Genomic DNA, 144,179 nt, shown 5'->3' with positions numbered 1-144,179 from the left:
CATCTCATGGACTACGATCTGGGCTTATCTGGTTTGTCTGATTCTTGTTTCGGGGACCGTTTCTAGTCACAAGGCTGTAAACAGTGGGCAGGGGGAAGCCCTTCTTTCCATTCCACATGAGATCCAGTGGACAATCCAGTCCCTGCCCACTGCATTGAGTGTGCAGCAACAATATCAACGGTGATGCTGGTTAACAATGCATATTCGTGGAATCCACTCCATTCGCTACTGACTGTTTGTGGTGGTGGTCTGGAACCTATACCTGGAAACTTTCTTGATGATTGCAAATCACACCAAAGTCTGAGGATGATGGAAGATCTTCACATTTCTGGAAGAGCCACACCCCAACCGAAGGAACCACAAGACTTGCCTGAAATGGTAAAGGTATAAGTATTGGACTAAATGTTGGAAGGTCTCCACCTTGGCTATGTAAGTCAAACGATCTTTTTTGAAATGAAAATGGATCATACTGAACGTTCACATTCTTCTAGAGCATTGTAAAAACCCTAAATTGTAGAAATCTGCTGTACAAATTCCTTGAAAGCAAGAACCTATATTGATGGATATGTCTTAATGCCTTAGATTGTGCCTTGAATATAGTGTACACATCAACCCAGGAAAGGAAAGAATTGAATCGCCAAATATACAAAGAGATCAAAAGTGCCGAGCCAAGTGACACCTTGAGGCTTCCAAGAAGCCTTTTGTCTTTCACACACTAAGTAAATACTGAGCACTTACGATGAGCTAGGAGGCATGTAATAAGTTTCTGGAAATAGAATGCGGAGAGAAGAAGACACAGAGTTCCTTCTTTCACTGAGACGAATCTAATGATAAATCTCAGGCAGATACTTTGAGAACTTATAGAGGGGCCTCTTCCCTCACCAAAACCTGGGTGTCAGGCAAGACTTCTCAGAGTAACGATTGAGTTGAGATCCATAGGTTGAACCTACGTAAACCAGGGATGAGATGCAGGAAGAAGTTCAGGCAGGGAAAATAGCATCTTGGAAGGCTATGTGACCAGGGAAACTTAGGACATTCAAGAAATGAAAAATGCCCTATGGGATGGAAGCCAAAGAGTGCAGAGGGCATTCCAATGTAAAGACATCAGAGAAGAATGTGAGGAGCAAGCATGAAGGGAATTGGTCCTATATTCAATATGATGGGAAAATACAAGAGCAGTTGGAGCAGGGAGGTGATAGAATTGCATCTGCATTTCCAAAAGGTCATCTTGCTCCACATCACTAATGATTGGAGAGACTTAACTCCAAACTACAAGGAGGGACCACTTCACATGAGTCCGATTGGGCCTCATTGCAATGTCTGTCAATAACAAATGCTGGAGAAGATGTGGAGCAAAGGGAACTCTCCTTCAAGGTGAGTAGGAATGGGAGTTGCTACAGCCAGTATGGAAAAGAGTATGGAGGTTCCTGAAGTAACTAAAACTAAACGTAGCCTATAGTTCAGCAGTCCCACTCCCAGGCATAGATCCACCCAAAATATAAGTCAACAAGATAGATGCCCCATTTGGGCACATATATCTGTGCGTGCACGCGCGTGGGAACGCGTGATGGATGGCCTCCGAGCCTGGGGGTGGGGCGGGGGCGGGGGCTGGGGCTGGGGCTGGAGCCGGTGCAGCCCCTGGGATTGCCTGAGGACGCCAAGGGAGCCCAAGACGGAGACGGGACGACCTGTGGTCTGGTTTCCTGGAAGCCGAATGCGAATGCGGAGGGGCTCGCGGGCCGCACGGAGGCAACCCAGGTCTGCAGCGGGAGTCGGGGCCCAGGCCACTCAATCCCCCGGCCCCGGGAGGGGCTGGGGCTGCGAGGGGTCCGAGAATTGGGACGCGGGGCGGGGGCTAAAGGACCTCTTCTGGTAGGCAAAAAGCCTACAGCACCCGGTATTCCCAGGTGGTCTCCCATGCCTGACCCTGCATAGCTTCGAAGATTAGACGAGGTTGGGTTCCTTCAGGCTGATATGGCAGGAGACAGAGGCGGCTGCGGCTGGGCGCCCTAAGAGCCTTGAGCTTCGCCTCCCTTTCGCTCTGACCTGCTGGTGGGGCCAACGGGCCGCACCTCTCCTTGGGGGTCGCGCGCTGTACTTGAGCAGCAGAATCCGCGATGGGACTCCAGCCTACCGATGCTGCCACGCCCCCGAACACTGTCAACCCCAGGCCAGCAACCGCTGGGACCCCCCAGCTTCCGGGCGGGCGTGTCACCCTCTAGCAGGGCTTGCTTAAATTAAAACCGTCATAAATTAAAGACTTCAAAAGTTGTGCTCATTCAAGCTGAAAGGGAAACCAGGGCAAAGTAAACAAGGATGGAACACCATTAAGCTACGAGTAGGTGAAGTGTGCGATTATATGGATCTGCTTGTGTGTGTTATTTGTTCAGTCATGTCTGACTCTTTGCGACCCTGTGGACTGTAGCCCTCTAGGCTTCTCTGTCCATGGAATTCTCCAGGCAAGAATACTGGAGTGGGTTGCCATTTCCTCCTCCAGGACATCTTTCAGACCCAGGGATTGAACCCGAGTCTACTGTATCTCCTGCCTTGGCAGGCAGAGTCTGTACCACTCTGCCACTGGGGGAGCCTTGTGACTGTTCAGGCCGCAGGCTGGAGGTGGCTAAGGCCCCCTCCCTCCACTGCGCCAGTTTGCCTCCCCGCCCCCGCCCACCACACCCCTACATGAGGCAAGGTGATTGTGAAAATGAAATAATAGCTATGGGGCCTGAGAGGAGAGGAACTGGGTTTTGAGGAAATTCATTTAGGGGACATAAAGAAAGTAAGGAGTAAATAAAATCTGACAATAAAGTGGATAATGAAGGACCTACTGTACAGCACAGGGAACTCTGCTTAATGTTATGTGGCAGCCTGGATGGGAGAGGGGTTTGGGGGAGAATGGACACAGGAATATGTATGTCTGAGTCTCTTTGCTGTCCACCTGAAGCCATCACAACATTGTTAATCGGCTGTGCTCCAGTGTAAAATAGAAAGCTGAAAACGAAACAGAAATGACAAGTGCAGCTGTGGAGAGAGTGTGGTAGACACAGCCCAGGTGTGATTAAAGTGGAGAAAATCACAGATTCATTAGATAGAAAGTTCTTGCATCATTTAGACATTTATCTAGGAAGATTGAGGAGGAACTAGAGAAACAGGTGAAAGGTTGTTGTTGAATCACGCGAATATACCGGGATTCTTGGCCCCCAGAGGAGAAGAATTCAATCCGGGGCCAGAGACGAGGCTTGATCGCTCAGAGCTTTTGTGTAATAAAGTTTTATTAAAGTATAAAGGAGATAGAGAAAGCTTCTGACATAGGCATCAGAAGGGGGCAGAAAGAGCACCCCCCTGCTAGTCTTTAGCTGGATGTTATATAGTCACTAGCAGTCTGTTAATGAAAGAAAGGAATGTCTTAAAATTCAGAATGGCACCAGGCCCCTCACCCATAAGATGCATTTTGGGATAATCTTGGCACCAAATGGTTTATCCTGGGCCATAAAACCATTAACTTGAATCTTGAAGCAGGGCAGACCACCATACAAATAGTTTCATTTACATAGATTAGAGGAACAATATCCATACTGGTTTGTCAAGTAGGTTCTGGGCCAAGAGGTGGAACCGACTTGGAGACGGAGTTTGGGGTAAAGGCATAGTACATTAGCATAGCTTAAGACAAACATTTCCATAAGAAAAAGGCATTGGTTATCTCTAGGCTCAAGAATAGCTAACTTCAGGCAAAACCAGGTGTCATTATGGCAACACAGTAACACAGTATTTTAAGAGAAACCTCCCTTTAAATTTGTATAGAGAAGAAAAAAATATTGCTAGTTTGTTTCCTCCTGCCGCTTAAGAGAGATAAAAATGTCTGACACTTGCAGGCTATTTCCTCTATTTGGAGACCCTTGGCCTTCCTGCCTGTTACCCTCTCACAGGGGAGCAGGAAAAACTTAGGGGAGCGCCTTACAAAGCCAGGATGAGAAGGACAGATCACCAGCGCCCAGGGAGGACCTGAGGCCTGAGCACTGGCATGCATCCTGCCCCTCAAAGTGGGAAGAGGCGTGTGATGCTAGAAGAGGTTAAAGCTTTGTGAGATGGGGCGGTTAGAAGACAAACAGCACGGGTGTGAAGGACAAAGAACATTCCTTTGAATATCCCCAAACTTTTTGACACCAGGGAGAAGTTTTATGAAAGAGAATTTTTCCCATCACTTGGAGAAGGGGGGATGGTTTCAGAATGATTCAAGTGCATTACATTTATTGTGTACTTTATTTCTATTACTACATCAGCTCCACCTCAGATCATCAGGTATTAGATCCCGGAGGTTGGGGACCCCTCTCTCGGCTCTCTCTCCAGGGCATGGCTATCAGGTCACTGAGGCATCTTGTCTGTTTGCCTGTCATTACTTAGAGCCTTCAAATAAGAGAATTATCCCCCCAAAAAGAAACGTTCTCAAAGAAACAGTTTCAAATCTGTGTGTATTGCTGTGAGTGGGTGATGTTTTCTACTATTATGAGGTTTGAGTTTCAAGGGTACCTGATTCCCCTTTGAATTCTAGCACTGCCTCATCATAGCTGCTTCACTGAACCAACTTTTGGTGTGAATCATTGATAGAAGCTAGACTTACCATGTGGCTCAGTGGTAAAGAATCCACCTGACAATACTGGAGACACAGGTTTGATCCCTGAGTCAGGAAGATTCCCCTGGGAGAGGAAATGACAACCCATTCCAATATTCTTGCCTGTGAAAATCCTATGGACAGAGGAGCCTCACGGGCTACAGTCTGTGGGGTCCCAAAGAGTTGGATATGACTGAGTGAATCTCTATTTGATACCAATGCTTTATCATTTCGAAGATGATTTATTAAAATTATGTAAATATCAAGGTATGTTCATTCCCATTAGTTTTTTGTTGTGGTGGTTGTTTGTTTGCTTTGCTTTTTGGCCACACCATGTGGCATGTGGGATCTTAATTCCCTGACCAGGGATTGAACCTGTGACCCCCTGCATTGGAAGCTCAGAGTCTTAACCACTGGACCATTATGGAAGTCCCATCATTAGTTATTGTAATAAAATTCCAGACAGAACAAAGCCTTGAAAAAATACAAGCACTACAGGATATCCAGGTGCCACCTTAAACTTCAGAAATTTTCCCATGTTGAGTAAAGACGTGAAAAAAATGATTGTTTGAAATCTTAACAGCTGGCCCCATGATTCCTTTTTGGGAAGAGGAAGGAGGGAGCTGTCTCCTTGAGGGAAAGCCACTGAGGGTCAAATGCTACAGGCACCTGGACTCCAGGGGAAGGAAAACCTGCCAGGCTGGAGATTAGAGGAAGAGTTTCTTGTTTCTGCTCCTGCAAGGAGAGGGGAGTAGGGGCAGAGGGCAGAAAGGAAAGAAATAAGACCACGAAAGAAAAGCCAGCCGGATGGATGGAAGCTGAGCCCGGGCAGGGGAAAATGACATGTCAGTGTTAGATGGTAACCCAGCCATTCCCAATCAAATTTGTTCACTATTACTGGGATGTAAAGCCTGCCTTCCATCTCTTTAGGAAATTGGACTCAATTTACACATGGAAGCAAGATCTCAGTAGTCTAGAAACCAAGAAAGCCCTTTAGGACTATTTACAAAAACCAAGGTGGGGCGGGCGGGACTTCCCTGGCAGTCCAGTGGTTAAGACTTCACGCTTCCAGGGGGTGAAGGTTTGATCCTTGGTAAGGGAACTAAGATCCTACACATTGAACTTGACCAAGGGAGGGAAAAAATGCTATCCTTAAAAAGAAAACCAAGAGGGGTGGGCTTTGGGCTTCCCAGGGCTGGAATTGGGACCCAGCTGAACTGACATCTTGTTTTTTCTTTCCTTTTCCCTCCCAAGTTAAGTATAAAAACAAATACCTTTTTGTCTCACACTCAGCTTTTTTTTTCATGAAGGTTAGAGGTCCTCACTTTCCAGGTTTTGATTTAGCCAAGGATTTCAAAAAGCTTTCTGTTCACAGTGTTCAGCTAAATACAAGTAACAAAAGCTTGCCTGCTTACTCTAATTGCTTTAGATAAGACCTTATCTTGCCTGTTGCTCCTCCCCTTAACTCCAGCCTCTGTGGTTACCATTTGACCTCTTTCCAGATTACTTGATTCTTAATGTCCTGATTGTTTTTTAATAGTCTTTAAGTTTTCTCACTTTTTTTCCCCCTATCTGGATTAAGAGAGGAGGAGAAAGGAGTATTCTCTAAAGCAATTTATGGTTCATATCTAAGAAAAAATAATGGTTTAAGAATTGGGAAACCCCAGGTTCTGGCCTTAGCTCTACTGTTGTCTAGCAGACACTCAAGCTATTTCTAAAATAAATTAGAATTGCATCTTTTTTTTTTTTAATAATTGAGGTTTCTTTTAAATATTTATTTTATTTATTAAGTAGTTATTTTACTGCACCGGGTCTTAGTTGCAGCACATAAGATCAATCTTCCTTGTGGCATGTGGGATCTAGTTCCCTGACCAGGGATCAAACCCACACCCACTGCATTGGGAGCAGAGTCTTAGCCACTGGACCACCAGGGAAGTCCCTGAAATACCTCTTTAATGTCTCTTCCAGGCTAAAGTCTGAATCTCTGGACCCTCATAGTTTCCCACCACATTTATTCTCTGCTTTCCCCTGTACCAAGGAAGAATCTGGTGTATTCATGAATTCTAATTCTAAATCATTAAAAACTGGTTTCTGTCTCTTTTTTTTTTACTTCAAACTTTAGAAAACCTAATTAATTAAAACAGAAGAACTTATAAAACATATTTTATACAGTGGTTTTCTTGCAAGCAGTCTTTAATAGACTTCTTTCAAATTCTGACAAATACACTAGGTGTTTGGTTTAGATATGCAGAACTAAAAATATCTAAAGGAGAGATTTTTAATTACTTAGTTCAATCCATGAAATTCCTGAGAATTCTATCTGGAAGAAAGAATAAGAAAGAGTATGAGGGACTTCCCTGGTGGTCCAGTGGCTAAGACACTAGTCCCAATGTAGGGGGCCTGGGTTTGATCCCTCGTCAGGAAACTAGATTCCACGTGCCACAGTGAAGACCTGAAGAAGCCAAATAAATAAATAAATAAAATTCAGGAGCAAAACAACAATATATATTTTTAACAAATGGAATATGGGCTTTGCAGTCTGAGAGACCTGGCCTTTTTCTTTTTCATGGTAGCATGCAAACAGGATTTATTTCAGAGAGAAAGTATAAAACTCTCAGCATAGACACAGAGGAGGTGAAGTGCCCCAGACCGGGGCTTTTCAGTGCAACTTTAGATAAGTTACTTAACCTCTCTGAGCCTCAATTTTTAAAGAAATTTCCCTGTTTTATTCATACTTTTTAAACTATTTTTTAATTGGAGGAAAATCGCTTTACAATGTTGTGATGGTTTCTGCCATAAAAACGTGAAATGCTTCACCAATTTGCATGTCATCCTTGAGCAGGGACCATGCTAATCTTCTTTGTATGATTCTAATTTAAGTATATGTGCTGCCAAAGTGAGCACTGAGCCTCAATTTCTTCATCTATGAAATGGGAATGATAGCTCCCTTGCAGGACTGTTGTGAGGATCACATGCCAGGTATATATTAAGTACTCAAACATGTTCACGTTCTCCTCCATTAAACGCCATCTTATTTTTTACTTTGCTCACCAAGGGCACACGCTTGGGCCTGAAACAGCCTAGGTTCAATGGCCTGATCCCACAATTTTAGCAACTCGGTGATTTGGGACAACTTGTTAACAATCTCGAAAGCACTGTTTTCTCATCTGGAAAATGGAGTTGGCAACAACAGTGCCCAGCTGCAGGAAGCATTCATGAACTAGTCAGATCCGTCAGAATCACATTAAATCACCATGGAGACAGCAGGGATACTGAGAGAGTGCTGATGCTGAGTGGCTGCTGAGTTACTGACAAGGGGTCAGCCAGGTGACCAGGAGGAGGCTCCATCCTTCTCTTTCTTGATTTTACCTTTACTTGCCCCACTTTTCTTTTTTAAAATATTTTAAATTATTTTTTGGCTATGCTGCTGCTCCTGCTGCTGCTAAGTCGCTTCAGTCATGTCCGACTCTGTGCGACCCCATAGACCGCAGCCCACCAGGTTTCCTCGTCCCTGAGATTCTCCAGGCAAGAACACTGGAGTGGACTGCCATTTCCTTCTCCAATGCATGAAAGTAAAAAGTGAAAGTGAAATTGCTCAGACGTGTCCAACTCTTCGCGACCCCATGGACTGCAGCCCACCAGGTTCCTGCATCCATTGGATTTTCCAGGCAAGAGTACTGGAGTGGGGTGCCATCGCCTTTCAGTTCAGTTCAGTTCAGTTCAGTCACTCAATTGTGTCTGACTCTTTGTGGCCCCATGAGTCACAGCACGCCAGGCCTCCCTGTCCATCACCAACTCCCGGAGTTCACTCACACTCACATCCATCGAGTTGGTGATGCCATCCAGCCATCTCATTCTGTTGTCCCCTTTTCCTCCTGCCCCTAATCCCTCCCAGCATCAGAATCTTTTCCAATGAGTTACCTCTTCACATGAGGTGGCCAAAGTACTGGAGTTTCAGCTTTAGCATCATTCCTTCCAAAGAACACCCAGGACTGTTCTCCTTTAGAATGGACTGGTTGGATCTCCTTGCAGTACAAGGGACTCTCAGGAGTCTTCTCCAACACCACAGTTCAAAAGCATCAATTCTTCGGCGCTCAGCTTTCTTCACAGGCCAACTTTCACATCCATACATGACCACTGGACCATAGCCTTGACTTAACGGACCTTTGTTGGCAAAGTAATGTCTGCTTTTCAATATGCTATCTAGGTTGTTCATAACTTTTCTTCCAAGGAGTAAGCATCTTTTAATTTCATGGCTGCAGTCACCATCTGCAGTGATTTTGGAGCCCCCAAAAATAAAGTCTGACACGGTTTCCACTGTTTCCCCATCTATTTCCCATGAAGTGATGGGACCAGATGCCATGATCTTCGTTTTCTGAATGTTGAGCTTTAAGCCAACTTTTTCACTCTCCTCTTTCACTTTCATCAAGAGGCTTATTAGTTCCTCTTCACTTTCTGCCATAAGGGTGGTGTCATCTGCATATCTGAGGTTATTGATATTTCTCCCGGCAATCTTGATTCCAGCTTGCCATCACCTTGGTGGGTCTCAATTGCAGCATGTGGGATCTTTCACTGTGGGGCATGGGTTTCTCTCTAGATTTGGCTCCCAGGCTCAATAGTTGTGACTTGCAAACTTAAGTGCCCTGTGGCTTGTGGGATCTTAGTTCCCCCACCAGGGATCAAACCCTCGTTCCTTGCATTGGAAGGCAGATTTTTAACCACTGGACCACCAGGGAAAGCCCCTCCCCACTTTTCTTTGTCTTTCTCCTTTATCTTCTCTCTCAGTTTCTACTGTGTGAAAAATGATTGCATCCAGAGTGGTATGACATGTAATCCATATATTTTCTTTCCCTTCACTGCCTCCATAAGTCTTGTGTCTGTGCATGACTCCTTCTCAGTGCTGGGTTTTTGATTCCACGCCCCCAGGTAGAATACTGTGTGTTGAACTCTGTGCCATGGATTTGGTGCTGTGCGCCCTCCTCTGCCTCTGATACCTCCAAGATGAAAAGACTTAATTACTAAGAATCCTGGGGGCAAAATTAATTCTCAGGAAGGACCACGACTTAGCATCTTTGCATTTCTCTTTTACCTCTGAAAGAGCATAGTCTGCTTGTTCTGTCTTATGGCCTCTTGTTTGATCATGCTATGCATAATAAATTAACGTGGCATTTCCAACAGGAGTAATTCTACTTACTTCTTTCCCTGAATAGTTAGACTGGGGCCAAATGGCTTCTTGTTTTTACTTAAGAGTTAAACAAAAGGGACTTCCCTGGTGGTGCCGTGATTAAGACTGTGCCTTTCAATGCAGGGGCTGCAGGTTCAATCCCTGATGGGGGGACCAAGATCCCACATGTCTCACTGCTCAAAAACCAAAATGAAAAACAGAAGCAATATTGTAACAAATTTAATAAACAACTTTAAAAATGGTCCACATCAAAAAATTCTTTAAAAATATATATATGTAGTCTATATGTATGTGCATGAGTATAACCCTTTGTACTAAATAGTTTGGCTTTTTACAGCAAACTACATTAGAAGCCAATTTGTTCAGACATGGATGCTTTGAAATGTAAATTCATACTCCCTACTAACAAAGGACCATAGGAATTCAATGTCCTGTGCACATTTGGCAGCACAACCCAACTTTATGTCACATATTTGGGAGGCTGAATGGTGCCATCTATATAATCTTGGACTTAAATTTCAAAACCCTGGCTAGAATTTTCTGCTTAGCCTTTCCCCCACAACTGATAGTTTTACCCCAGAGCTAAAGAGAAATAAAGAACAAAAACAGGCCGTTGCTGTGTTGATTATTTCTTGCTCACCTCTATTTTTTAATGTGGACCAATTTTTTTCAATGGCCACATCATATAGCATGCAGGATCTTTAGTTGGGCATGCAAACCCTTAGTTGTGGCATGCAGGATCTAGTTCCCTGACAAGGGATGGAACCCCAGCCCCTTTGCATTGGGAGCTCAGAGTCTTAGCTACTGGACCACCAGGGGAGTCCTAGACCCATTGTTTCTTGACTGCTTTCCCTTCGTGCCTGCAGTCCTTTCTTCCCTTAAGATCATTAATGACTGAGACCTGTTTAAGGACAAGCATTGTGGCCAGGCTTAGATCACAAAATGTTTTTGACCAAAATGAGGTCATGCTTGATTCTCTTTCTCCAGGGACCCCCTCCCCTATCTGCTTACAACACCCAATATTGACATAAAAGAAATTTCCAGTTATTTCAACCAGATCATCAGATGCTCTGAACCAAACTCAAGACTGTTAGATTTGTACTCTTTGTATATTTCCTCCGGCTTCCCAGGTGGCTCAAGTGGTAAAAAATCCACCTACCAATGCAGGAGATACAGGTTTGATCCCTGGGTCAGGAAGATCCCCTGGAGGAGGAAATGACAACCCACTCCAGTATTCTTGTCTGGAAAGTTCCATGGACAGAGGAGCCTGGCAGGCTACAATCCACGGGGTTGCAAAGAGTCAGACACAACTTAGCCACTGGACACACACACACATGCATGTAATTCCCCATATTTTGTCTTTCCTCTTGTCATGATGGGCATTAAAGTCTTAAAATGAAGAGGGTCTACAAGCTTTTTTTCAGGGACAACCAGGAAGGGTGGTGGCTGACTAGCCCACTCAAGATGGCTGTTCCCTTGCTCTCTGTCCGTCCCTTGCTCGACCAGTGCCTGCTTCATTTACACTTACTCTGGCCTTCCTACATACTTGCCTTGGGCGCCAGCTAGTGATTGTTCTTATCAAAGGGGCGGTGAGGTGTGTGCCCTTCTGTTGGTTTCCCTGGTAATCAATGAGCCCATCTGATATCAACTCCCCTGTAACTGGCAATCTACCCCTCCACAAGGAGCAAAGACTGCTGCCACGTCCTGAAGGTGTCTGCTGCAGCAGGGTGGGAGGTCGCTCCAGGACTTTGCTTCAGACACAGAAGCTCCCCATCTGTCAAACCACTGATGTCTCTGTTGCCTGATGCACGTGTGCATGCTAAGGCACTTCAGTCAGGCCTGACTCTTTGCAACTTTATGGGCTGTAGCCTGGCAGATTCCTCTGTTCATGGGATTCTCTGGTCAATAACACTGGAGAGGGTTTGCCATTCCCTTCTCCAGGGGATCTTCCTGGTGCAGGGATCGAACCCCCATCTCCTGTGTCTCCTGTATTACTAGTGGATTCTTCACCTCTGAGCCACCAGGGAAGCCCTCTGTTGCCCAATCCAGGCTTTCTTCAGTCTTGAAGCTGGGCAAATGCAGGCTTTGTAGGCCGGTGAGGTGCAGTCCAACAGGTGGGCATAAAGAGACCTGGCTCCAGAGCCCCTCAGGAAGGGGTGAGAAACTTGACAGCTTGGGGAGGTGGTGACAATTACCAGGAGGAGAGGTGGTGGGGTAGGGGAATCCCTGGGACCTGCCAGGGTGGAATAGGAGAATTTGAAAGGAGCCTGCCTGGGCCTGTGGATCTCCCCCTGGGGGGACTTAGGAGAAAGGGTTCCTCAAATACACTGATAAATATACTCTGCACTGTAATAGGATTCCATATGAAACTGTTACAGCCAAGGTGTTACGAGCCCATTCTTGTGTCACAGAAAGCTAGGCTGTTCCTCCATTTGGAAGGTATTATTTTATTTTCCTTGTTCCTAAAATAGCACAAAGGAAGGCTTCTGTTTGTTCTCTTACCTTGTGCTAATCCTAGAGCAACATGAATATGCTGACTGTACGCGGATCTTGAAACAACAGTGAAAACTTCCAACACAAGAAGACAAATTCCCACTCCTTCCCCCTTTCCTCTTGGATTCCAATGACTGTCTGTGTTTAACCCTAGTTTTGCCTATTCTTTCCCAGAAAAGTCACAGCTAACATGCATGGATCTACTAGCAGGAGCATAGATTCAGTAGGATGTGGAATTCCAGCTTGATTCTCCAGGGGCTGACATCTCATCAGAGAACTAGTCCTGAAGAGCATATGTTCAGTGCTGAGTTTGGGGTTCTGCATGATAATGGCTTCAGGAATGCAGCTGAGACAAAAATCCCTGTCCCTGAGGGTTGAAACACTCAAGCTCCTTGGAGAAGGTGAGCCTCCAGGGACAGATGTAGAGAAGAAGTAAAGAGAGCAGGTGAGTAAGTCAGAAAGAGAAAAACAAATATTGTATATTAATGCATGTATGGTATGCATTATGGCAGGCTACAGTCTATGGGGTCTATATGACCAATGTCACGACCAAAGTGACTCAGCATGCACGCACCACACATAGATACAGAATCTAGGAAAACAGTACTAATGAACCTATTTACAGAGAAGAAATGGAGATACAGATGTAGGGAATGGACTTGTGGACACGGTGGGGGAAGGAGAGGGTAGGACAAGTTGAGAAAGTAGCATTGATGTATATACACTCACTCATTCTCAAAGTCACTCAGATGTGTCTGACTCTTTGAGACCCCATGGACTACAGCCCGCCAGGCTCCTCTGTCCATGGGATTTCCCAGGCAAAAATACTGGGGTGGGTTGCCATTCCCATCTCCAGGAGATCTTCCCAATCCAGGGATCAAACCTGAGTCTCCTGCATTGCAGGCAGATTCTTTACCATTTGAACCACCAAGGAACCCCATGTATGCTCATAACTTGTAGGAGGCTGCTATATAGCACAGGGAGCCCTGTAATGCCCTAGAGGCATGGAATGTGGGGTGAGGGAGGCTCAAGAGGGTAGGGGGATACATACATGTATATAATTATGACTGATTAATATTGATGTATGGCAGAGAGCACCACATCATTGTAACACAATTATCCTCCAATTTAAAGATATATGTATATAGAGAGACAGGCAGGTGGAGGGTGCAGGCAAGAGCAGCCTGTGTGGGGCATCTCTGTGAAGGAAGAGGGACCCAGTTCACTGGAGACAGCAGTCATGGCTGAAGCAATTTTTGATTCAGTGAAAGCCTAAAGTAGGACTTTCCCCAGATTAATGGAAACCCTGTGTGTTGCAAACATATCCATCAGAGCATTAGAGGGAGGTAACGGATGACCTGACTCCTGGGACCTGCCAGCTGAATATGGAGTTGGGAGGGGGACTGTGTTCAGAGAGGCTCAGCCTCTGTACATCTGCTTGCTCTCCTGTGTTGCTCTGCCCAGTCAGGGCTGAGATAAGGGTGCATGTGTCCCCCTCCTTCTCCCTGTAAACTCAGCTCATATTAGGTCTTTCTCTCACTCTCTCCCTTCCTCTGCCTTTTCTGCACATGGCCAGATGTTGAGAAGTCCTTCCTCGCTGTGAATTTTGGATGGAATGTCCACGTGTGACATCAGTCTTTTGTGTGCATGCCCAGATTAGCAGGGAGAGTAAACGATGGGAACTCTATCAATACCCACCTGGTCTGAGGATCACGAGTCTCCAGGCCCAGCTCTAACACCTTTTAGCTCCTTGAATGCTGGCATTTCAACTACCTGCTCTTCAGTTTCATTTATTTGTAAAATGGAGACATTAATACCTCCCTATCTACCTCGCACAATTTCCTTGAGGCTCAAATGAAATGTGGTTGTGAAAGTGCTTTGGAGACAAAGAAATGTATTTATTAGGAGTAACTCAATACTTGAGGGGTTGCATGAAGGGGAAGGTTGTAAAACTGGGATGTCTCAATAAATCCCATCCTGTCCTATGATTTTATAAAATTGTTTTATACTACTTTGTTGTTGGTCAATAACTAGGTTGTGTCCACCTGTAGCCCACCAGGCTCCTCTGTCCATGGAATTCTCCGGGCAAGAATACTGGAGTGCAAGGCCATTCCTTTCTCCCAGGGATTTTCCCAACCCAGGAATTAAACCCACATCTCCTGCTTGGCAGGTGGATCCTTTTCCACTGAGCCACCAGGGAAGCCCTTTATATTCCTTCAATAAGTTGAATTAGATAGCTTTTTCTGCTGTTCTAACAACTCTCACTCTAGCAATATCTTTTTTTCCTCCCTAGATCCCCTTAAATGCAGAACCCAGGGCCTCCCTACACGATCCAGCTCACCTTGTTCGGCTTCCTCACCAGCCACTGGGTCTCCCAGCCACTGAAGCAGCAACAAAAACTCTCACACAGCATCTCCAGAGGCTCTCTGGACTTCAGGCATCACCCCAGGCCTTCCAGCAGCAGCTGATGTAAAAAATTTGAAAAGACTTTTCCAAAAACGACAAGATGCTCTACACAGAGACTTGGGTGTCACTTGGCTCCTCGCTTAGAAACAGCTTAGGAACCTTATTGTGAAAGCAAGTCCTGCAGTATTTCAGGAACAGTTATTCACAACACAAACATTGACATATTTATAAACTTAGGAATGTGATGATACCGTGGAATAGATAAAGGGACATATGATAAGTGTCCTTGGTGAGGTTGGCTGTGTGAGACCAGGTCCGAGAAGGATATAACCAGCACATCCCCAGGGCTCCACAAGTGGTTTAGTGATGGGATGATTGACCATGGTGTCATAGTTTGCTGGGGATGCTGTAACAAAGCCTTAGTCCATTTAGGCTGCTGTAACAAAAGTACCATTGATAAGTGGGCTTCCCTGATGTCTCAGAGGTAAAGAAACAGCATGCAATGCAGGAGACTTGGGTTTGATCCCTGGATTAGGAAGATGCCCTGGAGAAGGAAATGGAAACCCACTCCAGTATTCTTGCCTGGGAAATCCCATGGACAGAGGAGCCTGGTGGACTACAGCCCACAGGGTCACAAAGAGTTGGACATGACTGAGTGACTAAGCCACCACCACAATTGATGAGTGGCTTAAAAACAACAGACATTTATTTTCTGGAGGCTGGGAAGTCCAAGATTAAGATGTGGGCAGGGTTGGTTTCTTTTGAGGCCTCTCTCTTTGGCTTGCAGACGGCTGCCTTCCCCACAGACTGTCTTCCTTCTCTGCTTGTTGATGTCCTAATCTTCTCTAACTGTGTATATGTTAAGTTTCTCAGTCGTGTCTGACTCTTTGGCACCCCATGCACTGTAGCCCACCAGGCTCCTCTGTCCATGGGATTCTCCAGGCAAGAATACTTGAGTGGGTTGCCACGCCCTCCTCCAAGGTGATCTTCCAGATCCAGGGATCGAACCCACATCTCTTATGTCTCCTGCATTGGCAAGCGGGTTCTTTACCACTAGGGCCACCTGGGCCTCTTATTATATGGACACAAGTCAGATTGGATTAGGATCCACCTGTATGACTTTGTTTAACTTTAATTACCTTTTTGAAGACACTCTCCTAAGACAGTTACTTTCTGAGGTCTTGGGGGTTAGAACTTCAACATAGGAATGGGGGGCAGGGGTTACAACTCAACCCTTAACTCACACTGTGGGCAAGGTAAAGAGAATCAAGACGAATGGAGAAGCCACTGGGAACTATTAATAGCAGAAGCTTCCATCATCCTTGGGCCTAGACAAACAAAAGAGAAAGGGTGTGCTATTTCTAGAACACGTCCAGAGCTGTGGTCATAGGAGAGCGGCCGCCCAGCGTTGGTGCTATATGACAGAGGAAGGCACCCATGGTGGAGACCAGGCTCTGGCAGGGAGGGAGGGAGAAGACCCGCCCCTCTCTTTCCCCGCCCTTCACACTTCTCCCTTCACACTCTAATAGTGCTTCCCTTTGGTCAAGAGCCGAGAAAGAGGCACTGATAACAGCGAAGCCTGGGGCGTGCAGCTTGTAGATATCAGGCTTTGAGGCAGGGAACAGGATGACAAGTGTGGCCAGGGGTGGGAGGGCAGTGGTAGGATTTGAGTGGGACGATGAAGAATCACCAGCTCAGTGGAGAAAACAAAGATATTTCCAAAGGAGGAATTAATTATGCATACTCAGGTAACATAAATGGGCTTTAAAGTATCATTGGAAAACAGAAAATGCTACGTAGCTGCAAAAAATACTAGTCATACATTCGAAACTGAACCACATATTCATGTAACCATTTCCAGTCCCAGAAGTTCCTATTCTAAGATACTTGTTTGCAGAAGTAAAGCAGAATTATAGAAAAATAGGTTTTTCAATCTTGTCATGTTGAACACTTATGTTCTTAAAATGGGATGGGAAGTATTACTGGAACAGTTCTGGAATAGAAAGCAGCTCTCTGACTCAGGAGGGTGCCTGTGTGACCACACCCATCAATCATCACAGCATGGTTATATGAACTGGGTACGACCCCTGTGTTATTGCACTGGTGGTGCTATAACAAAATACCACAGGCTGGTGGCTTGGACAACAGAAATTTGTTTTATCACCACTCTGGAGGCTCGAAGCCTGAGACCCAATGTTGACAGGGTGGATGTCTGCTGAGAGCTCCCTTTGGGAGCTCCTTTTCAGTGTGTGCTCACATGGTCTTTCCTGGGTGACTTTGCAGGGGGGAAAAGCAAGGGGGATGGAGGGAGGGGGAAAAAGAGCGATATCTTGCTGTCTCTTCTTTTTTTTTTTTGCTGCTGCTGCTGCTAAATCACTTCAGTCGTGTCCAAATCTGTGCAACCCCACAGACGGTAGCTCACCAGGCTCCCCCGTCCCTGGGATTATCCAGGCAAGAACACTGGAGTGGGTTGTCATTTCCTTCACCACTTCTTTTTTTTTTTTAACCTAAGTTCAAATCGTCCTGACTTTATGATCACAGAAATACTATAAATATCCACAGTTGGTGAACACCGTTATAAGAAATACAGATAGAAGGATGCATAGAGAGCTACATAGATAGAGTGACTGTAACAGGAATAGGCTCAATCTGCACATGCTGTTTTTAATGTATAGTGTTGTATTTAGTGTTACTTGAATTAAAAAAAAAATTTATTTGATCACACCAGGGCTTAGTTGCGGCATGTACGATCTAGTTTGCTGACCAGGGATCAAACCCAGGACCCCTGCATTGGGACACAGGCTTGATCCCTGAGTCAGGAAGATCCCCTGGAGGAGGAAATGGCAACCCACTCCAGTATCCTTGCCTGGAAAATCCCATGGACAGAGGACCCTGGCAGGCTATAGTCCATGGGGTCACAGAGAGTTGGAGATGAGGCTCCACATCCAAATACAGCCACTCTGGGGGTTAAGATTTCAACATATGAGTTTTGGACGGGACCCCAAACATTCAGTCTGTAACATCCCACGTAGTGATATGAAATAGATGACACTTGATATGTTGATACTGATAGTCATTAAATCAATAAAACTTCTTTGCACACCTACTGTGTTCCCAAATCTCTGCTAGGCTCTGACATTATAGGTAGAAGAAAAAAAAAAAAAAAAAAAAACTGCCTCAGTCTTTAATGAGTTTATAACTTGAAGAGAGACAGAGAAGCTTTTAGAACACAGTGGTCACTGCCAGGAGAGCCTGAGCATTTGTGCTAAGTCACTCGGTCATGTTCGGCTCTTTGAGACCCCTTGGACTGTAGCCCACCAGGCTCCTCTATTCATGGGATTCTCCAGGCAAGAATACTGGAGGGTGTTGCCATTTTCTTCTCCAGACACAGGGATCAAACCCATGTCTCTTGGGTCTCCTAAACTGGCAGCGGGTTCTTTTCCACTTGCACCCATGGTGACTCAGATGGTAAAGATTTCACCTGCAGTGCAGGAGACCTGGGTCCTATCCCCAGGTCAGGAAGATCTCCTGGAGGAGGGCATGGGTACCAGTATTCTCGCCTGGGATTTCCATGGACAGAGGAGCCTGGCAGGCTACAATCCATGGGGTCGCAAAAGAGTCAGGACACGACTGAGCGATTAACACTTTCACTTTCTGTTCAGTGCCTCCTGGGAAGCCCCAGAGCGCCTAGATAGGACGAATAAACCACTCCCTGGGGGCAGCAGAAGTGATGTGCAAACAGAAACGGAAGATGAGGAGTATTGGATAGTAAACACGGGGTGGGACAGACAAGGGGGAGCATTCAGGATTAAGGAAGATGATACACAGAACTAGGGTGACCAGGATCCTGGTTTGCCCAGGGCTGTCCTGGTTTTAGCACTAAAATCCTACATCTGGGAAAGCTCGGGGTCCCTGAGCCTTATATGCTGCTGCTGTTGCTAAGTCACTTCAGTCATGTCCAACTCTATGCGACCCCATAGAAGGCAGCCCACTCAAATGAAATCGAAATGAAAAAGGAGACGTTACAACAGACAACACAGAAAGAGAAAGGATCATAAGAGAAAATTAGAAACAACTGCATGACAATAAAATGGATAACCTGGAACAAATGGACAAATTCTTAGAAAAGTACAATCTTCTAAGACTGAACCAGGAAGAAATAGAAAATATGAATAAGTCAAGCACCAACACCAGTCACAAGCTCTAACTATGAACAGGTCAATCACAAGCACTACTAACTGTGATCAAAAGTCTCCAACAAAGAAATGCGCAGGACTTCACAGATGAATGCTCTCAAATGGTAGAGGTGTGATAATACCTATGCTGGTAAAACTGTTCCAGAAAAATGTGGAAGGAGGAGCATTTCCAACTCATTCTGCGAGGCCACCATTACCATGAACCAAAAGGAAGCAGAAATGCCACACAGAAAAGAAAATTACAGGCTAACATCACTGATGAACATCAACGCAAAAATCCTGGGGAAAATTGTAGCAAAAACCAAACAAAAACACATGAAAAGGATCATACACCAAGTTCAAGTGGGGTTTATCCCAGGGATTCAAATATTCTTCACTATCTGCAAATCAATCAATGTGATACACTATATTAACAAATTGAAAGATAAAAAGCATATGATAATCTTGATCGATGCAGAGAAAGGTTTTGACAAAATTAAATACAAGTTTATGATTTAAAAAGCACCCCATAAATGGACATGGAAGAAACCTACCTCAACATAAGAAAGGTCATATAGGAAAATCTCTCAGCAAACATTATTCTCAATGGTGTCAAAATGTAAGCATTTCCTCTAAGATCAGCATCCAGACCATGGTGCCCACTCTTATTCCTATTAATCAATATAGTTTTGTGAGTCAAAGACACAGCAATCAGAGAAGAAAATGAGAAAGAATGCATATTGAAAAAGAAGAAATCCATCTGTCATTGATTGCAGATGACCTGTTTCTATTCACAGAAGACCCTAAAGATAGAACCAGAAATTTACTAGAGCTAATCAATGAATTTTGTAAAGCCCAGGATATAAAATTAATACACAGAAATCCTTTGCATACTGATAGCACAACAAGAAAAATCAGGAAGAGAAACTAAGGAAACAGTGGCACTCCCCACTGCAACAAGAATAGCATAGCTAGGAATGCCGCTGCTGCTAAGTCATGTCAGTCACATCTGACTCTGTGCGACCCCATAGATGGGAGCCCACCAGCCTCCCCCATCCCTGGGATTCTCCAGGCAAGAACACTGGAGTGGGTTGCCATTTCCTTCTCCAATGCATGAAAGTGAAATATGAAAGTGAAATTGCTCAGTTGTGTCCAACTCTTTGGGACCTCATGGACTGTAGCCTATCAGGCTCCTTTGTCCATGGGATTTTCCAGGCAACAGTACTGGAGTGGGTTGCCATTTTCTTCCCCAATAGCTAGGAATAAAGTTACCTAAACAGACAAAACACATGTATGCAGAAAGACAGGCTGTATGATGAAAGATAGCAAAGATGAAACAAACAGATGGAAAGATATGCCTTGTTCTTAACTTAAAAGAAATCAATGTTGTGAAAATGACTATACTACCCAAAGCAATCTGCAGATTCAATTCATCCCTATCAAACAACCAATGACATTTTTTTTTAAAGAACTAAGACTAATAATTTTACAATTTATATGGGGGGAAAAAAGACCCAGAAGGGCCAAAGCAATCTTGGAAAGAAAGGTGGAACTGGAGGAATCAACCTTCTGACTTCAGACTATACCACCAAAACACTATGGTATAGGCACAAAAGCAGAAACATAGAGCAATGGAACAAGATACAAAGCCTAAAGATAAACCCACACTCCTATAGGCATCTTTTCTTTGACAAGGGAGGCAAGAATGTACAATGGAGAAAGGACAGAAAAGAGAGCCTCTTCAGTAAGTGGTGCTGGGAAACTGGACAACCACATGTAAAAGAATGAAATTGGAACACTTCTTCACACTATACACAAAAATAATTCACAATGGATTAAAGACCAAAAGTAAGGCCAGAAACTATAAAATTCTTAGAGGAAAACATAGGCAGAACACTCTTTGCCATTTATCACAGCAAGACCTCCAAGAATGACTGAAATAAAAACAAAGATAAAAAAAAATGGCATCTAGAGAAACTTCAAAGTATTTAAGCAACAAAGAAAACTATAAACAAGATGAAAAAACAACCCTCAGAATAGAAAATAATTGTAAATGAAGCAATTGACAAAGGATTATCTACAAAGTACACAAGTAGATCATCGAGCCTAATATCAGATAAAAAGCAAGCAACTGAAAAGTGAGCAGAAGACATGAACAAATTTCTCCAAAGAAGACATTAAGAAGGCCACCAAACGCATGCAAAGATGCTCCACATCACTCATTATTAACGAAACGCTAATCAAAACTACATGAGGTATCACCTCACACCAGTCAGAATGGCCATCATCAACAATTCTACAAATAATAAATGCTGGACAGGACATGGAAGAAAGGGAACCCTCTTGCACTGTTGGTAGCCATGTAAATGGATTACAGCCACTGTTGGGAAGCCCAGTACAAAATAGCCAGTTGGAGGAAGTCTTGGGAAAATGGCGAAGGGCCAGAAATACACGGGCTTGGTGTGCTCGGGCAGAAAAACATCTCCTGCCTTTGGATATGCCCGGCGCCAAGATTTAATAATAAATATTAACGATGTTGCTTGAGAAAACAGGTTATGGGATAAGCACATGGGTCACTTAGAGTGCAATGTCCTTGAAATATTTTTACTGATTAGGTGTTAACCCTGTACGCACTCGGCTGGCTGTATACTCTAAGCTCTTTGTTCCTACTTCTATAAAAAGGCTTGACTGCAGAAATAAACTTGTCAGTCCTTGCAAGAGACTGTCTGAGTGTCCTTCTTTCAGGTTTGTCGCTTCCAAGTCCTGGGGAGAAAATCCCCAACAGCCACTATGGAGAAGGAATGTAGGTTTCTTTAAAAAGTAGGAATAAAACTACCATATGATGCAACAATCCCCTACTGGCCAGATACCCAGAGAAAACCATACCTCTAAAAAGACACATGTACCCCAATGTCCACTGCAGCACTATTTAAAATAGCCAGGGCATGGAAGCAACCTAATGTCTATCAAGAAAACAACGTATAAAGAAGTCGTGGAACACATACACAATGGAATATTACTCAGCCATGAAAAGGAACAATACGAGTTAGTTTAACTGAGGTGGATGAACCTAGAAACTGTGATACAGAGTGAAGTAAGTCAGAAAGAGAAAAACAAATATAGTATATGAATGCATACACATGGAATCTTGTAAAATGGTACTCGTGAATATTTGAAGGGCAGGAATAGATACACAGATGTAGAGGAAGGACTTGTGAACTCAGCTGGAGAAGGAGAGGGTGGGATGAATTGAGAGAGTAGCACTGAAACATCGCCACTACCATATGTAAAATAGCTAGCTAGTGGGAAGTTGCTATATAACATGGGGAGCCCAGCATGGTGCTCTGTGACAATCTAGAGGGTGGGATGGTGGGAAGTGGGAGGCAGGCTCACCAAAGAGTGGATAATATACTTATGGCCTATTTGTGTTGTTGTATGAGGAAAACAAACCAGATATTGTAAAGCAGTTATCCTTCAATTAAAAATTAATAAATACAATCTCAAAACTATCATTCAACACTGTACTGTCATCTAAAGCTATATGGGATCATCTTCTATTCCTAGCTATTTTTCCACTATAAGTGCTTATAAATGTCATTAAAGGTTTTGAAAATATGATTTTAATAGCTACACAGTATTGCTTAATATCTCACACATAAATAATAACATTTCAGTCTCAACATAGAAACATAATACCAAAAAAGGTTTCCATTTTAAACTAAAGCTTGCATCTTAATTCAGTTCAATGAGAATTCCTCTGAAGACCTAAAATTCTTATGAAAAGTAAATTATGTGGAGTCCTTCTTGCTTTCATCTGTTATGCTGTATTTTCATTTACTTCTAAGGACTCTTGGACTTTTGACATTTTTTCCTTAGGCTGTAATTTTTGACTGAGATAAAATCTTAAATTTAGATATTAAGAATGTCAAGAAGCACTCTTGTAAGTGTGAGTCACTCAGTCATGTCCAGTTATTTCTGACCCATGGACTGTAGCCCACCAGGTCCTCTGTCCACAGAATTTTCCAGGCAAGAATATTGGAGTGTGTAGCCATTCCTTTCTCGAGGGGATCTTCCTGACCCAGGGGTCAAACCCTGGTCTCCCACATTGCAGGCAGATTTTTTACCACATGAACTACCAGAGAACCCTGACCCTGGTGTACACGGATGTAAAAATCTTCAAAAGAATATTAGCAAACCAAATTGAAGACACATTAAAAAGAATCATACACTATGATCAAATGGAATTTATTCTGTGCCTGCAAGCATGATTTATTATTTGCACATCAATCACTGTGATACACAATATAAGCAAAATTAAGAACGAAATCGTGTGATCTCAATAATTGCAGGAAAAGCTTTCAACAAAGTGTAACATCAATTTTGGTACAATCTATCAATATAGTGGTTAAACATGCAACAACCTAAAGGGTATATAAGACAAGCCCACATCTAACATCCAAGTCAGTGGTAAAGAGGTGAAAGAATTTCCTAAGAGATCAGGAATAGTACAAGGATGCCCACTCTCACCAAACTTGTTCAACATAGTAGTGGAAGTGTCCTACCCAGAATAACTAGGCAAGAAAAGGAAATAAAAGCATCCCCATTGGAACAAATGAAGTTACACTGCCACTATTCGATTATGACAGGATTTATATGAAGCCATAAAAACTCCACCAAGTAACAAGTATTAAAGCTAATAAACTCAGCAATGTAGCAGGATGTGAACCATCAGAGAGAGAACAGAACAGTACCATATACAAATGCATAAAAAAACAACCATGAAATAAATTTTACTGATGAGCAGAAACACCTGTACAGTCACAGGCTCCAAGACATAGAGTCTGGGTTCAAATCCCACCTTACACTGACCTGAAGAGTGACCCAGGGCAAATCACACAATGATCTGAGGCTCAACATATTCAACTGTAAAATGGACATAAACCCAGTATCTCCTCCCAGGGCTGTGAAACTCCAAGGAAATGCTTATTTAGGCCTGGGCGTTGGAGTGTCTCCGGGAGCCTCTCTTGTATGAAACTCCTCTAGGACTGGGCTCTCCTGATCCTGTGGGTGAGGGTCAAGTGTAGAGCCTGGGAGCCAAATGGGACTGGACAAGGACGAGGACAAAAAAAAAATACTAGTTCTGTGTCAGGGAGGGAAGCCACCTCCTTTCCAGATCTCAGAGTGGGGCCTGCACCAAGGGCCTGGGGGATGCACAGTCAGATGTGAACCCCGAAGCCCTCCCCCCAGCAGTTATGGAGCCTTCCTGGCAAGAACCTTCTCTCTGGTCCAGGCTCCAGTGTGATGCGGTGCTGCTCCCTGAGTTCTCCAGGTCTCCACAAGGCAAAGAGTTCTTGGGACTTGGACGTCTATTAAACCACAGGTGCCTGAGAGTCAGAATGACACAAGGACTAACAACATTGAAAATTAGCTATATTAAAAAAATGACAGAAGTACAGACAGGGCAGGGGATGAGAAGCAGAAGGATTGACTACCTCTCAAGCCTTTAGCAGAAATATCTCCACACCAGCTCAGCAGAGCCCACAGGAGGAAAATATAATGGAAAAGCAGGCTGTGGGTATGTCTCTACACTGCTGGACCCAGGGACCCAAGTCCCAATCCACCAACATCATTTTGCATATCCAGACAGCAAGAGGAAGAAACATAGACCTTGCCTTAGGAAGTCTCAGCCAGACTTAATATTGGGGTTGCTGAGCATGATTACATGGTCACTATGGTCACTCAGTCACTCTTCCATGCTCACATCCTCTGTCCTCACAGAAACATACATGGTTCACTACAGAGAACCCTCTGAGGGTACTTGTGTATACTAGAAACAGGCAATGGTGGAGTGTGAAGAGAAGACACAGAAATGGAAACATGCCTCTGGAGTGCTGTACAAATATCCAAAGATCTGAAGTTCTTGATACTTGGCATTTTTAAAAGAAGCTTCTTAATGTGTAAATGCAGAAAGGACATTTGCAGGAGTAAGGACAAAGGAATCGTCCCATTGGGACAATTTGGTATCCATGTGGGAAAGTAAGTTGGATCCCTACCTCAAAAGACAGCACCAAATCAATTAGACACATACTAAAAACCAACAATTGAAGGAAAAACTTTACAAAATTTCAAACCATTTTTGATGAGGGAATATCTTTTCTTTAAATTGAGGTATTGTTGATTTACAATAATTTGTTTAAGGTGTACAGCAAAGTGATTCAGTGATTCAGCCTCTCAGGTACTTCCCTGGACAAAATTCATTCCCTTTGGGAGGCCCCTAGGCCATGCTCTCTACTCAGAACAGCTAAGAATCCTGAATAGGCAAAGCAGCATGTGGTGGTGCTCAGTGGGGGTTTTTAGACTGAATAAATTATTCTAACATGATACAAGGAACAAGCCCAGAGTTTAAGAGAGGATGTCCAAACCTACCTTCGAAAAGGAGGTCTTGCTCCCTTGAATGTCAGAGTGTGAAACAGCGCTTGGGAAGGGAAAAGGTGTTTCATGAATATTTGGTCTGCAGAGGGGACAAAGTGGTGTGTAGAGATGATGTGCAGGCATGTCCCAGGACACTGAGCACACGGACACAGTGACCGGATTCTCAACCCTGCTCTGGGGGCATTGAACTGTCTCCATCCCTGACAGAGAGTGAGAAGCTCACACGTGTCCTGGAGAGTATGGTCACATGACCTGGACCTGGCCAATCGGTGTGCTCCACCCCTGGCCACCATGATTGGTGCTGACCAATTGGGACCCAGGACCAGGGCTCAAGCTGGAATCAAGGGAAGAGGAGGGCTGGCTCTGCAGAAGGTCTGGGGCCGTGTGAGGTCATGCTGCAGCAGTGGGAGGAGACGTGAGGTCACCTGGGGCAGTTGGTGACCTTCCTGCACCCATCAGGGCAGATCCACCAGCCTGAGAAGTAGGGCACTGCTGAGCCCAGGGGTTGAGAGCGCCGGTTCCTGCTGTGGTTCCGGAGCTCCACCTGAGACCAGAGGGAAGCCGTCTGCCCATGAGTCCTCTCCTGCTTGTCTGTCAGCTTGTTTGAACCACACTGGATTTTTTGTCCAGCTGGCTACGTGGAGACCCTGGAAATGCACCTGTGTGGGTTTTGGTTGGCTTCAGGGAAGAAATGCCAGATGACACTGGGCGACTCCAGTTTAATCTGGATTCAGGTCATATCTCTTGAAAGTGAAGTGAAAGTCCCTCAGTCATGTCCACCTCTTGGTGACCCTGTGGGCTATACAGTCCATGGAATTCTGCAGGCCAGAATACTGGAGTGGGTAGCCTTTCCCTTCTCCAGGGGATCTTCCCAGTCCAGGGATTGAACCCAGGTTTCCCGCATTGCAGGCAGATTCTTTACCAGCTGAGCTACAAGAGAAGCCCAAGAATACTGAAGTGGGTAGTCTGTCCCTTCTGTAGCAGATCAGCATTCCCGACCCAGGAATCAAACCGGGGTCTCCTGCATGGCAGGAGAATTCTTTACCAGCTGAGCTATCAGGGAAGCCCAGTATCTCTTAAGGCCAACTATTCATTGTAGTATCACCCTAATTAGTCTTCATGGGATTAAGGTAGCAACCTGCTAAGGTAGCAATCGATGTCCTTTTTCTAGAGGACAAAACTGGGGCTCAAAGAAGGGGGTAACACAGCTACAGCAAGGAAGTGTGTACCTAGACAAAACCCCCAGATCTGCTGTTAGAGCTCAGGGAAGCCATATGGTGTGGCTTGTCCATGTGACTGGGGCTAAGACACCCAGTCCACACTGGATACTGTGGGGACCTGACTTGTAACTGCCTTCTGGCAGCTCTGAGACTCAAAAAAGCGATTTGCCCTGGAGAGAGGAAGGATACGTTCCTCCATCCAACCCACCACATCCTCTGGGTACTCCCACACCCTGCCCCCTTTCTCTTTTTTTGTGAGGGAATAAGCATCACGCTAATGTCACATTGGCTGTCCACTGTTCACGAGCTACCACCTGGAGCTGCTACCGGAGAGGCCAAGAGACTTTGCCCCTGAGTACCCTTCTTTCCTTTGCACCGTGGGGGCCCTCCTCCACACCTGCACACCAGAGGCCGTTTCTGAGACATGCAAGGACTCTCCATCAGTTTGCAAAAGGTTGCATCCATCACTGTCCTTTCAGTGCTTCCCTTGACTCTCAGCTCCTGAGCTCCTTTGTCTGCAGTGCGGCCCACCTGGCTGCCACGGGAGGGTCAGAGCTGACCGTGAATCCAAAGCTCAGATCTGACAGGCAAGGAATCTGTGTATAAAGGACCTGCTTAATCATTCTGTAGAGGCTGTAGTGGGCTCCAAGGATCCGTAAGTAGGACTTGGACCAAAGTGATTCCACAGGTGCTTTAATGCCTGGGGAGGGTTCTGGCTATAGTGGGGGTGGGGTGAGTCTCCTGAGGTTCTGAAGGCCCACTGTGTGCAGATTCATGGCGCACAGAGAAGAGAAGGCAGAGTCCTTCCCTGGAGGTGGTCACAGCTCATGGATGAGCCAGACAGGCAGGCAGGGCACGATAACACCTGAGTTGCCTTCATGAGTGAATGGCATGGGGGCAGAGGAAGAGAACCAGGTCTGCTCGCTTATTGGAGCCCAGGGCAGGTTGTCCCCAGACTAAACACTTACTATGGTGATGACTGTCACTGCTGTCTGCAAAGGGTTTACATTGGTGTGTGTCTTCATCGAGTGGTCAGGCCGTCTCTAAGCTACACTGGCCATGGGCATTGCCTCTCCTTGGAACTTGACATGTTTCATCTCTTCCTTATTGAACATTCATTTCCAAGAGGGTTTTGGGGCCACAAGGGTGTTGGGTTTTTCTCTAGCTTTGTCTCATGAGGAACGCTTTTCCACTTGTTGGTGTGGTTTGTTTTCCCAGCTCTCCTTCTTGCCTTATTTTGTCAATTTGTTTCTGCCAGAGGAAGAGCTCAGAATTTGCCTCTGGCTGATATGTGACACTTACAACAGCAACGCCTACCTGGATATTATGACCACATTTTCTGAAAGGGCTTTGTTTTGCAGAAGACATCTTGAAAGTACCTACACTGTCCTTTCAGATACCCAAAGGCTATTTGAAATTAAATAAAAGACAAGAATTCTCAAGTTTAGTCTTAAAATATGTGGGGAGTCAGAAAAAAAAAAAATAAAACCTGGAAAAGGGAAACACTACCCACTCCAGTATTCTGGCCTACAGAATTCCATGGAGTGTATACTCCATGGGGTCACAAAGAATCAGACAAAATCTGATGACTAAACAACAACACTGAAGCTTCACCATTTGTCAAACAGAGATAACAACAGTATTTACACGACTGTGTGCATGTTCAGTGGCTCATTTGTGTCAAACTCTTTGCAGCCCTGTAGCCCCTAAGATCCTCTCTCTGTGGAATTTTTCAGGCAAGAATACTGAAATGGGTTGCCATTTCCTCCTCCAGGGGATCTTCCCGACCCAGGAATTGAAGCCAGGTCTCCTGCATCTCCTACATTGGCTGTTGGGTTCTTTTCTGCTGAACCACCTGGGGAACAAGTCATTACATCACTGGGTTATCCTAAAGTACTTAACTTGGAGTCTGGCCCTCGGGAAATTCTCACTGGTGATGTGAATATTCAGTCATATATCATTATTGCTCATATGATAATGAAATGGCCATGCTCACAAAGGAGAAAGAAGAGCCTTTCCAAGTCCAGTTAAATCCTTTGCCACACATATCTTTTTAAAAACTTCTTGACTTTGAAATGAACTTCAAACATAAAGACATTGGTTATGGCCTCCAGAAAAGATCGAGCTGTACCAATAAGTGACGAGGATTCTTCTCCCCGTTCCAATATGCATGTGCTGTTTCCCGGGCACCACCGAGCACTTTTCCGGTGGGCTCAGAGAGGCTGAGTCACTCACCAGAGACCACACAGCAGCAGACCAGGACTCCGACCCAGGTCGCTGAAACCATGGCTCCCTCCTGTGCCCATCTGACCTGCCCCTTGAGGGCAGCAGGAAGATCTGGGCTCCCCTGGCCTGAGTCCCTGGGCCTGCCTCCCCTCGTCCATTCTGGGATGTGTCCATTCCCAAACCATACGCTGTGTCCCCCAGCCCTGGGCCGTCATGTCAGGCTCCAGGCTCCCTGCAGGTGAGCCGCATGCCCACCAGCACACCTCCGAGCCCTGCCCATCTGGTCTCTGTGCCCGAGTGTCCTGATCCTAACTGTTTTCTTGAGTCAGCCCCAGGACTGAGCCCTGCTTCTTTGAAGCTCCCTGCACCAAGCCCAGTGAGGCTCTGCCCTGTGGCCTTATGACAAGTGTGGTGGGCTCAGTGGTGGCCCCGAAAGCCATCCATCCTTCTGCAGACTCCAGAGGTGGCCTTATTCCGATGAAAGGTCTCGGCAGATGGAAGTAAATTCCTGACCTCTGCACCAGATCTCCCAGGATGCATGTGGACCCTAAATCCAATGACGGGTGTCCTTGGAAGAAAAGAGAGGGGTGATCTGAGGCACAGACCCACCCAGGGGAGAAGGTTTGTGCAGATGGATGCAGAGGTCGGGGTGATGTGGCCACAAGCCCAGGGAGGCCTGGGGTCCCCCAAGGGCTGGACCAGGCCAGAGGGACCCTCTGCTGGAGCCTCTGGAGGGAGCTCAGCCCTGCCCACACCTTGATCACAGGTTTCTGACTCCAGAATTGGGAGGGAATGAATTTGTGTTAAAGCTGTCCAGTCTGTGGCCAGTGGCTGCAGCCGCCCCTGGACACTGAGAGTGAACTTGTGGGCTCCAAGGTGAGAACAGTGGCAGGACCCGCCCCCCACCCTCCCACCCCAACACGCAATCTTGTCATGAGGTTAAATGAGTTAATACACACAGATGCCTGAATCAGGGACTGACACTTGGATCTCAGCCCCCTTCACTTCCTCCTCCTCGTCATCATTACCGTCATTGTGAGGGGCCCTCATCCACTCATTCAGTTGGACACGCAGTGTTCCTGCAAGGCTCCAATGGGGGCAGCGAGGCCAGCGAGCTGGGAGGCTCTGCACAGGACTCACCCTGCCTGCTGGGGCCACATGGACAAGGCCTGTGCAGTGACACAGAGGCCCCGGGAGAGGCTGGATCCTCTGGTCATGGGAGGCATGGGCACCTCAGCATCAGAGATGGAGGGTTGAGCCAGGTTCATCCTGGGGGGTGCAGCCCTTCACTCAAAGTGGGGGAAGAACCCCACGTGGCACCTGGTGTCTGGGAGCCTCCCCTTGCCCTGGCAGGCTGCTGGCAGAGCCATGGATGACCAGGAGTCTGCATCTCACTAGGGGCCGAGGCTGGTGCTGAGTGACTCCCCAGTGAGGATTTTTTTAAAAATCTATCATAAGTGACTTCGGCTCCATTGCTTTTTGCCAAAAACCTACAATGATCCCAAGAGCTTTGTACACTCCAAGGGTGGTGACTGGACGTGGAGCCCAGCACAGACCCAAGTCAGTCCTGCCCTGAGTCCCATGGGCCAGCCACACCATCCCTCTTCTGTCGCCTGGCTTTCTTTTGCCAGGACCCCCAGAATTGTGGAAAGGTAAGTGTGGCCTCAAGCTGAAGGGCCCAGCGTGGGCTCCAAGCCCCTGGGGGTTCCCTTGGGACGTCTGGTGGACCTAGTTCCCCCTGCCGTCGGGCAGCTCTCTCTCAGGGACTGTCGTGTTTCTTTGCTTTCTGTTGTGATGGGGCACCCCAGTTATCTCGGGGCAATTGGGAAGTCTGCTGGTGTTACATGCTCCCACCTTAGATGAGGAAACATTATTGCTGCATTGACGCTGCTCACTCGATACTGGGAATCTGTTAAACACAAATGGCAAGGGGAACAGAGCAAAACAGAAAAAGAAAAATGGAGAGTTCCTGGGTTGCTTCAGGTCTCACCTGTGATTAAGAGTGTGTACAGCCTGCACATGAACCCGGGTTCCCACACCTGCCAGGTGCCAGGCGCTGATTTTAGACCCCCAGCTTCACTAAGGAGTCATTGACAGATACAGTTTGTGTGTATTTCAAGTCTACATTGTGATGACTTCATGCCCATAGACGTTATGGAATGATTGCCCAACATACGCATCGCCTCACACGGTTAACTCTATGTGTGTGTGTGTGTGTGTGTGTGTGTGTATGTCTTTATGTTGTTCTTACAATCCATGAACACAATATATATAGCTCTCCATTTTTTTAGATCTTCTTTAATTTATCTTAGAAGTTTATAGTTTGCTGTATGTCTTGCACATGTTTAATTAGATATCTTGATATTTTCAGTGCCATTATAAATTCCTAATATAGAACTGACTTTTCTATATTCACTTGCTAAATCCATTTATTTCAAATAATTCTAATTGTATTTATTTATGTATACACAATTATGTCTGCAAATAAGTTTTTTTTTTTTCCCTTTGCAACTGTGATAACCCTTTTCTTCTTCTTGCCTTATTATACGGACTAGGATCTCCAGTACATTGCTGAACAGAAGTAGTGAGAATAAGTATCCTTGTCTCTGTCCCATTATCAGAGGAAAAGCTTTCAGTATTTCACCATCACACAGGATATTAGCTTTTTTGTAGATATTTTTATCAAAATATGTAAATTCTTCTCTGTTAGTTTAGTAAGAGTTTTTTCTTAGTCATGAACTAGAATTATTACATTAAATTTTCTTAAGTTTATTTTCTGCAGATGTTGAAACAGATGATTTTTCTTTTATGTGGTAATTTAACTTTTAAAAAATTTAGTGTTTCTAAAACAACCCCAACCTGATCTCGATGTATTCTCCTTCAGTTGGACTTTATTTGTTAGTGTTTTATTTAGGATTATTTCATCTATACTCAGAGTCTGTAATTTTACTTTCTTGTACTTCTTCCTGGTTGGTTTTAGTATCAAGGTTATGCTAGTCTTATAAAATAAGGTTGGAGAGTGTTCCTTGTTTACCCCAAGAATTCCTGTGAGATTACTGTTTTCTTCCCTAGAGTTTTGGAAAAAATGATTGGCAAAACCAATTGGTTTCATTGTGGGGAGGCTTTTAATTTCAGATGTAATTTTTTTCATGCAAATAAAATTTTCTGATTTTGTATGTCTTCTTGGGTCTATTTCAGTAAAGCATTTCCCCCCTGCTAGGAATTTATTGAGGCGAGCAGACTCTCCAGTTAGTAAGTGAACTGTGGTTCATAATATTTTTATTATCTGCAAGATGTGTTGTCTCCCCTTTTAAAAATCCTCGACGCTCGTGATTTGTGCTTTGTCTCTTTTTCTTAATCAGTCTCTTTAGGGGTTTATCAGGTTTATCGGTCCTTTCAAAGAGCCAACTTTTGGCTTTGTTTTAAAAAAAAAAAATCATATTTGATTTCTGTTTCCTTATTTTCTGCTGCTTTTTTCCCCATCTGCCTTGTGTTTCATTTGCTTTGCTTTTTTTCTGTTTCTAGGGATAGAGGCTTAATTGATTTTTAGCCTTCCTTCTTTTCCAGTATATGTGTTTAAGGCTTTAAGTTACTTTCTAAACACAGTCCACTGCATCCCACAAGTTTGAAGAAGCCAGAGTTTTACTATCTTTTATGGAAAAGTATTTTCTAATTTTCATTGTGTTTTTTAAAATTATTATTCATTAAATTCTTCAAGCAGCATGTCATTTAAATTCCCAATGTTTGGGAAGGTTTTTCTAGTGACCCTTTTTTGAGTTCTAGCTTAGTTCCATGAAGAGCCCTGTCTTCGTCTTTTTGGGCTACTGTTATAAATCCCATAGACTAGATGATAAACAACAGAAAGTTGTTTCTTGTAGGCCTGGGGGCTGGGAAGTCCCAAGATCACCAGCAGGTGCCACATCTGGTGAGGCCTGTTTCCTGGTTCCTAGACTGCCTGCTGCTTCTCCCTGTCTTCACAGCACAGGAGCCCATTTCCTCCTGGCCTGACCCCTCCCTGACCTGCCTCCTCGGATCATCACCACATGCCGGGTGAAGTTTGAGGGCCCGTAAACCATCAGCCCATTGCAATCCCTAAGTACACCCTGCGTTATTACAGTCCTTTGAAATAATTTGAGCTTTCTTAATGGCCCAATACATATTCTTTTTGTTATATGTTCCTTGGGCTCTTGAAAATAATAGGTATCAGTGGGAATGCAATACCATTTAGATCAGGTTTGTCACCATGTAATTCAGATTCTGAAGGCCACGTTGAATAAAAGCAGAAGTAGGTGAAATTACCTGTAATATATTTTATTTTAACACACTCAAAATATTATCATTTCAGTGTGTAATCAACATGATAAAAGCTAATGAAACAGTTCATGTTCTTTTTTTCATGTTAAGTCTTTAAAATTCAGTGTGTGTTTCAGGCTTGCAGTGCATCTCATTGTAGAGCCAGCCACATTTCAGGTACTTCATGGCTGCAGATGACTACATACCAGGGTGCCCAGTTCCACAAGAGATGTGTCTTTAACGTCTCCCACTGGGATTATGAACTCGACTGTTACTCCTTTTCTATTTCTGTCAGTTTTTATGTATTGATATTTTGAGGTTATGTTATTAGGTACATTCACATTTAGAATCCTCATCTTCTTGCTAGACTGAACTTGTATCAGTATGAGATGCTCCTTTTTATCGCTAGTAATGCTTCTTTCTTTAGACACTATTTGACAGTGATATTGCCATGTCAGTTTTCTGTCCTTGTTGGCCTGGGTATCTTTTACTTTCACCTGTCTAAAAGACCTTCCATCTTAACATGTACCTCTGAATAGTGTATAGTTTTCATGGGAATCAGTTTGACACTTTATCTTTTAATGAAAGTATTTGCTCTGTTTATAATGTTGATATTTCAGTGTGTAGACACCATGTTGCTGTGTGTTTTCTGTTTGTCCCACCTATCCTGTGTTCTTTGCTCTTGCCTTCTTTTAGAAGTATGAAGTGTTTCTCTGGTTCTGTGCTCCTCTGTCAGGTTGTTGGGTGCACATTCGCAGACACAGCATGTGTTTTACATTCAAGTCTAACTTAGTACTTTTACTGCCTCCCTGACACGACTGTTTCCTCCTTATCACTGCTACACTTTAAACTGTTAGATATAATTTCGGTGTTAACATCATTGTTTTGTAGAGTTAATATTTACCCTTACAGTTACCTCATTGTTGGTCTTTACTTGTTTTTTATATTTCCATCAGAGACTACTTTTCTTTTTCCCAAAGCACTGCCTTAATATTTTTTTTTAGCTCATGTGTGTGGGTGATGAGTTGTCTCATTTCCATTTGCCCTAAAAGTCTTTATTTTGCTTTCACTTTCGAAGAGAGTTTTTGTTGGGTATAGAATTCCATGTTGATGGTTATTTGTTTTTCAGCATTTTACAGATGCCAGTCCATTATCTCCTGACTTCCTTGTTCTTGGAAAGTCAGCTTTCAGTGTTGTTGTGCCATTAAAAGCCACATCTTTTTTCCTCTGAGCGCTTGAACATTTTCTTCTTGCCTTAGGCACCTGCAGAGCTGCTGAAACCAATGTGTGGTTTTCATTTTTGAGTCAATGGTCTGATTCTTGAACCAACTCTTGCCACTGTCCCTGTCAGTCAGTTCAGTCACTCCATGTCTGACCCGTTGCAACCCCATGGACTGCAGCACGCCAGGCTTCCCTGTCCATCACCAACTCCCGGACCTTGCTCAAGCTCATGTCCATCAAGTCAGTGATGCCATCCAACCTGCTCATCCTCTGTCGTCCCCTTCTCCTCCTGCCTTCAGTCTTCCCCATCATCAGGTTCTTTTCCAATGAGTCAGTTCTTTGCATCAGGTGGCCAAATATTGGAGCTTCAGCATCAGTCTTTCCAATGAATATTCAGGACTGATTTGCATTAGGATTGACTGATTGGATCTCCTCGTAGTCCATGGGGCTCTCAAGAGTCTTCTCCAACTCCCCAGTTCAGAAGCATTGATTCTTTGGTGTTCAGCCTTCTTCATGGGCCAACTCTCACATCCATACATGACTACTGGAAAAAACATAGCTTTGACTAAATGAACCTTTGTTGGCAGAGTAATGTCTCTGCTTTTTATTATGCTGTCTAGGTTTGTCATAGGTTTCCTTCCAAGGAGCAAGCGTCTTTTAATTTCACCATCTGTAGTAATTTTGGAGCCCAAGAAAATAAAGTTTGTCACTGTTCCCATTGTTGCCCCATTTATTTGCCACGAAGTGATGGGGCCGGATGCCATGATCTTCATTTTGTGAATGTTGAGTTTTATGCCAGCTTTTTCACTCTCCCCTTTCACTTTCATTAAGAGGCTCTTTAGTTTCAACCCCTGGAGGCATTTCTTATTCCCCTTTCTGTCTTTTCTCCACCATGAGGGTCCCCATTTATAGTTTTTAACAACATAGTTTAACAACAGGCTCCTTCAATACATTCTATCCCTTTTCCCTCTTATATATATATATTGTAACCGATCCGTCCTTCAGTTCACTGATCCTCTCTTCAGCTACGTCCAATCTGATGTTAAGCCCAGAGACTGAGTTCTTAAATTCAGTCACTGTTATTGTAAAGTTCTAGAGTTGGTTTTGATTCTCAGAAATTTTTCCTTTTGTCGAGTATATTTTTGAACAGGTGACGTTTGCATCTGATACCTGTAGCATACCTCTGATATGCTGATATACATCTGATACCTCTGGGTCTGGTTCAGCTCTTTTTCTCTTGGTCCTGTTTTTTGTTACACCCTCTTTTGCTTTTTTGGTTGCATGTTGGACATTATGTTTGGAAAGCCCTAGAGGTTCTGAGTGATGCTGCCTTCTCCAGAGTTTCCTCTGATGCAGACTTCCAGTGGGGACAGAGCTGTCTGTTCACTCAGGGCCTGGGGGACGTGAGGCTGGAGGGTCCTTGTAAGCTCAGTCTCAGCAGCCTTCACTCACCTTCCCCTCCGACCCCAGGGAGGAGCTTTCTTGCGTTTCCAGCGTCTGGAAGTCTGGGGTGCCTCCCAGGGCTCCTACTTCTCAGCAGGTCCTGAAGCCCACCGTCTGTCTCCTGAGCACCACAAGGTGACTGATAGTCAGCACTCAGCTGGTTTGGGCAGAGTGTTGGGTACGTTTTCTGACATCTGGACTGACGCGTCAGGCCTTCGCTTGATTTTTTGTCTCCACAGCCCAAGGAACCCTCCAGAGCTGTGTTAGCCAACCCCCTCTGCTTGACTTTTTCCCTGCCTTTTCTTCACAAAGACTGCTTTGCTCACATGCCCCGAGGGAAGGGGCGGCCCTCTCAGTCTCCAGCTCCCTCACTGGTCTTCCCTTTTGTTTAAAATCTTGGATTGTGGCTGCCTAAGGACCTCTTTTAAACCGTATTTAGCTTTTCTAGCTCTTGGTAGGCTAGAAACTGTTTGCATCTGTCACTGGAAGTGGAGACACCCTGGGGCTCTTCTGTCATCTGAAGCCACATGTAACAGTCACAGTAATTGTATTGATCAAGTTTATTTGATACCGGGGAAAACAAGAACCAGGGGTCCTTGCTTGGTACCCATGGTTGTGTTTCTGATCAGAATCCCCAGTTTGCCTGGGCTGTTTCAGTGGCTGTTTCAGCAAGCGGCCCACGCAGCCTGGAGACAGAGGAGCCGGTCTCCCCTCTGCCCTTGCCCCTACCAGCCCAGGGCAGGCCTTGCAATGACAGGCTGCTGGTGGTGGAGGAGAAGGCTGAGGAAGGAGGGGTTACGTGGCCTGTATTCTGTGACTTGGTCACATGTGGGTTTCCTTTTTCAGCTTGAAAAAATGACTGCTTTTAGTCTTCCCTCCAGTTTCACTTTAAGTTGGAAAATGAATATTTTATTCATAAAGTTGAGCACAGTGGTCTTTTTGAAAGCAACAGTTGAGGTTTTAAAAACACATCTCAGAGAACTCCAGTAGATAAAGCCAAAAAAAGAGAACGTGTTCACGGTGAACTGTGGGCAGGACCCCAAACTGTACTCTGTCTCTCCCAGAGTGTGTAATTGATGAGATGGGTGGATATAGGACCCCAAGGACCCTGGGGGCCGAGGTCCTCAAGTGACAGCAGAGGTCTGGGCTGAGCCAGGAGCAGTGTGGCCTGTGCCCTGGTGAGTGGAGAGCCGCGAGGGTGGGAGTGGGGCCAGGAGAGGGGTGGAAGACTCAGGCGGGGTCTGGGAGGTGCTGGCTGTCTCAACTCGAGGCAGGGACACCCCTGAACCTCCACCGTGCAGCCCCCACGGGGCAGAGTGGTCTGACAGCCCAGGGTCGAAGTTAAAAGGGAGAGTTCACAGCAGGTTGAATGAACCCCTGTACCCACTGTGGGTTCATTTTAAGTGCCTGGAGCGAGGTTGGTCAAGTCCTTGCTGAGCTCGAGTGAGGGAGTCCGACAGGGAGGACCGAGCTCAAGGTGAGAGTGAGGAGCAGCTAGCGCAGTGAGTCCTCCTCAGCTGGGTGGGTTCTGGTGACGCCCTTGAGTTCAGGGCTGCCCTTTCAGTAGCCTCACTGGAGGCTTGTTTTGGGGGTAGAGGGGGCAGAAGCCCACTTAAAAGATGTGCTTATTCCCAGGGGTGGTGGTTTCTGAAGAAGTTTATACTGGTCGGTTCGACTGTGACCCAGTACCTTGCGGAGTCATGTTTGACAGGGGGCCTGAGCCGTGGGCATGGCCTTCCTTCTCCTGCACCCCACACTCACCTGTCGTCTTTTTGTCAGCCCTTCCCCCCTCTCTGCACCCTTGACGGTGGGCCGGAGGCCAGCCTCCCTGTTACTACGGAGCCCCTTGTGACTGATCGGGTTCCAGTTCCGGGCTCCTGGGAGATGTGCTGGAGGCAGAGCCTTCATGCCATTTGGTGGTCATAGTGTGAGAGCAGTGGTTATAGTGTGAGAGCGGTGTGTGTGAGAGTGGTGTGTGAGAGCAATGTGTGTGAGAGCGGTGGTCGTAGTGTGAGATTGGTGGTGATAGCTTGGTAGCCGAGGTATGCTACCGTGAAATAGTGGTTGCCCCTGAGTGGGGGGCTGCCCGCATCCGCGAGGATGGGTCACAGAAGGGCCCGCCTGTGGGCGTTATTCCAGCACTGCAACCCCAAGGCAAAGGCCAAGACTAGGAAGGACTTGGCCTCAGCCCACATCCTGGAAGCAGAGCGGCCTGAGGTGAGAGCAGCCAGGGGCTGGGCCCGTCAGATTGGCCCTCACCCGGTGAAGCATTGGGGTTGTGTTTCATTTTGTTAGCATGGCTGTGGGCCCTGCCGGCCAGGGCGTTTTGGCCTTAGTGGGCAGGATCGACCCCAGCAGGTTTACCTTGTAAGAGGTTGTGCAGTTGCTGCATGGAGGGTGGGCGGGGGACCCACAAGAAGGGAAACACTGGCTGGAGGAGTCACTAGGGAATGTGGACTGAGCCATCGAGTCAGTCCTTGAAGCAGAAAGGCTAAGCCCCTTAATGTCTCCCTTCTTGCAAAGAAAGGATATACGGGCTGGAGGAATCTCTGGGGCATGAGGATCGAGCTAGAGAGTCAGTCCTTGAAGTAGAAAGGCTAAGCCCGTTAATGTCTCCCATGTTGCAAAGCACAGACCAGTGTGTCCAGTATTTTAATGATGGGTACCTACTGCTTACGTGTATGACATATACCTTCATAGCTATACATGTCTACTACATGCCTCTTACAAGTGCTGGGCGCTGTTCTGGGTGCTGAACACTCAGTATGTAGAAGGGGATACGTAGCCCAGGGTTTTTTAATTTCTGCAAAGAAAAAGAGAAGAATGAAAGACTCCACGTGGTTCAGTTTGAGCAAGTTCACCACGTGGATGGCCCTGCATGCACGCAAATTGTCGTAAAGTACATATAACATAAATTTAACATTTTAACCAGTTGATTGAATGACTGGGTGGCTTCAGTGGAGTCAGGCTAACAGATGGCCCTGAGGTGCCATCTGCCTTTCTCCCAGAGGAACACTCCAAAGCCTCGTGGCCTTGTAGACCTTCCCATTATTCTTCACTCTCCCCAGTGGCTCTAGGTCACTGGTCTGTGTGTTGTTTAAGAATCTCTTTATCCACTTTGTTGTTAGGTTTATATTTTGGAAAGTTTCTCAGATGTCCCTGGGTCTTGAGAAGGCAGGCTTGGATTCCGGGTTCTCCCCTGCCACGTGCCTGCCAGGTCGAGGTAGAGGCTGAAGGCTGGTCTGAGTTGTGGTGGTCTGTGTGGTCTTGGGGTCAGTGGACCCCTCTTCTCTGGAGGGGCATGGAGATCCTTTGTGTGGAGCCTAGAGAGACTTGACAGGGTCAGTCTTCACAGTCTCACTCTCTTCTTAATTTATGTTTGCATTTAGTTTCTCATTTAACTGTTTTCTAGGAGTTTCCAACTCCTGAAGAACTAAAAATATACAGGGAGCAGTTTCTTAAAAGAGAAGAGGAAATCGCTGAGCTAAAAGCCAAAAGAAACAACACCAGGGTCAGTAGGGGGATTCTCACGTGTTGACATTTGTCCCACGGGGGTCACCACTGGCCTCCGTGTTGCTGTCTTTAAACTTTGTCTGATTTTCAAGTCATTTTTCACATCTTCCCACTGAGCAGACCAGGGTGGATCAGTTCAGGGTTCTCATACCTTGCTTCAAATTTCTGATGAGAGCTAATGTAATTTTAGTATATTTGAAAGGAGAGAGTTCTCTTACAGTTTTGTCCATGCTACACTTTGTGTGATCTTAGTTTCCTGACCAGGGGTTAAAACCCATGACCCCTGGAGAAGTGTGGAGTCTTAACTACTGGGCCCCTGGGGAAGTCCACTCTAACTTTAGACTGAACTGGTGGGATTCCGACGTGCCTTACCATGTTTTTGGCTATAGCGTGAGGCTGAGAGGAGTTATCGGCCTGGAATTCGAGCATGAGGTTGAAGATGTTCCTTTGGCCCTGCCCTGCAGCTGCTGCTGGAGCACCTGGAGTGCCTGGTTTCCCGGTACATGCCGTCCCTCCGGATGACAGTGGGCAAGCAGCAGGCACGGTCCCCAGCCGGCATGACCAGAGAGGTGGAGGTGCTCAGGGCGCAGAAATTGCTATTTGAGCATGACAAGACCCTGGACAAGAAGGTACCAGCCACCCGGCCGTCCTGGATTTGTACACTTGCTGTTTTGTTAGGTGGATGATGCACGTATTTATGTAACTAGTTGACGTCTGAGCTTCTTGAATTCTTGTATATACATTTTTTTCTGTAAGAAGTCAGAGTTTTATATGGTTAAAAAGCGTTGCCTGTGTACATGCTCAGTCATGTCCGAATCTTTGTAACACTATGGACTATAGCCCACCATGCTCCTCTCTTCATGGAGCTTCCCAGGCATGAATACTGGAGTGGGTTGCCATCTTCTACTCCAGGGAATATTCCCGACCCAGGAATCAAACCTGCCCTCTTGCATTGGCAGGCGGATTCTTTACCACTGAGCCACTTGGGAAGCCACCAGTTAAAAAGTATTAGTTGGCATGAATGTCTCAAGATTTATTATGTTCTGTATATCAACTTGCAGTTAAAAACTGGGTAATAGGGAACACATGTATACCTGTGGCAGATTCATTTTGATATTTGGCAAAACTAATACAATTATGTAAAGTTTAAAAATAAAATAAAAAAAAAACTGGGTAATAGAATTAATTTAGGATATCATTTTGTTCTCTCAAACATAGAATTTAAAGCTGTTAACAAGCAGATTTTCTTGACGTTAAGATCAATGAGAGACATTAAAGGTATTCTGTGACAGTACCCATGTATTAGGGTGAGTACACACTAAGAAGTGTACTAACGTATATACACACATCAACACACAGTGACTTGGCCCCTTTTATTTGAGTTGAGAGCGTGATTACGAGTAGCACTCAAAAGGTGTAGTTTGTTAGAAGAAGAATTAGGTGCCACACATAAAGAGGTAAGTTTGATCAGTCATTGTGTAATTTCAATGAAGGGTTTGCCATTTGAATCCTTTCATTTTCAAAAAGAATGAAGGCTGTAGTGGTGGGCATCAGATGTTATTTATCTTTCTGATTGAGGACCCGCCCACCAGGGTTATTTTAATGACTAGTAAACTAGACGTGTGGCTCATAGCTGCAGGATCTCTTAAGTACCCCTTTTTCCAGTAGAAGACAAATTCTGACTCTAATCACCTGGTGGTATTCAGGATGGATAGCATCACCATGTATTTTCTTTTTATGTTGTGTTTTCAGTTTAGAGTTGAGTTTTTCCAGGTGCAGTTTTGCTGTCTTTACTTATTTCTTTACTCTGATTCAATTTTCTGGTTTTAGCAGATGATTCTTTCAGAGGAGAATAACGAAGAAAAGATCCTAACGGACATGGTGTTTGATGTACATCACGAGCAAGAAAACATGCCAAGCGCCAATGGAAAGGAAAGTCCTTGGTCTCGCTCTCTGTCTGGTTCTCGTCTTACCATCCAGTCTGTGCAGGGCTGTCAGGACCTCTCACTGATGCACCATGTAGGTCTGGGTGGCCATGAGGGTCCTGTGATCTCCCAGAGTGCAGAAGGCAGTTTTGACCTCACCGATTGCCCAGACGTACTGTGTTCCCTCCCTCCCAAAACCAGGCTGTGTAAGGCTTCCTTTCCCCCTTAGAGACCCTCTGACGGCTCTCTAAGCCAGGAGGAAGACCTGGCTAAGGTGATCAAGCTCCAGGAAATCATAGAGAGGCAGTCGCGGGAGCAGAGCCAGATGAAGGAGCACCTGGCAGCCCTCTCTGCCCACGTGACAGAGCTGGAGCAGGACCTGGACACGGCCAGGAAGGACCTCCTAAAATCCGAGGACGTGAACAGAAAACTTGAGCAGGACGTCCGTGAAGTGAGTGACGGTGGCTGTGTCTGTTGTCCTGAGGTGGAATGTGGTTCCCTTGTTCTCCCGGGGATCTCAGCCTTGGAATGGCTGCGTGAGTAAGAGCAGAGCACTGGAGAGACTGAGACTGGCTGCCTCCCTGCCTCTGAGATGAGGTCTCTGGGGTAGAAGAGGCCTGGTCCAGGCGGTCCGTTGGCAGTGGACCAACATGAGGGCAGCCCTGACGCTGTGCTGCACCCTGGGTATGGACTCCTCATTTCCACAAGTTCTAGGGGGCCCATTGTGTTCCTTTTTAAAAAATTCATCCATCCATTCATTCATTTGTTGGAGTATAGTTGCTTTACACTGCTGTGTCAATTTCTGCTGTACAGCAAAGTGAATCAGTCATCTATCTATCTATTTACGTATCTGTCTCTCTTTTAGATTTCCTGCCCATTTATTTCACCACAGAGCACTGAGTAGACTTCCCTGTGCTGTACACTAGGTCCTTACTCATTGACTTTATGTGTAGTATCAGTGCTGTATATATGTGAACCCAAGTCTCCCGGTTCATCCCTCCCCCCGCCCCCCCGAAACTGCCTGTCAAATGTGTTCCTGGTGATGCTGAAATTTCCTTCTGATTCACTCAGGCGAGTCTGGTGACATCTGTGGAGCCTGTTCTCTTGGAGAGATGGGAGCATGCTGTGTGGGCTCTGCTGAGGCAGCTTGCCTGGCCATCTTCTCTAGTTTTCTGAGGTTCCGCTCCTTGAAGGGATGTGTGACAGTGATACCGGCGGTCAGACAAGTCGAGTGGTGTTTGCTCACCCTCAGATCCTCAGGCCCAAGCTGTGTAACCATGTGGAATCGTGATGTTTCTGGCAGTCGTGTCTGTGGGTGTCGTGATTTATGAGAAACTCCCTAGCGGTCACTGTGAAAACAGAAGAGTGCTGGGGACTCAGGCTTCTTCCCGTGAGCCTTGCCTCTCCTCTGTGCACAGACAGACAGCCCCCACCCGGCCCACCCCTCCCCCATGAGACCGTCTCAGAGAGAACCCCTCCAACATGTGGTACAGCAGGTGTACTTGTTTAGTAGCTTGGTGTGAGTAATTCTGTGTGAGAACTCAAAACAGAAATATTTGCACAGGTTTGTATAAGCTATTCACACTACTCTTTGGCAACAGGAGGAGATTAGGTGTCAGAGTTTAATACGTATAGAATTCTAGAAAAAGCGTTTTTAAGACCTTTCACTTTTAATGTTAGGACTTTGCCCACATTGGTTACTTAGTGACCAGGGAGGGACCTGAAATGGATTTTGAAGTGGTGGACAGGAGTTGCACCAGTAGCAAGTTCTGGTCCTGGTTTGAGCGTTTCATACATGTGGTGTAACTCTGGTTTTGAAGAACTAGGCTTGAGAAGGCTGCTCCCAGTTGTGTACAATTTGACTTCTGTTTCCACTCGTTAATATTCTTACTTTAATTCTGAGGAAATTGCATGAGACTTTTCCAACTTTTCCTCAAGGAAACGAGCCTCAGAGCTCCCCGTTGAATCTGTTGAAGGTCCCTCCCTGTTCTGGGTCAAGCCCGCCTGTATGGTGTAGCAGACAGAGGTCCTGACTTCATGCCAGATACCTTCCCTCCTGGAATTCTTGCAATAACAGGGTAGTTTAGTATACTTTTTGTTTGCTGTTTGGGTTTATTACGTAGAAAAGAAGCCAGGTAAACCGAGTGGCTGGACAGAACGTTAAGACAGATGGGTGCCAATCGTGGCAAATGTGACCTTTGGGGTAGGCGCATTTTTGCTCACGTCCAAGAAAACTGCCATGTCTAGGACTTTTATTTTGAGGACGTTAACTTTATGTTTGATTTGAAACTAAGGACGACATCAATGATAAACTTGAAAATGAAATTGCAAATAAGGATTCTAGGCATCAACAGGTAATGGCCTTTATGAACTGTGTCTGACTTTTATAGTAGTGAATTACTGAGGAAGGAAGGTAAAGATCTTTTCATGTGACTCCCACATTGGAAATCAAGTCCCAGTGTAAAGTTCTTATGACCCTAAAATATTGCATTCAAAAGTGTGGCTGTACTGGAAGGAAATACATTTTAAAAAAATTGGGGGTGACTGCAACTTACAGGTTTGAATTATTTGGGACTTGGTTTAACCATTTTGTGGAATTCCATTCTTGACTCTTGTTTTACTTGAACGTGAATCTGTTGGCTTGTTAGAGTTTTTACCGAAAGAGCAGAGAGCAGCAGGGAACTTCACGGCAGCTGGCTGCCTGTTGGGAACTGGGGTCACTGTGACAAAAGGCAGGGTTAGAGCTCCGGTCTGATTAGGGTTTGTACTTCCTGTGGTTTGGTGAGCCTTACTCGCTCCTGTTCCCGAGTGGTCTCAGATAATCAGGATTTAACCAGGCAAACCAAGTCTGGCTTCTCCAAAACAAAGTGAGTCAGTCTGGTGTGTGCCAAAGTGTATCATTGTCCCCACCACAAAAATAAAATACTAGAAAGCTATTGAAATGTATCATGGGGAATGCTAATTAAAAGCATTATGATATACAAAATAATGGCTGTAAAAGGCAGATCAGAAAATACTATGTACCATATGCTATTGTTTTCTGAGGGTTTTAAAGCATATCATATTGTTTGTGTACGTACATAGAGGAATACACACACAGAAAAAGTAAGAAAGCTGCTTAGAAACAAATGCTAACCTCTCAGGAACCTGAGCTTATAGATACTTTAATTTTTTTCTTTTTTAAAAAAGAATCTGTCTAAATGTTCTACATTGAAAGTTTTTCAGAGTAAGAAGATCTGTTAAAAGAATAATCGTGCATTTACAAATACTAGTTGACTGGCATTTCACCAGGCACGCTCTTATCAGGTCTGTATTTCAGAGGAGATGAAAGCCATATTTTGGCTTACATGCCCGTGGCCATCTGCGGTCGATAGGGTTCCCTCTAAATGATGATTCTGGTGACGTTTTAAGAAGGGTCCGTACTGAACCCTTCTTCCCTTAACTTGTCAATAAGAATGAATAAGATTCTACAGAAAACTGATCTTCTTTAATAGATAAGAACTTTTTTTTTTTTTTTTAAAGACGTCCGTGGGGAACGTTTAGGAAAAGCAAATACTCTGGCAGGAGGTGTTCTGCTCACTGAGACCCAGCCCAGGAACACTGAAAGAAAATTTACCCTGACGCAGCTTCCAAAACAGAAGGAATCTAGTAGACAAGTGCATTTAGGTTTTGTCTCAGCTTACTTAAAGTGACAGTGGCTACACCTGCCGGCCTGTTTTGATCCTCTGCTCTCCCTTTGTAGATAGAGGATAAGAACCGCCAGTTGCAGGAGAGCCTGGAGCTGGTAGAGAAGCTGCAGCAGACGCTGCGGAGGGCGGAGATGCTGCCCGAGGTGGAGGCGGAGCAGGCGCAGAGGGTGGCCTCTCTCTCCAAGGTGCTGCTCTGGGTCCCTGGGGAGCACGCGTGGGGAGGACCTGTTCCCCTGCTGTCCCACCGCGCCCCTGCCTGTGCTGCTCAGTCCACACAGGAGGGCAGATGCGGGGGTCGTGCTGCCCATCTGAGATGGGAGCGCTCCCTGAGTGTCAGGCAGCCCCTGCTTCTGCGTCATCCCTACGTTAATTTCCCTCCAGTTTCGTCCCGAGTTCTGTGTGTCCCCAGGACGCTTAAGCTCTGAGTCACTGCTGCTCAGAGTTCAGGCAGCCACTCAAAGCCTAGCAGGACAGAGACCTAGAAAAATCCCATTCTCGTTTAAGAGATGGCCAAAATAGCTCTGTAATGAACACAGTTTTAAGTCATTATCCATACACTTGTTGAAGAAGTCCCAGCAGGGCACGTGCAGACCCGGGGCCCCACTCCCCGCTCGCTGTCCCCAGGAGCCCGCGGGTGAGAGGCCGCGTCCTTAGGATGTGGCGCTGCTGGGGGCATCGTCCCCACTGCCAGCCAGCCAGTCACCCCGTCCTTCTGGCGGGAAAGGTGTTGCCCTGCGCCGCCGGTGGGCACTGGCTGGACATGGAGAGTCAGGCCAGGTCTGTGCTGACACGGCTGTCGGAAGCCTTGCCAGGAGCTCAGTGAATGCCTTAGGGGCCATCAGGTCACGGGAGGCAGCTGGTGTCCGGTGCTCACAGACCCTCCCAGAGCAGGGTCATTAACAGCCACCAGGGGGCACCCTTCTGCCTATAATCTTCCTCTCCAGGCTTGGTTTCTCCTCTCCCCTGGCATCTCTGCTTCCGTCCCAGGTCGGCCTTGTAGTCCGACCTTTTGTCTTCCGGAAGCTCTACCACTCAGGAGGCTAAACGGTTCGAAATTCCTTCCCAGCTTAGGAAGGTAGAAAGTGTGCCTCGCGTTTGCTGCTGTCTGCTGCCCACGCTGGCTCGCCACAGGCAGTCCGAGGAGGGAGCACAGCAGCCGCGGGGCCCGGGGCACTGGGAGCACGTCTCCTCTCACGAGCTGGTCACCAGCACCCTCCGTGAGCCACGTGTCACACACGAAGCCACACAGGCTGTGTGAGCAGGCATGCGGGCGTGCCCCCCGCGAACCCGGGGCCAGTGGTCTGCACAGAGCATGGCCCACTTGCCGCCCCTGCGGTTACAGCCCGTGTGCTGTCAGGACAGGGTCGTTGCGAGCGGAGCTGACACTGTTCTTGGCCAACAGGCAGGGGAGAGACACGGTAGCATTGAGGATAGGCTGTGCCAGATGGAGGCCCAACTGGAGGAAAAGAACAAGGAGCTGCAGTGAGTGCCTGTGCTGACGGGGAGGTGGCGCCTGGGCGAGAGATGTGGCTTGGGCGGGGGCCAGCGCTGCCTTTCTCCACCACTCCCATCTCTGGCGTCGAGTGTGTGCCTGTGTGGCCCCATCTGCTGATCCGGGCACCCACCTCCTCGGGAGCAGGGCCAGAGGTGGTCACCCATAGGCAGTGGGCAGGAGCCAGGCCTTCCCCACATTCAAAGAGGCTGCCTGTTGCTCTGACCAGCCAGTCCAGGGAGCTGTTTGGGATACAGATGGACCTCATGACTGCCCCTCAAACAAACCTGAGGGTGCCAGCCTGGGGCCCATGAAACTGAAGGCATGGTGCCCAGGTGTGGAACCTGCTTGCCTCGGACGTGGTGCTGGAGTCCCACATGCCAAACCACTGGTCCAGACACAGTGTGTGTGTAGGATGGCTGCCTCTAGGCAGGAGAACTGCAGTTGTGCTGCGTCAGGAAAGGGTGATGGTGGAGGCTCGCATCACCGAGTCCTGAGAGAGGTTTCCTGGAAATGTTGGCCACATGGTGATACAGATCATCCAGGAAATGGAGTGGGGATCCCGGGTCCAGCCTCACGTGTCAGTACTGTCCCCACCATGCCTGTGTTCTTGGGCCTGGACCGCAGAGCCTCACAGGTGGGCTTCCAGGGGGCAGTGGTTCTGATTCCCATCCTGAGACCCACGGTGAGGTGCCCTCCCCTCTTAGGCAGAGAACTCAATGTCTCCCGATCAGGGGTGTACTTCCTTACTTTCATAACTGCTGCTCAGAGGCTGTTGAGATTGGGATGCTGTTTATGACTAGACTAAGCCAATTCAAAATCAACTTTTGTTTTGCTTTAAAAATCTTTGAATGCTGATGCCTTATTGTGGAAGCTGTGACAGGTTTTGTTTCCTTGGGCTCAAAAATCACTGCAGACGGTGACTGCAGCCATGAGATTAAAAAATGCTTGCTCCTTGGAAAGCTATGACAAACATAGACAGCATATTGAAAAGTAGAGACATCACTTTGCCGACAAAGGTCCATATACTCAAAACTATGGTTTTTCCGGTAGTCACGTATGGGTGTGAGAGTTGGAACATAAAGAAGGCTGAGCACTGAAGAACTGATGCTTTCGAATTGTGTTGCTGGAGAAGACTCTGCTTTAACAGAAAATAAACTTTTTAAATGTATTATGATGGAAAATTTCAAACATGCACAAAAGTGGATGGAGTAGTATAATAAATACCCATGACCTACCCCGTCAATTAGTCTCAGCAACTTCTCACACAGAGCCAATCTCAAATAGATCATTATTTTGTCTTCTTTCCATTATTTTTTAATACAGTAGGTCCTAAAACAGCTTTTTAAACCTTGAAATTGATGCTCATTGTATAAAACACAGACTTGCCAACTTTGTTATTGCATTTAAAAATTGTTTATTTCCAGTTTTTTAATATGGATTTTCATATTGGAAAAGACCCTAATGCTGGGAAAGATTGAAGTCAGGAAGAGAGTGGATGAAAGAGGATGAGATGGTTGGATGGCATCACCAACTCAATGGACATGAGTTTGAGCAGATGCTTAGCAGAAGTTGAGTTACATTTTCCTCATGGCTAATCCACTGCTGTAACATGTATAGCATTTCTGGTTTTGAACACTGAATGTGTTTGCATTATAGATGGATTTAGAGTGTGTGGCTGTTGTGTGTGGTTCAGAATTCTGAGTATTCCTTTCTGGGATCACCCGAAAGCTGAGACAAAGCATGAGCCTTTCACGTGGACTGTGCTGTGCGTCAGAAAGATAATACGAGCCACCTACACAAGCTAAAATTTCCTAAAAACCAACGGGCTACTTGACGTCCTTCTTTCACCGCGAGTCTTGAAATCCTCTGTGTGATTTCCACATCGAACTTTGCACCAGCCTGTCTCACATGCTCAGGGGCTGCATGAGGTGAGTAACTGCCGTGGCCAACAGCACAGAGCTTCCAGGTTGAGCTGAGTGACTCACAAACTTGGCCCGTTTGACTTGTTTTACCCCATGAGGAAGTGAAGTGGGCTGTGGAGGAATGAATGTGAGGAATGCAGGTGAGCTCCATGGAGACAGTTTAAAGCAGTGAGGGCAATAGAGGGAGTCGTGTCCCCCTGACCCAAACCCCCGCCCCAAGTCCAGCTTCTCTCTGCCGACTTAATCATTGTTAATGGCTTGCCATGTTTCCTTCAGAGAAACATTTTCTACACCTGAGATGGAACTTCCTCTTCATTATGGTTTATAAGGGTTAATATTGTTCTGAGTGTTTCTATTTGCTAAGGACTCTTAGAGAACATTTTCTCAGAATTAAAATGTTGGGAGTTGATACCTACTACAGTAACCTGTTCTGCACATTTTGGTGTGAGTCATTTTACATCCGGAAAGCAAGCGGTGCAGGCTGTGTCATTTGCTGTTTCATAGGACCAGCTGATTCTAAACCTGGAAACCCTGAGAGCCAAAGTGGACCAGACGAGACTTCGAGGGGCTCCCTTCCACCACAGGTAGGCTGCTCCCCCGGGCAGCTCCCCTCAGCGCTGTCGAGTGTAACAAGGGCCTGTCTGGTGTGTGGACAGTATGACTGGGTGTTGCTCATGGTCGCACCTCAAGGAGCCTGTAGCTTTGTGGCCAGCGAGAGGGAAGAGACAAGCATCGTTCCTTAGGGTCAAACTTGGTACCACAGAGTGGTCGTCACAGTATTGACAACACTCAAAACCACAGGCAGAGGTTTGGAAGTAGGGGGCCGACCAGTTGATATTTGGGTGTATTCATTTGAGGGGCCTGACAGACTGTGACACTGATGTTTCTGAAAAGTTGCAGAAGGTTAATGACCTGTAGTCTTTTTTACATGAATGGAGACTGAGACATGACTTGCCCTTGACTGCAGTGGGAGGAATCACCTGGCTTGTGAATGAGGAGAGCAGATTACTGAGCATCGTGATTTTTTCTTACTCATTGTTATAGGGGCCGTAATTCTTATTAAGTATTTAAATGTTTCTTTGGCTTCTTCACAGAAAATGGTCACAAGTGAGAGAGAAACTTTAGCAAAGGTCATTAAGTGCTTAACTGGTGACATTCATTCATCTGTAGGAAATCGACTACTGCTTGAATCCTGACTTAGGAGAGTTTGGAGTCCATACGCGTATTTCTGTGTTTGTGTGCTTAGGGGATCCTCGCAGTCCAGGGCCCCCTCCCAGCCTTCTTCTAGAGAAAAGGAGATGTCATTTGAGACAAAGGCAGAGCCAGAAACTGTGTCCGAAACCATGGTGGATGGAGTTCAAGGAGAGCACGTGCCCTGCAGAACGGGAGGGGACATGGCCGGACTTGGTGGCAGAGCTCCTCCAGGGTGAGGGGCTGGTGTGTCAGAGGTGGGGAACCCCTGCTCCTGGGGTGGATGAGGTGAGTGTGAGGAGGACTGCGTAGACAGTGGAGGAAGGGGTGGGCATGGCCTCCTGCTCTTGGGTTTTTTTGGATAATTAGGAGGGCCCTAGTGCCAGGACCCGAGGCCTGGCACAATTGGGGGGTTCAGATGGAGAGGTCTGGGGCCTGGTCACCAGTCCCGTGTGTGTCAGTGAGAGTGAGAGACGAGAAGTGGAAGCAGCCATTGGGCAGGAGGGGTCGCTGTGCTCTGAAGACAGTGGGCCACAGTGGCTGGTACGAGGGAGGGGTGTCTCCAGGAGGCAGCTCTGGAGGGGTCACAGCAGTGACTTAGCAGCACAGGTGGGGCCTCGGAGTGGGGCTTGCGGGCAGTGTGGGCTGGGTGGAGGGCACTATGCTGGCTCAGAAGGGAGGAAGTGGGGACTGAAAATTGGCTCAAAGGCAGGGCAGGCACAGCGTATTTGGTGGGACCTCCCAGAGGAATTGGTCACCTTGTCTCTGAGACCTTCTCCCAGAGGAAAGAGCTTCGGGTGAGGAGGGGGAGAGAGATGGAGACTGCACCCTGCAAGGGGACTGGGAGCCGATGGTTGGGGTGCGATCCAACCCGGAGGCCTCTGTAGCCCTCAGAGGACCATCGAGGGTCCGCAGTCCACAGTGGGACTGTGTCGTACCCACCACACCCAGTTCCCAAGTGTGCTCTAGCCCCAGACCCTTGGATGGAAGTGGAGCAGAGAAGGGAGCAGTTCTGTCAGGAGGGAGGAGAGACGGGAGGGAAGACAGGTGTGGCTCGGGGAGATTCCAGACTTCCATCTCTTGTGCAGCACAGTGTTCGCAAAACCGTCGAGCAGAGCAGCATGTGACCCCGAGCAGGCTGAGCTGGTGGTTGGCCCTGGCCACTCTGCAGACTTATGGGGTGTCCTGTCCTCGGAGGAGGGCCCTGTCTCCCGGGTTTAGGGACTCCTGCACGTGAAGGCACCACCCTCTTCCCAGAGACAAAACTGAGCAGAGCTGGGTGGTCCTGCAGTGCAGGCAGCTCACAGTCAAGGCGGGGCTGCCCTGCCTCTCAGCAGGCCCCTGCTGAGTGAGCTCCTGGCACCTGCAGGCCCAGTCCTTAGTGCTCAGGCCCTGAGCATCTGTGCTGGGCCTTGTTCCGCCCAGAGTCTGGTGACACGCTCACCTCTGGTTTAATGGGGGACACCAATGGTGCTCAGCTCCGAGCTGTGGTTCGGACGCCTTTCTGCTGTGGGTTGTCTGAGGCGCCTTTAAAAACACTGAGAGCGGTGCAGACAGTGTTCCAGGCAGACCTGTGTTTGTGATCCACGGACTTCACGTGGGAGAGGGAGGTCAGAGCAGGGGTGGGCGGAAGGGGAGGTGGGGTGCCAAGGGGAAGCAGAGCAGGTGCAGGCCCTGCCCTGGGACCTGAGAGTGGGCTCCAGGGGGACCCTGGACGCCCCAACCCCAGACAGCCGATCCTGTCCTAATCAGCTCCACACCCTCGCATCAGCACTGCCTTCCCCACATACGGGAGTTTTCCAGCTGCTGGGGATGAGCCCTGAGTGTCTGCAGAGCAGCAGGCGGCCTGTTGCTATTGGAGCCAGGAAGGCAGTGCCCTCCCGGGGGCCCTTTTGCTGTGAAATTGCCAGTCTTCCAAATGGACAGGCTTTGGCTCGACTGACATAGTGAGCTCTCTTTTCTTCTAACAGCTCTCTTCTTCCCCGTGTGTTTTAGCCGACCCCACTTGGGCAGCAGCCCAGACCTCAGGTCCCCTGTGGCTGGCCGGCCGGCAGACTCCTTGGGCAATGGGGCAGTACTGCGTTGCCCCCAGAAAGGCCGGCTGGCAGCTCTGCACGACGAGCCATCCGAGGCAAGGACCCCGTTGCCCCCTTCCCATCCCTGGTGGGCATCTTGTGAGGCACCTGCCCCCTCACACTGTGGTCCTGAGGTGGGTTTGGAGCAAAGCGCTGATAGATCGCTTTACGTCTTCCCATTTTCCTTTTTCTGGCTAAGAGTTTACTTTGAAGGCATGCTTTTTTTTTTCCTTAAAATAACCAATTTGGATAACTTGTGGCCTACTGTGAGGCCCAGCATGGTACTAATTAGCACAGTTTTGTAATTGTTCTACGAGTAAATGGATACACATATCCATCAGCTTATAGTGAGAAGAATTCTCATTGGAAGTTTAAGTGCCTTTATATTTTCACCTCATTCATGACATGTATTTTTTCATACATGTCTGTGTTTTGAGCTTCCATATTCAGTGAGCAGTTAGTTTGGGCCAGACATGGTCAGAAATAGGACTCCAGCAGTGAACTAAAAACCGTGTGTGTTCTTTATCCACTGCTACGTAATGAATCATTGCAAAGCTTAGTGACTTCCCAGGGAGCAGCTCACAGTCCACAGTGCCTGTGCATTGTAGCAGGCGGGCCTGGTTCAGGGCCTCCTGAGGGCACAGACACGGGAAGGCCCCCCAGGGCTGAATGTCAGGCTTTCAGACTCACCTGGCTGCTGGGGACAGGCCCAGGTCCCTGCCGTGTGGCTTTCCCATGGCCTGGCTTTCCTCAGAACACCCACTGAGAGCGAGAGCGCGGGGTTTAGCCTGGGGCCTTTTGCGCCCTGGTCTAGAGGCCACACACCTTCACTTCTGTTTGTGAGAGTGAGATGCAAAGTCCTGCCTCACTCAGGGGCTTAGCAGGAGTTGCCCCTTCTGCCTCTTGAAGGGAGGAGGATGGAAGAATTTGTGGACCACTTTTTAAACCCGCACAGCCTGTCGAACAGTACTGAGCAGGGAAAGGAGACCAGAGTGCCTGAGTTGTCCAAGAAGAAGAGGACGATCGTGTGTGAACAGGGTGGCCAGCGAGGTGACACCAGGAGGGTGACCTTGGACCAGAGACCTGGAGGCAGGAAGAGAAGTAGCCACTCAGAGATAGAAAAAGGGTCATGTCAACCAGCAGGGACAAGGGAGAGAGTGGGCCACATCAGGGAGGAGCCTGGGCTCAGGCCTGAGCAACTCGAGGCCAGAGCCTGTTTCCTGAGGTGAGCAGGGCTGCCAGGGTGGGGAGCTAAGACCCGGGCCTCAGCCCTGTTGAGGTGGACGAGCCCATGGGGTGTCCCGGGGACGTGTCAGGAGAACAGCTGAGTGTTCTGGCCTGCATCCAGGAGAGGACTGATTCAGCTCAGGGCGGACTTGGGGTCGTGGGCATACAGATGGCATTTAAAGGCACGAACATGGTAAAGTCACCAGGCAGGTGCCGGCGGAGAGAGATGGGGTGCAAGGGTAGAGCTGTGGGACACCCCGCATTCCAAGGTTGAGAAGGGGTGCAAGGGACTGAGGAATAACCGCAGGGAGGGCAGGGCCTGGAGCCCAGGGAGAGACATGCTGCGGGGCAGGGGGGAGGGCGTGGGGGATGGCAAGGAGGGGAGGGGGCTTGGTAACATGGGTTCCTGGAGCCCCCAGGGAGGTGCTCTGCAGGGCAGGGCACACCACCTGCTGGCAGAGACTTGGAGACCTGGCGGGGAGGGGAATCATAGAGGCTGCTCCCAGGGAGCTTTCAGAGACCCACAGTGGGTGCTGCAGGGAGCCCTGGAGGAGGAATCTGCTGGTTCCCCTTGTGCAATTGGAAGGCGAGAGAAGGGAGAGGATGTGCTGACCGGGCTGATGGGGGTGAACCCATACACAGCTGTTTCGCTGGAGCGGAGCAGGAACGATGGCAGGTGGGTCTGGAGCCAGCGAAGCGGGTAGTCCAGCCCTGGGGCAGGGTCATGACGAAGACAGGAGGCGAGGGCACTGGCCACAGGGGACAGGGAGCCCGCAAGCCCGCACCTCGAGGCTGCCCCTCAGTTCCTTTGAGGTCATATCTGGGAAAGAAGGCAGGACCTGGGTGACAGTGGGGCAAGGAGGAGGTTTGCAGAGAGAAGGGTGTGAGCTTTGAGAGCGGGAGGGCGGCACGGGGCCCTGCGGGCACTCTCCCGTGTGTCTCTGATGACAGAGCCGCCCTTGTGGTGCGAGGGTCTGTCGCCCAGAACAGCCCGAGGGCCTGTGTCCCAAGAGGAGAACTGCGGGGGGGCTGGCCCTCCCATCTCCTGGCTGCCCCTGCTCACTCCTCTCTGTGGGTGTTCAAACCAGCCTGGGAAACGGAGGGCTGGGAGCCTGTGAGGACGGCACACTTCGGTGAACTGGTACCAGTGATGACCGCTGATAGGGACCCACCGGCTACCGAGCTGAAGGGTTCTTTTTTCTTATTTTCCTCCAGCCTGGCTGATGGAGGCATGGATGTATTTTTGTAATTTTCGGTTTCTGTCTCTGACTCCATCAGCCCACCCTTGTGAATAACCTCATAGGATTGCCTGCCCTCCACGCTGAGACCTGAGTGTCACCAGGCCATCTAGGAACTGGATTTTCCCCCTGCCTGTTTCTTGAGTCTTGCTCGCTTAAGAGATGGCAGTGTCTCATGAGCATGGCCCATTTATCCACAGTCAGGGCTTCCATATAAAATTGGGTTCAGTTCCTGATAGACTTGAGCTGCCCTGAATGTCACTGATGAGATGTGGTCCTCTCATGCCCAGGTGCAGACCCTGAAGGAGCAGGACTGGGAGCGTGCACAGCAAGCCAGCGTGCTGGCCGACATGGCCTAGGCATTTGAGAGTAACGAGGGCGTGTCTGATGGGGAGGGCGACAGGGTCACCCTCTTCAGCTCGGCCACTCAGCTGTCGCCCAGCAGGCAGGCCGATGCCAAGACTCTGAGTGCGATGCTGCAGGAGCAGCTGGATGCCATCAACGAAGAGATCCGGTGGGTGATCCCGAACTCAGCTCCCCAGAAACTCGGTTTCTCTGAGGAGCTGTCTTCTTCTAGGGACGTCTGAGTGTTTCATGGTAAGAAACCTACCTCAGGTCTGCTTCAAGAATTTTCAGTTTTGAGATTGCCCTTGATTATAGAGCTCTGTCAGCTGGGGTGTTCTGTCCACGGTGTGGTGTCAGCACTCTGTGGGGGGGCATGGTGGGGTATGCCCCCTCAGCTCTGAGCCCCAAGGTGAGTGAGGTGCCGAGGAGGTGTCCCCTGTGGCCCGTGCACCCTCCTGTGTCCCTCGGAGCCCCCCACCTTCTGGTGAAAAGCCACCTGGTGAAAGCTGGGGTTTTGGGGTTGGCAAATTCCCACTCAGATCTGCATTTTCATTTTTAACTTAATACAATGTTAAGATTGGCTTGTTGTAAGACAGTGGTCCAAGGACATGTGTTTGAGTTTTTCTCATCTCATCAGTATATTTAAGATGTTTTCTTTAGACACCGTCTTGGCAGTTATAACAATTTACAAAATGGGAGAGAATCCAAAGGCCTTCCTCGTGGTGAGCAGGGGGCCTTGGTTCTGGGTGCAGCTAGGTGGCTGGGGGCCCTGAGGCCTGCCTGGTGCCACACCCACACAGCTATGCACATGTCCCAAGTCCACGTTCAGAGTGGCCGCAGGCTGGTGACCCTGCACAGGACCAGGCAGAGCTGCTGCTCAGGCTGTTCTCATCACATCAGCCCAGGCCGAGGTGCCCATTCCTGTCGGCCGAGCATGGGGGCCAGGGGAAAGGCAGGGGATGAACGGGACAACCAGCAAAAGCAGGTGGTGCCACCTGCCCATTTGATGCCAAGACAGACAGCTTTGTGGGCTGTGTACAGATGAGCTCAGAAAGATGGTCTTTCTGCATCCCTGCAGGAAGTATGGAATGGTTATATATTAATATTTTTATTTTTACAGCAAGTTGTCAGGTAAAAGTGATTTTTCCTTATGGGACAAGTTGACTTGATGTAAATGGTAAATTCTGTCCATCAACTTGTTATCAACAGTGGAAAACTTTCAAGATGTGAAAGTAGAAGTGAAGCTGGAGAGTTTACTTCCTGTAAGAATCTTGTATTTTAATTTGAAAATAACTTTATTTGCATAATCGTGTATTTAAACTGCCATATAAAATCATCCACCACACATTAGGGGAGAAGAGCAGAAACTGAATTCTAGGTTAATGCAGCACATTGACATGAATCCAGAAACTCACACAAAGCTGGTGGAGAACTTCATTGAGTGATGCGTTTGTACATATACAACCTTAAAAAAAAAAAAAAAAAGATCAACTCAGCACTTCATCTGGTCTGGAGACTTGTGTTTAGAAACTCCAGCTTGTTCTTGAATCGGTGTTTTGATTGTACAGAGTTCCCGATTCCCAGTAGAAAAGACTTGAGACACTGACGTGCATCTCTGCCCTGAGAGCAGGGGAGGTAAAAGTTGTCAGCTTGAGGTATCTCCTCACAGGGAGAGAGTCGCCACCAGGGCCCCTTCAGAATGTTAGAGTAAATAAGTGAAATCAAGCAGAATGGTCAGGGGCCAGTAACACTCAACGCAGTTATTCTAAGTTTGAGAATATTCAAAAGAGGAAAAGTAGAACCTTTTGGCTGAGATGTTAATTGAGCAACTGTTTCTGGAATTTGCTTATCATGACACAGAATGCTAGCCCAAATTTGTTGTCCAGACACATTCCTCTGCTGACAAAGGCAGGTGACGGGGTTTATTCTATTTTAGGTTGATCGAAGAAGAGAAGGAGAACACGGAGCAGCAGGCCGAGGAGACTGAGAGCAGGGAGGGCAGGGGGAGCTTAGGCAGCCTCCGTCTTTTTAAATCAGTGAGCTGCCTCAACCTGCTTCCCGCCTCCTCGCATGCCGGCTCCTGCCCGCCCCACAGTGGGCACTCCAAGCCCCGAAGGAGGCAGCACAGCCCAGCCCAGGAGGGACACCGGCTGGGCATCATGACTCTGGTATGTGTCTGCCTCCTCCCTGCCGCATCCTTCCCCCAGGACACTGGTTTTTTGTTTTTTTTTTTTTTTTCTTTGTTTGTTTTTTGGTTTTTCTCTTTTTACCCAGAAGAAAATCAGGTACATTTGCTACGCTCAGAGGTCTAAAAGTTTTTAAACTGCCTAGTCTGTAATCATTCCACAATGGCACAGTGACAAATTAGTCTGGATATTTGGACCACTACTTAGCACGTCATCATGAACTCAGCCAGAGCTTGCCTCTGTAACATTGGGCCTGGCCTGTACTGGGCACAGCAGCTGCAGGGAAGTTTCTGTTCTCAGAGAGCAGACAGCTTCGTGAAAGTAACCATAGGCAGCTCTCATGGTGTGGGAAAGCCGTGCAGCACATTTTCCATTGGGGATGCCTGGCTTCAGGGTGCATGGCATGTGGTGGGAACAAAACCAAGAATCTACACTGGTCTGCTTGCTGATGGACCTGGCCACGCACTCAGGCCAGCTCTGCATGTGAAACCAGGTTAAAAGCCCAGGGCCCCAGGGCCCCAGGGCCCCAGGGAAGACGTCGGGCTGCCTCACTTTTCCAAGTCTAAAACTGGGATGATGACCTAGGGCTTTTGGTGACACAGTGTGCAGCTCTAAAGCACATGTTCCAGCTTTCTTGCATGTTTAGTTTAGGTGTTGTGAGTGCATTGCTATTTACCCCGTGAAATCATGTATACAACACTCTGCTTTGTAACTGGACTTGTATTATCTCTTTTTTCTGTTACCATCCATTTCATGTTAGCTGCATTGTTAGTCAGCTTATAATTAAATTAACCGTGAATCATTTTAGCAGCCTGTGAAGTGGTAACTAGTCCATTTTGTGGTCTTTTGACACACTGTTTTTATAATTTGCATCATTGGCTAATTAGTTGATATTTAAAATTATTTGATGATTTCTCTGTGGTTTCATGCTTGATTTCTTTCCGAATGTTTGTAAAAGAACAGTTCTGTATGTTTTCCTTGCTGTTGGAGTTATCTGACAGTGTGTCTGCTTTCATCATTGGTTTTGATTTCCTCTCTCATCCTGTTGTCTTCTTAGTCGTTATCAATCCAGACCCCCCTCCCCAGCCCCCGAGGCTGTAGTTTACCCATCCATCTCCCCTCCCCCGTACCCCCACTTGCTCTGGTCATAGCCGTGCTGTGGTCCAGTGTGTGTCCCCTTAGTCGGGTTTGTGCTCATTAAATGGAGTTTTTCCCCCATAGCAGTAATTTTAATTGGTTTATCACTATGCAGTTACAGGAGAAGGCAATGGCAACCCACTCCAGTACTCTTGCCTGGAAAATCCCATGGACGGAGGAACCTGGTAGGCTGCAGTCCATGGGGTCCCACAGAGTCAGACACGACTGAAGCAACTTAGCAGCAGCAGCATGAAGTTATAAACATAATGTAGATGGATCCTAAACTACATATCATGTGTAATTCATAAATAAGATTGTGCTTACATAAAGAAATGATCCTCTTAAGTGTAGAATTAATAGACTTTTAGATATGCAGATGGCATCACCCTTATGGCAGCAAGTGAAGACAAACTAGAAAGCCTCTTGATGAAAGTGAAAGATGAGAGTGAAGAAGTTGGCTTAAAGCTCACCATTCAGAAAACTAAGATCATGGTATCCGGTCCCATCACTTCATGGGAAATAAATGGGGAAACAGTGTCAGACTTTATTTTTTTGGGCTCCAAAATCACTGCAGATGGTGACTGCGGCCATGAAATTAAAAGACGCTTACTCCTTGGAAGGAAAGTTATGACCAACCTAGATAGCGTATTAAAAAGCAGAGATATTACTTTTCCAACAAAGGTCCATCTAGTCAAGGCTATGGTTTTTCCAGTTGTCATGTATGGATATGAAAGTTAGACTGTGAAGAAAGCTGAGCACCAAAGAATTGATGCTTTTGAGCTGTGGTATTGGAGAAGCCTCTTGAGAGTGAGTCCCTAGGACTGCAAGGAGATGCAACTAGTCCATTCTAAAGAAGATCAGTCCTGGGTGTTGATGGAAGGACTGATGCTAAAGCTGAAACTCCAGCACTTTGGCCACCTCAAGTGAAGAGTTGACTCATTGGAAAAGACTCTCAGGCTTGGAGGAATTGGGGGCAGGAGGAGAAGGGGACGACAGAGGATGAGATGGCTGGAGGCATCACTGATTCGATGGACATGAGTTTGGTCGAACTCCAAGAGTTGGTGATGGACAGGGGGGCCTGGTGTGCTGCGATTCATGGGGTCACAAAGAGTCAGATACGACTGAGCGACTGAACTGAACTGAACTGACACAATATCCTTTCTGTGTTGGTGCTTGTATTTAAGACTGTAAATCTCATCAGGTTTTGCACAGTTAATGTCTCTATTAGACTCGTTATAAAAGTATCTTCTATGGTTAATAAAATGTAAAGACTGCACCTGCTATTATGCTAGCTTTCATTCTTACATATTTTCACAGGGAACTTGCTTTAATGAATTTATTTTGAGAAGTTTTAAATCAAATTCTATGTCAGGATTTTACACTAATGTCCAATAGGTGGTTAGATTTGTTCAGTGTTAAACTAGGTATTATGGTAACTTATTCATTAGTTAAATTACTAATTTAAAGTATAACATGTTTTTTATTAAGAGAAACTAACATATAGAGAAATTTGGCTGAGAATAGACAACTGTTAAGGCCCTTTGTTGTACAGAATGCTGTGCTTTAATAAATCATGATGTTGTAATAGAATGGTATCTTTCTGAGTAATAATTTATAGTGTTTCTCTAGTAAATCTTGAATAGCTTATCTAACTTCTGTGGTCAAAAAAATGTTCTGTTTCCAGTCACATGTTCTCTAAATCTTCATGTCACTTACATGTTTGCCATCATTTTTGCTTTACTGTATTTGCCTATACGGATTCTTGAAATTTTAGCTTCAAAGTCGCAATAAATCTGGTTTATTTTCATTTCTCTGCATGCATCTATCAGCCTAGTGATTTAAGGAAGCAGCGTCGAAAGGTAAACTATTTAGTAATTTAGCAGGCCTTTGTTTCTCTGTGAAGTATTGAAGAGTCCTTATCATTTAACATGAATTAACAGTGTGTGGTTATGTCCTGGTGAATAATTGATGTTTTAATGGAAGTAATGAAACTCACCCACCACTTAAAATGTGCTGATGGTTCTGTTGGAAACTGGTCATTCATTGGGACAATTGTAACAGTTTGCCTTTCTCCCACTTGTTTGCCTTCTGATCATCTCATGCTTTTTTATAATAGACATAGTATTATTTATTATTTTTAAAATTTTCTTTACTTATTTTTTTGGCCATGCTGCACAGCTTATGGGATCTTAGTTCCTCAACCAGGGATCAGACCAGTGTCCCGGCAATGAAAGTGCCAAGTCTTAACCTCTGGACCACCATGGAATTTCTGCTTAGTGTTTTCATATAAGAAATGACTGGGAAAAAAAAAACTGAAAAAAAAAAGAAAAGAAAAGAAATGACTGAATCAGTCATAGATGTTAGATTTGAGGGAAGCCAATTTAATGATGGTGGGTAGCAGTGTGCAGAGACTCTATGTGCCGGGCACATGCTTTCCAAGTCTGTCATCTCATCCCCAGGTGAGGTCCAGGCTACTGCTATCCTCATTCAGCAGACATAGACACTGAGGCTTAGCGAGGCCAGGCACCCTGCCCAGGCTCTCACACCCAGCAGTGTGGTGTGGACTGGTCTGATCAGAGCCTGACACTTAACCGTGGTGCTGTCCAGCCCGCTTTCCTCCAGAGGCTCTCGTGTCCATCACGGCATCCCTGATGGAGGGAGCATCAGGAGGGAGCTCTCTGCCTCTCCCCTCGGGTCACTTGGATGAGCCCCTGTTGTTGGAGTCCAGAGCCCCAAGGGCTGGCCTTCCTTGTCCCTCTCCTGCTCCCAGCACACTGACCGAGCACTCCTGGGCCTTCCCGCAGGACTGGGGTGGCTGCGCTCCAGTTCAGGTAGCTCAGTGCCTGGGAGCCCTTCTGCTGAGCACAGCAGAGCAGCGCCGTCCCCCTGGGGTTGGTGACCTGGGTGTGCCGCTCGCCTGCTCTGTGGCCTGCTTTGCCCTTCTGTTCAGTGAGGATACGGCACTGCCCATCCTAGCCACATATGGCACCAGTGGGGCAGCTCCCATCCTGGGGGAGGGCAGCCAGGCTGCGGACACAGAGGCCTTCCTCAGGAGGAGGCCCAAGGGAAGGGGCTGGCCTGAGCCCTGACTCTGAGGCAGGTGTTTGTCTCCACTGAGTCCATATTCAAGCCAGGTGTGTCACTTGCCTGCTCTGTTCGTTGCTGTTTTCTGATTTTTATAAATGCTTATTTTAACTTGAATTTGAGATCGATCCCTGTTCAGTTCCATGTGGATAATTTCTAGCCTTTGTAGCCTTCTGTTGTCTGAGGGTTCTTGTTAGAGCTCAGGGGAGGCTGCCCAGTTTATCCAGCTGCTGTTAAATGAGTTCAGCTGTATTTTACACTAACTCACTTTGTTGTCACTGCACGGGATCAATATTCTTTACAGAATCCCAGTAAAAAGGCACAGGTCAGTTGGTTGAAACAATGCACTCATTGTTTATAAAAATACATACCATGCATGTCTCCTAAAACCTCCCCTGGCTTAACCACACACCCAGATGATCAGTGAGAGCTGTCTGGACCTTGAGGGGTTAATCTGTTCCCACACTGTCTTTCCTTTCCTCACACCCAGGACCAGCGGAAATGCCGGGAGTCCAAGAGAGATCATCTTTTTTTTTTTTTTTAATTAGTTTAATTTTTAATTGAAAGATAATTGCTTTACAGAATTTTCTTTTCTGTCAAACCTCAACATGAATCAGCCATAGGTACCCATATATCTCCTCCCTTTTGAACCTCCCACCGCTCTAGGGTGATACAAGATCAGCTCTTAGTGAAGACCTGGGGGTGCCTTATGGAAACCACTGTGAGCAAATGACACTCGAACTGTGTGTAAGTACTTCAGTGGGTAGCCCCGAGTCTGTATGTTACCGAGAAATACGATCCAGGCACATGGTGTTCGCATGGAGGGGTTAGGTACCTTTTCTGTGTTTCTCTTGTTGTCATGGGTTCCAGTAACCTGCATCATCACTACAAATGATCTTGGGTGGTGGCACAAGCTGTGTCTTCTTCTCCTTCAAACAGAAAGGTCTGGACGGCTTTGCTGAGAGGTTTTGTACTCCAGCTGTGGTGCTTCTGAGCAGCATCTGGCGATGAGCACAGTCAGGGCAGTTCATGCCATGCAGGGTTCACTGTGCCAGCGTCACTCTGCTGTCCTGCCCAGTGGGGCCATCTGGTCGCTAGATTCCAGGGAGGGCGGAGGCCGGCTGCAGGGATGCTGCCTTCTGGGGTCTCTACACTCAGTCAGATGCTCTCACTGCCCCATAGCCCCGCTTCTTTTGAACAAGACACTCCTTTAAGATGGCATTAAGCTAGAACAAGGGTTTTTTTTGTACTTGGGGGAAAGCATAGCTAATAGATTTTCAAATAAGTTTCTGGTTATAATGTAAAGCCTGTGTGATTACTATTTTCAAAACAGTCTATTGTTAGCCAGTTTGACACTTACTTCACTCCCTCAGCTGCCAGCTTTACGGGAAGAGGTAGGAGATGACAAGACCGCCATCAAATGTGAAACCTGGACCCTCGCCTGGCCGCGGTCCCTTCGGCTGGGCCGCCTGCACACGGGGGCACTCTGCACAGCCACCCATGAGGACCTCAGGGACGCCCACAAGTAAGCGGCCTGTGGGCACGTCATCAGTTTCAGGAGCCCTGTGCCTCTTGTCTTGAAAGAGTTGCAAGGATGATTTTAAAGGAATACAGGGTTCAGTGCCTGTGTTTAGTGGTGAACTTCAGGTGCTGGGGAAACAGAGCTCAGTGACCTCAGTGATTTTAGAAAACGTTCATCTCTACAGATTGACTCCTGTGGGAGCTTTCTTCCTGCTCTTGGTAGAGGTCTGCCCAGCCTGGGGCACGATCCTGATGGTGACGGTCCCGTGCCTCTCAGGTTTGCTCTTGAGGGTCCCTCCCTTTTCCACAGGGGTCTCCTCTCAGGAGACCCTGTCCCCTCCTGTGACTGACACTGTCCTCATTCAGACCACAACCTGCTGAGCTCCCGTCCTGAGTCAGGCAGCACTCAATGGAGGGCACGTGTGGTCACCTGACCAGCAGCGCTGCACGGTGACCATCACTCTCCTGCCACGGCCAGGGATGGTCACCCTGTGGGAGGCGGGGGGGCGGGGGAACTGCCCAGAGCAAGGGAGCTCGCCTTCTCCTGGAGCGTCGTCCTTTCTGAGCAGCGACCCTGAGGGAGGGTCAGAGCGCCCTCTGCACCAGCTGGCATGGAGTCAAGCCCTCCTTGGGGGAGAGCTCAAGGCAGAGAATCTCAGCTTCCTGGCGTGGTTGTCTGAGGCCGGGAGCCTGCATTGCTTGTGTGGAGTGTGGTTGGTGAAGGAGACTCCTTCAGCTGTGAGGTTGAAGTGCGGGGGTTGCTGGGTGCCCGTTTCTATCAGTAGCTCTTGTGGAGGGGTGTGTGTTTGCACGAGGGTGCCAGTTAAAGGTTGTTTTCTCTCCCCAAAGCTCAACAGGCTCTCAGGACAGCCCCAGGAACAACCCCAGCAGCAGCAGCACCAGGCAGGACTCGCTGCACAAAGCCCCAAAGAAGAAGGGCATCAAGTCCTCCATCAGCCGCTTGTTTTGCAAGAAGGAAAAGGGCCGGCCTGAACACCCCGGCAAGGAGGAGTTAGGACGAGGTGGGTGCTTCACCGTTCAGAGAGAGGAAGGCCTGCAGGCATGTCCCTTCTGTGTCTCCCCTGTCGTCCCCATGAGGCTCCTGTCACTCACGCTGGGGGTCCTCCTCGGAGCAGGAGCAGAGGAGGCATCTATCTTCTCAATGGGTCTGAGATGATCGGATGAGTTAATGAGTGGATGGGTGGATGCATGGATGAATTGAGTGGATGGATGGATTGATTAGTGAGTGGTGGTTGGATGAACAGATGGCTGGCTGGATGGGTGGATGAATGGAGCATGGAATGAATAAAGCAGATGATTGTACTCCAATGCTAGAAACATATTCTATGAAATTGAGTAGGAGCTAGAAAGTGATTGTTTCATCCTAACACTGACATGTGTTTGGAAACGGCCTAAGTGCTCATCAGTGATGGGTGAGGTACAATCTGTGGACATCCAAAGAACAGCCCGCCCTCTTTCCTGCCACCTTCCCCATTCCCAGGAGCTCATCCAGGGGTTCTGCCCATCACCCCCACCCCATCCCACAGCCATGCAGGTCCTCCTGGGGTCCCCTCATCACACAGGGTTATCATCAGGCCCCCATCTCACTCAGCTTCCTCTCCTTGAGGACAGCATATGTTCCTGCCTCTTCAGCCACAAATTTGTTGAGTCTTGTTTGTGCTGGGTGTGGGATTTTCAGGGGTAAGTAAAGCAGATGCGGTCTGGAACACAGTTAAATGACAAGAGAGAAAAAAGAGCAGATTATTAAATGCTATCCCTATTATTAATAAATACAGTGCTGAGATGGATGGTGCATTGATTATATACCAGATGCTGTGTGTGCCCCTTACCAAGCAGGTGCTGCCCCCTCCCGATTTACAGAGGAGAACACAATGACAGTCACGTGGTTAGGGAGAGGTGAGGGCAGGTTCACACCCAGTGGGACCAGGCACTTTGCCGAGCCCCAGCCACCTCTCTCTTGGATGAAATAGGAATGAAATGGCTCTATGGCATGATGATTCAATGGACATGAGTTGGAGCAAACTCCAGGAGATAGTGATGGACAGGAAAGCCTGGAGTGCTGTAGTCCACAGAGTGGCAAGAGTCAGACACCACTGAGCGACTGAACTAAAACCTGGGTGTGTGCTAACCTGCTTCAGTCTTGTCTGACTCTGTGACCCCAGGGACTGTAGCCCACTAGCTCCTCTGTCCATGGGATTCTCCAGGCAAGAAGACTGGAGTGGGTTGCTATGCCCTCCTCCAGGGCGTCTTCTCGACCCAGGGATCAAACCCACATCTCTCGTTATCTATTGCATTGGCAGGCAGGATCTTTACCCCTAGCACCACCTGGAAACCCCCAGTGGATGCTGACAACTAGAATTGCAGAAAATAAGGGCTGCTCCTAAGTTAAACTGGAAGAGCAGCAAGCACAGGTTGTAAAGAGGAAAACACATGATGAGCGACAATAGCGCCGAGAGAAACAAGGGATGCGTTCACCCACCTAAAGAAAATATCTGTGCCATTCGGAAGAGGAGCCCATCAGCCCTTGGAGGGACAGTTGGAACCAGAGTGAAAACCGAGGCCATGGTCAGCAGTGCCCACCACATGGCCTGGGTGGCGTGGTGTCCACTCACCAGGCTTCCTGCATCCCCAGAGCTGCTGGCAGTAACATCTCAGTACCAGGCCAGGCAGCATCCCCGTGTGAGCTAAGGCATCACTGCTCTCCTTCCAGTGCTGCTCTGGGGCCCTCTGTGGGCGGCCACCCTCATCCCCTGCCCTGCCACCCGCTAGGGCCCAGCTCTCCCCCTGTGATCTTTTCAGGCCTTGAGCTTGGGTGTTCCCAGCCCTCTGCCATGCCAGACTGGGATGCAACTCAGGACTTGGGCTTGAGATATCAAGGAGGCCATGAATCTGGAAGGACACTGCCCTGGGGCCTGTGAGAGAGCAGGAGAGCAAAGCCCCCACGGGGAGGAAGCAGAGCTGGGGAACGTGCCCACAACTTCCACCGCCTCCTGCACAAGTGCCTCTTCTTTGTCTCTCCTTGACCTGAAACAAACCCCAGCTGCTTCTGCTCCGCAGGTGATTCCTAAAGATGCACCTCCTGCCAGAGCTATTGTCCTGCTGCTCTGGGGCTGCCTGAGTGTGCTCAGGAGCATCAGACAAGTAGGGCTGCCACATCTCATACTGGAGGTGGGGGGCCTGAAACTGGGAAGGGTCAGAAGTGGGGGGAGGGTCTGAGAGTGGGGAGGGCCTGATGCTGGACTAGGGCCATGATAGTGGACTGGGGTCTGATGCTGGACTAGGGTCTGATGCTGGACTAGAGTCTGATGCTGGACCAGGGTCTGATGCTGAGGGAAAGGTCTGATGATGGTGGGCAGCCTGCTCCCAGATGTACATGGAATTGAGGATAAATCTCTATGAGAAATATGTTTTTCATACTTTCCTGACCAGCTTGCTATCTTCTTTTTAATTTAAGGATAATTTTGTGCAATATCGGTTGATTTCTGCCATACATAAACATGAATTACCATAGGTGTACATATGTCCTGTGCCTCTTGAATCTCTCTCCCACCTCCCTTTGCTACATTCTTGTTTCTATGGATATATGAATAATAAAGACTGTTGACTAAAATAACATGAAAAGCTCCCACACACAAGTGTGCACATGCACACTCCCTAGTGCATCATTCAGGTCCACGTCAGGGTTGCCCTCGGCCACCCCGCCCTGGGACCGACAGCAAGCCACGACACCTGAACTTTTTTCCCACTCTCAGCCCACTGCCCGCACCTCAGCAGCAGAGGGGCCCTGTTCCCACAGATGCTGAAGTGATGGAGCCTCTTGTCTCTGGAGCCAAGGGCATGAACACACCGTCGGTCGTCCTCTGGGGACACCTATGCTTCCACCTTCTGGCCCTTCCATTGTATCCATCTGTTTCTCTTAACAGAATGTCCGTGTGATGACCCAGGCTCCCATTACCAGCTCTGGTCTGTTCTCAGTGAGAGTACAGCTTACCCTCAGCACTCTTTATTCGCCCTGGGAAATTTTGCTTCAGTACTTTATTGAAAGAAAGCAATAAATAATACTGTGATAAAAATAGTTCAAAAGTAGACTGTACATACTTTGTCACATATTCGGGAAGTTCACAAAAGATTAATAGGAAAATAGAACGATAACAATGAATTGTACAAGTAAATTAAAGGCGGAACCCACATGTAAAGAGACATGCTGTCTCTGTCTACCAAGATACCAGCTGCATAATATCACACCATGACCTGAACGCATCTCTTGCTGGCTTTTTTAATGTGCTGCTGAAAAAGTAAAAATTACATTTGCTACTTATACAATCCAGAATGGCTATGTCCTCACAATCTAAAAATGTACACCTAGGTCCATTCTTTAAACATGTTTACAAACAGAGGCAAAAAGATGATTTACATAAAAATAAGGCCTTTGTCAGAGCTGCACTACACTGTCTGTCTGGGAAGTGGCACCTTCACTGTCCAGCTCGATGGCTCTGCAGTGGGTGCAGGGCATCACGATTGGTCCCTGAAGAGTCTCACCAGAGAGCAGGGATCCAGGTCCAGAGAGACTAGGTTATGGGAGAGATTTTCATAGTCTTCTAGTCATCCTTTCAGCCCAAATTTCATTAGAAGCTCACATTTAACACCCAGTACTTTTAAATCACTTCACGCTGCAGACAAAAAGCATTTCTTGCTAGAAAAAGTACAGTTTAGGCCAGTTGTTAACATCCAACAACAATTGGTTGAAATTAAGTTTGCTTATTTCAGAGTGATTGTTGGAGAGCTTGGTTACATTCTGGAAGGATAATGCACACCGTGTCATGATGATTTTACAATTGCAGGGAAACCCCTTCTCTCATGGTTTAACATTTAAAAATTAAGCAATAATTACAATAAATGCATCATTTACACAAGCCCTATATTTGTTCCTAGGATTTATACAGACAAGCACTACAGTACATTCATTTGAAAGACTAAAATCAGGTATCAGAACATGAACTGATCTGAAAGGATATTTATAGCCTGAATATATAAGAAAAGTAAGTAATAATATAAATGAAGTCATAACTTTACATAAATATCAGAAACATTAAATTCTAAAATATTTTCTCTATGGTATTCATGAATTTTTAACTAATTAAAAACTCTGTAATATCTTTGGGTCCATGTAACAAGTATTAACAGAGTAAAGATTACATCGAGTTCAAAATGTAGTCTTTGTTGTGTACTGGATGCTGTATAATCATCTGGAGAATTAGTGCAGGTAAACTGGAAACAAACACACAGACAAGTCAGTCCTGGGTGGGCAGCTGGTGCCGGAGTCCCTGCCCCTCCTGATAGCCCCACCCCCCACCCCATTCAGGGCTTCAGCTGCTTTGAGAATTCAGAGAAACATGGAGGACCAAGCAGATCAAGGAGAGAACTCTGTGGTTGACTTTATTCTGACATATAGCTAAAAGCTCCTGGTAAAAAAAAACTCAAAAGCCCAATCCAGCTTTCTAGCTGAGATGTGAACAGGACAGAGCAGACAGCCTCCTGCCCTCAGAGCCACTCAAGCAGGGCTGGACCCCAGGGCCGGACCCACCAGAGGACCACCCAGAGTAGCACCTGCAAAGGAGGGTGGCCACTCAGCAGCAGCCGAGTCCCAGATGCCGGTGCACCTCCATGTGAAACACTGGCCTCTGCACAGAGAGGCCCAGGGCAGGGCAGCCTCGTGAACCCTGATACTCTGGGCCCTGTTCCCTCTGAGAACGTGCACGCAGGGCGTGGCCGGCAGCACTGCCGCTGTGGGAAGGACACCTATGCACCCCTTCGCGAGGGGCGTCGGCCATGCTCTGACCAGTCCGGCGGCAGCAGGGTGCCAAGGTCACGTTGTCTGCTGCTGAGGGCTCTCCCAGGCCAAGCTCCAGAGACCCGCTGACCCTCCACTCCCCAGGGCGTGGGCTCTGTGCCCCTGCGGGACCAGGCCAGCCTGTACTCACCCTGAAGCTCATCAGGAGCAAGTCCTGACTGTAGCAGAATCCAGCCTCTTCGTTCCGGCCAGGCTTCCTGGTCCCATGAGCGCAGGAGGAAGGGTGCAAACACAGAGTGTGGTTAGTCGTGCAACGTCACACAGGGCACGAGGACACACAACGCACACCCGCAGCAGTGCCCACTCCTACTGAAGGTCTGGGGAAACTTCTAGAAGGTGGATGAGCTGGAGAGAGCAAGACTGGGGGCTGCCACGTGGGGGTCCCTGCCACCCGGGATGGGGGGGAGGGTGGTCAATGGCACATTTGATGACATAAACGCTGTCATGGGGACATATACTCCATGTCAGCAGCTGCCAGCCTCTCCTTAGACCTACGGATTCACAGATTCCACACAGTCTATTGTTATTCAATTTTACACTTATCTCATTCCCTTAGCTGCCAGCTTTATGAGAAGAGGTACGAGATGACAAGACCACCATCAAATGTGAAACCTCGAGATCAGATGAGATCAGGCGCGTTCAGGGTGGTATGGCCGTAGAAGGAGGCGGCTACTGCGGGGCACCCTAAGAGCCCTGTGCTGCACCTCCCTTTCGCTCTGACCTGCAGGTCGGGCCAGCCGGCCGCACCTCTCCACGGGGGCGCACGCTGTACTTGAGCCGAACAACCCGTGACCAGACCCTGGCGGCCAATGCCGCCACACCCCCGAACACCGCCACCCTCCCCCCGCCCAACACCGCCACCCCATGGCCAGCAAAGGCCTGGCCAGGTCCAGCGGCCCCGAGGGCTTCCGGGACCCCCAGCGGCAGGCCGGGCGTGCATGCGTGCGGGGCCTGGGCGGGTGGGCTGAGGGGCTTGGAGGTCTTGGCGCCCTCCCACCCTGGGCCTCTCCAGGCCCAGCCGCACTCTGTGAGCCAGGCCTCCCCCCATCCCGATCACTGATCAGGGCCACGCGGCCTGGAGGTGTCTGGCTTCCAGCCCCGCCGCCCACCCCCTGCAGCCCGTGGGCCTCTGAACCTCCTGCAGGCCTAGGCGCAGCACAGCCAGGGCCCTGAGCACCCATCCTGCCCATCATCTGCCCGGTGCCCAAACCCACCGGGAGCCACGGAGGCACAGTCCACCGGTACTCCTCAGCCCTGCCCCTTCGCCCTACCGAGGCCCCCCTTGCCCCCACAAAGCCCGCCAAGCACTCGACCTTCCTGAGAGAGCAGATGAGCGACAGGCAGGCACACGGACAGACACACAGACAGGAGACAGCCGGCCGGCGCAAGCTCATCAGCCAGAGCCATAGCACCTGTGAGAGGCCGGGGCCAGAGGAACGGATGGGCGCCGGGTGTCAGGAGAGTCAGAGGCAGAAAGAGACGAAGGTTCAGAGACAGACTCCAAGACAGCGAGAAGGAGATACAGACAGACAGACATACGCGTGCACGCGCGCGCACACACACACACACACAGGGAGGGAGAGACAGAGAGAGGGAGACACAGAGCGAGTGACAGAGAAACAGCAAACGGAAGACAGACAGGGGAGAGAGGATGGCATCGGATCCGAGACAGACACACTGGCACAGCCCGAGAGGCACCTCAGAGGGAGGCCACACACAAGAAGCAGATTCCCCAAGGGAGGGGGCATCAGCCTTGGGCCAGGCCCCGGCTGGACGCGGTGCCCTGGGGCTGGCAGTCACCCGTGGGGACCCCAAGACTTCCTCGAAGCCGAGGTCTCAAAGGTCCCCTTCAGCCTGGCTACCTAAGGCGAGACCCAGCCCCCATCCCCAGGCCAGAGGGTGAGTGTGTGAGCATGTGTGTGAGTGTGTCAGTGTGTGAGTGTGGGGTTGGGTCGACTTGGGGCCGGGTGGATACCCAGAGTGGAGGGGGGAGGGTGTGGAGGCCAGGGGTTGGGAAGCTTGCGTGTCCTCTTGCTGTCTCTCTCTCCCTCTTTCTCCATCTCCCTTACCTGTGGTTTCCAGCTCTTGACCTGTCTCGGCGGCAGGGCGTGTGTGTGTACTTCCAAACCCAAAGCAACTTTCTGTGGAGACGTAGTGAAGGGTAAATGCACTCTTACTCATCTGATATATCCTAAAACACTGGACATGTCTGGACTCAAACTTTCAGGGCCGCCTTCCTGCCACCTCTGGCAAGCATTGATGGTGCAACAACTGTAATCCTCTAAAGGATCAAAAGTCCTGTACAAGTCCAGACATCTGCTCTGTACAGTCTCTTCCTACAGTACAGAAAAGTACAGAACAGAATGACACATTCTTTTTTTATTGTACAGATGAATCAGCTTCTATCTGCTGCCTAGTCAACATGGTCAACATGAGGGAGTCAAGCAAGAGTTCCAAATCTCTTGAATGTGGTCCTTGGAAATACTTCTGTTCAGTGGCTCAGTTGTGCCCAACTTTTATGTGACCCATGGACTGTGGCCCGTCAGGCTCCTCTGTCTGTGGTATTTCCCAGGAAGATTACTGGAGTGGGTTGCCATTTCCTTCTCCAGGGCATCTTCCCAACCCAGGGATCAAATCCAACTCTCCTGCAGGCAGATGCCTTCCATCTGAGCCATGATACAACTAATTGCCTAGTCAAAATACAAAGAAAAGAGCTAGTGTTCTACTAATTGGAAAGATGATTTAAGAAACAGAAGCTTTCCTTTGTTGGTATATTTGAATCTTTATTTAGTTTTATTTTATTTTTACGATTAAGGCTACTTGAACAAGGCAATGGAGAAACCCCAGAGTTGAAAAGCAATGGAATTTTTAAAAGAAACATGTGGCAGGTGAAACTGTCTTCATTTTTTAGAGTTGGTTCAATGCAAAATCTTTATTCAACAAATATGACTCTTGTGAACTTTATTTCAAATCTCCACGATGAATCACTAAGGCATCAAGAAAGAAAGGAGTAGAGGTGGAGAAAAAATGAGCAACTTTTCCCCTTGGCTCCATCTCAACCAGCTGCTTAGTTCCTTCATCTCGTGGACTACGATCTGGGATAATTTTGTTTGTCTGATTTTTATTTGGGGACAGTTTCTAGTCACAAAGCTAGAAACAGTGGTGGGGAAGCCCTTCTTTCCATTCCACATCAGACCCAGTGGACAGTCCAGGCCCTGCCCACTGCATTGAGTCTGTAGCAACAGAATCACCAGCGTTGCTAGTTAAAAGTGCATATTCCTGGAATCCACTCCATTAGATAGGTGGTAGTCTGGAACCTACAACTGGAAACTTTCTTGATGATTCCAAATCACACAAAAGTCTGAGGACGATGGAAAATCTTCACATTTCTGGAAGAGCCACATACCTACAGAAGGAACCACCAGAGTTGCCTGAAATGGTAAAGGTATAAGTATTGGACTGAAAGTCGAAAGGTCTCCACCTTTGCTATGTAAGTAACATTATCTTTCTTTGAAATGAAAATGGATAATCCTAAAAGTTCACATTGTTCTAGAGCATTAAAAAAAAAAAAAAACCCCTAAATTATAGAAATCTGATGTACGAGTTCCTGGAAAGCAAGAACCTATATTTATTGATATGTCTTCATGCCTTAGATTGTGCCTTGAATATAGTGTGCACATCAACAGAAGAAAGAAAAGACCTGAATCAACAAAGATACAAAAAGATCAAAAGTGCTGAGCCAAGGGAAAAGTTGAGGCTTCAAAGAACTTTTCTGTCTTTCACACACGGAATAAATATTGAGCACCTACTATGAGCTAGTAGGCATGTAATATGTTTCTGGAAATAGAATGCTGAGAGAAGAAGACACACAGTTCCTGCTTTCACTGAGACTAATCTAATGATAAATAACAGGCGGATACTCTGAGAACTTCTATAGGGGCCTCTTCCCTCACCCAAAACTGGGTGTCAGAGAAGGCTTTTCAGAGTCATAATTGAGTTGAGATCCATAGGTTGAACCAACGTAAACCAGGGTTGAGGTGCAGGAAGAATTTCAGGCAGGTAAAATAGCATCTTGGAAGGCTATGTGACAAGGGAACCTTAGTCCATTCAAGAAGTGAAAAATGCCCTATGGGATGTAACCAAAAGAGTGCAGAGGGCATTCCAGTGAAAAGACAGAGAAGAAAGTGGGGACCAAGCAATGAAGGGATTTGGTCATATATTAAATATGATGGGAAAATACAAGAACAGTTTTAGCAGAGAGGTGATAGAATCGGATCTGCATTTTAAAAAGGTCATCTTGCTCAACATCACTAATGACTGGAGAAACTCAACTCCAAACTACAGTGAGGTACCACTTCACATTAGTCAGAGTGGTCCTCATTGCAAAGTCTGTAGATAACAAATGCTGGAGAGGATGTGGAGAAAAGGGAACTCTCCTCCACTGTTAGTTGGAATCTGAGTTGGTACAGCCACTATGGAAGAGTATGGAGGTTCCTCAAGAAACTAAAACTAGAAGTACCATATTATTCAGCAGCCCCACTCCCAGGCATATATCCACCAAAACTATAATTCAACAAGATACATGCACCATCTGTGCACATATATCTGTGTGTGCACAGGCACGCACGAGCACGCACGATCGCCTGTGAGGCTGGGGGTGGGGCTGGGGCTGGAGCTGGTGCGGCCCCCGGGATCGCCTGAGGCATGCCAAGTGAGCCCCAGATGGAGACCTGAGGGACGGTCGTCTGGTTTCTTGGAAGCCGAATGCGGAGGGGCTTGAGGGATTCACGGAGGCAACCCAGGTCTGCAGCGGGAGTTGGTGCCCTGACCACCCACCCTGGGAGGGTTGGGGCTGCGGAGGTTCAAGATCTGGGACGGGGGGCAGGGGCTAAAGGAGAGGGGAGGCAAAAAGGCTACAGCACCTGGTATTCCCAGGCGGTCTCCCATCCAAGTACTAACCAGGCCTGACCCTGCTTAGCTTTTGAGATCATAGGAGATCGGGCACGTTCAGAGTGGTGTGGCCCTAGACGGAGGTGGCTGCTGCTGGGAGCCCTAAGAACCCTGTGCTGCACCTCCCTTCCGCTCTGACCTGCTGGTCGGGCCGGCCGGCTGGCCTGCTGCACCTCTCCACAGGGGCGCACCCTGTACTTGAGCCACAAGACCCGCGACTGGACTCCAGCAGTCTGGAGTCAGTGATGCCATCCAGCCATCTCATCCTCTATCGTCCCCTTCTCTTCCTGCCCCCAATCCCTCCCAGCATCAGCGTCTTTTCCAATGAGTCAACTCTTCGCGTGAGGTGGCCAAAGTACTGGAGTTTCAGCTGTAGTATCAGTCTTTCAATGAAAACCCAGGACTGATCTCCTTTAGAATAGACTGGTTGGATCTCCTTGCAGTCCAAGAGACTCTCAAGAGTCTTCTCCAACACCACAGTTCAAAAGCATCAGTTCTTCAGTGCTCAGCTTTCTTCACAGTTCAACTTTCATATCCATACATGACCACTAGAAAAACCATAGCCTTGACTAGATGGACCTTTGTTGGCAGAGTAATGTCTCTGGTTTTGAATATGCTGTCTATGTTGGTCATAACTTTCCTTCCAAGGAGTAAGCATCTTTTAATTTCATGGCTGCAGTCACCATCTGCAGTGATTTGGGAGCCCCCCAAAATAAAGTCTGACACTGTTTCCCCATCTATTTCCCATGAAGCGATGGAACCAGATGCCATGATCTTAGTTTTCTGAATGGTGAACTTTAAGCCAACTTTTTCGTTCTCCTCTTTCACTTTCATCAAGAGTCTTTCTACTTGGTCTTCACTTTCTGCCATAAGGGTGGTGTCATCTGCATATCTGAGGTTATTGATATTTCTCCCGGCAATCTTGATTCCAGCTTGTGCTTCTTCCACCCCAGCGTTTCTCATGATGTACTCTGCATAGAAGTTAAATAAGCAGGGTAACAATATACAGCCTTGACGTACTCCTTTTCCTATTTGGAACCAGTCTGTTGTTCCATGTCCAGTTCTAACTATTGCTTCCTGACCTGCATATAGCTTCTCAAGAGGCAGGTCAGATGGTCTGGTATTCCCATCTCTTTCAGAATTTTCCACAGTTTATTGTGAGCCACACAGTCAAAGACTTTGGCATAGTCAATAAAGGAGAAATAGATGTTTTTCTGGAACCTTCTTGCTTTTTCGATGATCCAGCAGATGTTGGCAATTTGATCTCTGGTTCCTCTGCCTCTTCTAAATCCATCTTGAACATTTGAAAGTTCACTGTTGACGTATTGCTGAAGCCTGGCTTGGAGAATTTTGAGCATTACTTTACTAGCATGTGAGATGAGTCCAATTGTGCGGCAGTTTGAACATGCTTTGTCATTGCCTTTCTTTAGGACTGGAATGAAACCTGACCTAACAACCTAGATGTTTTCAATTGCATATGCTAAAAGAACTGGCTTTGCAGTTTCCAAGGGAAATAAGGTTCATTTTAACCAATTTTCTCTGAAGTCCAAGGCATATCACGGCCATCCTGCATCAAAAAGTCATCTTTCCTTTATGTAGTCATAGTTTCATGCCTAAATTATAGACCAACTCGTGCTCAAATTGACTCTGATATCAGGGGCTGATCAGCTGATAAAAAGCTTGGATTGTCCTTCTGGAGGTAAGTGAGACCTTGGTCCCATAAGAAGAATATGAGGGCTTAAGGGAATTTGCAGGAGTGGGGAAAGCTTGGTCTGTCCTATGTGTACCATAATCTTAAATAATGCTTATTTTCTTTATCGAAGAAAAAAAAAAACAGCTGATAGAAACAAATATAAATCACTGAAAGTTAAAGAAATTCATCATCTGTGATTGAAAGGTGCATTCTAAGAAAATTTTGTTCTCTTAACCTAGACAGGAGACTAAATTCCAGTCTGGTACCAGCTTACCAGGTAACAAACAAACAAAATTGTTTATGGGTAAGCTTAGAAAAGTCTTGTCCACATGTATTTTGAAGTAGCAGTATTTTTGCAAAGGCATCGGTGTGAAACCATAGAAAGCATGTTTAAAACCTGATTAGATAGAAATTGACAAAGTAGTCTGGTCACTGCTGTGACTTGAAACACTTGAATATGATAACTAGAATTATAACTGACAGCATTTTACCCGGATGTATCAGATTTTCATGGATGTCACATAATTTCTAGGATACCCATATTAGTAACTGAAGGAGTCTTTGGCCTAGAAAAGAAAACAACAGTCTCAAAGGCCCTTGCTGAATCATCTAACTTTGGAGAAAACAAAACCGAACTTTAGGTCCTGCCCTGAGGCTCCAGGACAGTTGTATCTATCTGGGACTTATCACCCCCTGCCCAACTACAAATGCCATCTTTCTCTCCTTCTTTTCTGACTCGGCCCAAACTATACCTTACAGAAACATCCACCATATAATATAACTTGGGAAGATTCATTACTCTTTCTGACAGCACTTCCCATGTAGTTTAACATGCCAAATGAACTCAGGTTGATTAATATCTCTCTTTGGGAGGTCTCAGGGGCCCTCTGAAGCATCCCAAAGTTAGCTAGAAGCCAATTATTTAGGCAGGCTTGTTCATACATATCAAAAGGGTTTATAACAGTCAGGTAGGATCACATAAGTCACTGTGAAACAATACTTCTCCACTTAGCCAAAGTCAACAAAAGATTTCAAAGGTAAACCTAGAACAGCTCACTTAAGAGGTAAAGAAACTTAAAATCCATTAGTAAAGGCAGTTCAACATCTCAAGAAAACTTGTATTAGGCACAAAACTCTTTTCTGGGTGTCCACTTTCCATAAAACCTCCTTATCCCGTTCTGTACCCATTCCTTTGCTTCTCCCATCCTGAAACTGCCACCTGTAAGACAGAACTACTTCGTCTTCCTTCATAAAATGTGATTTCATTCCTCATACCTTCTTTAATAACAAGTCATACATTTCCCTTAAGCCACCACGAACTGACTTTTATATTGGCATTCTATAGATTCGTGAACGTATGTATCAGTGATAATTCAAAAAAAAAAAAATGCTTTCTTACACTGAACATGTCAGGATGGCACCAGACACTATTCATGGATAGTCAAAAATCTCTTTTGTTTCTGTGTAAGAGGGAGGTCCTTTCAAGTAGTGAATGTTTCAGAACCTTAATTTATTTGGAAATGACCTAGCTATTCAATACACTGTCATCACTTAATTTAGCACAATGATAGAAACTCAGGTAACCAAAATCTGGAGAAACTATTGTAAGTTCAGTTCGGTTCAGTTGCTCAGTCGTGTCTGACTCTTTGTGACCCTGTGGACTGCAGGACGCCAGGCTTCCCTGTCCATCACCAACTCCAGGGGCTTGCTCAAACTCATGTCCATCGAGTCAGTGATGCCATCCAACCATCTTATCCTCTATCATCACTTTCTCCTCTGCCTTCAATTGAGACTATTAGAGACAGATATTTTAGAGTATAATTATTGTTAATAGTTTATCTAAAAGCTCATATCACATTTACATTTTTTAAGTTTTTTTGTTGTTGTTTAGAGGTACTTTCTTGTTGACAAGCTTGTGACAGATGTAACAATATAGCAATTTTTAACTTATAAAAAACCTAGGCACTATGAAAATGTGCTTAATGTTAATGTCTTAGACATGTCTATAGTAGAGTAGCGGAAAAAATATACTAGATATTTAATATTGACTATTTCCCAGTTCACATGAATCTGAAATTCATTTAGGTCAATGTTTTATTGTATTTCCAAATGTTTAATTTGTAAGGGTTTCCTTTTCTTGAGACCATTTAAATAAGAACTCAGAACTTGAGCAATATTATAAAAAAACAGAAGACCCACACTGAGACATACATAAATCCAGACAGACAGACAAGGGATTTTCTAGTTTTCCTCCCGAGATTTAAAATATATCTTTGAGCCACTTTTATCAGGGGATGGGCGGGCAGGGGAGAGGTGGGTGGAGGCAAGAATACTGGAGTGGGTTGCCATTCCCTTCTCCAGGAGATCTTCCCGACCCAGGGATTGGACCCAGGTCTCCCACATTGTAGGCAGACGCTTTACCGTCTGAGCCACCAGGGAAGTTGTTGAATTCTGTGCAAGGGTTAACTTCAAGCGTTGCCCTAGGCAGGCCTTTGTAACAAGCTAATTGTTTTTAATTGCATATGCAAAAGAACCAGCTTTACAATTTCCAAGAAAAAAAGGAAGTTTCCTTGTAACCAATTTTGTCTGATTCTATAGAATATCATGGCCATCCTAGGTCAGGTCATCTTTCCTTTCTGTAGTCATAGTTTTATCCCTGAACTATAGACAGATCAGCTGATCAAAAGCTTGGATTGTCTCTGTGGGGTGGATTTGCTTGTCCATGTGTTTCACCTGGAGGCAGTAGCGAGGCCTGCGGGACTCTCCTGAAAGTGGGGGTGGGGGCGGGGCGAACCGGAGCGCGTGGTGGGGGGTGGGGCGGATGGTGCACCAGGAGCGCGTCGGGGGCGGGGTGTCCCAATTGTGCTCTCGGGGGTCGCCATTGCAGCTGGGAATGCCCATTTCCTGTGCTCCTGGGTCCACATCCATTGGCATCCAGAGAGCGGAGAGGAGGGGAGCGAACCACAGATAAGGAAACTGGGATTCGGTGGAGGAGGGAACCACGTTTTCCACCCTCTCTGTTGGCACAGTCTTGGAGCCCCCTAACCTGGCGGTTACGGAAAGGCCTCACCTTTGGGGTCAAGGCCTTTACCGCTTTACCCCTTCGCATAAAGCTCAGACCTGCGCGGTTTTCCCAAGCAGCCTAGTGCCTGCTGGAAGTCCAAGGGATATATCCTGCCTGGTGATTTCATCTGTGGGGACTTCATAACCCTTACTCTGGCCAGCTGGCCCAGCCCTGCTTCAGCTACTTTGCAGCCCAGCAGGCCCTTGACCACCTGTTGGGATGGAAAAGGGAAGGGTCCATGAATTGCACCCTAGAAACTTAGTAGGGTGCATGAATTTAAACACCTGGTGGCCACCCAGGCAGAAAAGAAGGGAGGAGGGCACATTGCTGCCCTTTCATTGTGGAATCTGTGGCTATACCGCTGAGAGGAGGCCTTTGCATGGGGGTCCCATGTAATAAGTTTGGTGTTTTGGAACTGAATAATTAGAACGTGTAAAATTTTTAAATTATGTGGTTCTTTAATTAAAAACAGGAACAAAAAACCAAGCTCCAAGTTTTTTGCAAATTGAGGTCTAAAATTTGAAGGCCTACTTTCCTTCTACTGTGGCCTTCTATGAAGAAATGTGCATTTTTTTTTTTTAAGAAAAGAGTCAGAAAAGTGAGGGAAACATAAAACCCAGAGGTGCCCCTGTAGTTTGGCGAAGGCCTTAGGAGGTCACTTGTAAATGCTGCTGGCTGTCAGGAGGCAGTCTCTTCCTGTGGCTGATGGGCACAGAGCTCTGCAGGCTTGTCCTTTGCATGGATGTTGTTGGAAATCCAGCTCAGAGCCATCTCCTGATGTGTACCCTAGGCAAATCCCACAGGGCCAGGGGCTCCTTCCTTCACTGTATCTGTCTGTTTGACTGAAAACCAGAAATGACATATTTTTCTTTCAATCTGGTCTCTCATCCAGGCCTTGGAGTAGTATTTCTCCTCCTCAATAGGCTTGGGTTCCAGGGATGAATTATAGTCAGTTGTCCATGATTTTGCAGATGAGGAAACTGAGAGCCAGAGAGGGTGGAGGACTGTCCAAGGGAGAATGGGATATCCTTCCAGGAAGCCTGGCTCCTGGGTTTTTAATGAGCTTCCCACACAGCATGGTCATTAATTGGCAGGAAGAGGAACCAGAGATCAAATTGCCAACATCTGCTGGATCATGGAAAAAGCAAGAGAGTTCCAGAAAAACATCTATTTCTGCTTTATTGACTATGCCAAAGCCTTTGATTGTGTGGATCACAATAAACTGTGGAAAATTCTGAAAGAGATGGGAATACCAGACCACCTGATCTCCTCTTGAGAAATCTGTATGCAGGTCAGGAAGAAACAGTTAGAACTGGACATGAAACAACAGACTGGTTCCAAATAGGAAAAGGAGTACGTCAAGGCTGTATATTATCACCCTGATCATTTAACTTATACGCAGAGTACACCATGAGAAACGCTGGACTGGAAGAAACACAAGCTGGAATCAAGATTGCCGGGAGAAATATCAATAACCTCAGATATGCAGATGACACCACCCTTATGGCAGAAAGTGAAGAGGAACTAGAAAGCCTCTTGATGAAAGTGAAAGTCGAGAGTGAAAAAGTTTGCCTAAAGCTCAACATTCAGAAAACGAAGATCATGGCATCTGGTCCCATCACTTCATGGGAAATAGATGGGGAAACAGTGTCAGACTTTATTTTTTTGGGCTCCAAAATCACTACAGATGGTGACTGCAGCCATGAAATGAAAAGACGCTTACTCCTTGAAAGGAAAGTTATGACCAACCTAGACAGCATATTCAAAAGCAGAGACATTACTTTACCAACAAAAGTTCGTCCAGTCAAGGCCATGGTTTTTCCTGTGGTCATGTATGGATGTGAGAGTTGGACTGCGAAGAAGGCTGAGTGCCAAAGAATTGATGCTTTTGAACTGTGGTGTTGGAGAAGACTCTTGAGAGTCCCTTGGACTGCAAGGAGATCCAACCAGTCCATTCTGAAGGAGATCAGCCCTGGGATTTCTTTGGAAGCAATGATGCTAAAGCTGAAACTCCAGTACTTGGCGACCTCATGTGAAGAGTTGACTCATTGGAAAAGACTCTGATGCTGGGAGGGATTGAGGGCAGGAGGAGAAGGGGACGGCAGAGGATGAGATGGCTGGATGGCATCACTGACTCCATGGACATGGGTCTCAGTGAACTCCGGGAGTTGGTGATGGACAGGGAGGCCTGGCGTGCTGTGATTCATGGGATGGCAAAGAGTTGGACACGACTGAGCGACTGATCTGATCTGATCTGATTGGTGGAAATGTAAAAGGCTTTTTTAAAGAATGTGCCTACCAGCTGTGCATCTTATGGAGTATTTTCATTGTACTCCCCAACCCTTGGAAAGTGCTGGGCACAGGCAGATGCTTCATCATTTTTATTGAGTAAGTTCAATTTCACATAATTATATCCATAGTGTCAGCAACACTATGAGGTATATTAGAACAGTGATTGTCACAGTTGGTACTTCACAGATCAGTAAAGAAAGAAAACGTTTTATTAGGAAGACTCTAAGAGAATTGCTACGTTTTAAGTTTATCCCACAAGGATATTTTTAAAAAATGAAACAAATCTTTCCCATCATCACCAAGGCTATCGGAGGTCTGTTGAGGACCCCATGCAAGGGAGATTCTTCCTCTTGGGACACCCCTGGTTCAGCATCTCCCTAAGCCAGCAACCTGGGACAGTCGAGTACACTTAAAGTTCCTTCCTTGACCTCGGGAGTTTTTTTTTGGAAGACAATTTTTTGACAGACAGAGGTGGGGGAAGGTTTTGAGATGTTTCAAGTGCAGTCTATTTATTGTGCACTCTATTTCTATTTTTTTTTCCCTGGTGGCTCCATTGGTAAAGAGTCTGCCCTCAATGCGGGAGACCCGGGTTCAGTCCCTGGGTCGGGAAGATCTCCCAGAGAAGGAAATGACAGCCCACTCCAGTATTCTTGCCTGAAAAATTCAATGGACTGAGGAGCCTGGTGGGCTACAAAGGGCTGGACACATCTGAGTGACCGAACACTTATTTCTAGTATTATTTCATCAGCTCCACCTCAGATCATCAGGCATTAGATCCTCGAGGTTGGGGGCCCCTGCTTTAGTTCCCTCCTTCATCTTCTACACAGCTCCAGCCTGCTTCCTCCCCTCTTCCACCGGCAGAACTACCTGCTGGGCTTCTCTGTGTGTGACTAAGAGTCTCCTTCCCTCACTTCCTTTCTTCTGAGTCCCTTCTCCTAACTGGGTTTCCCTGATCTCCGTTTAGGCACTTTTGCCCCAGATGGTGCTAGTGGTAAAGACCCTCCCTGCCAATGCAGGAATCCGATCCCTGGGTTGGGAAGATCCCCTGGAGGAGGTCACTGAAACCCACTCCAGTATTCTTGCCTGGAAAATTCCCATGGACAGAGGAGCCTGGCGGGCTCTGACAGTCAGACGTGACTGAAGAGACTTAGCACAGCATATCAGAGGACCTTAGTACTGCAGACTCACGTGATAGTTCTGGCTCTTTGGAGTCCCTTGTCATTCCACGTGTATGTTAGGATCAGATTCTGCATTGCTTCCTAAAGGCCCCGAGAGGGTAACAGGCAGGAAAGCCAGGGGTCTCCAGACAGAGGGAATAGGCTGAAAGTGTCAGATGTTTTTTTCTCTCTCTCTTAAGCAGCCGGAGGAAACAAACTAGTGTTACATTTTTTCCCCTTCTCCATACAAATTTAAAAGGAGGTTTCTCTGAAAATTCTGTGTTGCCGTGACAATTCCTGGCTCCACCTGAACTTAACTTTTCTCAAATCTTGAGCTAAGCAATGCATTTTTTTTCATAAGGAAATGTTTTTCTTAAGCTATGTTAATATACTATGTATTTCCGCTAGACTATGTCTTCAGGTCAGTTCCTCCTAAAGGCTCAGAACAGACTTGACAAACCAGTATGTCTTACTCATACCTTGTTCTCCTAATCTATGTTAATGAAATGATATATTTGCCTGGAAATCTGCCTTTCTTCAAGATTCATGTCAATCATTTTATGGCCCAGGATGACTCACCTGCTGCCAATGTTATCTCAATGCATGTTGTGGGTAAGGGGCCTGGTGCCATTCTCTGAGACATTGCCTTTCTTTCCTTAGCAGACTGCTAGTGGCTGTATAACATTTGGCTAAAGACCAGCAGGGGGTACTCTTACTGCCCTGCTCTGAAGTCTGTGTCAGCAGCTTTCTCTATCTCTTTCATACTTTAATAAAACTTTATGACACAAAAGCTCTGAGTGATCAAGTCATAGTGAATCTTCATTTCAGATTGAAGATGCATTCCATGGTATTTCCATCTTAAGTCTTTCCATCCCTATGGGATATCTGTACATGTATTCAGGATATTTTTCAGCAATTGTGTATAATTTCATGTGTGCCAGTCTTGTCATCCTTGTTACATCCATGGCAAAGTATTTTATTAATGTTGACATTACTGAAAGGGAATTGTTTTTTTAAATTCCTTTTCAGATTATTATTTGCTAGTGTATACAGATAAAACTGTGTAATCATTCATTTTTATCAGTTTAGACAGCTTGATGGTTGTCTTTACTTTCTTTACTTTCTCATACTTTAAGATTATCCTGGCTCATACATTTACTACCTCACACCCCTAATCTCAGTCATTTATTCAAAGAACTTCTGTCCTTTTATTTTGTTTTTTGTTTTTTTTCTTTTTTAAATTTTATTTTATTTTTAAACTTTACAATATTGTATTAGTTTTGCCAAACATCAAAATGAATCCGCCACAGGTATACCCGTGCTCTCCACCCTTCTCCCTTCTCCCTCCTCCCTCCCCGTACCCTCCCTCTGGGTCGTCCCAGTGCACCAGCCCCAAGCATCCAGTATCGTGCATCGAACCTGGACTGGCGACTCGTTTCATACATGATATTATACATGTTTCAATGTCATTCTCCCAAATCTCCCTACCCTCTCCCTCTCCCACAGAGTCCATAAGACTTATAACATTGAATTATTTTTGACTATGCTGGGTCTTTGGTGCTAGGTGTCTAGCTGTAGTGAGCAGAGGCTGCCCTCTAGTGGCCGTGCCCTGGCTTCTCATTGCAGCAGTTTCTCTGGTTGCAGAACTTGGGCTCTGGAGCATGCAAGTACTTCAGTAGTTGTATGGGGGCTTAGATGCCCCTGACCATGTGGAATCTTCTAGCACCAGGGAATGAACCCGTGTTCCCTGCATTGGTAGGCAGATCCTTTACCACCGGACCACCAGGAACATTCCCTGTTCCCTTTCATTAGAGAATATTATGTAAAACATACATGTAGGAGCTAAAGATACTCAGCTGACAATACTCGGAAATATATACATGTATTCCAGCTTGCCTTTGAACATATTCAGTTAAAGGTGATTTGTGATGATGTCTCCATGGATCTTGGAACCTTTCCTTTCGTTTCTCCATAACTTCCCATTCCAATGGTAAGACACCTGGCTTCCACCACTTGTCATGTATAGAATTCAGTGCTTGTCCCATGTGGTTACTGAAAAAAACTGTCAGACTGTCTTCCAAAGGGGGCTGTGCATGCATCCCACCAGTATCTTGCGTATGTTTCTGTAGGATAGTTTACTATCAGTATACCCTCCGTGGCCAGGTGTCTATTTCAATCTTTACCAATTATGAATGGGCTTGTTTGCTCTAGTGTTCTTGGACAACTTGAGTACAGATTATTTGTCAGATATGCATTTTTAAGGAAAACAATTGTATTTATTTTTGGCTGTGTTGGGTCTTTGTGTGTGGGCTTTTCCCTAGTTTGGGTGAGCATGGGCCATAACTAGTGGTGTGGGGGCTTCTCACTCTAGTGTCTCCTCTTGTGGGGCACAGGCTCAAGGGCTTCAGTGGTTGCAGTATGTGAGCTCGGCATTGTGTCTTCCAGGATCTAGAGCATAGGCTCGGCAGTTGTGGCCACGGGCTCCATAGCATATGGGATCTTCCCATAGCAGGGATCACACCTGCGTGTCCAGCACTGGCAGGTGGATTCTTTACCACGGAGCCACCAGGGAAACCCTCAGGCATAGTTTTGAGTCTAGTTTTCCACACATGTACCTGGTGAGAGAGGCCAGGATCAAGAGGCCTGGCCACTGGGAGTCCTCAGCCACAGTTCTGGCTGTGCCGTCGAAAGCTCTGGGGTCTTTGGCGAGTGCCTCAGCTTCCCTGGGACTGTTTCCTCCCCTCAGAAATGCCGTGCTGTTGGACTGTAGCCCAAACATCCCACTGAGATTGATGCTACCATTATCTCCATTTTATGATAAACTGAGATACAGAAAGGTTAAGTGATTTGCTCCAAGACACACAGCTTAGAACTGATGGAACTGTGACACAGGCCCACACATTCTGGCTCCTGTGTAGTTACTACCTCTCGCACTAGTTCCTGAAGCATCCTGTTTTCACCAACAGCAGTGTTAGCGCTCATAACCACTGGAAGATCTGTGGTCATTTACATATGTGGATGTTTAAAGTGATGGCCAATGTGGAGCCTGGATAAAAAAAATTTTTTTTGTTTACCATAAGGTAGTTTTCTGTCTTTCCTCATTTGAGTAGTTTATAAATTTGTGTGTTTATTTGAGAAAATCTGATTTAAAACATGGATGATGTTGTGTTTGAGTGCAGTGGAGAGGTCAGTAACCTGCAGAGGGCAGACAGGAAATATTTTCACTTTGTGGTCTGTAAGGTGTCTGTTGTAACAACTCATTTCTGCTGTATGGCAGGAAAGCAGCTGTTAACAATAAGCAGACAAAAGAGACAAAAACCAATGATGGCAGATTTACTAGGTTATTAGTAGTTAAAACAGTTGTTTTTTCTTTTTTTTTTGGTTGCAAGAAGCACAGGATCAACTTACAGAGGCTGTGAGATGTGCTGAGAAAACACAGGATCACGTCCAAAAGTATGATTTAAAGCAGCATAGAAAATAAGTATAAAGCAGATAAACAGTATAATATGAGAACAGATCAATAGTGATAATAAACACATTATCGTGAAGCTGTGTAACATTTCAGCTTTGAGCTGTTTTGAGATGCATAATTTTCCCCCATTATTTCCATATTTTGCATATTATCCACAAGTGAAAAGTGAAAGTTTTAATCGCTCAGTCATGTCTGACTCTTCGCAACCCCATGGACTCTAGCCTTCCAGGCTCCTTTGTCCATGGAATTCTCCATGCAATAATCCTGGAGTGGGTTGCCATTCCATTCTCCAGGGGATCTTCCTGACTCAGGGATCGAACCTGGGTCTCCTGCATTGTCAGCAGATTCTTTACCATCTGAGCCACCAGGGAAGGCGATTAGTCACAAATAGAAACAGTACAGTTGCCAAATCATCTACTTTTCAAAATTCTAAGAACCTATGTAAATGAACCTGCAAATGTTTGTTCAAAAACAGTGTGATATTTAAAAAATCTATGTGTGAAGGAATGCCGTTACAGTCCAGGGGTTAAACTATGCCTTCCAAGGCAGAGGGTGTGTGTTTGATCCCTGATTGGGGAGCTAGGACCCCACGTGCCTCACAGCCAAAAAAACAAAACATAAAACAGAAGCAATATTGCAGTCAATTCGATAAAGACTTTAAAAATGGTCTAGGTCCAAAAAAAAAAAAATCTTAAAAAAAACCCTATGTGTGAGAATAATTATTTTAAAATCTGCATTTTAGGCTTGAAATTGAAAATGCCGAGTTACAGACTACAGTCAAAAAGCAAGTGGGCAAAATTGAACAGCTTCAGAAAAACCTGTTAAGTACAAGATTGGTAAGTCAACCTCTTAATTCCTGTCATACTGAGAAAGGATTTTAATTTTTTTACTAGTAAAATATAAGAATATTTTGGACAATATGAAAAGTCTCATTGATTAGCTTATTGTATTTTTATTGATACTGCTTGCTACTAGTACTGTGATTCCTCTATAGAAGAAGTCGACTGAATGCATAAAATTAATGATTTTTATAGTAAGATTTTAATTTAAAAAATTGTGACAGTCCAAAAGCAATATTTTATATAGACCACATTTTGTTTGTTCATTCATCTGTCAATGAAATTCCACCTTATGATTATTGTTAATAATGCTGCTTTGAACATTGGTACACAAACATCTATTTGAGTCTAGTAATTTGAGTAATGATTTGATTGAGAATTTTGAGTTTCTTTTGTAATCCAGATCTTTCTGTGAGATTTTTGAGAATGAATCATTTTAACTATTGTAGTTTGTTCTCTTCATTAAGAATGAACACTATGTCTGCATAGAACCATTTTTCTGAATGACTGTATTTTTCATTTGTTGGATTTTTTTTTTTTAAGAGATGGGGGTTACATGGGAATTTTTCAAAGATTATTTCAGTAAGGTGTGACTTAACAAAACCTAGAATATCTTGAACCATTGATGAAAATTATTTTAGATTATCTCTAGAAAGTAAAATGTAAATAGGCAGTCTTAAAAAAAACTTTCATTAACATTTAGTATTTTATGTGTAAAAGTGTCTATTTTTAACAAATAAATGTTGGCGATTTAAACTCCAGAAAAAATGATGAAATGAAAAATCCTTTTAAGTTGTTTTAAGAAAAGTTATCAATTTTGAAATCTGTTATTGGCATCAATCAGGTTTAAAACCTGTGTTTGCTATAAATTCATATTAACTTGTGAACTCATGAGAAATAATATTTTTAAGAAAGAATAAGTCTCTCTAGATGTTTAAAAATAATTTTATTAAATTGTTTTTTTCTAAGTCTGAAGATGAAAAGGAACAATTAAAGAAATGCATTGAATTAAAACAATCTCTGGAAAATAGCTTGGACCAAGAAAAGAAGAAAAACAGTGAGTTAGAAAAAGAGATTACTGGGTAAGATTTTATTTCTGATAATCGCAACTATGAATAAAAGTATAATTTTATTTTATTTAAAACCTTAGACACAAATTCATTTTTTATGTGTATTTTCATAATTAAACACATTATCCCATTTCAAAGTTTACTGTGGAAAGTCAGCACAATCTGAAATGTTTTTGAGTGCAGCAGTGTTATACTTATCTGTAATGATTTCTGAAACAGTAACAACCGTGCCTCTGCATATAGTAATGTCACTCTCTTCCTCATCATCTATGCTGAATTTTTACTTCTGCAAAGTATCTTTGTTCTTTTTGGTAATCCTGCCTTCTTTTAATAGTGTTCCTTCCCTTCATCATTCAAGTAGTTTATTATCTAAAAACCTACCTGTGTTATTGTCGAACAACATTAAAAAGTATCTTGATTTGGCTTATATTTTCTTTTTGCCCCAAAATTTTAGTTATAAAATGTACATACAAAAATCTATGTGTAACTTAAAGAATAACAAAATTAATGACCATGTTTTGATCAGTAAGATAAAAAGCTGCTTCTGTTTTTTTTGCTGAGTATGGTTAACTCTCATCATCTACAGATTCAGCCAACCCAAGATCAAAAGTATTCAGGGAAAAAAAATTTGAGAAAGTTCCAAAAAGCAAAACTTGGATTGGTCTCAAACTGGCAACTATTTCCATAGTGTTTACACTGTATTTATAACTATTTACAAAGCATTTACATTGTTTTAGATAATCTAAGTGATCTAGGGATGACTGAAAGTATAGGGGAGATGTGCTTAGGGAGACATGAGCATCCGTTGGTTTTGTATCCACGGAGTGTTGGGGGATTTTTGAACCAGTCCTCTGTGGATGCTAAGGGATGATTATACACAAGGTTCTTCTCTGATTCTTATTAATATTTTTCTCCTTTAATTTTCTCTACATTGCTTTGCATTTTGTTAACAATGAGCTGGGCAAGATTTCTACATCTCTTAAAACAGCTTGAAGAGACTGGAACACACTCTCTCTCTTCTGATTTCCTTTCTTCTAAAACTCTCAGCCTGGGTTATTTCCCGCTTAACTCAGGCTCCAAAGATTTTTCTTTTTTTTTCAATTTTGAGTGAGAATCTTGTTGGTTTTTTATATCTAATTTCTTTTCTTTTTGTAGAGGCTGTGGTCAGTAGGAACAAATGTGTCTTATGTCTTTTCAAAAAACATTCATATATCTCTTCATCTTTAGCTTAAATACTGATCTCTGGTTTATAATTAATATTTAATAATAAATTAATATTTCACACTAGCATGCTAAAAATTGACATTAACTTATTTATAAGAACTCATATATTACATATATCACACACAGTATATTTAAATGTGATAAAATTTTTCTTCATAATATTTATCTAAGATTAGAATTTAGTTATTATGCTTTCAAAGAATATTAAATTTAAACAATGAGAAAGGATTATAATTTATAGATTTGTTTGTTTTATCTGATAGAACATATATCTGTTTAATTATTAAATATCTGCTCTTAAAGAATTTACTTATTCTATACATTTCTACAGATTTAAGAAACTCTTAAAAATGACAAGAAGGAAGTTAAATGAATATGAAAATGGAGAGCTTAGTTTCCATGGAGATTTAAAAACCAGTCAAACTGAAATGGATATTCAAATTAATATGCTAAAACAGAAGGTAATTTTTAATCAGGTTTAGAACCCCCTAATCACTTAATTTGGGGAAATATAAATCATTCCATGCTTTCAGCAGTGAAACACAGATTTGTCTATTAATTTTTTAGGTTGGACACCAGTAAAAAGACAGCTTTCCCTATATCATTTTGAGATAAAAAGGGCACACTCTTGACTCTCTCTGTCTTGAACCCTGGCTGGTGATCTGAAGCTCAGCAGCACAGCACTAATGACCCCAAAGCATCCATTGTTTTTGGTGACAGGTTTGTTGAAATCTAATGAACATACCATGCAGTTCATTCATTTAAACTGTACAGTTCAGTAACTTTATTGTGTTTAAAGAGTTATACAGGCATTACCACGTTAGAACATTTTCATCACCCTCCAAAGAAGGGTGCCAGTTTTCCCTTCCTGATCTTCCCAGCCTGAGGGAACCATGACTCCACTCCCTGACTGTGGTGTGAACACATTTTTTCATTTCTTTTGGGAGTACAGTTATGAATAGAATTGCTGTATTACACAGCAACTATGTTTAACCTTTTGAGGACCTGCCATACTGTTTTCCAGCATGGCTGCATCATTTTATATTTTTATTCAAAGTATGTAAAACGTTCCCATTTCTATACATTCCTGTCAACACTAGCCATTACCTGTCTCTGTGAGTACAGCCATCCTAGCAAGTATGAAGTGGCATCTCGTGGTGTTTTATTTCTCTCTCTGAGGAGAGACAATGAAGATTGAGTTCTAGATTAGTAACTACTCAAAGCTACCCATCTCTTTTAGAATTTTAGTAAATTGAGATGAGGTCAAAAGTCTGATTTTGGTAATGAAACTATTTCTAGTTATTTCTTATAGTACAAATCATATGTCTCATTGCTTACTAGTCTTCATTGCTTTCAAACTTGAGCAGAAATTGTAAGGAGTCACACCTGCCTATTTGTAAGAAATTGTAATTGAAGGGAACCCTAAAAAAACTTCTTCCTGAATAGTTCTTAAGTCTTCCTTCTAGTTATATGCTTCTTCTCATCAACATTGTCATTAAAAATCTCACCTTTTATTATATTCCACTTTATAGGAGACCAGTTTCTACCTGCATTTAAGTTATGTTTCTTTATTTTCTCTTTTTCAAAAATCCATTTTTCTGGTTTTTCCTAATCAGCTTTAAGTTTAGTGGCTTCAATAAATAACATTGGTTTCGTTCAAAATCTACACTTAGGAAAAGGTGGCCAGGACGGCTGTCTTCTCATCCCCTTGGCTTCAGGTGGGGCAGCTCGAGGGCTGGGGGCTGGAATCGGGTGAAGGTGTGTTCATGCCCATGTCTGATAGTTGGTGTCTGTGGTTGGCTGGACTTTGGTGAAGGCAGACAAGTGAAACACCTACCCTGAACACCTAGGCTCTGTTTTCAGCCTGGCCCTACTCACAACATGGAGCCTGGTTCCCAGGTTGAGAGCCAGGCAGAAGCTCTGCTGCCTTGTCTAACCTCGCTTTGCAGTTCACACAGCATCATTTTCATCATCTTCTGTTCAATAGGAGCAAGTCACTTATACTTGGCCTATATTCTACCATTTTTTACAGAATAAAGTTTTTAAAATGAATGGGTACATTTAAAAACTAGCACAGTTACTCACTGGCCACAATTTTTTATATTCCTCCCAATTAAAAATACCCTTTGCCCTACCCGTTCCCTCACAAGTCTCAGTTGTTAACAGTGTCAGGCCCAGGCTCAAGTATGGGTCTTACTGTCTTCATCAGGTACAGGTGGCACAAGCAAATGAGGGTTCTTGGTGTGATTTCTAGAGTGTGACTTGATAACTAAAGGGACAAGTTATCTGCCACCCACACCCCCACCATTCTGTGTTCAGAAATGGGAAACGGGAGGCACCGTAGTCCATAGCAGCTCTGAGGTCCAGTTTGGTCCTGCCAGCCCTTTGATGAGGACTTGGTCCTACCCATAGGAGTGCTTCTCATTTGCTCTACCCTCTGAGCTCAGTGTGCTGTCCTTTTCATAAGAAATGACCTCTGTCTGTAGCTGGGTCATGTTTCTTAAGCCAGCTTCCTCTTTATTGAACTTCTAAGAAAATCCCAAAGGCCTATTCTCATTTATATGTCTTGGTCTCTGTTAGGCCAAGCACTTTTTTTTTTTTTGCTCCCAAGGTTCTCTTTAAAGCTTTTAGTGTCCTTTGAACTGGATTGGGGTTCACATCATTGGAGAGGCTACCCTCACAAATCTTTTTTGAGAGAAGCCCTGAACCTTGGGCTTCTTGTGAAGCTTTGGAGGATGATGCCTTTAAAATTCTTATGCCCATAAGATCTTTAAAGGAATTTGAGGGACCACCTTAAGTCTTTCCAGGGTCTTAATGAAGGGTTTTACAGTCTACAGGCTTCACCTTTAGACCATATTTTCCTGGCCGCACCCTAGATTTGATCTTAGCCCAGAAGCAGTTTCTCTCTTTTAGCATCATGTGACCACTGGACATGTGGAGATGCTGTAAAGGAGATAACAGATATTGAACCCAAATATAATTAATACTGGTTCCTTTATATTTATTAGTCCCCTCCCCCCCCTTTTTTTTTGATAGCTTATCCCTCTCATTGATGTTACTTTCAGCTGGTTCATAACAAGAGTCTCCTTTTCCTTGTGTTTCAGTTTTCTTCTCTTGCCTAGAAGCTGTCACCAGCAGCCTCTTTAAGGGCCATCAGGATTCAGTTTACAATGTCATGAAGCCCTTTGGGTTTTCATTTCTTTCTCTGCATCCATTCAGATCTCACCTACCTCCAGGTTGAAAGGCATTCTCACATCTTTTAGTTCTTTTTTAATGGCATTTTTAATATCAGTATCTGTGCCAGGTATTTATTGCCAGCAAATTGTATAATAAAGCAAGTCAAAGCCTAGTGGCTCAAAAGAGCATTTACTTTGTTCAATAATTTGTGTTGGGGCAAAGCTCAGTGAGTGAGGCCAGCACATTTCTTTTCCAGTCGGCATCAGCTGAGATGTCGTGAAGGTGGGGACCAGAGTCATCTGAAGATTAGTTCATGCACATGTCTAGCAATTGGAGCTGGCTTTTGGATGGGGCACTAGTTGGGGGCGGTCAGTGGGGCTACTGACAAGGTGTTCAGTGTGTGGTTTGGGCTTCTTCGCAGTGTAGTGACTGATGCTAAGTGTGGGCTTTCCCACAGAGCAAAAGTCAGTTTCCCCAGACTCTGTCCAGTAGAAATCAGTTACTGAGGCCAGCACATATTTAAGGGGAGGGAATTTCAGAGAAAAGTGTCAAAGAATTTGTAGACAGTTTCAATACCACCACCTCTACTCACCTCAACTTACCGAGTAATCATTCTGTCTAAAGGAAATTTCTTTGCAACTCGGTGTCACTGAAATTCCCTGCAAATTTTGTTTGTTGTTTTGTTTGGTATGTTCTGTTCTGTGAAAAGTAACAAATGGTTACAAAAATGAGGCATTTTTTTTGTTGCTGTTGTTCAGAAAAATGTATGGGTCATCTCACTAAGCTATTAGGAAATGGAATTTCTTTAACCTTTTGAATTATTTTTCTTTGGAATGCAGTTCAAATTAGCAAAAACCATTCATAGTTCAGAAAAAGACTTATGGGATTAGAATCCATATTTATAAGATTTATTAATGAGAGTCTTATTTTCACAATCTTCTTTTGGGAAGTGTTTATTAACTCAGTTCTGGATAACTCAATACAGTATCCCTCAAACTTCTTTAAATCACGGGGCATTAAGATGGGGGGAAGGAGTAACAGACATTCTACTAAGAGGTGACTTGTAGTCATTTTATGGAGAAAAAATAGAAAAGAGTGTAAAATCAAGTGCAAATGTTGTGTGACAAAGATTATTACAGTGAAGAGTATATGTTGTGATTCTTGGTGGTTTGAACTTCTTTCTTGATTCTCTGAGTAATCCCTGGTCCTACATTCTACAATACAGATACCATCATATCTATTTGATCCTGGGTTTGAGTTAGGCTGTGCTCAGTCCACTTGCCTCATTACCAAACAGTATTGTTTTATTCTTGCAGATTGATGATCTTACAGCAGAGCTGGAAACTGCATCTTCAAAAGGTCTGCACCTGGATGCAAAAAAAAAAAAAAATTAAGTTCTTCGAGAGGAGTTATTATCTATGAAAGGAATGCAAAGGAATGTGAAAAACTAGAGAAGAATAAAAAGAAGTTGGAGCAAGAAGTAGTGAACCTCAGAAGCCATATAGAAATGAATATGATAGAACACAGTCAAGTAGAGCAGTATAAATGGGAGATTGAAGAAAGGGTGAGACAGGATCTCATAGAGAAATTAAAGGAAGTCAACCTATTTTTGCAGGTTAATTTGTTCATCTGTCATGTGCTTGAATTCATCTCATTGTAAAGTATGTTTTGGATCTATACAGCTTATGTGTTTCCTCTACTTGCCTTAGAGCAATTGATCTGGTAGTTTTCTGGAAGGAAGGGGACACTTGTTTCTCCCTTTAAATATTTCCATTTCCATCACAGTTATCACCAAATTGACCTATCAGAATGATTCTCACTAGAGAATCCTTTCATTTATAAGACCAATTGGTATAAAACAAGACTACTAGGAGGAAAAGAAAATATTGTGGCTTAGAACTGGTACCATCCTCTTGAATTATTTTTAAGTTGTCTTGTTCAATTTTTAAAATTTTAAGTTGATCCTCTTGTTCTTTGAATTATCAGGTTATATAAGCACCACTATAACAATAATTCCACTTTAATTTTATAATTTTCATATAATTCACTTCACATTGATGATAGTTGTTTTAAACTTCTGCTTTTTTTAACCTTTAAAATTGCTTTCTGAATCACTGACTCAAAACTAAAGGGAACAAATATCATTTTCCAGGTTAATGATTATTTTTAAAATGTTATCTTTTAAAATTTGCCTTAGATACAAGCACCTCTCGGGAGAACTTAGAGCAGGTACAAGAGAAGAATAATGCTTCCATAAGAAGTCAGATGGAACTCAGAATTAAAGACTTGGAATCTGAACTCTCCAAGGTGAAAACTTTGCAAGAAGATTCTAAAAAAGCAGAGTTGGAAAAATATAAGCAACTCTACCTAGTAGAACTAGAAGTTAGAAAGTCATTGGAAGGTAAACTAGACAAGTAAGTCAAAACACAGAAAGTAAATTTAGTTCATTAATTTGTCTCTAAAGCCTAATTTTTATAAAGCACAGTTCATGAGATTAGTAGGAAGTGAAAGCTAACTAGATGGTCACTGCTAGAGGGTGGGCTAAGACAAACTATTAATACAGTGTCCTTCTAAGTTTTACCACACAGAGTCGGAAACGACTGAGGTGACTTAGCAGCAGCAGCACACTGCATAAAGGCATGCTTGTGAAATTGGGGGCAATTAACACAGGAGTGAAAGACAGGATAATTCAGAGTGGCTAGAAATAGTATGGCGACCTGACTGAGGTGGGGTGTGGAGGATGGAAAGGGCAGATGGCACCTCCAGTGCCTAGTCCAGGTTTCCCCACTGTCTGAAAGCAGAGCATTCCTGGGAAGCCTTTCATAAGCCAAAACAGCATACAGCAAAGAAGCAGGCACCCGAGGGCACGTTCTGCTACTTGAAGCCTAAAATGAATATGCACAAGTGAAGCACAGGTGCTCCCAGATAGGGTTCAGGGTTGTAGTGACTTGACACTGAGATGTGGGGTGTGGCTTCCAGGGAAGGAGTTCAGTGGGGCCAGTCTCCCTGCTTGGGGAGTGCGATGCCTCTCACTGTAAAACGTACACTGAACCTTTTTATAGGAAATCAAAAATTCTCTTCAAAAAAAAATTTTTTTTTTTATTATCAAAAACAGATGCTGAGTTAGGCCTTTCCTAGAAGTGAAGTAACATAAAGTGAACTTTGGAAAAGCAGGGGATACTTGTAATTGTTCCTGGGGCTGTTTTAGCTCTTTTCAATCACCCATTGACTTTCTTGTCCTTCCCTCTAGATTGTGACTCTAGATGATTCCTCAGAGGCAAAAGCTTAATTTCTCCGAGGTCATGAGTGAAACGTGTATACAAGGGTGGTGAAAGCAAATGCTTGAAAGTGGCTTTGTGGGATGGGGTGTTTCTTCATCCCTGAACTGTTTCCTGGAGGCAGGTGTGTCCCAGAGGGCACCAAGTGTCACTGTGAGGCCACCTCCCTTTCTCTCTGATGCCCTTTCTCTCCTCTCCCAACTGTGACTTGTTACTTGAGGAGCCCTAGACACATGTGTACTTCTTTAGAGCAAGGTTACAGCTATCATTGTTTACAGGAGGTCTGCTCTGTGTTGTCAGTGTTCAAACAGTTTATTGGGAATTCCATTTACTATATGGCAACTTTAAAAATGCAAATCATTAAGTTGGTGTTTTCCATCTTCCCCAGGACTCATGAGAAGCTGGCAGTGATCAGCACCAAACTTGAGGTGGAGAAAGAGCAGAACAAATCTTTACTCAGCACTCTTAGCACAAGGCCAGTGCTGGAGCCCCCCTTGTGTTGGAAATTTCAATAATCCTTTAGTGCTCAATGGAAATCTTACTCCAAGATCAAAGGTAGGTTTTTCTACTACAATTCCACGCCCTTAGAATAACAGCATGGAGACTTACTTGACCAAGGTTAGTCCTCTTATCTTTTTTCCACTGGGTTTCAGATTTCTGATACGATTGATCCTTGTTTTTAATTTAGTGAACTTCTGAGTTGTTTATTTGACTTAATGCACACTAAGTAAAAGCCATAATTAGCTGTGCTAATAAAGGAGACAGAAATGTTATGATTTTTTTGTCCCAGAGTTCTTGATTTTAAGAGATACTTACTAAATTATTAAATTTCTTGAAAAGCTGTGTTTAAATTCTACTTTAGAAATGAAATCTTATTGCCTAGTATCCAAAAGTTTTCTTTCAGATGTTTCACTTCCTTTCTCATTGATTTCAGTTGGCAATGGTTCATAATCATTTCCAAGCTCTGCTGTACCCAACAAAGTTTTTCTACCTCTAAGCATAAGTGAATCACTGGCATCTAAACACTAACCACATATGGATGCTTTTTGTTTAAAGGAATCCTAGGTAAATCCTTTTTATGTATTAAATAAACTTAAAATACTAAACCAAAACATTAATTTCTAGTTTTGGCTTAACATTTTTTGTCATTTTCTTACAAACATTTTGTCGTTTCTTACAAAAATGACATTTTTTTTCATTTTCTTTAATTGCTTTTTTACCTATAGCATTTTTTATTTAAAATTTAAAAAAAAATCTTGCTGAGAATTTCTAGAATATTTCTAGATTTGTAGTTAATTCAAACATTTAAACATTATAAATGAAGCTCACTTTATCTCTATCTTGACATCACCTGGATGCGTGGTATCTAAGATAGCAATGATAGGGAGTCTTTAAATTGCAACCAGTTTTCACTGTTGAATCATTGTGATTAAAATATCCATTTCAGTAAGTGCACACAGGTTTATAGTTTTAATGGTGTTTTCCTGATGTTTGTGATGTATGGAAAAGTAGCCCTTGTTAAATGCAGTCTCAATCTGTTTTCTCATTTGGCTTCTTGCCATCGTAGGAGAGCAATTAAGGTTTCTTTGACAGCACTGCATCTACATTGGGTCTTAGTACTTGAGAGCTGTGAAACTGGAGGACGTGCTTTAGCTGTGCAGTTACAGCGGGCCTCCAAACACTTCATCCCAAGTCAGACACTTCCCCACGCAGGCCTAAGAGGAGGAAGCAAATGCTTGACCCCTGTCCCAGACACAGGCTGCCTACTGCACACCCAAGTTCATGGTGCTATGGGCACATCTTTTCAAAGTAGAGATTTGGAACCAAGCAAACTCTTCTCCCAAACTCACTGGTTAGGTAAATCTCCTCACCTCTCATAAGGAGGGTAGGAGTATAAGTCCTCACCTTGAAACTTTTCTCCTTCAAGTTCCCTGTCATTTGTTTTTTAAAAATGTATGCTTTATAAATTAACTATATCAACTGACTGCTACTTATAGGAGTTTGACAATAATTTATTCTTGTTCTCGCCTTTAAAACATGATTTAGTTAGAAAGCTACTATGTCATGTCATGCCACAAGCATTATTGAACTATGTAAGAAGGTTTTACATATTCATTTCCTCTGCATTATATTAAAAATCCATGTGTTTTTTCTTAATCTGAGGAAGTAGCTGGCATAGGACTCTGGACTCAGTAACTAGTACAGCCACTATGGAGAACAGTGTGGAGATTCCTTAAAAAACTGGAAATAGAACTGCCTTATGATCCAGCAATCCCACTGCTGGGCATACACACTGAGGAAACCAGAAGGGAAAGAGACACGTGTACCCCAATGTTCATCGCAGCACTGTTTATAATAGCCAGGACATGGAAGCAACCTAGATGCCCATCAGCAGATGAATGGATAAGAAAGCTGTGGTACATATACACAATGGAGTATTACTCAGCCATTAAAAAGAATACATTTGAATCAGTTCTAATGAGGTGGATGAAACTGGAGCCTATTATACAGAGTGAAGTAAGCCAGAAGGAAAAACATAAATACAGTATACTAACACATATATATGGAATTTAGAAAGATGGTAACGATAACCCTGTATACGAGACAGCAAAATAGACACTGATGTATAGAACAGTCTTATGGACTCTGTGGGAGAGGGTGGGAAGATTTGGGAGAATGGCATTGAAACATGTGAAATATCATGTATGAAACGAGATGCCAGTCCAGGTTCAGTGCACGATGCTGGATGCTTGGGGCTGGTGCGCTGGGAAGGCCCAGGGGGATGGTATGGGGAGGTTGGGAGGGAGGAGGGTTCAGGATGGGGAGCATGTGTATATCTGAAATAAAAAAAAAAAAAAAGAAAAAAAAAAAAAAGAAAAAAAAAAAAAAAGAAAGTCATTGGCTTTCTTCTTTTGTAGAATTACGTACTTTGCCTAAATCATGACTCTCATACCTTTAAAAAAAGTCTTTTTTTTTTTTTTCCAAGGAAAACTACCTTTCTTAAAAAAAAATTTGTGTGGAACCATATTATATAAAACAGAGACAAGTATAAAGCCTTTTAGCCAAAGGAGTGGCCAGGGGTCCTGCACTTGTGACTTCTCAGTTCCTCGACCCTGCAGTGACCCCTGTGGGACCTTCCCCTTCTATGGGACATAGTTCAGAAACTAACAGTTATGTGTTAATCCTTCTCACTAAATGCCTTTAGAATAAAAACTTGCTGGTACATTTTATTCTTATGTATAATTTTCTCACCTTTCTGTGTTTTTGTTAAATGGAAAAGTTTAAAGAAAATTGCAGGTGTGTTCTCCTTAATAACATTCAACTCAAACTACTTCCTCCATTTGAACAGGATCCTCACCTAGAAATCAAAATAAAGGTCTCAGAAGTATGTATTTAGGGCAGGAGCTGTTAAGGGGAGAAGATAGTAATCATGTGGGTCATTCCTAGGATCATGGGTCATTCTCTAATTCTTTGAAATTATGTGTACTTGATAGACTGATATTTATTGTACTTTTTATCAGATTAACGTTCCATATATATGTTCTCTGTTATCTATCAGCAGAATAAGTAGGAATTCATTTTCTTTTATTTATGTGATTATTTTTCTACTTAAGTAATCTTCAAGTTAGGTCTAGTCTCTAAAAGTATTATTTAAATGTCACATTTAGTAAGCTGTATAACATTCCTATGATAATATCTCTTGCTTAACTTAAAGATAAATAATATTTGACTTATTTTAGATGCGGCAAGAGTTGGACAGGAGTATAACTAGAGAACTAAGAGAAGGTATGTTGCCAAAATGTATGAATTAAATTTAGACATTGATTTCTGAAATACACTGTAAACAAAAAATGACATCTCTTTCCATGGTTTGGATAACAGATGCTATGTTAAATATTTTTTTTCTTATACATAGCAAATGAAAAATGTGAAAGCATGAGCAGTCATAGTGAAAAATATTCTTCTTCCTCATTTATTCATCATGTTCCATAGTTTAAAAAAATCTCAAAAGGTCTATGTAATTCTATTTATTTCTGGCTGTATCCTTTCTCTACTACTGCCATCGCTGTGGAACTGTCCATCTGCACCCTGAGACCATTCTCAGAAAGCATGGAGTTAATCAATGTCTCAAGTGTCTGGTAGTGGTTAAGGCTAGAACACCCAGACTCAAGCAATTATGTTTGTGTAGCTGTCACTTGGTGGGTGACTTTATAATTTCTGTGTCATTGACTTTGTCACTAGTTTATCTCTTGCCCTCAGGAAAAGCTCCAAACACCTGCATCAATTTGGGTCCTTCCAAAGTAGTTGGCCTTATCTCTTTACCACCTTATTCTGCCCCTTAGCTGTGCATCTAACCAGGCAGACTGTGTAGGATCCCACAGATTCATTTCCTCACCTCTGATCTTTGTACGTGCTTCTCCCCTCTGACTCTTGTACTTTTTACTGTCCTTCAGGTAGCTACTTCCATAGCACCTCCGCCAAAAAGCTGGCAGTATTGACACTAAGCCGGCCGTCCCTTCTGAGTGTTCCTTGTACCATCTTGTATATCTGTCTTAGTATTTATGACACCATATGGAAATTGTCTGTTCATCTATTTTTACAGTTTATGGCATTATCATTTCTCGGGGTGACTGGGTCACCTTCATCTTGTAATTCCAGTGTTTGTCACAGCACCTTAGTTGACAGTTATTGAGTAAATGAATGAAGAATGAGAAAGCCAGAAGCTCTGATACTCAGCCATGTGTGGGACCGTGGGCTGATTATATAATTGTAATCTTGTATTTTGTTTTCTGTCATTTATAGATATGTTTTATTTTTCAGAGCACTTAGAAATATCTCAGTTTTTTTTTTCTTTTTTTACTAATACTGAGTTAGCTCAAGTATTTTAGATAAAGAATGTAATCCCTTTTCTTTCCAGCTGCTGCTGAATTTGAATCTGAGTCCTGTGGATTGTCTTCTCTAGGAGCTACAGATGGGTCAAATATGTCTCAGGACCTGCTTTTGAAAACATCACAAGAATATGTACAGATTTTGAAGAAAAAAATATATGATCTGAAAGATAAATAGTAAAAATTTCCCTTCTGGACTGTTTTCATGACATTTTAGTTGTTTCTCATTAAACATGATGATAAAATCTTTATTAAAGGGAAATATTTTTGTGTGTATGATGAAAATTTATATGGCATTTTAAAAATACTACTTTTAAGTAGTATTAATACTACTTTTAAACAGTAGTATCTAAGTACTTTTGATACTAAGTATTTTCTCTGCAGCTAACTTAAGCGATTTAAAAACCAACACTAAGTTTTCCATATTCAAAGTGAAAGTGTTAGTCACTCAGTTGTGTCCGACTCTGCGACCAATGGACTGCAGCCCGCCAGCCTCCTCTGTCCTCCACTATCTTGTGGGGTTAGCTCAAATTCATGCCCATTGAGTTGGTGATGCTATCCAACACTCTCGTCCTCTGTTGTCCCCTTTCTCCTCCTGCCTTCCGTCTTTCCCAGCATAAGGGTCTTTTCTGATGAGTCAGCTCTTCACATCAAGTAGCTGAAGTATTGGTGCTTCAGCCTCAACATCAGTCCTTCCAATGAATATTCAGGATTGATTTCCTTTAGGATTGACTGGTTTAATCTCCTTGCAGTCCAAGGACTCTCAAGAGTCTACTCCCAACACCACACTTCAAAAGCATTAATTATTTGGCAGTCAGACTTCTTTATTGTACAACTCTCATATCCATACATGACTACTAGAAAATAGTGTGTATATGTTAATCCCAATCTCCTAACTTGTCCTTCCCTTCATGTTTCCCCTTTCATAATGATAATTTGATTTTGAGATCTTTTGAGTTGGTTTCTGTTGTGTAAATAAGTTTATTTTTATTAAATTCCACATGTAAGTGATGTGATACTTGTTTTTCTCTGTCTGAGTTACTTCACTTAGTGTTGTAATTTCAAGATCCATGTGTGTTGCTGCAAATGGCATTATTATTTCTTTTTATGGCCGAGTAATATTCCATTTTCGGTGTGTGTGTGTGTGTGTGTGTGTGTGTGTGTGTGTGTGTACTGCATCTTCTTCATCCATTCTTCTGTTGATGGACACTTAGGTTGCTTCAATGTCTTGGCTATTGTAAATAGTTCTGCAGTGAACATTGGGGTGCATGTACCTTTTTGAATTATGGTTTTCTCCAGATATATGCCCAGGACTGAGATTGCTGAATCATATGGCAACTCTATATTTAGTTTTTATAGCAACCTCTATAGAGTTTTCTACAGTGGGTGTACCTCGTTGCATTCCATAAGCAGTGTAGAAGGATTCCCTTTTCTCCACACTCTCTCCAGCATTTATTATTTGTGTATTTTTTGAAGGTGGCTATTCTGATTGGTGTGAAATGATACCTTATTATAGTATTTCTGCATTTCTATAATAATTAGTGATGTGGAGCATCCTTTCTGAGCATCCCTAATGTGCTTTTTGGTTGTCTGTAGGTGTCCCTTACAGAAATGTGTATTTAGATCTTATACTCATTTTTTTGATCAGGTTGTTTGCTTTTTGATATTGAGTTCTTTGAGCTGTTTGAATATGTTGGAGATTAATACCTTGTCAATTGCATCATTTGCAAATATTCTGTGGGTTGTGGTCTGTCTTGTTTACAATTTCCTGCACTGTGCAAAAGCTTTTATGTTTAATTACATCCCATTTGCTTATTTCTGTTTTTATTTTCATTACTCTAAGAGGTGGATGAAAAAAGATCCTGCTGTAATTTATGTCAGAGTGTGTTCTGCCTGTATTCTCCTCTGAGTTTTACAGGACCTGTCTTATATTTAGGTATTTATTCCATTTTGAGTTTATTTTTATGTATGATGTTAGGGAGCATTCTAATTTCCTTCTTATACATGTAGCTGTTGAGTTTTCTCAGCACCAATATTGAAGGGGCTGTCTTTTCTCCTTTGTATAGTCTTGCCTCCTTTATCCTAGATTAATTGACCACAGGTACGTAAGTAGGTTTCTCTCTGGACTTTCTGTCTTGTTATATTGATCATTCAATATATTTCTGTTTTTGTGCTAGTACTGTGTTTTGATTACTGAAGCTTGCAGAGTAGTCTGCAGTCAGGGTACCTGATTCTGTCAGCTCTTGCTTTTCTTTCTCAAGATTGCTTTGTCTATTTGGGGTCTTTTGTTTCCATACACACTGTAAAATTTTTTGTTCCAGTTATATGAAAAATGCCATTGGTAATTTGATAGAAATTGCACTTAATCTATAGATTGCTTTGGATACTATAGTTATTTTGACAGTTATACAGTTATAATGTCACTTTCATTTCTATATTTCAGTTTCCTCTCTTTCCTTCTTAGTTTAGGTAAGGGTTTATTGATATTGTTTGTTTCTTTCAGGAAATGAACTTACAGTTCTTGCATATGAGCACTGGGCTGACACACCAGGCCTCTGTGTGCATGGGCAATGTGTTTAGAGGTGTTGCTTTGCGACGATCATCCTGGGATGAAAGCTTCCAAACCGTTGAGCTTCCCAGCTTGGAGGTTGTGGCAGATGGCTCTGGCTTACCTGTAGTGCTCGTGTTGGGTTTAGGGGACTGTGAAGAGCCAAGGGAGAGGTGAGATGTGTTTGGAGTCCGTAGGCTCTGCGATGAAGAAGAGTTTTGGCTTCAGGAGTAAGAACGGTGTGTCGCCCTTTGGCTCCTCCATCAACCCGGTGAGAGACAGCGGTCATGGAATCAACTTCCAGCCAGGATACCGCATCCGAGACAAAGACCTCAGAAAGATCCACGAAGCTGCCATTGTGGGCAACGTAGCCAAAGTGCAGCATGTTCTGTTGTTTGGAAAAAATGGCCTGAACGACAGGGAAAAGATGAACAGGTAAGCGGGGTGGAAGGGCCTGGCAGAGATCCCTCCTGTGAGTTTCCCCTCCAAGGCTCCTGGATACCTTCCTGGGATCCAGCACCCCACAGACTCGATAGGCAGCAAAAATCCTTAGTTGGTTTTGGACCCACTTATAATTCTCCTTATAGAGCTTTACTGATAGTTTTGAAGTCATTTAACTGAATGTCGGTAATCACAGAAATGAAATGAAACATGAATAGCATCTGTTTTTCCTTTCTTCCTCCTACTTTTTATTTGCATGGGTTAGCATGATGTACTCATGAGTAAAAACTCTCAAATTATATAGCCTTCAAGAAATCTTCTGAACCTTCTGGCTCTCACATTTTTTCTCATGTGATTTATGAAAGCACTTCTTCATGGATCACCTATTGTGGATCATGGCAGTGGACAGATTTCTGCTGTTGTCAATATCTTATTTTTAATGTACGTTTTTTATACCGTAAGGTTATATAGTACAGAAAACTGCATAGTGAGCAAAATAATTCCCATGTCAAATCAACTTCTGGATTAAAAATACAATTCAATATCCATTTTATATAAGTGTACACTTAGGTATATGTGTTCTTTGCTGAAGGACCTTAGAAGACAGCTTTGAAGCAGGAAGCTGGCTGTGTCCTTGAATAGAAAGACATTTTCTTAGGATGTATGGTCTTTCTATATTTAAAGCAAATCAACATTTCATAATTTTAAAGATTTTGGGTTACGTATGCTGTCTTTAATTGTTGTGATGAAATTAAAAGTTTTGTATAGTAGAGGAAGATTTGCCCTTCTAGATGTCAAAATGTGCTATAAGTGCCCACAAATGTTCATTTACTAACAACTGAAAAGATAGATAAATGAATGGAACAGAATGCCCAAACACCCAAATGTATGTAAAACTTTAGAACTTGAAAATGATGACCTTTTCTGTTAGAAATGATAAACTGTGTGTAGATGGTGGAGAAATAACCTGGTAAAAGAGAAAAGTAACTCAATTTTTATCTCACCAAAAAGTTTCAGATAGAGTATGGATCAAACATTTCAAATATGCACAGTGAGAAAAGTGCCAGAATAAAACTCAGGTTCCTATTTATACATTTTTTATCTGTGGACAGAGACTTTTTTTTTTTTTTCCTATTTCTACTGTTTCTTAACCTTATTTTTTTTTAAATTGGAGAATAATTGCTTTACAATGTTGTGTTGTTTTCTGCTGTATAACATCATAAATCAGTTGTAAGTGTACACATAGCCCCTTCATTATGAGCCTCCCTCCCACCCCAAAGACCTTTCTAAGAATGATTTCAAAAGTAAGAATTCTGGAGTTTCCTGGATTTCAGCACACACACACACACACACACACACACACACACACACATGCACACACACAACAAAAAGAAATCTGGATGTTGATTTAACATTTTAACAACACAAAAAATTTAAAACTCTTTGTAGATCAAGCTGTCTATAGGCAAGTTGGATTACCAGACAGGGCTTGTCTTTTTGGCACTAATAGGAATGTGGCACAGATAAAAATGATTTCTCACTTTCAATTTTTTTTTAGAATTTGTTTTGAGGATTGATATTTTCTGACAGCTTTCAGCCTTTTCAGAAGTCAAGGGAATCTAGGGAGTTCCTTGGTCATCCATGGTTAAGATTCACTGCTGTGGGCCCAGGGTTCGATACCTGGTGGGGAAACTAAAATCCTGCCAGCTGCTGGGATGTATTGTACAACACGGGGAACATAGCAAATACCATATAATAACTTTAAATGGAGTATGACTTATAAAAATTGTGAATCACAATGTTGTGTACCTGTAATATATAATAATATGTAATATGCATCATCTATATTTTAATTAAAAAGAAGCAACCATAGACAAAAGACCTTATGGTAATTAGATCAACAGGAAAAATGAGAAATGAGCAAACAAAAATGCTACCAATTATAGTTGTACAGACATTGTGAATTATAAATTTCATTCCAATGTCAGAGATGTTAAAATGTCAGAAAATGAACATATTAGAATCACTGAAGCACAGTGTTGTCTCTAATCCTCAAAATGTATCTGCAAAGGAGGTATGATATCCTTTGACTTCATTGAGATGTTGTCCTTGTAAAAAAGTAGTAATAGTAATAAGTATGATTATATTACCTAACAGTTACTGAGCTGTTACCTGTGCCAGAAATGGTTCTAAACTCTTTGCATGGATCTCATTTAAGCATCGCAGTGCTGTCCTGTGAGAGAACTACTTCTCTCTCTCCATTTTGTTGATGAGGAAATTGAGGCACAGAGAGGCTGAGTGACAGCTAAGTGACAGAATGAAAGTCAAATTCAAATCCAAGTTGAGCTGAATCTCAAGGTCATGGTCATTGTATTCAAGTAAATTTTCTTTCATTACTGTGTTAAGAAGAGCTAATGCTAATGTATAATGTTCTTTCTTTCTCCAGAAGGAAACGAAATATTTGTTTTAGAGGGATAGGAACAGCATACTATTGAATGTTTTCAATCACAGGAACAGTTGTTTGTTTTGAAACAGTAACACTACAGTTTCCTGAAAACTCCTCTTGCTTTCATAGGACTGCCCTCCACTTGGCCTGTGCCAATGGCCATTCAGTGGTGGTCACTCTGCTCCTGGAGAGAAAATGCCTACTTAACCTCTGTGATGATGAAAACAGGACAGCGCTGATGAAGGTATGGGGCAGTGAACCATGTCCACACGAGGTGGATGTGATTTAACTACTGAGACTAAAAGTGAATTCATCTCATTTAGATATAGCAAACCGGTGAAGCTTGTGGACTGTTTACTTTGAATTCCTAGAATTTACACTCTGTTTCTTGGCGCAACACTGACAGGCCATAGAATGCCAAGAAGAGGAGTGTGCGACCCTTCTGCTGGAGCATGGTGCCAACCCAAATGTCATGGACGTCTGTGAGAACACCGCTCTCCACTACGCTGTCTTTTGCCAGAATATATCACTCACAGCAAAGCTGTGACGCCAATATAGAAGCCATGAACAAGGTATATCTCAACTAACTTTATTTACAAAATATTTGCAAAGCATTTTTTTAAACTAGAAGTGTTTTATTTCTAACTATGTAAATAGGTAAACGGAATAGTGTCCAACAAGCCCTGTTACCATGGAAACAACTCCAAAGCCACTGCAAGGGGTGGGGAAAAATGTTGGAGCCCACAGAGAGGGCAAAGCTCTGTCTCCCAGCCAGCTGTATACCTCAGAAGGAAGATTTCCCATCAGACCATGCCCGGGAGTTGGTGGTAGGCTCGGAGCCCACAGATGATGAAGGCCTGGGGGGAGTGAAGCAATGTGAGGAGTGGCTGCTTCCAGGGGCTCAAAGAATGGGTGCCCCTGGGGGTGGGTTGGAGGAGGAAGGAGACCCAGTGCCCATGAGGGGCAGCCCAGTGAGTGCAAGTGGGCCTGGGAGGCAGCAAGCCTGGAGCCCTGAGCCCTCCAGGACCCCGGTTCTGAGATCCGGCCAAGAGGGTCAGGTCATGTTTGACTCCCAGCAAGGGCATTCACTGGTGCTGGTGACTGCTTGGTTCATGATGTACACCTCAGGGTCTCCTGCGCTCAGCCCCAGGACCTGCTCAGCGGGGTTGCAGCTGTGCATGTGGAGCTGGTGATGGTGTAGCCGCCCCTCCTGCTTTCTCCAGGACGCACGTGACGTCCTGCACCTGCAGCCCCACCAGGAACTCCCTCCACTCTCACAGGTGGGCTCAGTTTTCCATCTTTGGAAGCTCCAGCCTTCCCTGAGTGAAAGTATTTTGAAGGAACCAAACTAGGATTTCACTTTAAATCATGATATTTCTCAAGCATTAGAGAGTAAAGCATTCCTTTATGTGTTTATTGCTGGTATTTGTGATAACACTGCACTTGTTAAGTAAAACATTTTCCAAATATTTTACCCCAGTTTTTTTTTTTTTTTTGTAATCAGTCTAAAATAACACAGTAAAGCAAAAGTTGTCTCAGTAGACTTTGTCTTAAAATTCAAACATAACGAAAGCATTTTACAACATATTAGAAATCTTGCTGCTGTTCACAAATTCCCATCTTATGAAAAATGGTTTATATAAACACAGTTTCTCTCTCATTGCCCAAGTCTTAATAAGGTAAAAGGAAAGGAAAAGGAGCAAGCAAGTGAAAAGTGCAAGTCAAGCTGGAATTTTGGCAGTTGGGAAATGCCAAGAAGAGGATTTATTTATTTTAATATTTATTTATTTGGCTGAGCTGGGCTTCATTTCAGCATGTAGGATCTAGTTTTCTGACCAGGGGTCGAACCCAGGCCCTCTTTCCTGGGAGCACTGAGACCCAGCCATGGGACCACCACGGAAGTCCTGAGATTTTGGTTTGTGCTTTTTATTCCCTTCAGTTTATATATTTCTTATATGCTTTTCAGTTTTCAGGGATAATAGTTGTTATTTTGAAAAACAGTGTGAGTGAATTGTAACTTGCCTAGGTGCCAGTTTTAAGAAGACTCTGATCAAAACAGACTGACAGTGAACAGGTGGTGATTAGGTGGGAATTAAGAAAGAAGAACAAATAACTACCTGATATTATCCTATTCTGGCAGAACCATCCACTTAGATAAGAGTCTAGACTCTACTCTCCCATCTAGAATATCTTGATGGGAAGGAAGTAAGGGGGTTATAAATAATGAGATCAGGTTGCCTTTTGGGTTTACTAGACCCTATTCTACCACTGTTTACCCAGGAAATTTTTAAAAATTGCAGTTTTGATGACTCTTGCCTCTTACACTTTTCTTTTTTATTCAAACCTTCACGTAAGAGAAGGAATTGGCCATGTGAGTAAGAGATGAGACTGGAGTGGTTGCTGCACTAATTCTCAGCTATATTCTGCTGGTGAACCACAGTTATTTGGGAAAACTTATTTTAAAAATGTATAAGCCTAGGCTGTTTGCTGTAGATTTTGACTGAGTAAATCGAGGAACGCATGGACGTGTGTATTTAGAACTATTCCCTTGAGATTCTGATCTAGTCCTTGATGGATAACTATGGAGTGAATACATGTAATTTCTAAATGCACCCTTCACAACAGAAAGTAGTCTCCTGAAGCATTGGAGTTTGATCAATGCTAGCTACTTCCATCAGCTCCCTCCTTTCCAACAATATTAGCCTGACTTTTTCTCTGCCCCTGTGCTTGAGACATTAAAAGGAGTATCTTTGGCAATATCTATAGGCTTGAACAATAACTTCTTTTCCTTCCAACCACTCATCATTCAGTGACATTCTGAGAGTCTTTAGCAATTTGCTCATGGTGAAGTCACTTCGTATGTAGAGTCTGACCCTTTAAGGATTTTGCACCTTCATTTATCATCCAGGTCATTAGGTCAACAGATGTTTGTTACCAACAGGGTTTTCCTGACTGCAGTAATAGTAACTCATGAGCCTTTTTTGGTGCCAGCTGCAGGACAGACTCTTGCAGTGTGTCTGTTAGAATTGCTGATCCCTGGCATAAGCAGATGAGAGCTTTAAAACCCGTGAAGTTAGTAACAGTACAGAGGGGGATTGTTTTAAGCATTTATTTTCAGCAGGCTTGGAAACTCATGATCCATTTTATTAACAATCTAGAAGAATTCTAGAGATAGACTGTAGTTTGAACAGGCAGTGGAAACATTCTTGACTGTGAATTATGAGTCTTTTTAAAAGACTTTATGTTTAATTGAATTATGAGTCTTAATAGCCTTATTTATTACATATTGGGACCCAATTTTTATTTTGTGAAACATATGATACTAAAGAAAGGAAATGTTTCACATACAAATATTTGCTTTATACCTACCTGTTTGGAAACAGCAAACATAAAACCAAAAGTGGGCCATAACCCAAACATGGCCCTTGGATATGTTTAGTTTACCTCCATACATTGAGTCAACATTTCAAATTTAGGAGGCTCTTGCAGAAGGACCAAATCTGGACTCCCTTGAGCCTATCCTACTGTTTGGTCTGCGTGCAGAGGCCACCCCTTCTATGTGGGACATGTGTTTTCAGGGTTACCAGTCTCACCTGGCTTTTTCACTTACTCAGGTCATCAGCTTTCCGTCCATAAGCATTTGAGTTTCCAATTTTTGATTGATAGTTTATTTTGATAAATATTTGAAGGTTTTTAAAGACAACCTAATTAATCTATAATTGATTTCATATTTAAAAAAATCTCTTAAGAATGGGATTGAATTTTTCAAATTAGAATTTTTAAGTTGGTTGTGGCAGTTTCACACTGAATAACTCTCACAAACACACAAGATTATAAGAGACAGTGCAGGGAGAGCTGGTGGAAGAGCAACTCCCCGAGAAAATGTTGAGCATGTATTCATTGGTAACTTTATGTTGCAGTCTTTAACTAAGAGCAGTAAAGCAAGACAGACACCAGAACTCTAGGATTTTGGAAGCTTCCTCCTGGTGGTCTGGAGGTAATCACATGAGAGTCATCAAGAAGGGTCTTTGAAGATAAGGTGGGGAGGGTGCTCATTCTGCATGCAGTTAGTATCTAGCTAATGCTGACCTCTCAGCCAGAATACCTAACTTAAGGAAGGGCAGTGGAAAGAGCAAGCAAGGAAGAGAGAATGAATAAGATTAAATTCCAGGAGACATTTCTGAGAAAGCAGTAAAACAGGGTTCCCACAGTTGACTTTTTGAAAGAGAAAAAAAAAAGTTTCTCTCTTTGCATGTTCATGTAGAGAATAATATTTCGACTGGAATGTCTGTAAACCTTTTGAGTTTACTCATGGTCATCCTTGGATAGGTTATGCATGCTACAGATAGTATTATATATTTCTGCCTCAGCATTGTCCCTAAAATATTCAGATGATACAGTAGCTAAATGATACCCGCTCCCGCACCTGCATTGGGAGCTTGACACTTAGCCACTGGACCACCAGGGAAAGCCCAGGGGAAGAACATATTAAAGAGAAAGAAGGTGCACAGGGCAATGAGGAGGGGGCTCTCTTTCATTTACTCTGACTTTTATTTTTAAGTTCAGAGAATCTATTGCATGATTTTAATTTCAGTTTAGAAATAGGTTAACTGTGTACATTAGAAATGGTTTTCCCTGTTTTACAGGATGACCTGACACCACTGTTACTTGTGATATGTGAAAGGAGAGGGCAAATTGTGGAGGTTTTAGTAAAGAAAAAAGCAAATATAAATGCAGTTGATAAGATGAAAAGGTACTGTTTTTCTTTTTCTTTTTAAAACCCTTAGTGCTGGATGCTTGGGGCTGGTGCACTGGGACAACCCAGAGGGATGGTATGGGGAGGGAGGAGGGAGGAGGGTTCAGGATGGGGAACACATGTATACCTGTGGCGGATCCATTTCAATATTTGGCAAAACTAATACAATATTGTAAACTTTAAAAATAAAATAAAATTAAAAAAAAAAAACCCTTAGTGCTGTTCTAGGATGGTAATATCAAGATTAAATGAATAAGCGGATTCATTTGTGATCAACACATCATCACTTAGGTAGAAAATCAATTATTATGACTGGGTATCATGAACAATATATAGCAGGATTCATATTCCTTTATAATATTGACCAATGTCATATTCAACCTCTTTTTGTTTGGTTGGTTGATCTTGTAATAGCTGAGAGATTTCAAATTAGTTTTATTAGCTTTGTGAAATATGGATTCTGCTTTTTAGTTTACCTCATGACAGTATCGAGTTTCTTAATTCTTTTAAAAGAATTCTTTAACCTCTACTCTGTATGTATATACTTCTATAAGATGCATAGTAAACCTAAAAGACTTGATTTTGTCTTTTGGATAACTCTTTGTTTTAAATTACTGTGTTTGAAGAATGCCGATGTTACTAGGTTGCAAAAGAGTCAGATACAACATAGCGACTAAATAACAACAGCCACAAAAAGGTGATTATTACTCATGGTCACCTCATCCTGGGGGCTCATCAGTTTTTATCCTTTCTCATTTTAGTACATTTTGATATTTTCATTTTTAATGCAGGTAGAAGCAAGAAAGATAGCTTTGATCAGATAAACGTTCCTTTAACAAAGACAAGTCAGAGGTGAATGATACAGATGAAAATGATGGGCTTTAGATTCAGGCTAGGTTCAATTCCTAGGTTTCCTACCGATTAGGGTTATCATCAGCAAATAAGTTTCCTGGTACAAAAGGCAAATAGTAATGCATCTTTCAAAGGTGCCTGTGTGTAAGAAAGATTTTGTATATGGTATTTCATTTTAACACCTAGCACACGATTGTCCACATCATTAACTGCCACCATGACTGTTTTTATTCCCATTATTATCAATATTTTTTTATTTAAACCTGCAAGTAGCCTTTCCTTAACCCAACCTCTAGCTGACTTTGAAGCCGAATACATCAGACTAAGGAGGAAATAGGGAATTTATCCCTTCAATAGTCATCTGCCTCAGATAAGTGACCTCAGCATCATTTCTTGTCCATCAAGGACTTTATTATTATTTTTACAAAACATTTATTTATTTGGCTACATGGGGTCCTAGTTGTAGGAACTCTTAGCTGCAGCATATGGGATCAAGTTCCCTGACCAGGGATGGAACCTAGGCCCCCTGCATTGGGAGCCTAGAGTCTTATCCTCTGGCCCACCAGGGAAGTCCCCAACAGGGACTTTTGAAATAGTAAGTGCTGTTACCTGGCATCCCAGTGGGACAGGAGGCTTCTTTTCTGTCCCTTCATTTTAGCCTTGGAGGTAATTTGCAAAGATGCACACTTTAGCCTCTAAATGGTCAGTTCTTCATGAAAGGGCAAGGCGTTCACTTGGTAAAGCATCTCAAATTAACTGTTTAAGTCAACTCAACTTCCTGAGGCTACTTATTTGTCTTTTCTGCTAGCAGATGTCAGTGGGGACACTTTTAGGCTGTCAAAGAGGGTCAGGTGCTCCTGCAGGGATTGAGCAGACTTCCCTTTCTCCTTTGTATCTAGATTTGAACCTCAAGGTGGCTTTCTGTCCTGTGGGGGCACTTTTTCTTAGGTCACAGGTTCCCTGTCATCCTTCCCAGAGTAGTGGGTGCCAACTTGCCTGAAATTCCCTAATTATGCTTGGCCCCTCATGGGATCTGTTTCCTGTAATAATGAAAAATTTCCAATGGACTTCTGTCTGCCTCCACCTTAAATGTTTTCAGAATCTGCCCCATAAGGAACTAATTCAGCAGAAATCCCTAAATCTCAAGTAAGATAGTTGGAATTCAGAGAGGTAAGCCCTGTCTAGAACTTGCCAGTACCCAGTGTAAGAGTAGGGATATGTCTTCCAAGTGAATTGGAGAGGAACATGGAGATTAAACATCATTGTCACAAAGATCTGCTGGTTCAGAGTTTGAGGAGATAGAGAAGGAAAAGTAGTGGTCCAGGCCAGGTCTTGATTGTGATTAGTTTTCTGCTCTTGGTGTAATTAGCTGCAATAATGGGGGATCATTATGTTCTCTAATGTAGTGAATTCATATGTTATAAATAAATTTAGGTACACATTATCTAAAAGCGGAGATTCCCTAAATTACAAACCACAAAAAACATCTAATCACCAGAATTAATAACAGTTTCATGCAACACTTGAATGTTAAATGTATGAAAAAGCACACATTGGGATTTACTTGGAATTCCAAATTAGTTATAGCAATAAAGTTGAAGATGAAATTATTCCACTCTTTGACTGTTTCTGCAAGCATTTTGGGGGTATATTATCTCATTACATCCTATTAATCCTTTTGTGAAATAAGGTAGTAATATCCCAGTTGTGTAGAGGAAGACTTTGAACAGAAGAGAAACAACTCCTCCAGGAACAAAGAGCAGTTGGTTATAGAGGTAGGATTTGCAAGCTCAAGAGATTTTTCGTATGTCAAGCTAAATCTAGTTAATTATTGGAGCTGTACTGTCCTGAGTTCATGACTACTTCATCTTCCTTTTCTTTCTCCTTTCAGTTCAGTTGCTCAGTCGTGTTTGACTTTTTGGGACCCCGTGAGCCGCAGCATGCCAGGCCTCCCTGTCTGTCATCAACTCCCAGAGTTTACCCAAAATCATGTCCATTGAATCAGTGATGCCATCCAACCATCTCATTCTCTGTTGTCCCCTTCTCCTCCTGCCTTCAATCTTTCCCAGCATCAGAGTCTTTCAAATGAGTCTGCTCTTCGCATCAGGTGGCCAAAATATTGGAGTTTCAGCTTCAACATCAGTCCTTCCAATGAACACCCAGGACTGATTTCCTTTAGGATGGACTGATTGGATCTCCTTGCAGTCCAAGGGACTCTCAAGAGTCTTTTCCAAGACCGCAGTTCAGAGGCATCAATTCTTCTGTGCTCAGCTTTCTTTATAGTCCAACTCTCACATCCATACATGACTACTGGAAAAACCATAACCTTGACTAGATGGACCTATGTTGAGAAAGTAATGTCTCTGCTTTTTAATATGCTAAGTTGGTCTAACTTTCTTTCCAAGGATTAAGCGTGTTTTGATTTCTTGGCTGCAATCACCAACTGCAGTGATTTTGGAGCCCCAAAAAGCAAAGTAAGTCACTGTTTCCCCATCTATTTGCCATGAAGTGATGGGACCGGATGCCATGATCTTAGTTTTCTGAATGTTGAGCTTTAAGCCAACTTTTTCACTCTCTTCTTTCACTTTCATCAAGAGGCTTTTTAGTTCTTCACTTTCTGCCATAGGGTGGTGTCATCTGCATATCTGAGGTTATTGATATTTCTCCCAGCAATCTTGATTCCAGCTTGTGCTTCATCCAGCCCAGTGTTTCTCATAATGTACTCTGCATATAAGTTAAATAAGCAGGGTGAAAATATACCTTTACTTTCTCCTTTACTACATGCTAAATAAAAGTTTATAGAACTTAGAAACTTGAAATGTATGTGACAATTGAAGTTTTCATATCTCTGACATTGTCTGAAATGATCTAAGAATTTGGTAGTTGTTTTTCATATCAGTGTTAAAATATTATTTATCGCATTTTTAATACATAGCTTTCACCAACTGATTTCTGAATATAAAGAAAGGAGATCTAAATCTTCTCCTGACAATAGCAACCCAGGTACGTCATCTGATACCGAATTACTCTCGGTGATTCTACCATAGATAAAGTAGGAATGAGGAAGTTTCAATAGTGAAAGAACTATGAAAAAATTAGTGTAAATTGCATGTGTATTTTATTTTTTTAATTAATTTCTTTATACTCTAGTATTCAGAATTCTTTAAGAAGTTAATTGTAGGCAATTTAACATCAAAGACATTATTGTCTAAAAAGAAATCCATCTCTTTAATATGGCCCCTAAAGTCCTATATTAGATCTTTGTGTAAATCAGAAAAAAAATTTAAGTGAGTATAATGTATATTTCATCTATAGTCATAGTACAGCAGATTGGACGTCTTATGAAGGTGAACTTTCATTTTTAGAAATCGTTTACATTTAGTGAATGAATAGTTAGTAGTTACTGTGTAGTGATTAGTTTCACTAAAATAGTTACCATCATTAAACCTGGGAGCTTGAATAATCCCTTCCTGGTAGGATAAGAAATGATAAACAATAACTGCAAAGCTGAGGCAGTGTGCAGCATAGTAGTGAGAGATTATTTCTGAAAGATACCTACCAATTGTACAGAAGGCAGAAAAGCAATGCCTGGTTGAGAACCAGTTATTTTGCCTATTGTACCAACAGTTCTAGATTACCAACTTCAATCCTTACAGATCCAGAGAGAGTGAGATAGGTTGACTTCATTAGGATCAGATATTTTCTTTTGTGTGTTGGACAGTTGTCATGAGAGTATAGTTTTGTAAGAACAAGATGTTCTCTTGCCATCAATTAAAAGATTATCATAATAGATATTCAAATAGAACAACTTGGGACTCTGCAGGTTCTAATAAAAGCACAAAAATACTTTGCATTAACAAAAACAGCATTAGGTCCACAGGATGTGGCATTTAGCACATTGTACATGGTGTCCAAGGATACCTTTAATTGAGTAGACCTCTATCTAATCAAAGGGGGCTTCCCAGGTGGCTCAGTAGTAAAGAATCCACCCGCCAATGCAGGATATACGGCTTGATCCCTGTGTCAGGAAGATCCCGTGGAGAAGAAAATGGCAACCCACTCCCATACTCTTGCCTGGGAAATCCCATGGACAGAAGGGCCTGGTGAGCTGTAGTCCACGGTATCACAAGAGTCAGACACCATTTGGTGACTGAACAACAAAAACATCTATCAAAGTACTATAGATTGGTTTATTACACTAGTCAGGGGAGATACAGAGATGACAGTATCTTGGTCTTCAATACGCTCAGAATAGCATTTTTCTCTGGTTAATTTCTATATTTTTCTAAAGAAAATTTTCAAAGAAAACATGCTTATTTACTTGTTCATTTGTTCACTAAACAGAAATTTCAAGTGTCTTTTAAGTACTAAGCATTGTTCTGATGTCACAGAGTGCAAACATTTAAAAATCACTGCCCTTGCTCTCCTTGCTCAAGCTTGCAGTGCTCCTCTCCCCGTGGAGTCACTGCATGTGAGTCATCCCTCCAGCATCAGATCATGACGACCCTGGGAAATGTTGTCCAACAGCACCAGAGTCCGTGGCTCCCTCCATCCTTCCCTCCCTCCCCTTGTTCATCAGCTTAGAATGTGATGATGTATGCCTTCCAAGCTGAAAAAGCATGATTTCTATAAACATTTGCTACATAATGGGAAGGACTGATATAATGATATCCCTCAAGAGTACACAGCACTCTTTGGACCATCCTGCTCTTGAGCAATGGACGGAGATAGTTCCAAGAGATTCTTTTTAAACATGTTAGTATATATACCCACAGAAGCTGAACTTTTTTTAAAAGTTCCATATATGTATACACACACACACACACACACACACACACACACACAAACAAAAGCTGAACTCTTTAAAAAATATATAGGGAACTTTTTAAAAAAGTTCAGCTTTTGTGTACCCTACTTCATGCTCACTACTACAAGTCTAGTCCACATTCTCATCACTGAATTGAGCCTCTTTACCCGTTTGCCCTCCCCCACCTGCCTTTCAAGAGATTGTCCTTTCTAAACTTGGAATCACTACATATTTCTCTTGACTTTGGAAAGAGGGCCAGGAAGAGAAGATTTTTGTTTCCAATGTTTTACCTTGCTCTGAGGTTCAGTGCCTTTGACCAAGCTTCCCTGTGATAGGGCGTTTTCATTGTGAACTGAAGAGCCAGAGATGTTGTCATGTCCCAGTAAGACACCAATAGTCTCTGTTCAGTGCTCCAGGCAATAGAAATCCAGAAATACTGTGCTGTTTAAGCATGCTATTTTCAGCTTATAGTACTTATTGTATTAATGGTATAGTATCATTTTCTGTCAGTTTCCTAGAGTTTGGTTAGGATTATGGTCATTGTAAACAGCAGTTCTTTTCTTTGTTGTTTTGTTTTGCATTTGATGACTATAAAGGGAGGGTTCTTAGGCATTAGTGGCCTACGAGTATAGTACAACCATTGTTCCTTTCCTCTAGTGTGGCCTCCAGGTGTGGTTTGAAAGGAATACTTTTAAACAAAGCCTCAGTCTTGAGGTTTTAATATTCTGTATTTTTCTTCTGTTGATTTAAAATTTATCTTGCTTTTTTCTTTAATAGTGGATGAGAGTTCTGAAGAGGACTCTTCAAGGAGGTAGGATTTTATGGATGTTTTAAATTATATGTTTAACTAAGGGAACATGGAGAAGAGAAACTAATGGTTGTTGAGTGTTCTACTCTGTGTTAGACACTGCATTACGTGCTTAACATTTGTGACCTCATAGAGTCATCACAGCAGCTTTGTAAAGTAGCTGTGTCCTACTTTTACTTAATTAGGCAATAGTTGAATTAACCCTGGTTAAAATGAGCTGACCTGTGATTTGACAATTGGCCTTCCTGGCTCCCACATCTACTCCCATGGCCCTCAGCAGAGACTGAGAAGTACCCGAGTAGCATATAAGTTAAAGATATAAATTAGTTCTTTGACTTGTGTACATTTTAAGTTTCGACATTGTGGGGAAACTCCCTGTAATCCCTTAGAGTAAAGGAGAGAAGTGGTGCCATCTCAGAAAGTGGTATCCCTGCTGACAGACCAAGACTCCTATTTTGGACGGATTCAGATTCGTCTCTGAACCTTGAACAGACAATAGAGAAGGAAAAGCCTATTCTTCCACTTTGTTTTAAGTCATCAGGTTTATTCCAGTTTGGGCAAACAAGAATTATTTCAATCCATCAATTGGATTTTCAGTTCAGCTATTAGAACTTTTAGTGAAAACAAATTATTTTTAGGCTCTGCTGATACATTGGCTGTCACTCTCTGTTATGGAAACTAAGAATGAGTGTTAACTAGACATTTCATAGGTTGAGAGAGATGGATGCAGAAATAGGTAACGAAAACCTTTTTTGGAGAATTCCCTGGGGGTGCCAGTAGTCATGTATGGATGTGAGAGTTGGACTGTGAAGAAAGCTGAGCACTGGAGAATTGATGCTTTTGAATTGTGGTGTTGGAGAAGACTCTTGAGAGTCCCTTGGACTGCAAGGAGATCCAACCAGTCCATTCTGAAGGAGATCAGCCCTGGGATTTCTTTGGAGGGAGAGATGCTGAAGCTGAAACTCCAGTACTTTGGCCACCTCATGTGAAGTGTTGACTCATTGGAAGAGACTCTGATGCTGGGAGGGATTGGGGGCAGGAGGAGAAGGGGACGACAGAGGATGAGATGCTGGATGGCATCACTGACTCGATGGATGTGAGTCTGAGGGAACTCCGGGAGTGGTGATGGACAGGGAGACCTGGTGTGCTGCAATTCATGGGGTTGCAAACAGCCAAACATGACTGAGTGACTGAACTGAACTGGTGGTGCAGTGGTTAAGATGGTTAGTAAGACATCTTCCAATGTAGGCAGTGTGGGTTTGATAGTCAGAGAATCTAAGATCTCACATGACCCAGGGTCAGACAGCCAAAACATAAAATAGAAGCACCATTGGAACTAATTCAGTAAGGACTTTAAAAGTGGTCCACATCAAGAAATCTTTAAAAAAAAAAAAAAAAAAGCTGTTATAAAACAGGCCAGGGGAGGAACCAAGATGGCAGAGGAGTAGGATGGGGAGAACACTTTCTCCCCCACAAATTCATCAAAAGAACATTATTTTTTTTTCTAATTTTATTTTATTTTTAAACTTAACATAATTGTATTAGTTTTGCCAAATATCAAAATGAATCCACCACAGGTATACATGTGTTCCCCATCCTGAACCCTCCTCCCTCCTCCCTCCCCATACCATCCCTCTGGGTCGTCCCAGTGCACTAGCCCCAAGCATCCAGTATCGTGCATCGAACCTGGACTGGCAACTCGTTTCTTACATGATATTTTACATGTTTCAATGCCATTCTCCCAAATCTTCCCACCCTCTCCCTCTCCCACAGAGTCCATAAGACTGTTCTATACATCAGTGTCTCTTCTGATGTCTCATACAACGGGTTATTGTTACCATCTTTCTAAATTCCATATATATGCATTAGTATACTGTATTATGTTTTTCCTTCTGGCTTACTTCACTCTGTATAATAGGCTCCAGTTTCATCCACCTCATTAGAACTGATTCAAATGTATTCTTTTTAATGGCTGAGTAATACTCCATTGTGTATATGTGCCACAGCTTTCTTATCCATTCATCTGCTGATGGACGTCTAGGTTGCTTCCATGTCCTGGCTATTATAAACAGTGCTGCGATGAACACTGGGGTACACGTGTCTCTTTCCCTTCTGGTTTCCTCAGTGTGTATGCCCAGCAGTGGGATTGCTGGATCATAAGGCAGTTCTATTTCCAGTTTTTTAAGGAATCTCCACACTGTTCTCCATAGTGACTGTACTAGTTTGCATTCCCACCAACAGTGTAAGAGGGTTCCCTTTTCTCCACACCTTCTCCAGCATTTATTATTTGTAGACTTTTGGATCGCAGCCATTCTGACTGGTGTGAAATGGGACCTCATAGTGGTTTTGATTTGCATTTCTCTGATAATGAGTGATGTTGAGCATCTTTTCATGTGTTTGTTAGCCATCTGTATGTCTTCTTTGGAGAAATGTCTATTTAGTTCTTTGGCCCATTTTTTGATTGGGTCGTTTATTTTTCTGAAGTTGAGCTGTAGGAGTTGCTTGTATATTTTTGAGATTAGTTGTTTGTCGGTTGTTTCATTTGCTATTATTTTCTCCCATTCTGAAGGCTGTCTTTTCACCTTGCTAATAGTTTCCTTTGATGTGCAGAACCTTTTAAGGTTAATTAGGTCCCATTTGTTTATTTTTGCTTTTATTTCCAATATTCTGGGAGGTGGGTCATAGAGGATCCTGCTGTGATGTATGTCGGAGAGTGTTTTGCCTATGTTCTCCTCTAGGAGTTTTATAGTTTCTGGTCTTACATTTAGATCTTTAATCCACTTTGAGTTTATTTTTGTGTATGGTGTTAGAAAGTGTTCTAGTTTCATTCTTTTACAAGTGGTTGACCAGATTTCCCAGCACCACTTGTTAAAGAGATTGTCTTTAATCCATTGTACATTCTTGCCTCCTTTGTCAAAGATAAGGTGTCCATATGTGCGTGGATTTATCTCTGGGCTTTCTATTTTATTCCATTGATCAATATTTCTGTCTTTGTGCCAGTACCATACTGTCTTGATAACTGTGGCTTTGTAGTAGAGCCTGAAGTCAGGTAGGTTGATTCCTCCAGTTCCTTTCTTCTTTCTCAAGATCGCTTTGGCTATTCGAGGTTTTTTATATTTCCATATAAATTGTGAAATGATTTGTTCTAGCTCTGTGAAGAATACTGTTGGTAGCTTGATAGGGATTGCGTTGAATCTGTAAATTGCTTTGGGTAGTATACTCATTTTCACTATATTGATTCTTCCAATCCGTGAACATGGTATATGTCTCCATCTATTAGTGTCCTCTTCGATTTCTTTCACCAGTGTTTTATAGTTTTCTATATATAGGTCTTTAGTTTCTTTAGGTAGATATATTCCTAAGTATTTTATTCTTTCCGTTGCAATGGTGAATGGAATTGTTTCCTTAATTTCTCTTTCTGTTTTCTCATTATTAGTGTATAGGAATGTGAGGGATTTCTGTGTGTTGATTTTATATCCTGCAACTTTACTATAGTCATTGATTATTTCTAGTAATTTTCTGGTGGAGTCTTTAGGGTTTTCTATGTAGAGGATCATGTCATCTGCAAATAGTGAGAGTTTTACTTCTTTTCCTATTTGGATTCCTTTTATTTCTTTTTCTGCTCTGATTGCTGTGGCCAAAACTTCCAAAACTATGTTGAATAGTAATGGTGAAAGTGGGCACCCTTGTCTTGTTCCTGACTTTAGAGGAAATGCTTTCAATTTTTCACCATTGAGGATAATGTTTGCTGTGGGTTTGTCATATATAGCTTTTATTATGTTGAGGTATGTTCCTTCTGTTCCTGCTTTCTGGAGAGTTTTTATCATAAATGGATGTTGAATTTTGTCAAAGGCTTTCTCTGCATCTATTGAGATAATCATATGGTTTTTATTTTTCAATTTGTTAATGTAGTGTATTACATTGATTGATTTGCAGATATTGAAGAATCCTTGCATCCCTGGGATAAAGCCCACTTGGTCACGGTGTATGATCTTTTTAATGTGTTGTTGGATTCTCATTGCTAGAATTTTGTTAAGGATTTTTGCATCTATGTTCATCAGTGATATTGGCCTGTAGTTTTCTTTTTTTGTGGGATCTTTGTCAGGTTTTGGTATTAGGGTGATGGTGGCCTCATAGAATGAGTTTGGAAGTTTACCTTCCTCTGCAATTTTCTGGAAGAGTTTGAGCAGGATAGGTGTTAGCTCTTCTCTAAATTTTTGGTAGAATTCAGCTGTGAAGCCGTCTGGACCGGGGCTTTTGTTTGCTGGAAGATTTTTGATTACAGTTTCAATTTCCGTGCTTGTGATGGGTCTGTTAAGATTTTCTATTTCTTCCTGGTCCAGTTTTGCAAAGTTGTACTTTTCTAAGAATTTGTCCATTTCTTCCACGTTGTCCATTTTATTGGCATATAATTGTTGATAGTAGTCTTTTATGATCCTTTGTATTTCTGTGTTGTCTGCTGTGATCTCTCCATTTTCGTTTCTAATTTTGTTGATTTGATTTTTCTCCCTTTGTTTCTTGATGAGTCTGGCTAATGGTTTGTCAATTTTATTTACCCTTTCAAAGAACCAGCTTTTGGTTTTCTTGATTTTTGCTATGGTCTCTTTTGTTTCTTTTACATTTATTTCTGCTCTAATTTTTAAGATTTCTTTCCTTCTACTAACCCTGGGGTTCTTCATTTCTTCCTTTTCTAGTTGCTTTAGGTGTAGAGTTAGGTTATTTATTTGACTTTTTTCTTGTTTCTTGAGGTGTGCATGTATTGCTATGAACTTTCCCCTTAGGCTGCTTTTACCGTGTCCCACAGGTTTTGGGTTGTTGTGTTTTCATTTTCATTAGTTTCTATGCAAATTTTGATTTCTTTTTTTATTTCTTCTGTGATTTGTTGGTTATTCAGCAGCGTGTTGTTCAGCCTCCATATGTTGGAATTTTTAATAGTTTTTCTCCCGTAATTGAGATCTAATCTTACTGCATTGTGGTCAGAAAAAATGCTTGGAATGATTTCTATTTTTTTGAATTTACCAAGGCTAGCTTTATGGCCCAGGATGTGATCTATCCTGGAGAAGGTTCCATGTGCACTTGAGAAAAAGGTGAAATTCATTGTTTTGGGATGAAATGTCCTATAGATATCAATTATGTCTAACTGGTCTATTGTATCATTTAAAGTTTGTGTTTCCTTGTTAATTTTCTGTTTAGTTGATCTATCCATAGGTGTAAGTGGGGTATTAAAGTCTCCCACTATTATTGTGTTATTGTTAATTTCTCCTTTCATACTCATTAGCATTTGTCTTACGTACTGTGGTGCTCCTGTGTTGGGTGCATATATATTTATTATTGTTATATCTTCTTCTTGGATTGATCCTTTGATCATTATGTAGTGACCTTCTTTGTCTCTTTTCACAGCCTTTGTTTTCAAGTCTATTTTATCTGATATGAGTATTGCTACTCCTGCTTTCTTTTGGTCCCTATTTGCATGGAAAATCCTTTTCCAGCCCTTCACTTTCAGTCTGTATGTGTCCCCTGTTTTGAGGTGGGTCTCTTGTAGACAATATATGTAGGGGTCTTGTTTTTGTATCCATTCAGCCAGTCTTTGTCTTTTTGTTGGGGCATTCAACCCATTTACGTTTAAGGTAATTACTGATAAGTATGATCCCGTTGCCATTTACTTTATTGTTTTGGGTTCGAGTTTATACACCATTTTTGTGTTTTCTGTCTAGAGAATATCCTTTAGTATTTGTTGGAGAGCTGGTTTGGTGGTGCAGAATTCTCTCAGCTTTTGCTTGTCTGAAAAGCTTTTGATTTCTCCTTCATACTTGAATGAGATCCTTGCTGGGTACAATAATCTGGGCTGTAGGTTATTTTCATTTAAACACCAAGTAAATTCCACAAAACCACTTCTGAATGCCGGCAGAGGATATCAGGCACCCAGAAAAGCAACCCAAGTCTTCGAAAGGAGGTAGGAAAAAATATAAAAGACAAAAAAAAGAGACAAAAGGGAATCTTAAAAAGAGAAGTTTCCAAACACCAGGAAACCTTCTCACTGCCAAATCTGTGCCGAGCTTTGGAAGCATATAGGGCAACATAACAGGGAGGAAAAATAAATAAACAATTAAAACCCGCATATTGCGAGCCCTGCGGTAACTCCCCCAGCAGAGAAGCAGCGCAGACACCTGCACATGCCATTAGCAAGCAGGAGCTGGGCAGGGAGGCGCGGCGCGGGCTGCATCGCTTAGAGTAAGGACCTGGCCTGAATACCCTGAGCGCTATCTGAGCGAAATAATTTGGGCTAGCAAACCAGACTGTGGGATATCTACCATGCGAAAAGCCAGCCCTAACCTAAGACACTGCCAGGCCCGTGCACAGAACAAAGGACTGAACAGAGATAGCCGGCTGCAGACCTTCCCCCTCCGGTGACAGGCAGCCAGAAGAGGGCAATTGCAGCCCCAGAGAGACATTATCTATAAAACTGTAAGCAGGCTTCTTTGCTAACTAAAACTTCTTGGGGGTCTGGATGGTCAACATCTACCTGAGAAGGTGCGCTGGTTGTACACCTAGGTAACCGAGCAGCAGAGAGACGATAAATCACAGCAATTGTGCTCGCCAAACACCTCATCACCTGAGCTGCTCGGACCTGGGAAGGGCACAAAACGCAGGCCCAACCAAGTCTGTGCCTCTGAGAACTACCCGAGTGCCTGATCCTGAGTGGCTTGGACCTGGGAGGTGCAGGCAGCCCAGAGCCAGCCACGGATGGTTCCCGGCGGAGCAACCTAGAGCCTGAGCCGTGTGGGCAGGGAGGCTACATGCGCCGTGAGCAGGGGAGACCCAGTGTGGCTGAGGCACTGTGAGCACACACCAGTGTTATTTGTTTGCAGCATCCCTCCCTCCCTCCCCACAGCGCGACTGAACAAGCGAGCCTAAAAAAAAAAAAAAAAGGCATCCTCCACCGTCCCCTTTGTGTCAGGGCGGAAACCAGACACTGAAGAGACCAGCAAACAGAAGAAGCTATAACAGAGGGAACCGCCTTGGAAGCTACAGACAATAGATTAAAACCCTGTGGTTACTACCGACTACATAGGAAGGGGCCTATAGATCTTGAGAAATATAAGTCGGACCAAGGAACTAGCCAAAAATGAACTGAACCCACAATACTCACAACAAAACCAGAGAAAGTCCTAGATATATTTTTACTATTTTTACGATCATTCTTTCTTTCTTTTTTTTAATTTTTTAAAAAAAAATTAAGTCCTGTATTATTCCTTTAATTTTCACTTTTATAACCTATTACTTTGCAAAAAAAAAAAAAAAAAAGACCCTTTTTTTTTAAAAGCAAACTTCATATATATATATTTTATAATTTTTTGAACTTGTTTTTTTTTTTTTTTTCCTTCTTTTCTTTAACATTGTATTTTTGAAATTCCAAACTCTACTCTAGGTTTTTAATTTTAGCTTTTTGGTATTTGTTATCAATTTTGTACCTATAGTTTTTTTTTTATATATATATATAATTTCTGTGACTTTTTTTTTTTGTTTGTTTGTTTCTCTTCTTTTACATAACATTGTACATCTGAAATTCCAAACTCTACTCTAGATTTTTAATTTATGCTTTTTGGTATTTGATACCAATTTTGTACCTGTATTTTCTTTATAATTTTTGCGACTTTGTTTTTGTTTGTTCATTTTTTCTCTTTCTTTTCCTTCTTCTTTTCTTTAACATTGTATTTTTTAAATTCCAAACTCTACTCTAGATTTTTAATTTTTGCTTTTATGTATTTGTTACCAATTTTGTACCTTTAAGAACCCAATCTTCAGTACCCATTTTTCACTAGGGAGCGAGATTACTGGATTGACTGCTCTCTCTCTCCCTTTGGACTCTCCTTTTTCTCCACCAGGTCGCCTGTGTCTCCTCCCTAATCCCTCTCTACTCTACCCAACTCTGTGAATTTCTGTGTGTTCCAGACGATGGAGAACACTTAGGGAACTGATTACTGGCTGGATCTGTATCCCTCTTTTTCATTCCCCCCTTTTATCCTCCTGGCCACCTCTGTCTCCTTCCTCCTTCTTCTCTTCTCTGTATAACTCCGTGAACATCTCTGAGCAGTCATAAGGAAGTGATTACTGGCTAGCCCACTCTCTCCTCTATTGATTCCACCTCATCTCATTCGGGTCACCTCTAACTCTCTCCTCCCTCTTCTCTTCTCCATGTAACGCTGTGAACCTCTCTGGGTGACCCTCACAGTAGAGAAACTTTTTATCTTTAACGTAGATGTTTTATTAGTGGTGCTGTATAGAAGGAGAAGTTTTGAAACTACTGTAAAAATAAAACCAATAACTGGAAGCAGGAGGCTTAAGTCCAAACCCTGACTCCAGGGAACTCCTGACTCCAAGGAACATTAATTGACAGGAGCTCATCAAACGCCTCCATACCTACACTGAAACCAAGCACCACACAAGGGCCAACAAGTTCCAGGGCAAGACATACCAAGTAAATTCTCCAGCAACAAAGGAACACAGCCCTGATCTCCAAGATACAGGCTGCCCAAAGTCACCCCAAAATAATAGACATCTCATAACTCATTACTGGACACTTCATTGCACTCCAGAGAGAAGAAATACAGCTCCACCCACCAGAACACCGACACACGCTTCCCTAACCAGGAAACCTCGACCAGCCACCTGTACAAACCCACACACAGCGAGGAAATGCCACAATAAAGAGAACTCCATAAACTGCCAGAATACAGAAAGGACACCCCAAAATCAGCAATTTAAGCAAGATGAAGAGACAGAGGAATATGCAGCAGATAAAGGAACAGGATAAATGCCCACCAAACCAAACAAAACAGGAAGAGATAGAGAATCTACCTGATAAAGAATTCTGAATAATGATAGTGAAATTGATCCAAAACCTTGAAATCAAAATGGAATCACAGATAAATAGCCTGGAGACAAGGATTGAGAAGATGCAAGAAAGGTTTAACAATGACCTAGAAGAAATAAAAAAGAGTCAATATATAATGACTAATGCAATAAATGAAATTAAAAACACTCTGGAGGCAACAAATAGTAGAATAACAGAGGCAGAAGATAGGATTCGTGGATTAGAAGATAGAATGGTAGAAATAAATTAATCAGAGAGGATAAAAGAAAAACGAATTAAAAGAAATGAGGACAATCTCAGAGACCTCCAGGACAATATTAAATGCTACAACATTTGAATCATAGGGGTCCCAGAAGAAGAAGACAAAAAGAAAGACCATGAGAAAATACTTGAGGAGATAATAGTTGAAAACTTCCCTAAAATGGGGAAGGAAATAATGACCCAAGTCCAAGAAACCCAGAGAGTCCCAAACAGGATAAACCCAAGGTGAAACACCTCAAGACACATATTAATCAAATTAACAAAGATCAAACACAAAGAACAAATATTAAAAGCAGCAAGGGGAAAAAAAAAAAACAAAAAACAAATAACACACAAGGGAATTCCCATAAGGATAACAGCTGATCTTTCAATAGAAACTCTTCAAGCCAGGAGGGAATGGCAAGACATACTTAAAATGATGAAAGAAAATAACCTACAGCCCAGATTATTGTACCCAGCAAGGATCTCATTCAAATATGAAGGAGAAATCAAAAGCTTTTCAGACAAGCAAAAGCTGAGAGAATTCTGCACCACCAAACCAGCTCTCCAACAAATACTAAAGGATATTCTCTAGACAGGAAACACAGAAACGGTGTATAAATTCAAACCCAAAACAATAAAGTAAATGGCAACGGGATCATACTTATCAGTAATTACCTTAAACGTAAATGGGTTGAATGCCCCAACAAAAAGACAAAGACTGGCTGAATGGATACAAAAACAAGACCCCTACATATGTTGTCTACAAGAGACCCACCTCAAACAGGGGACACATACAGACTGAAAGTGAAGGGCTGGAAAAGGATTTTCCATGCAAATAGGGACCAAAAGAAAGCAGGAGTAGCAATACTCATATCAGATAATATAGACTTGAAAACAAAGGCTGTGAAAAGAGACAAAGAAGGTCACTACATAATGATCAAAGGATCAATCCAAGAAGAAGATATAACAATTATAAGTATATATGCACCCAACATGGGAGCACTGCAATATGTAAGACAAATGCTAACAAGTATGAAAGGAGAAATTAACAATAACACAATAATAGTGGGAGACTTTAATACCCCACTCGCAACTATGGATAGATCAACTAAACAGAAAATTAACAAGGAAACACAAACTTTAAATGATACAATAGACCAGTTTGACCTAATTGATATCTATAGGACATTTCATCCCAAAACAATGAATTTCACCTTTTTCTCAAGCGCACATGGAACCTTCTCCAGGATAGATCACATCCTGGGCCATAAATCTAGCCTTGGTAAATTCAGAAAAATAGAAATCATTCCAAGCATCTTTTCTGACCACAATGCAGTAAGATTAGATCTCAATTACAGGAGAAAAACTATTAAAAATCCCAAAATATGAAGGCTGAACAACACGCTGCTGAATAACCAACAAATCACAGAAGAAATAAAAAAAGAAATCAAAATTTGCATAGAACCTAATGAAAATGAAAACACAACAACCCAAAACCTGTGGGACACGGTAAAAGCAGTCCTAAGGGGAAAGTTCATAGCAATACAGGCATACCTCAAGAAACAAGAAATAAGTCAAATAAATAACCTAACTCTACACCTAAAGCAACTAGAAAAGGAAGAAATGAAGAACCCCAGGGTTAGTAGAAGGAAAGAAATATTAAAAATTAGAGCAGAAATAAATGCAAAAGAAACAAAAGAGACCATAGCAAAAATCAAGAAAACCAAAAGCTGGTTCTTTGAAAGGATAAATAAAATTGACAAACCATTAGCCAGACTCATCAAGAAACAAAGGGAGAAAAATCAAATCAATAAAATTAGAAATGAAAATGGAGAGATCACAAAAGACAACACAGAAATACAAACGATCATAAGAGACTACTATCAACAATTATATGCTAATAAAATGGACAACGTGGAAGAAATGGACAAATTCTTAGAAAAGTACAACTTTGCAAAACTGGACCAGGAAGAAATAGAAAATCTTAACAGACCCATCACAAGCACGGAAATTGAAACTGTAATCAAAAATCTTCCAGCAAACAAAAGCCCCGGTCCAGACGGCTTCACAGCTGAATTCTACCAAAAATTTAGAGAAGAGCTAACACCTATCCTACTCAAACTCTTCCAGAAAATTGCAGAGGAAGGTAAACTTCCAAACTCATTCCATGAGGCCATCATCATCCTACTACCAAAACCTGACAAAGATCCCACAAAAAAAGAAAACTACAGGCCAATATCACTGATGAACATAGATGCAAAAATCCTTAACAAAATTCTAGCAATGAGAATCCAACAACACATTAAAAAGATCATACACCATGACCAAGTGGGCTTTATCCCAGGGATGCAAGTATTCTTCAATATCTGCAAATCAATCAATGTAATACACTACATTAACAAATTGAAAAATAAAAACCATATGATTATCTCAATAGATGCAGAGAAAGCCTTTGACAAAATTCAACATCCATTTATGATAAAAACTCTCCAGAAAGTAGGAATAGAAGGAACATACCTCAACATAATAAAAGCTATATATGACAAACCCATAGCAAACATTATCCTCAATGGGGAAAAATTGAAAGCATTTCCCCCTAAAGTCAGGAACAAGACAAGGGTGCCCACTTTCACCATTACTATTCAACATAGTTTTGGAAGATTTGGCCACAGCAATCAGAGCAGAAAAAGAAATAAAAGGAATGCAAATTGGAAAAGAAGAAGTAAAACTCTCACTATTTGCAGATGACATGATCCTCTACATAGAAAACCCTAAAGACTCCACCAGAAAATTACTAGAAATAATCAATGATTATAGTAAAGTTGCAGGATATAAAATCAACACATAGCAATCCCTTGCATTCCTATACACTAATCATGAGAAAACAGAGAAATTAAGGAAACAATTCCATTCACCATTTCAACGGAAAGAATAAAATACTTAGGAATATATTTACCTAAAGAAACTAAAGACCTATATATAGAAAACTATAAAACACTGGTGAAAGAAATCAAAGAGAACACTAATAGATGGAGAAATATACCATGTTCACGGATTGGAAAAATCAATATAGTGAAAATGAGTATACTACCCAAAGCAATTTATAGATTCAATGCAATCCCTATCAAGGTACCAATGGTATTCTTCACAGAGCTGGAACAAATAATTTCACAATTTGTATGGAAATACAAAAAAACTCGAATAGCCAAAGCGATCTTGAGAAAGAAGAATGGAACTGGAGGAATCAACCTACCTGACTTCAGGCTCCACTACAAAGCCACAGTCATCAAGACAGTATGGTACTGGCACAAAGACAGAAATATAGATCAATGGAACAAAATAGAAAGCCCAGAGATAAATCTGCGCACATATGGACACCTTATCTTTGACAAAGGAGGCAAGAATATACAATGGATTAAAGACAATCTCTTTAACAAGTGGTGCTGGGAAAACTGGTCAACCACTTGTAAAAGAATGAAACTAGAGCACTTTCTAACACCATACACAAAAATAAACTCAAAATGGATTAAAGATCTAAATGTAAGATAAGAAACTATAAAACTCCTAGAGGAGAACATAGGCAAAACACTCTCTGACATACATCACAGCAGGATCCTCTATGACCCACCTCCCAGAATATTGGAAATAAAAGCAAAAATAAACAAATGGGACCCAATTAAACTTAAAAGCTTCTGCACAACAAAGGAAACTATAAGTAAGGTGAAAAGACAGCCTTTAGAATGGGAGAAAATAATAGCAAATGAAGCAACTGAAAAACAACTAATCTCAAAAATATACAAGCAACTCCTACAGCTGAATTCCAGAAAAAAAAAAAAAAATGACCCAATCAAAAAATGGGCCAAAGAACTAAATAGACATTTCTCCAAAGAAGACATACAGGTGGCTAACAAACACATGAAAAGATGCTCCACATCACTAATTATCAGAGAAATGCAAATCAAATCCACTATGAGGTACCATTTCATGCGAGTCAGAATGGCTGCGATCCAAAAGTCTACAAGCAATAAATGCTGGAGAGCGTGTGGAGAAAAGGGAACCCTCTTACACTGTTGGTGGGAATGCAAACTAGTACAGCCACTATGGAGAACAGTGTGGAGATTCCTTAAAAAACTGGAAATAGAACTGCCTTATGATCCAGCAATCCCACTGCTGGGCATACACACTGAGGAAACCAGAATTGAAAGAGACATGTGTACCCCAATGTTCATTGCAGCATTGTTTATAATAGCCAGGACATGGAAGCAACATAGATGTCCATCAGCAGATGAATGGATAAGAAGCTGTGGTACATATACACAACAGAGTATTATTCAGCCATTAAAAAGAATACATTTGAATCAGTTCTAATGAGGTGGATGAAACTGGAGCCTATTATACAGAGTGAAGTAAGCCAGAAAGAAAAACACCAATACAGTATACTAATGCATATATATGGAATTTAGAAAGATGGTAACAATAACCCTGTATACGAGACAGCAAAAGAGACACTGATGTATAGATCAGTCTTTGGGACTCTGTGGGAGAGGGAGAGGGTGAGAAGATTTGGGATAATGGCATTGAAATACGTACAATATCATATATGAAATGAGTTGTCAGTATAGGTTCGATGCACAATACTGGATGCTTGGGGCTGGTGCACTGGGACAACCCAGAGGGAGGGTATGGGGAGGGAGGAGAGAGGAGGGTTCAGAATGGGGAACACATGTATACCTGTGGTGGATTCATTTCGATATTTGGCAAAACCAATACAATATTGTAAAGTTAAAAAAAAAACAAAACATAAAGGAGATCAGCCCTTGGTGTTGTTTGGAAGGAATGATGCTAAAGCTGAAACTCCAGTACTTTGGTCACCTCATGCAAAGAGTTGACTCATTGGAAAAGACTCTGATGCTGGGAGGGATTGGGGGCAGGAGGAGAAGGGGACTACAGAGGACAAGATGGCTGGATGGCATCACTGACTCGATGGACGTGAGTCTCAGTGAACTCCAGGAGTTGGTGATGGACAGGGAGGCCTGGCGTGCTGCGATTCATAGGGTCGCAAAGAGTCGGACACAACTGAGCGACTGAACTGAACTGAACTGAATACTCCATTGTGTGTATGTGTGTGTGTACCACATCTTCTTTATCCATTCATCTGTTGATGGATATTTAGGTTGCTTCCATGTATTGGCTATTGTAAATATTGGTGCAATGAATATTGGGGTGCATGTATCTTTTTAAATTATGGTTTCCTCTGGATAATTGACCAGGAATGGGATTGCTGACTCGTATGGCAACTCTATATTTAGTTTTTCAAGAAACCTCCATTCTGTTCTCCACAGTGGGTGTACCTAGTTACATTCCCATGAACACTGTAGGAGGGCTCCCTTTTCTCCACACCCTCTCCAGCATTTATTGTTTGCAGATTTTTTATGCTGGTTATTCTGACCGGTGTGAAATGATACCCCATTGTAGTATTTCTGCACTTCTCTAGTAATTAGGGATGTTGAGCATCCTTTCTGAGCATCGTTTCATGTGCTTTTTGGTCATCTGTAAGAGTTCTTTAGAGAAATGTCTATTTAGATCTTACACTCATTTTTTGATTGGGTCGTTTTTTTTTTTTTTTTTTTTTTTTTAATTGAGCTCTTTGAGCTGTTTGAATGTTTTGGAGATTAATCTGTCAGTTGCCTCATTTGCAAATATTGTCCCCCATTTGCTTACTTTTGATTTTAGTTTCATTACTCTAATGGGTGGGTCAAAAAATATACATTGCTGTGATTTGTGGCAGAGTGTTGTGTCTGTGTTCTCCTCTAAGAGTTTTATAATGTCTGTCCTTATGTTTAGGTCTTTAATCCATTTTGAGTTTATTTTTGTGGATGATGTTAGGGAGTGTTCTGATTTCATTCTTATACATGTAGCTGTCCAGTTTTCTCAGCACTGCTTATTAAGGAGGCTGTCTTTTCTCCATTGTACAGTCTTGCCTCCTTTGTCTTAAATTAATTGACCACAAGTGCGTGGGTTTCTCTCTGGACTTCCTATCCTGTCCCATTGATCTATGCAGTGTATTTTGGGTTTTGTGCCAGTACCAGTGTTTTGATCACTATAGCTTGTAGTGTAGTCTGAAGTCAGGGAGCCTGATCCTGTCAGCTCCTGCTCTTCTTTCTCAAAATTGTTTTGACTTTTCAGGGTGTTTTGTATTTCCATACACACTGTAAAATTTTTTGTTCTAGTTCTATGAGAAACACCATTTGTAATTTGATACAAATTGCATCGAATCTGTATATTGCTTTGGTTAGTACAATTATTTTGACAGCAGGAAACGGTTTATTCAGAGTGGTTCTGGGTGTGTGGTGGCCACCTTGAATTAAATCAGATTCAATCAGATTCATGAAATCAGATCTGATTTTCCCAGCCTGTGGCTCTTTGTGTCCTGCAGAAGGCGCCAAATGACTGGCCAGGGCTCTGATGCTTTGGAAAACATGAGATATAATTCTAAAAGGCCAGCATCTTAAAGCATTCAGTGGTCTGTCTGCGACCCTTCCTTTTGCTTCATTTTAGTGTAATGTGGGTCAAAAGGAGAAGCAGACAGGAAAATGGTTGCCTCTCCTGGCATGTGGTAATATTGTGGAATATGAAAACGTGAGTCAAACACAGAGACAGCCCAGTCAAACAGCACCTAAACACAGAGCTTGTATGGGAACTTGTGTGTGTGTGTGTGTGTGTGTGTGTGTGTGTGTGTGTGTGTACTTGTGCTTCTGAGAAAGATTAAACAGTAAAGAATGGAGGTGATGAAACATACTTAAAAAAATAAGGTAAAGAGAAAATATTGTAGAGAAACCTATAAAAAGAATAAAAAAGTGGGTCATGAAAGAGAGATAAAGAGAGAAAGGAGAGCTCAAGGGGGCATGAGACCAGGGAAGGAGGATAAAAGTACTGACAAGGGAGCTCCAGGAGGCAAAATCCTAGTCCTCTTTTTCTTGCAGTTCTAATAATAGTTGAATTTCAAATGACTGTCATACAAGTAGAGGACAAGAAAAAACATACCAAGTCATTTGGAACCAATTCAGTGGAATTCTTTATTTCAAGGACTCTTTATAATTTCTCTATATTATATTTTATGTATAATTCACATACTACATTTTACATATTATATATATAATATATAATATATTTATATATTAATGACAATGTCAGATGGTAAGTTTTGAATTTTCAGTGATATCAAAGAGAGTGTGGCAGGAATTTAAGAGGAAGTTGCATGGAAGTGAGCTAGTGTGGTCGGGAGAGAAGACTAGGTCGGGAGGGCTGGGATATGGCCTGGGCCCTGATTGATGGCAATGAACAGGATATTTGAGATGAATGAACAGAATTAGCTTCCTAGAATTGTTGTTAAGCAAGGATGTTATGAACATCCATAAACCTACAGTAAAGATGGCAGAGTGGCAAAGGGATTAAAAGAATAATCTTGTTAACAACCTTCAGTGCCAGGAGCCAGCATGGAAGTTCCCACCCATGACAAAGGTCATGCGGAGAGGGCTGGTATGCAAAGGCAAGTCAGGACTCGAGGGGCCCCCCTGGACCTGCCTGAGCATCTACCCCAAAACCAGAATCTGTCTGTTTTACTATTTTACGACTTTCACCAACTCCTCTGACAGTAACAGGAGGCTATCCCCGACCACCTTTCTCTGAAGGAAATCATATTAGAGCTCTAGCTAATTAGCCTCTTGGGCATAATAGGAGTGTTTCAATCCAAACCCCTCAGATGGCTCTCTAACTTGCCTGACAGGTTTACCCGGACTCCTACAGCTATGCATACGATTGTTTACAGTCTCCCAACCGCAAGAGGCACAGGAAGCTTAAGAGATTCAAATGGTATAGAGCCTCTCGGAGAGTTAGAAATTGTTAGAACTAGTAGAAGATTTCATTGTTAAGCCAGTGCTTGCTGCCAAGTTTCCACATCCCCTGTACTGTATCCTTAAAAGTGTATTAATTAATATAGTTGGTACATAGAAAAAACAAGTAGTGGCCTTGGTGCTAACAACTTTAGACCCGTAAGGTAATAAATTCTTTCCTTGTTGTAAACCCACTGCACCTCTGCCCTATAGGAATGCAACTTTATCTAACACCTTCAGAGGATGGCACCAAACTTTAAAATAATTACTCTTAGAGAAAATAAGTCTTATGTTTGACAAACCTTTATCAGAGTCATAAAATGTTAACAGGCTTTCTGGCCAGATCAGATCAGATCAGTCGCTCAGTCGTGTCCGACTCTTTGCGACCCCATGAATCGCAGCACGCCAGGCCTCCCTGTCTATCACCAACTCCCGGAGTTCACTGAAACTCATGTCCATCGAATCAGTGGTGCCATCCAGCCATCTCATCCTCTGTCGTCCCCTTCTCCTCCTGCCCCCAATCCCTCCCAGCATCAGAGTCTTTTCCAATGAGTCAACTCTTTGCATGAGGTGGCCAAAGTACTGGAGTTTCAGCTTTAGCATCATTCCTTCCAAACAAATCCCAGGGCTGATCTCCTTCAGAATGGACTAGTTGGATCTGCTTGCAGTCCAAGGGACTCTCAAGAGTCTTCTCCAACACCACAGTTCAAAAGCATCAATTCTTTGGCGTTCAGCCTTCTTCACAGTCCAACTCTCACAGCCATACATGACCACAGGAAAAACCTTGACTAGACAAACATTTGTTGGCAAAGTAATGTCTGTGCTTTTGAATATGCTGTCTAGGTTGGTCATAACTTTCCTTCCAAGGAGTAAGCGTCTTTTAATTTCATGGCTGCAGTCACCATCTGCAGTGATTTTGAAGCCCAGAAAAATAAAGTCTGACACTGTTTCCACTGTTTCCCCATCTATTTCCCATGAAGTGATGGGACCGGATGCCATGATCTTTGTTTTCTGAATGTTGAGCTTTAAGCCAACTTTTTCACTCTCCACTTTCACTTTCATCAAGAGGCTTTTGAGTTCCTCTTCACTTTCTGCCATAAGGGTGGTGTCATCTGCATATCTGAGGTTATTGATATTTCTCCCGGCAATCTTGATTCCAGTTTGTGTTTCTTCCAGTCCAGCGTTTCTCATGATGTACTCTGCATATAAGTTAAATAAACAGGGTGACAATGCACAGCCTTGACGTACTTCTTTTCCTATCTGGAACCTGTCTGTTGTTTCATGTCCAGTTCTAACTGTTGCTTCCTGACCTGTATACAAATTTCTCAAGAGGCAGATCAGTTGTTCTGGTATTCCCATCTCTTTCAGAATTTTCCACAGTTTATTGTGATCCACATAGTCAAAGGTTTTGGCATAGGCAATAAAGCAGAAATAGATGTTTTTCTGGAACTCTCTTGCTTTTTCCATGATCCAGCAGATGTTGGTAATTTGATCTCTGGTTCCCCTGCCTTTTCTAAAACCAGCTTGAACACAGGAAGTTCACGGCTCACATATTGCTGAAGCCTGGCTTGGAGAATTTTGAGCATTACTTTACTAGTGTGTGAGATGAGTGCAACTGTGTGGTAGTTTCAGCATTCTTTGGCATTGCCTTTCTTTGGGATTGGAATGAAAACTGACCTTTTCCAGTCCTGTGGCCCCTGCTGGGTTTTCAAAATTTGCTGGCATATTGAGTGCAGCACTTTCACAGCATCATCTTTCAGGATTTGAAACAGCTCAACTGGAATTCCATCACCTCCACTAGCTTTGTTTGTAGTGATGCTTTCTAAGGCCCACTTGACTTCACATTCCAGGATGTCTGGCTCTAGGTCAGTGATCACACCATTGTGATTATCTGGGTCATGAAGATCTTTTTTCTACACTTCTGTGTATTCTTGCCACGTCTTCTTAATATCTTCTGCTTCTGTTAGGTCCATACCATTTCTGTCTTTTATCGAGCTCATCTTTGCATGAAATGTTCCTTTGGTATCTCTCATTTTTTTGAAGAGATCCCTAGTCTTTCCCATTCTGTTGTTTTCCTCTATTTCTTTGCACTGATCGCTGAAGAGGGCTTTCTTATCTCTTCTTGCTATTCTTTGGAACTCTGCATTCAGATGTTTATATCTTTCCTTTTCTCCTTTGCTTTTTGCTTCTCTTCTTTTCATAGCTATTTGTAAGGCCTCCTCAGACAGCTATTTTGCTTTTTGCATTTCTTTTCTATGGGGATGGTCTTGATCCCTGTCTCCTGTACAATGTCACGAACCTCATTCCATAGTTCATCAGGCACTCTATCTATCAGATCTAGGCCCTTAAATCTATTTCTCACTTCCACTGTATAATCATAAGGGATTTGATTTAGGTCATACCTGAATGGTCTAGTGGTTTTTCCTACTTTCTTCAATTTAAGTCTGAATTTGGCAATAAGGAGTTCATGGTCTGAGCCACAGTCAGTTCCTGGTCTTGTTTTTGCTGACTGTATACAGCTTCTCCATCTTTGGCTGCAAAGAATATAATCAATCTGATTTCAGTGTTGACCATCTGGTGATGTCCATGTATAGCATCTTCTCTTGTGTTGTTGGAAGAGGGTGTTTGTTATGACCAGTGCATTTTCTTGGCAAAACTCTATCAGTCTTTGCCCTGCTTCATCCCGTATTCCAAGGCCAAATTTGCCTGTTACTCCAGGTGTTTCTTGACTTCCTACTTTTGCATTCCAGTCCCCTATAATGAAAAGGACATCTTTTTTGGGTGTTAGTTCTAAAAGGTCTTGTAGGTCTTCATAGAACCGTTCAACTTCAGTTTCTTCAGCATTACTGGTTGGGACGGGTGTTGCAAGAGGGCATCAGAGGGCAAACACACTAAAACCATACTCACAGAAAACTAGTCAATCTAATCGCACTAGGACCACAGCCTTGTCTAACTCAGTGAATCTAAGCCATGCCCGTGGGGCAATCCAAGACGGGCGGGTCATGGTGGAGAGATTTGACAGAATGTGGTCCTCTGGAGAAGGGAATGGCAAACCACTTCAGTATTCTTGCCTTGAGAACCCCATGAACAGTATGAAAAGGCAAAATGATAGGATACTGAAAGAGGAACTCCCCAGGTCAGTAGGTGCCCCATAGGCTACTGGAGATCAGTGGAGAAATAACTCCAGAAAGAATGAAGGGATGGAGCCAAAGCTAAAACAATACCCAGCTGTGGATGTGACTGGTGATAGAAGCAAGGTCCGATGCTGTAAAGAGCAATATTGCATAGGAACCTGGAATGTCACTTCCATGAATCAAGGCAAATTGGAAGTGGTCAAACAAGAGATGGCAAGAGTGAATGTTGACATTCTAGGAATCAGCAAACTGAAATGGACTGGAATGGGTGAATTTAACTCAGATGACCATTATATATACTACTGCAGGCAGGAATCCCTCAGAAGAAATGGAGTGGCCATCATGGTCAACAAAAGAGTCTGAAATGCAGTACTTGGATGCAATCTCAAAAACGACAGAATGATCTCTGTTCGTTTCCAAGGCAAACCATTCAATATCACAGTAATCCAAGTCTATGCTCCAACCAGTAACGCTGAAGAAACTGAAGTTGAACAGTTCTATGATGTAAATCACCTGAACCATTTGTATATGATAAGCTTGCAGAAAAGAAAGCCTGGTCTTGATAAGGATCAAAGACTGCTGACTTTGCATGATTTCACACCCCCTATTATCCTCTATGCACAACTTAAGATATATAAGCTCCCTTTGAAAATAAAGCTACGGGCCTTGCTCAAAGCTTGGTCTCCCCATGCCATTCTTTCTTGTTTCCTTTTTCTCCTTTTCTCTTCTGATCTTCCTTCAGGCCAAAATAATTGGAGCACGGAAGTCCTCTGAGACCACTTACTTGCCCGGGCTTCTAAGACCCACTCGAGAAGGTGCCCAAGGTGGGGCACCTTCAGCGATTCGAGAGAGCGTCTGCGGCCTCCGTGGTCAGAGCAAACCTGGTGTCATGGGTTATATTGATTTTCCGCATAAACCAGTTATAATGAGCCTCTAATCTCTTTGCTTTGCTATTCTAATTGCCGACGCCGTCATCCTGAGGGAATCCCTGGATCCAACCGGGGCTGGACCCCGGTACTTCAGTTATAAAGGATGAAAAGCCAGAAGTTCGTAATTTAGCAAGATCATCTCCTTGGTTTTTCAGTGATCTAGCATCAATTGTACCATATTAAAAATAATTAATAAGTTGGTAAATGGTAGGAAAGCTTGACATGACATATTTATTGTATGCTTCTCACAGATCCATACTTATATCATCCAGCTGCTTTAAAGAGTTAAATTTATGATCATAAGACACATGAAGGGCATAGACAATGAGCATATTAAGAAGAGGATCAGGACGATTTGAAACCAAAGGAGGAATGTTAGTGTAATTAAAAGTTGTTGCTGCTGCTACTAAGTCACTTCAGTCGTGTCCGACTCTGTGCGACCCCATATTTCTTGTTTAATAAAGAAAGCTGTATTCCTTAAGACTTACACTTAGACATATTATAATTTGAGGTTGTATTTTGCCTATCTCATTACACGGAAGAAATTTTAATCTCATTACTTTGTTTTCCTCACCCAGCTCTTCTTACCAGCCCTCCTACAAAGCATTAAGAAGAAAATATTTAAGCCAAATTTGTCCAGGAGGTTTCACTGAGCATGTAGAGTATCCTGCTCACAGACTTGCTGTGTAGTGGTTATTCCCTGGCACTTCCCTGCAGGTTTCTCTGAACCTTAACATCTAGAATCCATGACCTGAAGTGCTGAGAGCTCTCCCCCTTTACCTGTAGGCAAACCGTTTGATTTCTGCTCCCCTTGTCTTCCCATAAAAGGGAGTTTGGGAGGATGATTTCCCAGGAAATTTCTAGTGGTTTTAAGATCAAAAGCTAGTTTTGATGCCTTATCTCATTTCTTCCAGCTGTTTTGAGTTCTGTTCTTGGTTTGCAGAGGCTTATTAAAATGCATTGGTTATTTTGCAGCTTCACAGGTGAGAGCAGAGGCTTCCCAAGGGCCAAACCAGTTCCATTTGAGGCTGGACCAGTCATCCATGTGGTTGGCCTCCGGTTCTCATCTGCTGTCTTGTTCTGTGTAGAGTGAAGATTGTGTGCAGAGTGAAGGTACAGGCAGAACGCTTCACAGTTCCTGTGTTCCAAGAACAGAGATGCTCCACCAGCTTACTCTTCAACCTTGTTGCCAGCAGGTATGACGGATTTGTTTGAGTTCTGAGCTGCTGTCAGAGTGGAAAGTCTGATTGGATCTCCATGCTAACCAAAATGTTCAGCACTGGTGCATTGCATATTGACTGATTTCTAACTTGAAGTCCTGGGGTCTTCCTGGAGGAAAGGATAGCAGGGACTTGTTCTTGTGTATTGTCAGTGGTGGTGTCTTAGATCAAATGCCTGCAAAGTTCCAAAATGTGACCCAAGTCAGGTGACCCAGCCCTCTTTCCCATGTAGTGAACAGTGTCAGGGACGTCTCTCCCCAGTGGGTACTTGAACTGTGTATTTTAATCTTCATCGTGGTAATGTAGCAAACTCTTCATGTTTGACAATGAAAAGATGGACAATTCAAACCAGATGATTATAATCCACGTAGCTCTGGATGTAATAAAGACAGTCATATGATGAGACACAGTCTATTTCTCACACACACATTCCAGTCACATATGTTTGATTTTAATTGTACTCTGCATCTAATTATACGCCTCTCTTGACTCAGCCCACACCATCATGGGCGCAGAAAGACGGCTAGGGAGGCACCAAACTGACCCTCCACTGGTGGTTATTTGAGAGCTGATCAGAAAGCTTCAAGTTCATGGCTGCAGTGGGTGCTGCCCCTACATCAGTAGCACAGAAACCTTCCTGTTGTAGTAGAACATCCATCTAAAAATGGGTAACCTCAGTAGGAAGACTGGGGCAGAGGGTAACACTGCTCTAGCAGGTTAACAGCCCTTGAAAACCAACCAATCTCAGATCCCCTGGAAACTAGAGAGGCCTGTAGCTGTCACGAACAAGTCAGACCACATAGATCTCATAGGAGACTCAGTCTGGAGCACTGGGGATCTGAGCAGATGATTTAGTCTCTTTCTATATAACTGCTTGTTCTTTGGGAGAAAAGACTGGGGTGGAGGAGCAAATTCATTTCCAAAAATCTATGCTAAAGAAAGTTAAACAGCTTTCTTTAGCCTTTATTATCCTGGTTTGATTGCAAATCTCTAAGAGGGGGAAATAAAAGGGAGCTTTTCCCAAATGTTTTTCAACTGGGATTCTGTCTTCACTGGGAATCACTCACATTTTCAACATGCACAAATGCCCCCCTGTGCCCCCGCCCCAACCCAGTTTGGAGAATGCCAGCTGGAGAGGTCAGGGAATCTCCCGCTGTCCAGAGTTGCCAGCTCTGCTGAGACTCAGCTCCCAGGTCAGTGGGAGTCAGCTCCCAGACAGTCCAAAGTGGTAGCCTTCACAATTGAACCCCCACATGCTTGGTGGTATGTGAATGCTGGCTAAGGTTACATCAATACGTGGATTAAAAAAAAAAAAAAAATTGAAGATCCACAGCCTGCCTATGCACGCTTTCCAAAGGTTGCTCTGCCGAGAGCTGAGCAGCAGTGAGCAGTCCCTGGTGGGTGGAGGGTCTTGCTTTCTACAAAGACCTCTCAATAAAGGTGAGACCTGCCCTCTCTCCCTCTGTTTACTATGATGAGTTTCTCCAGGGCCCACAGATCTTTTGAGTGCCAGACAAAATAGTGTTTTTTGAGAAAGTGAAAGTCTGTTGATTTAGTATTAAATCTTTTTCCAACTCAGATAATTTCTAATACTTTTCTTTCATGAAATTTGAGGGAACACCGAGTTGAGCTCTGTCAAAAGTTAGATCATTAAAAATCATTTTGATGATAGATCACCCTATAAGAGGAGCTCAGTAACGGACATTACTATGATAAAGTTCCTTTCATTTTCATGAAAAATGTCTCATCGTGTGTACAGTGTGTACAACAACTGTAACAACAATAATTGTAAATTGAGATTAATGTTGGTGAGGATTGCCATCTGTTTTAGGAAATAGATGCATCTTCATTTAGTAAGTCTGATGAAAACTGTTTTTTTCCAATAAAATTTTACCTTTTATAGTTGATATTAATAAAATCCTGTGTGATAAATCACATATTAATAGTATCTATAGTGATAATTCAGTTTAGAATTATTTCTTTAATACCTAGAGCTATTTGGCTACAGGATTTAAACCTTACCTTCAAATTAAAATGTACAAAATTGAATTCAAGTTATATACATATTTTTGCTGCAGATAATTATGGATGATCAATGAAAGGATTTTATGCATAAAATGTATCACATTAACATAAAATATGTGAAGAAAGTAGAGTGGAAATACAAATTTAAAGAGTAAATGAAATAATTTTTGCCTACCAAAGATGAGCTTGTAGGTGTATATTAAAATGAATTATGGTAGATATCAAATTGCTGTGGTATTAGATTGTCCTGGAAAGAGTGAAGAAGTCATATTAGAATTTTATTTTTAAAATTTCCTATTTCTGATTCACCAGAGATTTTATCCTTTGCAATGATTTAAGTTGATGAAGAAATGGTTTAGCTGTTAACTTAAACAAATGTGAACAGACATACAGTGGTTTTTTTATTTTTTTGTCAAATGATAGTGTTACTATGCATTTTGAAAGATGCACAAATGAATAATTTGAAAAAACATACAGTTTAAAGAATTACTTTAAGGGGTAACCAAGCAGGAAATGGAAGGTTTTTATATCCAACAGCACATAAGGAGAATGAAAATACAGGGGTCCAGAAATGGCTCCATTTGGTCTGGTTCACCCTCTTTCCACACTTCCTCCCACTGCCCTCCTTCTAGTCAAGGATCCAGGTCTAATAGGTCCTCAGCTCCAACTTATATTCCACGTTACCACTACTCTCCTCCTCTGACGTGTGGCGCTCATTTCTTTCATACTTAATGACAATCATGTTGACTTGGCCCTGGGACCACCTCATGGAACTATCCGGGGAGTCATCGTCCCCTGGCCCACGCTCCCTGTCTCACTCTTGCCTCAAATCCCAGAAACTCTCAGACAATAGAAAGCCCAAGTTTAGGCCTAGGCCCTAAGCCCTTGTCCATCTATCATCATCTGAATGACTGCTATTAATTTGTGCATTTGCAGTTTTCAAAATGTCTCCCTCTTTATACTTCCTCTTTTCCTCCTTACCACAACCTGCTGTGATAGATGAAGGTAGAAGATGGATGGATGGATGGATAGGTAGGTAGGTAGGTAGAAAGAAGAAACTGGGGCTCAGAGGATTTACATGGTTTGCCTGTGATGACACACCAAGAAATGGTGGGGTTAGTATTTGGAAGCAGGTCACCTGTCTTCAGACTCTTCACCTTATGCATGACATCATGGGCAAGTCCAAGGTCAAAGAAAACTGATTGGAATCTTTTGAGTCTGGGGTGGCCCACTCAGAAACCTTATTGATCATATAACCCTGAAGAGTGTGGTGGGTGTTAGCACGTGGGCCTTGTCTGATGGCTCCTGTCTGGGGCCTTCACATTTCATCCAGGTTTTCTGTCAGACATTTGGAAAGGACTTACAGCGAGGCTAAATGAACAGATAAGTGTACTTCCACATACCATTGAACAAGATTACTTAACTCAGAACAGGACATGATGGTGTGGAGCTTAGAGAGCTGAGTATAAACAAACATTCACATAAAAATGGGCAAGTTTTGCCATGAGTGGTGTTTCAGTCTGGATAGTTGTACCAGAAGTAAAACTTGGTTGGATGTCAAAACACCAGTCATCTAACTTTAGTTTTATTTTTAATTAAAGACACTGACTTTTAGAAACCAAGAGAAATACTAAACCTGTTTCAACTTACCTCAAAGTGCCCAAATTTATAGTTTTTTTCTGGCTAAGTTGACTTCATCTATGCTTTTGTGTCTTTTTTTTGGAAAACTTTTGAGGATACCTTTTTTTTTTTTTTTTAAGTGAATTCAGACATACAGTTAAAAAAATAATTACTCCGACTTTGGAGCTTTATATTTTATTCTTCAATGTGAGGTATTTCATTTGAGACAACCCTTGTAAAGTTAGTTGGAATTTAGGTTCACAAAAATTCAGACACAACTTAGGGTCTAAACAACAATTGAACAACAGAGTGATTGATTCCTTAGGACTTAAAGGAGTTGATCTGTAAGTCAGATACACAGTGAATAATTTTAGTTCACTTAGCACACACAGGACATAATTTACTAAAGAAAGGACTGTGTCATTATAAACAGCCAAAGGTTGCTCTCCAAGACTACCTGGAATTTCAAGTGAGCACATGACCAGGAGTTCAGCAACCTGGACTTATTCTACCTGTCCTCGTGGATTGGCTCCAGCTGTTTCCTTCTGCTGCTGCTGCTGCTAAGTCGCTTCAGTTGTGTCCGACTCTGTGAGACCCCATAGATGGCAGCCCACCAGGCTCCCCCATCTCTGCGATTCTCCAGGCAAGAATACTGGAGTGGGTTGCCCTTTCCCTCTCCAATGCATGAAAGTGAAAAATGAAAGTGAAGTCGCTCAGTTGTGTCCAACTCCTAGCAACCCCACGGACTGCAGCCTACCAGGCGCCTCCATCCATGGGATTTTCCAGGCAAGAGTACTGGGGTGGAGTGCCATTGCCTTCTCCGGTTTCCTTCTGAGCATAGCTCAACTTGCTGAGTAGTCAGGCTCACTGTCAGTGACCAACGTGCATAGATTGTACAGCAGGGAAGGGTGAAAGAGACCAGTGTAAATGACCTCCCCTGGCATTTGGGGCAGGAAAATCTATTTCTGTGAAACTTTGCTGTACAGGAGAAACAGCATCTAGACCCCTGGTCTCTACATATAAATAATGCTTCTGCTACTATGATGATGACTAAAAGTAACCTCTCCCAGAGTTTCAAATACCAAGGATCATTTTATTTTCAGCTGCCGGTGCTGCATGCAGAGAGGACACAGGGCTCCAGGGAGGTGGAGGTGTTTGCCTGAGATCATAATGCAAGTTATTAATGGTAAGTCAGAATTTTTTCTGATATCTCTTGACTCTACACACCCACCTACTACTATCCATCTGTGAATTTGGAATCAATTTACAGATGAATTTACTACTCATGGCCAGTGTTTGTGAAGCAGTGTAATGTCCCATGCAAAAGATACTTGTTGCCAAGCTTTGTCCAACTCTCTGCGACCCCATGGACTGTAGACCACCAGGTTCCTCTGCCCATGCAAATTTCCAGGCAAGAATACTGGAATAGTGGGTTGCCATTACCTCCTCTAGGGCATCACCCCAAGCTCTCCTGCATCTCCTGCATTGGCAGGCAGATTCTTTACCACTCTGCCATCTGAAAAGGCTTCAAAGATGCTAATGGTATTTAATTAGTATGATTTGATATCCATTTATAGTGTAAGGCAGTAGCAAGAGGAGTATAAGCTATAGAAGAAACATTTAAGTTGGCATCCATTCTGAAAATACTTGGGGAAAAAAAAAAAACAAAAAACAGAAGGTCAGGGATGGATAGAACACTACTGTGCCCAGACTGACAGCTTTGGGAAGAGTGGGATATTCCAGTCTGGAGTAGTCTGGAATATTCTCCATACACCCCAGTGCCGAGCACCAAGCCTGGCTCAAAGCTGACAGCCAGCCAGCGTGTGTTCATCCAGACTGAAGCACGTACATGTTTGCATTTGAGCTGCTCTCTTAGCTTATCAAAAGGAGTATCCTAGAGTTTTTCATTTCTGATTCCTCCAGGGATTCCTATCAGGCTCCCCTGGATTATTGGGAGGAAACTGGACCCTGAAAGTAGCCCAGGTGAGTGGGAACTCAGAAGGCATGAGTTCTTGCCTTGAAGTTCAGAACCTTGAAGCCACACAAGATGTGGCCAAGATGAGCTGCCACTGCTGCTGGGGTGGTGTGTAGAAGAGGCCCCCTGGCCAGCTCATCAATCCCCCTGCCCAGGATCCTTATTATCCAGAGCAAGGTGCTGGCCCCCAGGTATTCCGAGCTGCAGGTACTTCATCCATATTATTGTTTCTAACCTGTTGATGCAGGCTGCGTGTAAGTACAAGGAAAGGAGCAACTTGGGTTCACATGAAATCCACCTGAGCACCTCAGCCTGCTGCTTGCTGCCTGCCTTCCAAGAAGACATGTGGCAACTCTGTTGCTAAACCTCGGCAAGTCCTC

The 144,179-nt window shown here is 43.5% G+C and overlaps 1 protein-coding gene, 3 long non-coding RNA genes, 1 other non-coding gene and 1 pseudogene across 5 annotated transcripts; 3 read left to right on the top strand and 3 right to left on the bottom strand.

The window, feature by feature from the left end:
• Positions 1 to 7,406: 7,406 nt before the first annotated feature.
• LOC113880238 lies at positions 7,407 to 7,513 on the bottom strand. Its single transcript, XR_003507695.1, has one exon. It is a non-coding gene; the product is annotated as a U6 spliceosomal RNA (small nuclear RNA).
• Positions 7,514 to 37,803: 30,290 nt separating this feature from the next.
• LOC113880069 (liprin-alpha-1-like) lies at positions 37,804 to 65,190 on the top strand. Its single transcript, XM_027522074.1, is given in 19 exon segments — positions 37,804 to 37,920; positions 39,116 to 39,214; positions 39,681 to 39,845; positions 40,599 to 40,673; positions 41,047 to 41,159; positions 41,373 to 41,592; positions 43,436 to 43,495; positions 44,884 to 45,015; positions 45,831 to 45,905; positions 46,233 to 46,312; positions 46,950 to 47,007; positions 48,752 to 48,831; positions 51,434 to 51,569; positions 54,269 to 54,492; positions 56,260 to 56,491; positions 59,476 to 59,505; positions 62,104 to 62,255; positions 63,101 to 63,273; positions 65,072 to 65,190. Coding segments are annotated over 19 exon segments (2,340 nt in total).
• A 1,099-nt stretch (positions 65,191 to 66,289) lies between these two features.
• LOC113879543 lies at positions 66,290 to 68,314 on the bottom strand. The gene is made up of 2 exons (XR_003507374.1): positions 68,254 to 68,314; positions 66,290 to 67,540 (listed from the first exon to the last, which is right to left on the bottom strand). It is a non-coding gene; the product is annotated as an uncharacterized LOC113879543 (long non-coding RNA).
• Positions 68,315 to 73,033: 4,719 nt separating this feature from the next.
• LOC113880224 lies at positions 73,034 to 73,152 on the bottom strand (annotated as a pseudogene).
• Positions 73,153 to 84,583: 11,431 nt separating this feature from the next.
• Positions 84,584 to 88,339, top strand: LOC113879537. The gene is made up of 4 exons (XR_003507368.1): positions 84,584 to 84,732; positions 85,494 to 85,587; positions 86,560 to 86,672; positions 88,216 to 88,339. It is a non-coding gene; the product is annotated as an uncharacterized LOC113879537 (long non-coding RNA).
• Positions 88,340 to 98,077: 9,738 nt separating this feature from the next.
• On the top strand, positions 98,078 to 99,479 carry LOC113879541. Its single transcript, XR_003507373.1, has 2 exons — positions 98,078 to 98,125; positions 99,258 to 99,479. It is a non-coding gene; the product is annotated as an uncharacterized LOC113879541 (long non-coding RNA).
• Positions 99,480 to 144,179: the final 44,700 nt, after the last annotated feature.

This window comes from Bos indicus x Bos taurus, chromosome 21, assembly GCF_003369695.1.
Source record: "Bos indicus x Bos taurus breed Angus x Brahman F1 hybrid chromosome 21, Bos_hybrid_MaternalHap_v2.0, whole genome shotgun sequence".
Taxonomy (NCBI): domain Eukaryota; kingdom Metazoa; phylum Chordata; class Mammalia; order Artiodactyla; family Bovidae; genus Bos; species Bos indicus x Bos taurus.
The sequence above is the reverse complement of the archived record's forward strand: the minus strand, read 5'-3'. Positions and strand labels throughout refer to the sequence as shown.